The 131481-nt window shown below is 43.0% G+C and overlaps 1 protein-coding gene across 1 annotated transcript; it reads left to right on the forward strand.

Moving 5' to 3' along the window:
- The first annotated feature begins 41366 nt into the window (after positions 1–41366).
- Positions 41367–121552, forward strand: LOC126176532 (aromatic-L-amino-acid decarboxylase-like). Its single transcript, XM_049923688.1, has 5 exons — positions 41367–41402; positions 42562–42843; positions 62206–62802; positions 108197–108386; positions 121266–121552. Exons 1-5 carry the CDS (start codon positions 41367–41369, stop codon positions 121550–121552), a joined length of 1392 nt encoding a protein of 463 aa, XP_049779645.1.
- The last annotated feature ends 9929 nt before the right edge of the window (positions 121553–131481 follow it).

Consider the following 131481-nt stretch of genomic DNA (forward strand, 5'->3'; position numbering starts at 1 on the left):
TAATATCACACGCATCAAAAATTCTCATAAAAGTAATTCTGAAGAGAATTGAAAAGAAGGTGGAGGATGTGCTGAGTGAAGATCAGTTTGGTTTCACAAGGGGATTGGGAACAAGAGAAGCGATTCTGGCACTGAGACTCCTTATCCAAAAACAATTACAGAAAAATAAACCTACTCATGTATGTGGGGTTGCAAAATTTTGACAGTAAGGGAATCCGTAATGCGTCTCCCGTTGCACTTAGTTTAGCACTTTTCTGACACTCTCGAGCTAGCTAAACGATCCCGGGAAAAATTGTGCAGCTTTTCTTTGAATCTCCTCTATCTCCTAAGCTAATAAAACTCGGTAATGGTCCCAGACAGCCTTACAAGGGACCTCTGGTATCGGGCCGAGCGGAAGTTGAATGCCCGACGGAACAAATAGATCTCGATGAAAGGTTGCACTGTCGCCGCAGCACTGCACTCGCCTAATGAGCGCGCCACCGACTCGCCACGTGAATACAACGGCCAACAGCGCCCCTCTCAGCCGGCATAAATATGGACGAGCCTCGTCCGCTCAGTTAGTCGTGTACTTTGTCTCATAGCGTTCGTTACTATGTCCACCGTACTACTAACTATTCGTTCACATTGGTGTTGGTTTTCCTCTTTGGTCTCGCTTTGGACTGCGGCTTGTATTTCACCTGTTGACATCGTTGTGTCGAAGGTTCATTGCACTTCGTTGTTGTACAAGCTGTTATTGACTTGCGATCGTTGTGTCGCGTCCGCTATTCAGTCAGCACGGTTGCTCAGCTCCGACGTGCGTTTGAGTCCCGTTCGCAGCTGGTCTTCCCGCATTGCGTCGTCACTGTTTCTCTCCCGATATACGGCCACTCGCAGATAAAGCAATTATCGACGAGGAAGAAGGAAGTTGTTTCGTGGAATGGCAGCTAAATTGGTCGGCATGTTCGAGCAACAGCAGTAGCTGATGCACCAGCAGCAGATATTGACGTACTTGCAGAAGTCGTTTCAGTCCTTAGCGGACAAACTTCGTGTGTAGGAGGTCGCTGCGCCTCAGGGACCAGCGTCCCCTGCACTCGACACCATATTCTGTCCTCCGTCGTTTCCTCCTTTGAAAGACGCTACGGAAGCAACATTTCACGCGTTTCAAGTGACGGACAATTTGTTGCGGCGATCATTGTTTCTATCTTGGGCGTCGCCGGACACGTTTTGCCTCCACCGAAAATTGGCACCTCTGTCTGACCCTGTCGCCCTCTCCTTTCAGGAGATATGCGCTCTGCCGACTAATTATTATTCCCAGCGGTACCACGTAGTTGCCTCCAGGCTAGAATTTCATCAATAGCATAAACAGCCGGGCCAATCATACCGCTCGGAGGTTACTGACTTACAAGGACTCAGCCAAAAATGTGATTTTACTTGAGCCAGTCTAGGTATAAGACTTCCTATGCCGACCCCTTGATTCGAGATGTGGTGGTTCAACTGGCACCTGACCCGGAGGTTCACATGGTGGCGTTGTAACTGGATAACACATCATTGGACGTCTTCCGCATCGCTCATTTGTTCGAAACTGCACAGGCGGCTAATGAACGACTCGTGGCAAGGCCGCAAGAGGTGGCAGTTCACAGTCCACCACGTGCGCCACCTCAGCGTCGTACACGTAGAACGACCGCCAGGTTGCAGGAATGTCGTGATTCGTCTTTGTCCTATATCTCTGACTTTTGAACCTGAGGTCGCCCTCGACAACAGCTACAGGGGCCGCTGCCCTCCCCCCCCCCCCCACCCTCCTCTTGCTGTCCGCAGTGTTTTTCCTCTCACTCCCCCGAGCAGACAGTCCACATCGGTGGGGGTCCTGTACACACTTTGTCAAGAAGGGGCACATCCGCTCAGTATGTCCCAGTCGAACCAGCTGGCCCCACCCAGCGCCGCGACCACACCAGGACATGGAACACATAATGCAGACACTAACCCCCGAAAGCGATACCTTCAAGAAAATTTTTTCTCAAGCTTCGGATGCTTCACCAGGACATCATTTTTAAGGTGGACACTGGGACAAGCTTCGGATGCTTCACCAGGACATCATTTTTAAGGTGGACACTGGGACAATTTTAATTAACTTTTCTTTGGCTCATTCGTTCCTCGATAGAGACAATACAATGAATTATAGTAATGAATATCAAAAAAATTCATACAAACTCCCGGCGCTTGAGCCTGGCATTTTTTAAATTAAAGGTCCTTTCATGTATTTTTACCCGTGGTTCTTCTCTCAATGGTAAATCGGACTTCGTGAGAAAAACAGCACCCGAAGACGACAGTGGATCGAGCTGGACGACTTTTTGCTTAAAAGTACAGAACCTCTTGCCATGCCAAGTCACCCAATTATCTTACAATGACTAAAGATACAAAATAAAACAGACATAGGTTAGTAATAACAGTATAGCCTGAAAAAGCATACATAGATTAGTAATTACAGTATAGTTTGAAATGAAAACACAATTTAAAGTAGGACACTTACATTATGCAATTACGAGTGCCGTTTGGTTGCAGCTCGTCACTATGTTTATAAAATAATGTAGTATAAATGGCGGTGTGCCACATTTGTCCGATCTGGACAGGACCTAGAAAACAAAGGGTAACTTCTTCTTTCGCCAATAATATGACGATCAAAAATCTTTCCAGCGGCTGCATACAATATTTTTGCAGCCGTGGACTCTATGGCTCAAATTATTTATTTATTTCATTACTTATAATTACGTTTTCTGCTAATAAAAGCTCAGCATGCACATGTGCCTTTAAACAACCGTCTCTCTGATCAGCCAAGCGACTTATGTCTGAATGGATTCACCTGACGTGTCCCCAACCTCGCGCAGTTTAGTGGCTTATGGTTACAGTGCGACTCCTCTTCACAGGCAGTTCTCGACTTCGGCAACTTACAAGTACCTTACCTGGCTTTGGACTTTGACCATCCGTCGGCTACCAACATTTTTGGCCTAGACACATTCACAGCATTTAGATTTTCTCTCTTGGATGAAGTCAGGGTTCTTTCCGCTGCAATCGCTTTCCAGGAACTGGGCAATCTTGCAAGGAGTTTTAGTGTCTTTCAACCGGATTTGGGGGTGCTTCAGACTTTCAGGCGGACGTTACCCTTTAGCTAGATGCTACGCTACGTTTTTACCACGCCAGACTGATTTCGGTGGCCTTGCAGGCTGCCATGAAGCAGGAACTCGATCATCTGCAGGCAACTGGCGTTGTCGAACCTGTCAAATCTGTTGCATGGGTCATGCCCCTAGTTATCAGGAAGCCGAAAGGACCTCTTTGCTTGTGTGGGAATTTCAAGAAAACCATCAATGCTTAGTCACAGGCAAAAACCCTACCTATTATCCAGCAGGAAGATCTCCTCACAAACCTGGCTGGGGGGAGGAGGGCCATATTTTTCTGAGATCGACCTCGCTGATGCATACCTCCAGCTGCCCTTATAAGTCATCTCGCAACATTCGATTCTACACAGAGTACGCGAAAGAACTTGCCCCCCTTCTAACAGCCGTGTACCGCAAGTCTCTAGAGGAACGGAAGGTTCCAAATGATTGGAAAAGAGCACAGGTAGTCCCAGTCTTCAAGAAGGGTCGTCGAGCAGATGCGCAAAACTATAGGCCTATATCTCTGACGTCGATCTGTTGTAGAATTTTAGAACATGTTTTTTGTTCGAGTATCATGTCGTTTTTGGAAACCCAGAATCTACTATGTAGGAATCAACATGGATTCCGGAAACAGCGATCGTGTGAGACCCAACTCGCTTTATTTGTTCATGAGACCCAGAAAATATTATATACAGGCTCCCAGGTAGATGCTATTTTCCTTGACTTCCGGAAGGCGTTCGATACAGTTCCGCACTGTCGCCTGATAAACAAAGTAAGAGCCTACGGAATATCAGACCAGCTGTGTGGCTGGATTGAAGAATTTTTAGCAAACAGAACACAGCATGTTGTTATCAATGGAGAGACGTCTACAGACGTTAAAGTAACTTCTGGCGTGCCACAGGGGAGTGTTATGGGACCATTGCTTTTCACAATATATATAAATGACCTAGTAGATAGTGTCGGAAGTTCCATGCTGCTTTTCGCGGATGATGCTGTAATATACAGAGAAGTTGCAGCATTAGAAAATTGTAGCGAAATGCAGGAAGATCTGCAGCGGATAGGTACTTGGTGCAGGGAGTGGCAACTGACCCTTAACAGAGACAAATGTAATGTATTGCGAATACATAGAAAGAAGGATCCTTTATTGTATGATTATATGATAGCAGAACAAACACTGGTAGCAGTTACTTCTGTAAAATATCTGGGAGCATGCGTGCGGAACGATTTGAAGTGGAATGATCATATAAAATTAATTGTTGGTAAGGCGGGTACCAGGTTGAGATTCATTGGGAGAGTCCTTAGAAAATGTAGTCCATCAACAAAAGAGGTGGGTTACAAAACACTCGTTCGACCTATACTTGAGTATTGCGCATCAGTGTGGGATCCGTACCAGATCGGGTTGACGTAGGAGATAGAGAAGATCCAAAGAAGAGCGGCGCGTTTCGTCACAGGGTTATTTGGTAACCGTGATAGCGTTACGGAGATGTTTAACAAACTCAAGTGGCAGACTCTGCAAGAGAGGCGCTCTGCATCGCGGTGTAGCTTGCTCGCCAGGTTTCGAGAGGGTGCGTTGCTGGATGAGGTATCGAATATATTGCTTCCCCCTACTTATACCTCCCGAGGAGATCACGAATGTAAAATTAGAGAGATTAGAGCGCGCACGAAGGCTTTCAGACAGTCGTTCTTCCCGCGAACCATACGCGACTGGAACAGGAAAGGGAGGTAATGACAATGGCACGTAAAGTGCCCTCCGCCACACACCGTTGGGTGGCTTGCGGAGTATAAATGTAGATGTAGATGTAGATTGTCGTCCTTAACACGCCGTTTCGATTGTATAAGTGTAAGCGACCCTCCTTTGGCATTTCCTCAGTTCCTGCAATATTCCAGCGATTTCTGAAACAGTTAATACATCGTATTCCGGCTTCCATGAATTAGTTGGATGACCTTATTGTCACTGCCGGGATCGTTTGGCAAATCCCCACACCCTGCTCACGACCCTGCGGTACACGGGCCTGCATTGTCGTTTGGAGAAGTGCAGATTTTACAACCAGGAGAGGAGTCCTTGGGGCATTGGCTCTCTAAACAGAGAATGTGGCCTACTAATCGGAACGTTGCTGCCATCGCTTCTTCACCTCGCCCAACGAACTTACCCGAATTAAAAAAAAATATTTGGGCAAGCTCAACTATTATGCTAACTTCGTACCCTAGACTCCTCACACTGCGCAACCTCCCAAGTAGTTGCATAAAAAAAGTGTCCTTGTACCTGGATCCCTGCCTACGAGCAGGGTTTCATCGAGTTGAAAACTTTGCTGACATTCGCACCCTGTCTCACGCTCTTTTCTCCTGACTGCCCATTGGTTATGACAACCAATGCACCCACCTACAGTATCAGAGCATTCTTGGCACACAGTAATAGCGATGGTTCCGAAAGAGCCTACAGAATGTGCATCCAAGATCCTGTGTTGGCAGTCAGTCAATATCATGTCTACCTTTTTGGGACACAGCTCTCTCTAATTACAAAATGGTTCAAATGGCTCTGAGCACTATGGGACTTAACATCTGTGGTCATCAGTCCCCTAGATCTTAGAACTACTTAAACCTAACTAACCTACGGACATCACACACATTGATGCCCGAGGTAGGATTCGAACCTGCGACCATAACGATCACGCGGTTCCAGACTGAAGCCCCTAGAACCGCACGGCCACACCGGCCGGCTCTCTAATTACAGATCGTTAGCCACTCGTGGTGTTATTCAGGTCGCATTCCAATCTCCCACAATGAACAGCGCAACACCTCCAGCGCTGAGTGTGGTTCTTCAATGCCTACAATTATATATCCAGTACAAGACGACAACCCAGCATTCTAATGCTGACCCATTGTCCCATTTACCAGCTGGCGCAAACCCAGATTTCAACCGACAGGAGGTCCTTTGCTTCCACATCGATTCTGAACGCCAACATGGCTTTTGCCTTATGGCCACGTGTGTTGCTACTGCTATGCGCTGGGACCCCACCCTGTGACATGTCCTTATCTATGTAATACATGATTGGTCCGATTATCTCCTCATCAATTGACGACAGAGCTCCTCCTTTTGAAACAGCTTTCTCACCACCTCTTCGTTGTGCATGGTGTCCTCCTTTTAAATACTGAGACAATTGCACAACGAGTTTCTATTCTGCCGGAGTTGAATCGTTGGGTATTGAGTTTGCTCCACCAGAGCCATTGGGGCATGTACTGCATGAAGATGCTGGCACAACACCATATTTACTGGCCTGGGCTCAACGGCGACATCGAAAAGATGGTCTGTAGTTGTGCAGCATGTGCTTGGCACCAGGTGACATCCACTCATCCTTTGACCCCTGTCCTACTCCTCACCTCTGTTGGGACCGCTTCCATCTCGATTTTGCAGGCCTGTCCTTAGGTTCTATTTGGTTTCTCATTTTGGATACTTATTTGAAGTTCCCCTACTTTGTATACATGATATCCACCATGACCTAGGCCAAACTTACTGCCTTAGCCCAAGTTTTGGCCAGTGAAGGGTTGTCTCACACATTGGTCTCTGACAATAGCCTACAATTCACAACCCTGCCTTCGGGGACTTTTGTGCTGCCAGTGGTATCAAACACATCTGTAGGTCTCCATTCTACCCTTCCTCCACTGGTGAAGCTGAATGTATGGTCTGGTCTTTTAAGCAGCAGCTGAAGAAGGATATCAAATGCTATGCCACTATGGTGAGCACTTATCAAACCACATCAATTAACAATCATAGACCTGGGCAGCTCTTCCATGGTCCCCAGCCTCAGTTTGTGCTTCATCTGCTGATACCACCATTGTCAGAGTCTCACTCGCATCCCTTCAGGCACGGCAGAGTGGGCACGCTCTACAGGAGTGCTGAGGCTTGGACGCCAGCAATTGCAGTGTCCACCCATGGGTGATGAGTTACATTGGTCCAAATACACTCCTGGAAATTGAAATAAGAACACCGTGAATTCATTGTCCCAGGAAGGGGAAACTTTATTGACACATTCCTGGAGTCAGATACATCACATGATCACACTGACAGAACCACAGACACATAGTCACAGGCATCAGAGCATGCACAATGTCGGCACTAGTACAGTGTATATCCTCCTTTCGCAGCAATGCAGGCTGCTATTCTCCCATGGAGACGATCGTAGAGATGCTGGATGTAGTCCTGTGGAACGGCTTGCCATGCCATTTCCACCTGGCGCCTCAGTTGGACCAGCGTTCGTGCTGGACGTGCAGACCGCGTGAGACGACGCTTCATCCAGTCCCAAACATGCTCAATGGGGGACAGATCCGGAGATCTTGCTGGCCAGGGTAGTTGACTTACACCTTCTAGAGCACGTTGGGTGGCACGGGATACATGCGGACGTGCATTGTCCTGTTGGAACAGCTAGTTCCCTTGCCGGTCTAGGAATGGTAGAACGATGGGTTCGATGACGGTTTGGATGTACCGTGCACTATTCAGTGTCCCCTCGACGATCACCAGTGGTGTACGGCCAGTGTAGGAGATCGCTCCCCACACCATGATGCCGGGTGTTGGCCCTGTGTGCCTCGGTCGTATGCAGTCCTTATTGTGGCGCTCACCTGCACGGCGCCAAACACGCATACGACCATCATTGGCACCAAGGCAGAAGCGACTCTCATCGCTGAAGACGACACGTATCCATTCGTCCCTCCATTCACGCCTGTCGCGACACCACTGGAGGCGGGCTGCACGATGTTGGGGCGTGAGCGGAAGACGGCCTAACGGTGTGCGGGCCCGTAGCCCAGCTTCATGGAGACGGTTGCGAATGGTCCTCGCCGATACCCCAGGAGCAACAGTGTCCCTAATTTGCTGGGAAGTGGCGGTGCGGTCCCCTACGGCACTGCGTAGGATCCTACGGTCTTGGCGTGCATCCGTGCGTCGCTGCGGTCCGGTCCCAGGTCGACGGGCACGTGCACCTTCCGCCGACCACTGGCGACAACATCGATGTACTGTGGAGACCTCACACCCCACGTGTTGAGCAATTCGGCGGTACGTCCACCCGGCCTCCCGCATGCCCACTATACGCCCTCGCTCAAAGTCCGTCAACTGCACATACGGTTCACGTCCACGCTGTCGCGGCATGCTACCAGTGTTAAAGACTGCGATGGAGCTCCGTATGCCACGGCAAACTGGCTGACACTGACGGTGGCGGTGCACAAATGCTGCGCAGCTAGCGCCATTCGACGGCCAACACCGCGGTTCCTGGTGTGTCCGCTGTGCCGTGCGTGTGATCATTGCTTGTACAGCCCTCTCGCAGTGTCCGGAGCAAGTATGGTGGGTCTGACAAACCGGTGTCAATGTGTTCTTTTTTCCATTTCCAGGAGTGTACATAAGGGCTCAAGCACTGTCATCAAAGCCAGGTTCAGTCTCAGACACTAGTATCTGCTCCACAGTCCTGTCTTCTACCACTTTCTGGTGACAATGAGACACAATGGCCAGAACCCTGGGGAGCTACTGCAGATATCCCAATCCTTTTCTGTGGCCCTCTGTGGATTAGTGCTTTCCAATGGCATGCCAATCTCCAGCGATGATCTGATGACCACTGCCAACTGCACTTCCCCACACAGCCTAAAGTCGACGAGATTGCACCTTCACCTGTACCTTTGTTTCACCTTCCCTGGCACCAACTGTGTCATTTCCGCACATACACACCAGTTTGGGGGGGCGGGGGGGGGGGGGGGGAGGCGAGGAAGGATCTACTATCGGGCCATGCGGAAGTTGAATACTGGTTGGAAGAAATGGATCTCAATGGACGAGAGAGGACAATGTCACTACAGTGCTGCACTCATCCTCAGTCATCATGTACTTCATCTGATAGCGTTTGTTACTATTTCCACTGTACTAATGATTACTAGTCGATGACTTCACTTTGGTGTTGGTTTTCCTCTTTTATCTCCTCTTTCATCTCTCCCCCCCCCCGCCCCCAGGGGGCCCACAGCTCTTTTGTGGGTGCATCTGTGGTGCGCACAGGTCCCCAAGATATTACAGCCTTTATTCTTTTTCAGGCTGCATTACCTCCCCCTGCCTTCTCCTTTCCTGTCCTTGTTCCTATCCCTTTGCCTCTTTTTTTTCCTCTTTTGGTGTTCTTCTTCATGTCAGCCTAGCTATTCTCCTAACTTTGCTTTTAGTTGATTGCTTTTCCTCCTCCTTTTTGTCTTTTCTTTTTGGTCCCCCTCTGGGGTTTGACCTCCATCACTAAATTTGAAATCTGTAGAGTGAGCCAAATGTGGAAGACCTTCCTCACTAGCGTTTTTGGCGTGGGTTCCTCTACCCCTCCTCCTTCTCTCCCTCTCCCTTTTCTCCCCTTCCCATCCCTTCCTGCCATAGCTCTTTTACCTCCTTGCTAGGTGACCACCTTGGTAGCCAGTCCATGTGGTGGGGCTGTTATGTACCCATCTGGCTAAGCCTCCTGATACCACAGGGATCACACTCTAATACCTGCACCGTGAACGCCTAGGAGCTAGGAGTGATTGACCATTTTTTCTGTGTATCGATGCTCCCAGCAATGACTCCCCTGTCAGGCAGTCGTTGCTGTGGCTGCGTGACACCCACGAGGCGAGCCTCTATTCTGAGTGGGTGATACCAGGGCGGACGTTTGGCACATGAAACATGTTAAACTCTCTGGCTGCTCCTCTGCGGCTTCATTTCTTCCTCAACGTAGTTCTGTCTCAGTTTCTGTTCCTGCCTTCCTGGCCTTACCCTCCTTGGCTAGCCACTGGGAGGAGGGCCATGCCCGCTGGCTTGGGACATAACCCTTGACACAGTTCTTTGTCTGCATCAGGGCTGACGGGGAGACTTTTGCCGCCACCAAGCACATTTTCTTTGTGGAACATATTAAGAACAATTTCGATGAAGTTGAGTTGTTAAGTAAGATGAGGGCTGGCTCTCTTCTTATAAAAACAAACTATGACTGTTAGTCGGCCTCCCTCTGTGCCTGCGACTGTTAAGGAGACGTCCTTCAGACTATCGCTCCTCACAAGTTACTCAATATGACACAGGATGTAATTTTCCATAGGAACCTTCTCCTCCAGTCCGACGATCTTAGGGCTAATCTGGAATGACGTGGTGTTAATTTCGTCTGACGTGTCCAGAGAGGCCCTAAGAAGCATCGTGTAGACACTGGCACTTTCATCCTGGCATTTGAGGTGTATGCCCTGCCCGAGAATGTCAAGGTAATGGTGTACAGATGCGACGTGAAACCGTACATGCCACCACCCACATGTTGCTTCCATTGCCCCAAACTTCAGACACATATCCTCATGATGTGATGCGACACCCATCTCTAGTAAATGTGACTGCCCTCTTCATGTGGGAAGCCCCTGCATCCCACCACCTAACAGTGTAAACTGCTATGGTCTCCATTCTCCCTGCTCTCTGGAGTGTCCAGTGTATATGGAGGAAAAAAGAATTCAGGAAATAAAGATCCTTGACTATTTCAGCTACTTCAAGGCCTGGAAGAAGTTTATCAGACTTCACGCTGTAAATCTCTTCTCTACCTCTGCATCAGTTATGCCTTCCCCTGCTCACCCCTTCTCCATACCCCTATCCTCCCCTTGCCCTTTCTTCACCCTTGGTGGCTCCCATCCCTTCTGCTCCAGTCATCTCTCCTCTTCCTCCTCAGCCAGGGAAGGCATACTCTTCCCTGGCTCTTCTTAGGGATGGGGCTCCCTCTAGGAATACTCCTCCTCATTGTTCCCATGGTAGGAAGCTTGCACCCTTGGGTCAGATAAGAGATCCACTCTCCATGGGCCCCAAAGCCGCTTGCTCTCTGTCTGATCCCAACATTGCTGCCACCTATTCTCTTACTGATAACATCTCCTCCCTCTCTCCAAGGGAGAAGAAGAAACAGCAGCACAAGTCATAGGATGGGGCTTCTCTGGCTTCTGGGAGGGTTTCGTTTCTTCCTCCACATTCCCAATCAGACCCAGTTTTTATGGATGTCACCCCATCCTCGGCAGTGACGACTAATGACCAAGTGACATGACCTCCCCTCGGCTTCTTTATGTCTCACCTGGACTCTCACCCCACGATAATCCAATGGAATTGCAATGGACATTATCGTTACCTACCAGAAATACAACGCCTTGTTTCCTCCTGCTCTGCATTGTGTCTTTCTCTTCAAAAAACATACTTCTGTGATGACCACTCTCCAACGTTTCATAGTTATCAGGCATTCTGTCAGAACTGTGCCAGCCCTGGGACAGCATCAGGAAGGGTCTTCATTTTGGTTGATGCCTATGTTGTTAGTAACTGCAATGGTGGTCAGAGTGCAGATGACTCCAGCAATCATTTTTTTGAAATGTCTACCTCCCTCCTGTTAGGCCACTTCCTTATGTTCAACTGTCTAGCTTAGTACAGTAACTCCCTCGTTGACTCCAGTGCACACCACACCCTGTGAGGGAGTGCCAATTTCATGGGTAGGGGTCTTCTGATTACAGACTTTGATTTGTGTCTCCTCAATGATGGTGCCCCTATCCACTTCAGTACTGCTCATGACACCTCTACTTCTATCGATCTCACGATCTCCTCCACTACTCTCTTAGCTTCCGTACATTGGTTACCCCATGATGATCTTTGTGACAGTGAACACTTACATTGGTCACCCCATGATGATCTCTGTGACAGTGAACACTCTCCAGTGATTCTATCATTCTCCTGCTGCTGCCAGGCAGACAGGTCTCCACGTTGGTCATTCTGCAGGGCCAGTTGGCCTTTATATACATCTGCTGTGCGCTTCGACACCTCTCTCTCAAATCGCATTGACACAATCGTGCAGAGTGTCTTTGCCGCTATTCTTCATGCTGCTGGCACTGCTCTACTCCTATCCACAGGTCTCCCTCGTCGTCACCGATACCATGGTGGACCAAGGACGTAGCAATGGCTGTCCAGGACTGTCGATTGGTGCTGCAGCTATTTAAACGACACCCTTCACAGGCCAACCTCCTCACTCTTAAGCACCTCTGTGCTAAGGCTCGTTACCTTATGTATTAAGCAGAGTAAACAGGAATGTTGGGAGTGCTATGTTTCCTCCTTGGGGACGCATAGCTCTTTAGCACAGGTCTGGTCCAAGCTCTGTAGCCTTCTGGGTTGCCAACGATAGTCAGTCGTCCAGGGCCTTATCCTCCCAGGTTCTCTGTGCACTGATCCATTGGTCTTTGCAAAACACATCGCACCATACTTTGTGGCAGCATAGGCGTCGTCATCTTCCTGTCGTGCTACCTTTCTCTGGCAGAAATGCCGAGTTGAACAGACCCCCCACCCCCTCTGTTTCAGCCCTCACCAAGTTGAACCCAGTAATGAACCCTTCACTGAATGAGAATTCTTGAATGCTCTTATCTCTTACCTCTTCACCTGACATGGCCCCATGCCCAGATTCCATCCACAACCAGATGATCCAACACCTGGGTGTTACGTAGGGACAACATGTACTCAGGGTGTTCAGCTGGATTTGGCTCATGGATTCCTTCCCCCACAATGGCAAGACAGTATAGTTATCTCCATCCATAAGCCTTGAAAGAACCAGTCTCTCGACAGCTACCACCCAGTTAGCCTGACTACTTTGTAAGCTACTTGAAAGGGTGGTTAGTTTCAGATTATGTTTGGTACTCGAATCTCGGGATATTTTGTTCCCGTATCAGTGTGGCTTCTGAGAAGAATGATCTCCAACTGACCATTTACTCAGATTGGAAACTGCAATCCGATATGCTTTTACTAACCGCCAGCACCTTTTCGCGGTCTTCTTTCATCTACATAAGGCATGCAACACGACTTGGCGCCATGAGATCTTAGTTACTGTCCATGATTGGGACTTTAACGGCCCCCTTCCGATTTTTATTCGCGAGTTTGTATCTCACCAGCTGTTCCGGGTTCGAGTTGGCACTGCACTCAGCATTCCTTACAGTCAGGAGAACGGTATCCCACTGGAATCTGTTTTAAGTGTCACGCTCTTCCTCACAGCCATCAATGAGCTTGTAACCTCTCTAGGGTCTCTAGTTACCCTGGTGTTGTATGCCGCCGTTTTTTTTTGCATCTGATGGAGCTTGCACTTGAAAGCATCTTCTGAAAACCGGGTCCAAGGCGCCGTCAGGTGGGCCTATGCATGGGCTGTTTCCTAGGGCTTCCAGTTTTCTCCCTCCAAAGCGCGGGTTAAGCATTTTTGTCGTCGACCCACAGCACAGAATGTGCCCCATATATTTCCTCTCACCCCCCCCCCCTCCACCCCTACCTGCTTGTTGGTGCCTAGACCACGGATTAGCACCATCCATTTCCAGGGTCCTATGGTATCTGTCACTCCTATGGTCTTTTGGAGTCTTGTACATTCCATCCTTGGTTGCAGAGTTCCAGGCTGCTACCGTCTTCTACACTGATGGTTCTAAGTCGGCAGATAAAATGAGATACACTTTCACGTCTCCTACTGGCTTAGAACACCATGTATTGCTGGGATCATGTAGTGTGTTCACAGTGGAACTGCTAGCTATTAACAGGGCCCTCCATTTTGCTACACAGGCCTGCCTCCACAGTGTTTTAATAGGTACCGATTCAATGAGCATACTGCAGGCAATCGACCAAAGCTACTCTCATCATCCTTTGGTCTCTGCTATCAATGACCTTCTCTCTGCCCTTTGCCACGTCATCTCCTCAGTTGTCTTTCTATGAACTGGCTGACCGTTTGGCTAGAGAAGCCGATACTTACCTCCCCCCTCCCCCTCCCCCATTCACTTTCATGATTCCAGCTGCGAGTATGCGGATCTACGTTAATTCTCTCTTTTCCCAAAAGTGGATTGACATCTGGTGCACTACTGCTCTCAGTAATATACTCCGCACAATCAAGGAGACTATTGCAGTTTGGTGCTCTTCCTTCCTCTCCTCTCGGAAGGAATCCACTGTCTCATGCTGTCTACGCATTGGTCATACCAGATTTACCCACTGTTTTCTCATGCATGACGAACCACGCCCACATTGTGGTTGTGGAGCCAGACTAATCATATCCCACATATTGATGGAATGTCCCCGTCTTTTGGCCCTTCGTACTAAGTATAGTCTTCCAGATTAGTTAATTTTAATGTAAGCAGCTGATTCATAGATGGTTGAACTGGTCCTCAGTTTTCTCTGTGAAAGTTGTTTTTATTAACAGATATAAAGCTTTGCTTTCCTCCTGGAGCAAGGGAAGGGTGGTTGTGGTTGGGGCCTCTCTTCATGTGTTCTCAGTCTGGGACCCCATGATCACTCCCCCGTGGAAAGACAACCCTTTCTTTCCAGTTTTTAGATTTGGTCTACCCTATTATTCTCCCACATGAACCATGGACCTTGCCATTGGTGGGGAGACTTGCATTCCTCAGCGATACAGATGACCGTACCATAGTTGCAACCACAACGGAGGGGTTATCTCTTGAGAGGCCAAAGAAACGTGTGGTTCCTGAAGAGGGGCAGCAGCCTTTTCAGTAGTTGCAGGGGCAACAGTCTGGATGATTGAATGATTCGGCCTCGTAACACTAACCAAAACGGCCTTGCTGTGCCGGTACTGCGAACGTCTGAAAGCAAGGGCAAACAACAGCTGTAATTTTTCCCGAGGGCATGCAGCTTTACTATATGGTTAAATGATGATGGCGTCCTCTTGGACAGAATTTTCCGGAGGTAAAATAGTCCCCCATTCGGATCTCCAGGCGGGGACTACTCAAGAGGACGTCGTTATCAGGAGAAAAAAAACTGACGTTCTACGGATCAGAGCGTGGAATGTCAGATCCCTTAATCGGGCAGGTAGGTTAGAATATTTAAAAAGGGTAATGGATAGGTTAAAGTTAGATATACAGGGTGTTACAAAAAGGTACGGCCAAACTTTCAGGAAACATTCCTCACACACAAATAAAGAAAAGATGTTATGTGGACATGTGTCCGGAAAAGCTTAATTTCCATGTTAGAGCTCATTTTAGTTTCGTCAGTATGTACTGTACTTCCTCGATTCACCGCCAGTTGGCCCAATTGAAGGAAGGTAATGTTGAATTCGGTACTTGTGTTGACATGCGACTCATTGCTCTACAGTACTAGCATCAAGCACATCAGTACGTAGCATCAACAGGTTAGTGTTCATCAGAAACCTGGTTTTGCAGTCAGCGAAATGCTTACAAATGCAGAGTTGGCAGATGCCCATTTGATGTATGGATTAGCACGGGGTAGTAGTCGTGGCGCGGTACGTTTGTATCGAGGCAGATTTCCAGAACGACGGTGTCCCGACAGGAAGACGTTCGAAGCAATTGATCGGCGTCTTAGGGAGCACGGAACATTCCAGCCTATGACTCGCGACTGGGGAAGACCTAGAACGACCAGAATACCTGCACTGGACGAGGCAATTCTTCGCGCAGTTGACGATAACCCTAATGTCAGCGTCAGAGAAGTTGCTGCTGTACAAGGTAACGTTGACTACGTGACTGTATGGAGAGCACTACGGGAGAACCAGTTGTTTCCGTACCATGTACAGCGTGTGCAGGTACTATCAGCAGCTGATTGGCCTCCACGGGTACACTTCTGCGAATGGTTCATCCAACAATGTGTTAATCCTCATATCAGTGCAAATGTTCTCTTTACGGATGAGGCTTCATTCCAACGTGATCAGATTGTAAATTTTGACAATCAACGCGTGTGGGCTGACGAGAATCCGCACGCAATTATGCAATCACGTCATCAATACAGATTTTCTGTGAACGTTTGGGCAGGCATTGTTGGTGATGTCTTGATTGGGCCCAATGTTCTCCCACCTACGCTCAATGGAGCACGTTATCATCATTTCATACGCGATACTCTACTTGTTCTGCTAGAACATGTGCCTTTACAAGTACGACACAACATGTGGTTCATGCACGATGGAGCTCCTGCACATTTCAGTCGAAGTGTTCGTACGCTTCTCAACAACAGATTCGGTGACCGATGGATTGGTAGAGGCGGACCAATTCCATGGTCTCCACGCTCTCCTGACCTCAATGCACTTGACTTTCATTTATGGGGGCATTTGAAAGCTCTTGTCTACGCAACCCCGGTACCAAATGTAGAGACTCTTCATGCTCGTATTGTGAACGGCTGTGATACAATACGCCATTCTCCAGGGCTGCATCAGCGCATCAGGGATTCCATGCGACGGAGGATGGATGCATGTATCCTCGCTAACGGAGGACGTTTTGAACATTTCCTGTAGTAAAGTGTTTGAAGTCACGCTGGTACGTTCTGTTGCTGTGTGTTTCCATTCCATGATTAATGTGATTTGAAGAGAAGTAATGAAATGAGCTCTAACATGGAAAGTAACCGTTTCCGGACACATGTCCACCCAACATATTTCGTTTCTTTGTGTGTGAGGAATGTTTCCTGAAAGTTTGGCCGTACCTTTTTGTAACACCCTGTAGTGAGAATTAGCGAAGTTCGGTGGCAGGAGGAACAAGACTTTTGGTCAGGTGAATACAGGATTATAAATATAAAATCAAATAGGGGTAATGCAGGGGTAGGTTTAATAGTGAATAAAAAAATAGGAGTACGGGTAAGCTACTACAAACAGCATAGTGAACGCATTATTGTGGCCAAGATAGACAAGAAGCCCACGCCTATTACAGTAGTACAAGTTTATATGACAACTATCTCTGCAGATGATGAAGAAATTGATGAAATGTATGATGAGATAAAAGAAATTATTCAGGTAGTGAAGGGAGACGAAAATTTAATAGTCATGGGTGACTGGAATTCGAGAGTAGGTAAATTGAGAGAAGGTAACATAGTAGGTGAATATGGATTGGGGGTAAGAAATGAAAGAGGAAGCTGTCTGGTAGAATTTTGCACAGAGCATAACTTAATAATAGTTAACACTTGGTTCAAGAATCATAAAAGAATGTTGTATAGATGGAAGAATCCGGGAGATACTAGAAGGTGTCAGATAGATTATATAATAGTAAGACAGAGCCAGGAACCAGGTTTTAAATTGTAAGGCATTTCCAAGGGCAGATGTGAACTCTGACCACAATCTATTGGTTATGAACTGTAGATTAACACTGAAGAAACTGCAAAAAGGTGGGAATTTAAGGAGATGGGACCTGGATAAACTGACTAAACCAGAGGTTATACAGAGTTTCAGTGAGAGCATAAGGGAACAATTGACAGGAATGGGGGAAAGAAATACAGTAGAAGAAGAATGGGTAGCTCTGAGAAATGAAGTAGTGAAGGCAGCAGAGGATCAAGTAGGTAAAAAGACGAGGGCTAGTAGAAATCCTTGGGTAACAGAATAAATATTGAATTTAATTGATGAAAGGAAAAAATATAAAACTGCAGTAAATGAAGCAGGCAAAAAGGAATACAAATGTCTCAAACATGAGATCGATAGGAAGTGCAAAATGGCTAAGCAGGGATGGCTAGAGGACAAATGTAAGGATGTAGAGGCTTATTTCACTAGGGGTAAGATAGATACTGCCTACAGGAAAATTAAAGAGACCTTTGGAGAAAAGAGAACCACTTGAATGAATATCAAGAGCTCAGATGGAAACCCAGTTCTAAGCAAAGAAGGGAAAGCAGAAAGGCGGAAGGAGTATATAGAGGGTCTATACAGGGGCGATGTACTTGAGAACAATATTATGGAAATGGAAGAGGATGTAGGTGAAGGTGAAATGGGAGATACGATACTGCATGAAGAGTTTGACAGAGTGATACGTCCCCTTAGAAAAATTATACATGACTGTGCTTAAACTGACTCAATATTTTTAGCGCAACGCAATCTGACTTGCAAAAATCCCTGCAAAAGAATGGCCCTGACTAACATTAACGTATACGTTTCACAAATCACTTACCTCACCAAAAATCTTCCTTACTCGAACTACTGCAATACAGCGAGCGCCACTACTGCCAGCTAAATAAAAGATTCAAACTACGGAAGGCACTAACTACTGATAGGCATAGTTAGCAAATGAAAGACTTTAATAGAGAACAAACAGTGTATTTACCTTAATAATCATAATATATATAGCAGTTCATGACAAATTTCAAAACTCCGCCATCTCTCTCCCCACATCCACCACTGCTGGCGGCTCACCTCCAACTGCGCCACGCTACGCGCTGTTAACATCCAGCTGCCCCCCTACAATGGCAGACAACAATGCAAACTAGCCACAGACTGCACACAGCACAGCCAGTGATTTTCATACAGAGCGCTACGTGGCATTACCAATATAAAAATCTAAACAGCCTACTTACAAGAGCACTGAAAGACCTGAGTCGAAACAAGGCCCCAGGAGTAGACAACATTCCATTAGAACTACTGACGGCCTTGGCAGAGCCAGTGCTGGCAAAACTCTACCATCTGGTGAGCAAGATGTATGAGACAGGCGATATACCCTCAGACTTCAAGAAGAATATAATAATTCCAATCCCAAAGAAAGCAGGTGTTGACAGATGTGAAAATTACGCAACTATCAGTTTAATTAGTCACAGCTGCAAAATACTAACGTGAATTCCTTACAGACGAATGGAAAAACTGATATAAGCCGACCTTGGGGAAGATCAGTTTGGATTCCGTAGAAATACTGGAACGCGTGAGGCAGCACTGACCTTACGACTTATCTTAGAAAATAGATTAAGGAAAGGCAAACCTACGTTTCTAGCATTTGTAGACTTAGAGAAAGCTTTTGACAATGTTGACTGGAATACGCTCTTCCAAATTCTAAAGGTGGTAGGGGTAAAATACAGGGAGCGAAAGGCTATTTACAATTTGTACAGAAACCAGATGGTAGTTATAAGAGTCGAGGGACATGAAAGGGAAGCAGTGGTTGGGAAGGGGGGTGAGACAGGGTTGTAGCCTCTCCCCGAAGTTATTCAATCTGTATATTGAACAAGAAGTAAAGGAAACAAAATAAAAATTTGGAGTAGGACTTAAAATCCATGGAGAAGAAATAAAAACTTTGAGGTTCGCTGATGACATTGTAATTCTGTCAGAGACAGCAAAGGACCTGGAAGACCAGTTGAACGGAATGGACAGTGTCTTGAAAGGAGGATATAAGATGAACATCAACAAAAGCAAAACGAGAATAATGGAATGTAGTCGAATTAAGTCGGGTGATGCTGAGGGAATTAGATTAGGAAATGAGACACTTAAAGTAGTAAAGGAGTTTTGTTATTTGGGGAACAAAATAACTGATGATGGTCGAAGTAGAGAAGATATAAAATGTAGACTGGCAATGGCAAGGAATGCGTTTCTGAAGAAGAGAAATTTGTTAACATCGGGTATAAATTTAAGTGTCAGTACGTCGTTTCTGAAAGTATTTGTATGGAGTGTATCCATGTATGGAAGTGAAACATGGACGATAAATAGTTGCTTTCGATATGTGGCGCTACAGAAGAATGCTGAAGATTTGGTGGGTAGATCATATAACTGATGAGGAGGTATTGAATAGAATTGGGGAGAAGAGGAGTTCGTGGCACAACTTGACAAGAAAAAGGGACCGGTTGGTAGGACATATTCTGAGGAATCAAGGGATCACGAATTAACATTGGAGGGCAGCGTGGAGAGTAAAAATCGTAGAGGGAGACCAAGAGATGAATACACTACACAGATTCAGAAGGATGTAGGTTGCAATAAGTACTGGGGGATGAAGAAGCTTGCACAGGATGGAGTAGCATGGAGAGCTGCATCAAACCAGTCTCAGGACTGAAGACCACAACAACGACAACCCTATTATGCCTTCTACTGTGTGTGTTTTGACTTCCTCGTTTTATAGTTCGACTATCCACTTTAAGCAGACCCTATCTCTTCCATGAGTAACTTTGGAGTTGCGGAACTCATGACCTCACTGTTTAGTCCCATAACCCCTCTCAATTATTCATCAATCAACTCCATTTTGGTCTCAGTTTGGATCGTGGCTCGTATTTGACTTGTTGACAGTGTTGTGTTGCAGTTTTGTTGCACTTCGTTATAGCATAGGCTGCTATTGACTTGCGCTTGTTGTGTGAGGTCTGTCTTTTGGTCAGCCCGGTTGATCGACTCTGCCATGGGTTTGAGTCCCGTCACAGGCGGTCTTCCCTCCTTGCGTCGTCACCTTTTCTCTCAAGTTTTCAGACATGTGCACCGGTATCCGGCCACGCGCGGGTATAGCACAACCCATTGAGTGCGAGGTCGCAAAAGGCCAATGATATTTGCAGCGTTGGACACCGCACGTATTGTCTGCCATACAACCGCAGTATTGGCAGCTCATGGAGACAAGGAGCGGGACTAGAGGTATCTAAAGGTGAGCATTCCATGAGGCTATGGAGCGTAGTTGAACTTATTAGATTTGAAGAGGCAATTAATATGAAAGGAACGCTGGAAATCAGAGATACAAAGAGAGTTGTATCAATATCAAGTAACATCAATGCCTTGACACATTCGTATACAATTATGCCAGGTTTTAATCTGGATGATGAAATGGCTGAAAATTATTTATTATGCTGCGAATAGTTGTAGGTGCTTTCTCCTACGATTCTTTCTCGTGTTTGTGTGATCTTGCAAGGGAGGTAGGGAATATTTACGCCACAGCAAGCAAGAGTGGGAAAATGGGCGTAAGAGAACCAAAACTATGGTATGAGCCCTGCTTTTGGCCAATAGCTTGTCAAAATAATTTGCTTTTGCTTCATTCCTAGTCTGTGTATAAAAACTGTACTCCTTTATATCACATTATCCCTCCTAAAAAGTGTGTGACATTGCAATTCATACTCTCTGGAACCACTGGACAAATTCAACCTCTGGATTTTTTTTTCATGTCTATGAAACACATTATCGCACTATCTGCCGCTGCGCCTTGAAGGATAAACCGATACGGTCCAGTGCACACTGTTTCACATTCGGTTGCATGCCATCATTCTCCATCAATTTGCATAATGAAGTGGCTACCGAACTGAACATTCTGCACGGTTTGTAACTCCCAAAAAGTTCGCCTTTGATCTTGATGGTGCAAACCTTTGTCATTACTGTGGCACTCCGTTTTTCATTCGGTGTTTATTGTACCAGACCATTTTGTGAAGTATAATACATGCACCCCATAGAAGGCTGACCTCTACACTTCCTTGACATTCATTTTCTGTCGCCCTCCTGGTGCACATGGTAACTCATTAGCAGCTAATATTTTCCCTGTCATAAGTGTTCACACGACACTTTCAAATGAGACTTATTTAAGACTGAACTTGCGACCTCTCAGTTAAACGGTTCCGTGTTAGTACACTCGAGATTTGGTCAAGAGAGGGTCCTGTAAGTGACCTTTTTCGAACTTAAGATTCTTCCTTTAAATCTGTGTCTGTCATCTGCGTACCCCGCATATATATTTGTGCTCTTACCACCTCAAAGCGCTCTGCAGAGACACTCCTAAATATCTGTAGGAGGTGATTAACCCCTGTGGCTGATCGTCGATGATGTAGTCACATGTTAACAGACGTTTCCTCCTATTTATGGTCATTACATGCATTGTACAATGGAGGCTTTCACGACAGTATGTCATAATTGCTGATCAATCTTCAAGGTTATACGGCCGTGGTCGGAAGGTCTACATTGGAACTACCAAGAGAAGCGTTAGTATAAGACCGAAATAACATAAAAGTCTTTGCCGACTAGGGAAAGAAGAAAAATCGGTTGTAACAAAGCATGGCCTTCAATCAGGAAATCATGAAGTGAAGTTTTCCGAAACCAAAATTTTAGCTGATATGACTGTTATCCACGACTAGATAGATAAGCCATCGAAATATACAAGCATAGTTAAAATTTTATCACAAAGGAAGTCATGAAACTCAATGATATATGGACAGTGGCTCTGCACAATCGATACATAAATTTTTATTCTTGACAGGCGGCAGTCGATAAGTTTTATCTCTGCTGAAGGCTGTCTCTGCAGATCACTGGGTAAATTGGACGACGCCCGCTTTACTCAGTGTTAAGTCGTTCTCCATCGTCTGACTCGTCGGCCGCCAAGATTCAGCGTAGCCAAGAACACCTCTGAAGATATCCGCCGCAGCACTGGACAAAACGTCAGGATACAAAAAGTTCGACCACGGCCAAACAGCCTAGAAGATTCACCAGCAACCATTACATTCATGTTGAAGTTCAGCAGTGAATCTTTGCGCTAAGTGCTTCGTTTATCTGCACTTCTATGTATTTTGGTAACAATTTTTTTAAAGACTTCCGCTGGGACTGGTGCCAGGCATGACCACACTCAGCGCTGAACTCCCCATTAACTCTTCAGGATACTTGAAAGCATTCCGTTGACTCACCGGCAATAACCCCAAAAAAATGGTTCAAATGGCTCTGAGTACTATGGGACTTAACGTCTGAGGTCATCAGTCCCCTAGAACTTAGAACTACTTAAACCTAACTAACCTAAGGAAACACAAAAATCCATGCCCGAGGCAGGTTTCGAACCTGCGACCGTAGCCGTCGCCCGGCTCCAGACTGTAGCTCCTAGAACCACTCGGCCACTGCGGCCAGCGACCAATAACCCCATACCTCACTACTTGCTTCTCTGTGATAACCATCCCTTACCTGACAACTTGAGCAAAGCTAACCATTTGGCATCCTATTTGTCTGACCTCATCTCCATCCCTGATGACTACAACGTGATTACTCACTTTTCCCTACCATCCACAATCGTACAGATACATCTGTCACACCTCTGGCTCCTAGCTTTCAGTACTTGGGACAACATAACACAAACAGAATTAAATACAACAATTACAGCAACTGACATAAAAGAAGTACACCACAAAAAACGCAACATTTCCCCTGATCATTACTGCATTACTTACTGACACCTCTTGGAACACCTCCTCTCCTTTCTCATCACCCTTGCAACCCTTTACACCACTATTACCTTCACAGGTTACTATCGTCAACAACTTTTCTTCAAACCCCATTAACCTCCTACTGATACCATCTCTAACTGCCCTGTATGTCACATCTAAATGTTTAGCAAAGTCTTCAAATCCATCTTCTCTGATATGGATGCATCAACACTTCAGCCAACACCATCTTCTTCTTGTTAACAAGTGTGGCTTCCATCCCAGTTTCTTCTCTGATGACCAACTCTTGCGCCTCACCCATCTCCTGTTCCATCAACTCAACTCCAATAAATCCGCCGTCTTTGTCTCCCACGATCTAGAAAAAGCCTGCAGCCATGCATGGCATTTCGGACTGCTTGTCATATTCCAGACATATGCACTTCCAATTAATTCAGTTAACTTATTACATCCTTTCTATCCAATTGCCCATCCTTTGACACTATTATCAATACCAACTCCTGTACCTTCGAGGAGTGCCCCAAGGCTCTGATGCCTCTGTCCTCTTTCCTCTCATTTATTTGCTCTACACTGCTTATAAGTGCAAACCACCCCCACCCAGCCACCTTCTTTGGTATGCTGATGACACCTCTTTCCTCATCCTCTTCCCTATACTTCAGAAATCCAAACGATCCTTCCAAATCCATCTCAGTGAGCTTACCTCTTGGTGTAACCAGTGACTCTTCAAGATCAAAGCCTCCAAAACCCAGGCAATAATTATAGGACAAACCACCCGCAGCTTCCGCCTCCACGACTTCTGCCTTCCGATTAACAACCGTCCTGTCCAGTTAACTAATACAGTAAAATATCTTGGAACCCTCAAATGGCAACTAACGTGAGAACCTCAGTTACTAATCATCCAACAGAAAGCTCACAACAGATTAAAACTACTAACACGCCGAACTTGGGCATTACACTTCTCTACTATTCTTCATATTTACAAAACCCCGATCCAACCCATCCTCTGCTATGCAAATGTTGCATGGCTCTCCGTCCCACCAAAGCTCTAGAAGTCTATCAAAATCCTTGAACGCCAATCACTCTGTCTCCTTTTAAATCCATTTATCTTCAACCACGTGGATCCTCTACTATCTCATCAAATTCCCACCTTTCCTCACCCATATCCAAAACCTACATTTGAAACGCACGTTCAGAATATCTGACATGCTAGATATTGCTCTGCACGTTCGGAAAGACTCGCCGACGTGCTTTTTCTGTATTATGACGTCATAAACTCGGCAAGGTCAATGTTAACGTTTGAATGCGTGGTCCGAGTGCCGACGGCCTTAGTCTGTTCGGTGGCAATCAGCGAGTGCTCACCTGCGCGAAGGAGACTGAGGCCAAACCGCAAGGGAAACGAGTGATTGACTGAGGAGAAACCGCGTAGAAAGCGGGTGATGAGGCTCGACTGCCGTTCACTCAGCTTCGCTACGCAGATGCAGTGCTCTTAGGTCTCTCTTATGCCTACTGTTCTGACAAAGGAAACTCCCCATCACACACCGCTCAGATTTAGTGGTAAGAGAACCCAGTGATCAGCCCGTCAAAAACTGAACACAAATCATGCATGAAAACAGGAAGAAGGTGTACTGGACTAAGAAAAAAAAAAGGGAACAGTGAACGGTCCAAGAGAAAAAGTGCAATACAGCGCACCATACTATGCATTGGTTACAGAATATGAGTCATGTGGTAAGAATACGTTAACGTCGCAAGTAAATGTGATGAATAGTGGGAGCAGACGAGGTACTACGAGACGCCTCACGGAAATGAAAACAACAAATAACGTGTGTGAACTATGTTGTAACAAAGGAATTCAGTAGTCAAGACTTCCAAACGGATCGCAGCTTCAAAACGTTAATAATATGTGTTTTGACAGAGCGCAGAGAAACTGTGTGATTGTAAAACTGTTGCGTTCATTTGTTGCAGCTTAAGGGATGAAATGAAATGTGATGCGGCGAGGGTCTGCCGGCGGGTAGACGCGATCGCCTGGTGCAAATCTTTTGAGGTGACGCCACTTCGGCGACTTGCGTGTCGATAAGGATGAAATGATGATGAAGACCGACACAGACACCCAGTCCCTGAGCGGAGAAAATTTCCAACCAGCCGAGAATCGAACCTGGGTCCCCCGGCATGACAAGCCAGTGCGCTGTCCACTCAGCTACGGTGGCGGACTAGCTTAAGGGATAAACCGATATGTTTTCATCATTTCCTTGGGAGTGATCACATTCACATTCATACGAACACCTAATCGAGCAAAGAGGCATATCTCACTCACTCACCAATCGAAGAAAATAGGTGCGTCGATAAGAGATTCCTATCATATGACACACGCACTGTCACCAATGCCGTGTATGACACACCAGATGTGTTTTCCGATGGAGGATTCGGTTGACTTGTCGCCTTGTCATCAAACGTTTGCGGTTCCCATATGAAGGCCACTTCATTTCGGCTGCTAATAGTGTAGTTGTGCAGAACCAACTGACATTATCGGTCCCTACCTTACACCTCGCTGTTGCTAACGGACGTTACACCACGACAGAGCACAGATTTGAATAAATAAAACAGCGGAAAAAAGGCATGACGGAGGTCTGAATACGGCTCGCCAGCTTCGGAGTCCAACACCTGAACCACTTGACCACGACATCACTGGTCTACCCAGCTTCATGCACTTCTTGTTTTTGGACCGTTCACTGTTCCTATTTTGCTTTTTTCCACAGTCCACTACACTTTCTTCCTGTTTTGATGCTTGATATGTGTTCGGATTTTGACGGGCTGTCCACTTAGCCTTCTTACCACTAAACCTGAAGGGGGATGCGATGGAAAGTTTCCCTTGTAAGTGTAGCTCGTTGTTGCCCTATGTGTGTGCATCGTGAGTCTTTCATGTCGAATGCTGTAATTAACAAAACTACAGCTTAATATATGTTTATACCTTAGAAACTGTTAAGCACTGAGGATAACGGATATCTAATAGTTACAGATTCCGTTTTCGTTTCTTTCAGCTAAGGCTTTAGGACTACCAAACGAGTTTCTTCACTCAACCAAGAAGAAGATGGGTGGGGGCTGTTTCCAGGTAAGTCCTTCAAGTTTGATTTCACAAGTAGTAACTGAAAACACATTGAATGAATAACACCATCGGCATAATCACTTTTTTAATTCTTTCTTATTAATGGCAATCAGTTTTGAACTGACTAGCTGATCATCTTCAGGTATAAGTTGGAGAAAGGAAAAGTGGCGTGCAATAATATAAAAACTACTTAAATGTAATACAATAAATAATACCAACAATGGTACAATAAATAACATTAAAAATCATGAACTTATTGATACCTAGGGCTGCAAGGAGCAACAGCGTTAAGACTGTAACGTAAAACTACGTAAAAATTACAGGGAATGTTGTGAGAATGGTTGCATAGTCAGTTACTAAACATGCACACTACAGTCGCCAGATCAATGATAATGTGCAAAGAAAATGTAGAAAAACAATGACACAGTAAATTTTGTAAGACAGAAATTTCGAAATTAACAAAATGCTGAACTCAAACGTTGCTTTGTAAAACTCAGGAGAATTACCCCAATTACATCCTTGTACCACTGAAAAGATAAATTAAATTAGTATTAGTGTCAGTGATGTTGAAAATCAATTGAAATCATTAAAAATGAACAATGCTCGAGGGCTCAGTGGTATTTCTATCAGTCTGTATACTGACTTTTACTCTTTTAACTATAATATATCGTATATCCTTCACACAATATAGACCGTACCCGTAAGTTGAAAGGAAGCACAGGTCACACCCAGCTACAAGAATGGTAGCAGAAGTGATCCACATAACTATCGCCCAATAGCTTTGAAATCAATTTCTTGTAGAATCTTACAACATATTCTCAGCTCAAACGTAATGAGGTCTCATCCACGCCAACCAGTATGTGAAACCCAACGCGCGTGTTTCTCACATGACATACTGAAAGCTTTGGATCAAGCCTGTCAGACAGAGGCGGTATTTCTCGATATCCGAAAATCATTTGACTCTGTACCACATCCACGCTTATTATCAAAAGTGCGATCATACGGGATATCAAGTGAAATTTGTGACTGGATTGAGGACCTTTTGGGTGTGGAGGACGCAGTATGATATCTCGGATGGAGAGCCGTCGACAGATGTAGAAGTAACTTCGGCTGTGCTCCATGGAGGTGTTTTGGGACCCTTGATGTTCATGTTGTATATTAATGACCTTGAAAACAGTACTAATAGTAACCTCAAACGTTTCGCAGATGATGCAGTTATCTGCTATCAAGTAATGTCTGAAAGACGCTGCACAAATATTCAGCCAAATCAAATACTGCCAACTTGCTTTAAATGTTCAGAAACATAAAAGTGGACCATTCACAAAACGGTAAAACGTGGTATCCTATGACTACAATATCAATGAGTCAATAATGGTATCGCCCGCATCTCGTGGTCGTGCGGTAGCGTTCTCGCTTCCCACGCCCGGGTTCCCGGGTTCGATTCCCGGCGGGGTCAGGAATTTTCTCTGCCTCGTGATGGCTGGGTGTTGTGTGATGTCCTTAGGTTAGTTAGGTTTAAGTAGTTCTAAGTTCTAGGGGACTGATGACCTAAGATGTTAAGTCCCATAGTGCTCAGAGCTATTTTGAGCCAATAATGGTATCGGTTATGTAGTACAAATACCTGGGGGTAACACTTTAAAGGGGTATGAAATGGAATGAGCACATAGGCTCAGTTGTAGGTAAAGCAGGTGGTAAACTTCGGTTTATTGGTAGAATACTGGGGAAATACAATCAGTCTACAGAGAAGATTGCTTACAAATCATTCATGCGATCTGTCAATAGAATATTACTCAAGTTGAAACTGAGTCTTTAACTTTTTTTTAATTTTTACTAAGCCCTAACCAACAGAATTTTCCCTGACAAAGGCAACTCATAATTAACCAATTCGTTTATTACCCACAATATACAAGCCCAATACAATCTGATTGCTATACATTGACAACGTGACTTCCAATAATTAACATAAAAGAATAGCCCTGAATTGCAAGAAATACTAACAGTAACACAAATCCAGAAAATATGAAATTAAAGAAATGTAGAACTACCTCCAGCTCTGTTAATTGCCTAAACTCATTTCAGTCACGAATCCCGATAGTGGAAATCCCATTCTTTTTCACAAGTCACTTACCTCACAGAAAATTTTCGTAACACTAACTACAGCAATTACAGCTGTGATTTTGAACCGGCCGTTGTGGCTGAGCGGTTCTAGGCGCTTCAGTCGTGAACCGCGCTGCTGCTGCGGTCGCGGGTTCGAATCCTGCCTCGGGCATGGATGTGTGTGTTAGGTTAGTCAGGTTTAAGTAGTTCTAAGTTCTAGGGGACTGATGACCTCAGATGTTAAGTCCCATAGCGCTCAGAGCCATTTGAACCATTTTTTGAATTACAGCAAGTAGCAACAACAGCCAACTAAATAAAAGGATTCTAACTACTATAGACTGTAACTACTAGGAGGCCTACGGTTAGCAAAAAAAAAAAAACTTTTGTTGAAGAGCAAACAATGTATTTAGAAAATTTTACCTTATTCATGCGACATCCAGTTCCACCTTTCCTTGCATCTTTCCTTATAAGAAATTTCATCTCACTTTACATTGCGTGTCCTACCAACACAGAGTTTCCACTAAGAAAAAACATGTCCATACACTTCTCTATCCACTCGCTTACTGCTAGTCCAACCACAGAATCTCTTGCCCAAGGTGCAGAGCGCTGTCAGCGATATTAACACAGTCTATAGCACTGCCAACATACAAACAGTCTACTTACAAAGTGTGTGGCAATTCTACGAAATAGGATTAACGGGGGAAATGATACAAAGCAAGGCAGCACGAATGGTCACAGGTTTGTTCGATCCGTGGGAGACCGTCGCAGAGATGTTGAAGAAACTGAACTGGCACTCTTTAAGAGAGAGACGTAAGCTATACCGAGAAAGCCTACCTACAAAGTTTCAAGTCTCGGCTTTAAATGGTGAGCCTAATAATATACTACAGCCATTATATATCATTGCCGTCGGGATCATGAGGACAAGATTAGTTTAATTTCAACATTCTTAAAGTAATTTAAACAGCATTCTTCCCAAGCTCTCTCCATAAAAGAATGGAACAGGAAAAAAAACTGTAATAATTTGGTACGATGGTAAGTAGTCCCTGCCATGCACTTGAAAATGATTAGAGAGTATGGATGTAAAACACAGGGCCATTTTTCCAAGAATAAATTCTTAACAGGAGTTGAGTTTGGATTTCGTAAATGCCTCTCTGCTGGGAAGGCAATGTAAGATCTGATTAACTCAGTTCTACGAGGGCGTGCTACTATCGAATTTTTTATGTGAAACCTCTCAGGCTTTTTAAATAAAATACTTGCTATTAACATTCCACGTCTTCATTCTTCATGTCTACATATTAGCACCCCTCTGCCGGTAGAGGGCTCCGAAGTGTATCGAGTAACATGGCTGTGTGTAACGTAACTATGTCGGTGTGAGAGAAATGCGCGCTATAATCGAGTATCAAATTCCAAGAGTTCGTCCCCACATCGAGCACCCTCCCCTTCAGCATAACAATGCGAGACCACACACATCAGCTGCGTTATCTGCAACATCGTGCATCCTCAATACAACACCGACTTGGCTCCATCTGATTTTGATCTGTTTCCAAATCGTAAAGAACACGTTCGAGCACTAACTTTGACAGGGATGAAGCGCTGAAGGAGACGTTGTCGCTCCGTGAACAAAGTCTAACTTTCTGCAGTGATAGTGTCAACAAACTGATCTCTTGTTTGGTATCAACGGTGGTTATGTTGAGAAATATGCAGACATTAAGAATAAAGATGTGGAATCTTGATAAGGTTGGTTTTATTTAAAAATCATTAAGAGTTTTTATATTAAAAAACTTGGGAACCAATAAGTTCCAGTACGTCCTCCTAGTGGAATGAAACAACAAAAATTATCCTGTTGCCTTTTTGTGTCATCTTGCCAAGGTCTTACGCTTTATATATCATAACGTACTGCTTGGGAAACTGAAATGGTATATCTTTAAAAGTCTTCCTCTGGCATGTCTGGAACCATATCTAAACAACAGAAAATTGAGTAACATTAACAAATGATACAACAACAAAGAAATTAAATTCAGAGTGAGAAACCTTAGAAATGATGTGTCACAAGGTTTAGTATTGTTGATGGTCTACATAAATGATTAACTTGGGACATTCGAGGACGCCTGTCAAACTACGAGTATAATGTATGATGATGACACGAGTGTATCGATAAAGGATCGATGGTGAGTGTTCATCGGAACTGAGGGTATCATCTGGAATGCTCCAGGAAATTGTGGTAGGTCCGCTGTTGTTTTCTATCTACATAAATAATCTTTTGGGTAGGGTGGATAGCAATGTGCGGCTGTTTGCTGATGATGCAGTGGTGTACGGGAAGGTGTCGTCGTTGAGTGACTGTAGGAGGATACAAGATGCCTTGGACAGGATTTGTGATTAGTGTAAAGAATGGCAGCTAACTCTAAATATAGATAAATGTAAATTAATGCAGATGAATAGGAAAAAGAATCCCGTAATGTTTGAATACTCCATTAGTAGTGTAGCGCTTGACACAGTCATGTCGATTAAATATTTGTGTGTAACATTGCAGGGCGATATGAAGTGGGACAAGCATGGAATGGCAGTTGTGGGGAAGGCGGATAGTCGTCTTCGGTTCATTGGTAGAATTTTGGGAAGATGTGGTTCATCTGTAAAGGAGAGCGCTTATAAAACACTAATACGACCTATTCTTGAGTACTGCTCGAGCTTTTGGGATCCCTATCAGGTCGGACTGAGGGAGGACATAGAAGCAATTCAGAGGCGGGCTGCTAGATTTGTTACTGGTAGGTTTGATCATCACGCGAGTGTTACGGAAATGTTTCAGGAACTCGGGTGGGAGTCTGTAGAGGAAAGGAGGCATTCTTTTCGTGAATCGCTACTGAGGAAATTTAGAGAACCAGCATTTGCGATTGACTGTAGTACAATTTTACTGACGCCAACTTACATTTCGCGGAAAGACCACAAAGATAAGATAAGAGAGATTAGGGCTCGTACAGAGGCATATACGCAGTTATTTTTCCCTCGTTCTGTTTGGGAGTGGAACAGGGAGAGAAGATGCTAGTTGTGGTACGAGGTACCCTCCGCCACGTACAGTATGGTGGATTGCGGAGTATGTATGTAGATGTAGAGGTGAAACACATCAATTCCAGAAACAACCAGGAGAACGATGGAAGAGGCTTATAACAGATTCCTAGCTAACACCTTAATCTTAATCTTGTAGAGCCTCATATTAAGAAATTCTACAGAAATAAAATTGACTTATTGGCACCAAAAATATAGATTACTTGGCACCTAAAATATAGATTACTGGGCATACAACGGATGAAGCACCATGTGTGAAGTTTCTGTGCATACAAGTGGATAGTACACTGAAGTGGCGCCAGCATGTGGATAAATTAACCGAGTAGCTCAGTGTCAACCGATTTGTACTCAGAATCTCTCTCACTGTGTTCACCTTCAGTTCTGTCCTATGAGCCGCGCGGGATTAGCCGAGCGGTCTGGAGCGCTGCAGTCATGGACTGTGCGGCTGGTCCCGGCGGAGGTTCGAGTCCTCCGTCGGGCATGGGTGTGTGTGTTTGTGCTGAGGATAATTTAGGTTAAGTAGTGTGTAAGCTTAGGGACTGATAACCTTAGCAATTAAGTCCCATAAGATTTCACACACATTTGAACAACATCTGTTCTATGGCACTGTCTTCTGGGCATTGTAGCTAGGGCGAAAAAGTATTTATTTTACAAAAGTGTACAAATGTGAGTATTGTGTACCGTATAAGTGATAAACAAAATCTTGCAGATGCCGTTTCAGACACCTATCGATTCTTACACTTAGGGGCATTACTTGTGCTCCCTAATGATGACCACAAGATTGATTTAGGATGAATTCAGCATTCACAGCCACAATACTAGATGTAGAAATAATTTCCATATAGATTCCAGAGTGGAGTTTTGCATTCTGCTACAAAAATCTGTAACAGGTTGCCAGTGAACATCTAAATCCCAAAATATTTTTTAAAAAAGTAAAAGAATACCTAGTTAGCCATTCCTTCCATAGTTTACCAGAATGCCTGGACTTGAGAATGTAAATTCCAAATAACTCCAATATTTTTGCATTGGATAGATTCTGACTTCGCCAGTATGTAGACAGCTAACGCTAGTCTGTGTAAAGTTAAATAAATGTTTTGATAGAAGTATCAAATGGAGACACCAGCTGGGTAGTGTAGGAAATTTGTGGTAAGGTCTTATGGGACCAAACTGCTGAGGTCATCGGTCCTTAGGCTTACACACTATTTAATATAACTTAAACTAACTTACGCTAAGGACGACACACACACCCATGCCCGAGGGAGGACTCGAACCTCCGACGGGGGTAGCCGCACGGACCGTGACAAGACGTCTTAGACCGCGCGGCTACCCCGTACGGCTAGTAGTATAGCAGGAGGAGCAGTAGATACAGTATTTTCCAAGTAAATTGATGTATACGTACATATACACTGTCCAGTTACTCCAGTGTGACAACCTATCAGAAGGCTGAATAGTCACCCTTTGCAGTACGGGCCTCTGTGAGACGCGCAGGAAGAGAGATAATGACAACCTGGAAAGTACCGTCAGGGCTGTGGACCCATGCCGACTCCAATGCCGTGGCCAACTGCGCTAGATTTCTCGGTTGAGGATCCATGGTGCGAACAGCCCGATCTACATAGTCCCACATATTCTCTGTTGGGTTTCATTGCATTGTCCTGCTGATACATACCATATTAACCAGGAGAAAACAAGCTGCATGTAGGGTCCCACAGATTCTCTGTTGGGTTTCATTGCATTGTCCTGCTGATACATACCATAGTAACCAGGAGAAAACAAGCTGCATGTTGGGTCCCACAGATTCTCTGTTGGGTTTCATTGCATTGTCCTGCTGATACATACCATAGTAACCAGGAGAAAACAAGCTGCATGTTGGGTCCCACAGATTCTTGTGAATTGGCAGGAGCCAATTCACGGGGTTTGGAGGAAGCCGAAAGGCACGCGTTTAAGCTCACGCAAACTGGCGTGAGGTCTGGAACAGTTAAAGGAGTTGAGTCTAGTAAATAAAGTACGTAGTTGCTTGAATATTTAACTTTAATCCATAATTGGTGTACATCGCTCTTGACGGTACATGATTTATAATCTCAATATAAACTGGTAATGGCGCCTTGCTAGGTCGTAGCAAATGACGTAGCTGAAGGCTATGCTAACTATCGTCGCGGCAAATGAGAGCGTATTTGTCAGTGTAGCATCGCTAGCAAAGTCGGCTGTACAACTGGGGCGAGTGCTAGGACGTCTCTCTAGACCTGCCGTGTGGCGGCGCTCGGTCTGCAATCACTGACAGTGGTGACACGCGGGTGCGTCGTATACTAGCGGACCGCGGCCGATTTAAAAACTACCACCTAGCAAGTGTGGTGTCTGGCGGTGACACCACAATTCTCTGTTGGGTTTCATTGCATTGCCCTGCTGATACATGCCATAGTGCCCAGGAGAAAACAAACTGCATGTAGGGGTCGACGTGTCTCCAAGGATAGATGTATACTTATCTTGATCCTTGTGCTGCCATATTAACGAGATCACCGAGGGAATGCCATGAAAACATCTTAATGCCATAACGTTGCCTCCTCCAAGCAAGACAGGTGCAGGATGCTTGCTTTAAGACGTTTCACGCTGTACATGCCAGTGACCATCTGGCCGATGGAGCATGAAACGTGATTCGTCTGAGAAGACCACCTGTCGCCACTCAGTGCAAATTCCAGCTTTCATCGCTGATGGTGAGAAGCCACCAGCATGAATGCATGAACCGGGCTCCTGCTGTGGAAGCAGATACACAGGAACATTCGCTTGACGGTCGTTAAGGAAGCGCTATTGGTAGACCGATGGTTCATCTAGATGGTCAGTTGCTCAACAGTTACACGTCTATTCGCCTGTGCACATCCCCGCAGGCTTTGTTCACGCCTGTATTCTACACCCTATGGGACACAACAGTTGCCTCGGCGCCAGTTTCAGATAGCATCATTTTTCCATGCATGGTATACGAGGGTCACTCCAAAAGAAATGCACACTATTTTTGTAAAAATACAGTTTTCATTCTGCATGTGTGAAAGCTTTACAGTGTGTAGATACATCCTTCCCGCTTGTTTTCAAAATTAGTTCCCGTGAGTGGCGCCGTCACAGCATGTGTTCAAGATGGCTGCTACACTTGACGTTCGTCAGAAGCAAAGTGCTGTCATAGAATTCCTGTGCTGTGAAAACGAGATAGTGGGAAACATCCACAAGAGGCTGTAAAAGGTATATGGAGATGCTGCTGTCGATCGCAGTACTGATAGTCGGTGGGCAAGAAGGTTACGTAATGAAAGCGGGCATGGCAGTATTGAGGATTGTCCTCGCAGTGGCAGGCCTCGTACTGCACACACTCCAGACAATGTGCAGAGAGTTAACGAATTGGTGGCTGCTGACAGAAGCATCACAGTGAACGAATTGTCACGCTACATAGGGATAGGGGAGGGAAGTGTTTGCAGAATACTGAAAGTGTTGGCGTTAAGAAAGGTTCGTGCAAGGTGGGTTCCTAGGATGTTGACAGTGTCTCACAAAGAAACAAGAAAAACGGTATGCAGCGAACTTTTGGAACAATACTAGAATGGTGGAGATGAATTTCTTGGAAGAATTGTGGCAGGTGATGAAACATGGCTCCATCATTTTTCACCAGAGACGAAGAGGCAATCAATGGAGTGGCATCATGCAAATTCACCCAAGAAAAGGAAATTCTAAACCACATCTTATGATGGAAAAGTTATGGCTACGATTTTTTTCGATTCCGAAGGACGCTTGCTTGTGGACATCGTGCCAAGTGGAACTACCATAAATTCTGATGCATAAGTGACGACACTGAAGAAACTTCAAGTTCGACTGAGTCGTGTTCTACCACATCGGCAAAAGCAGGATGTTTTGCTGTTGCACGACAATGCACGGCCACATGTCAGTCAAAAAACCACGGAAGTGATCACAAAACTCTGATGGACAACACTGAAACACCCACCATACAGTCCTGACCTGGCTCCAAGTGACTATCATCTCTTTGGGAAACTGAAAGACTCTCTTCGTGGAAAAAGGTCTGAAGATGATGACTCCCTTGTGCACGCTGCTAAACAGTGGTTCCAACAGGTTGGTCCAGAATTTTACCTTGCGGGTATACAGGCGCTGGTTCCAAAATGGCGTAAGGCAGTTGAGAGGGATGGAAATTATGTGGAGAAATGAAAATGTTGTTCCTAAAGGATGTATCTAAAGACTGCAAAACTTTCAAACATGTAGAATAAAAGAAGGATATTTTTAAAAAAAATAGTGTGCATTTCTTTTGGAGTGACCCTCGTAATGTAACCACAGTGACATGCAAACAGTTTACAAACTTAGCCGTTTGGGAAATGCTTCCACCTCTGGTCTGAAAGGTATGATCATGCCCTTTTGGGAATCAGATAAATAGCTCAATTTCCACAACACAACGACGTCTGGACCGTTTTCTGCGTTCCCCAGACACTCTTTATTCTCCACTGTTAGTGCTGCCACATGCCGTCTGTGAGTACTTATTGCACGTAAACGTTGAACCTGAGCGATATCACATTATGTGACTGGATCGTGTATAAACTAGTCTAGAAGTAATTAGCAGAATTATCAGTTCGTTGTAGATTAGCGCTAGTCATAATTTGTTTTAATATACTTTGCAGATGTAACCAGCTCTGGTTACTTCTGCTTATTAATGACTAACCTTATTCGTTCCTCATTCCTCAAGGCTCTCCTTCATGATGAGATTAATGCAACACGATGTATGAAAAAATTCTTGCCATATTATCCAGAATTTTTTGAGGAATGTCGTGATAAAGGCAACGCTTTAACTGCCACAAAATAATACGGAAAGCGGCTATCATCCCAGTCGTACGTTAATAGAGCTGGGGATGGAATATAACAGCCTGTATGTGTTGTCCAGTACTTGACTGCTTACGCTTGAAATATGAGGGCAAATTATCTCGCTCTGTCTGTCTGTCTGTGTGTGTGTGTGTGTGTGTGTGAGAGAGAGAGAGAGAGAGAGAGAGAGAGAGGCGTAGTGTTTAACGTCGCTGGCTGGCGTACTGCGGGAGCCGGTTCAGACCGGACCACTAGCATTTATTTGTTTCTTGGTGTTTATCGTTTGTGCAAGATTGTCGAAGTGTATTGCGTTTGTAATGTTAGTATATTCTGGTATATTCAGTTTTGTAGAAATCGCTGTACTCTTCGTCCGGGAGGACAGTTTCGTTCTGGCTGTAGGTTGATGCCAACAATAAACGTGCTTTTGGGAGCAACAAGGAGACCACACTGCAGTCGGATATTTGTTAGGTATGTGAAGTTCAGAACTCAAATAGAATCCAAAACAGTTGAATGTAACTTTCAAAAATCTCAAGAAAATCAACCTTGAAGCTTTCCGAGCAACTTTAATTTATCAGCATTAAGGCGATTTTTTCTTTCAGTACGCACTCCATGAGTTACTCGGTAGCACCCAGGGAATGGTTATCAGGTAATCAATGGGTCACTGGTTCGAATCTGGCTATGGCTTTCTTTGTTTCATTTTTTTCGTTCAGCTCGAATAACTACAAATTTAAATATAAAATGCATTAAATATATGTTGATGAACACATAGATAATCATCATTCTTTTAGAAAATTGAGCGTCTTGTTTCGAATTACATATCACACAGAAAATTCCAATTATTGTTGTAAATGTAAAAACCCAATTATCGATGTTTCACAAAAGATTGTTAATAAGTTTCTATTTTTTTATTTAAACAATATTTTATAAAATCTCGATAATTGACAATACATATTTAATTGGAAACAAAGAAATGTGTATTTCTCATGAAAGATGACGATTGGATACGTATTTGACGAATTTTACACCTTTCCTCTCTTTTTATACTATTCCTCCCAGAAGAGCAGATATCGACCACATTAAATAATCTAACGCGATACTAACACAACAAATGTCATCATACGTAACTTTTGTATGTTTTACCATTGTTCCTCGATTTTTCGATTCTAGCACGCTTGTTATCCAGTAAATCATTACAGTTCGGACGATTCCGTAACAGAGCAAAACGTCTGGCAATCATTCCCCAGTCCACTCCTTTTGTAACGGACATACACATTTCGTTTAGCACATTCCAAAATATTTTTCCGTCTTCTTGACGATGCATCCCGTGGTGACTTTCCTCGTGGAAAGTAGGATCAAAGTGTAAGCAGTGCACAGCCCGAAACCAAACACCTGTAAATGAAAAACTTTACATAATCTTATACCATTCGTTTGTATCCTAATTCTCAATTCTCTTTCTTTTCTTCCATAGTTGAACAGTCAGTGGGTCTGACTGCTAGGCGGTGGTCCCAGGGTCAGTTCTGTGTTATGACAGGGACGCTCCCTCGCCGAGAGGACTGGAAGAGAATATGTTCAGAGTCGTTAAGCTAGTTTAAAAGCCACTTAAAAGAGAAATACTTGCTCCAAAGTCCTGAAAAGCTGACAAAGGCTGACAAAGCGGTGTGTTGACCCAATACCCCTCTGCACTGTGTCCAAATGACGCCATCCACAGATGATGATACAGTGGCCGATCCTATGATTCAAATCGGGAATTACTTTTATTCCTCTTGGGTCATAGATGTGAGTTCATATTTTTGTCTGAATGTGAAAAATGGATGCAATTACGAATCAACACTTCCTTACTTCAGTGAACTTCTATTCCTTTGCAGTAAGACAGTCTCTCATACTCGTGTTTCTCTACGTTATGGTGCGATGAATCTGTTGTCTTAAAGCGCTATTAAACTCTTTAGTCATTCTATAAAATGCTGTGAATTCCAATTAAGTCTGTTGCAGCCCCATCACTACTAAAAATAGTCTGCAGTTTTCGTTTTTCTCCTTGTATAGAGTCTCCTTCACTTTTGTATTCGTCTGTAAAATAATAGCCGGCCGAAGTGGCCGTGCGGTTAAAGGCGCTGCAGTCTGGAACCGCAAGACCGCTACGGTCGCAGGTTCGAATCCTGCCTCGGGCATGGATGTTTGTGATGTCCTTAGGTTAGTTAGGTTTAACTAGTTCTACGTTCTAGGGGACTAATGACCTCAGCAGTTGAGTCCCATAGTGCTCAGAGCCATTTGAACCATTTTTTTGGAAAATAATACTGCCGTATCCACCACAAAACTTGAATCCGTACTTGAAATCCCGAGTGTAACAAGCAGTACTCCCCATTCTCCAAGCCCACATTCATGAAATGCTGCTTTCGCCTTTTCAGAACAATATCGTGTGCGGAACTGCTTTTCCATCCATCCGGTATACAATCCGCCACCTACCAATATCCGTCTCCACAGCGTAGCATCGAGTTCCGAACTGCGTTGCCATCCAGTCAACGAGTCAGATCACCTGCCAGTTTCCGTCTCTACAGAGTACTTTCATGTGGAGAACGACGTTGACATCCTATTGGCAATCAGACAGCGATTCATATCACCATCAGTTTCCGTCTGTATAGAGAGGCGCCGTGTGCGGAATTGCGATGAATCCAGTCGGTAACTAGTCAGCGGTTTAGACCAACTACCAGTTCAAGTTCGTTTTTAGTACCCCCGTGTGTGAATGGTCTACGGTTAGCAACTTTCTGAGTCGTAAAGCATACTACGTTTCGTCTTTCGCCTGCTAGCCAAAGCCGCATGTCATCAATCTTGAGGCAGATACTGTGATAATCTCAACCCACAGGAAAAATAATTATCAAAATCTGAACTGTGAAGTCATCCAAAATTCTAGTTGGAAAACCATACTCTTTGTTATACTTCTCAATTGGTCACGTTCCCACTTTGTTTATGAACTGAAAACTCTAATATTCACGAGAAAATGGTCTGAAATTAACCTGAACCGACAAAATTGTATATACAGGGTGTTACAAAAAGGTACGGCCAAACTTTCAGGAAACATTCCTCACACACAAAGAAAGAAAATATGTTATGCGGTCATGTGTCCGGAAACGCTTACTTTCCGTGTTAGAGCTCATTTTATTACTTCTCTTCAAATCACATTAATCATGGAATGGAAACACACAGAAACAGATCGTACCAGCGTGACTTAAAACACTTTGTTGCAGGAAATGTTCAAAATGTCCTCCGTTAGCGAGGATACATGCATCCACCCTCCGTCGCATGGAATCCCTGATGCGCTGATGCAGCCCTGGAGAATGGCGTATTGTATCACAGCCGTCCACAATACGAGCACGAAGAGTCTCTACATTTGGTACCTGGGTTGCGTAGACAAGAGCTTTCAAATGCCCCCATAAATAAAGTCAAGAGGGTTGAGGCCAGGAGAGCGTGGAGGCCATGCAATTGGTCCGCCTCTACCGATCCATCGGTCACCGAATCTGTTGTTGAGAAGCGTACGAACACTTCGACTGAAATGTGCAGGAGCTCCATCGTGCATGAACCACATGTTGTGTCGTACTTGTAAAGGCACATGTTCTAGCAGAACAGGTAGAGTATCCCGTATGAAATCATGATAACGCGCTCCATTGAGCGTAGGTGGAAGAACATGGGGTCCAATCAAGACATCACCAACAATGCCTGCCCAAACGTTCACAGAAAATCTGTGGTGATGACGTGATTGCACAATTGCGTGCGGATTCTCGTCAGCCCACACGTGTTGATTGTGAAAATTTACAATCTGATCACGTTGCAATGAAGCCTCATCCGTAAAGAGAACATTTGCACTGATATGAGGATTGACACATTGTTGGATGAACCATTCGCAGAAGTGTACCCGTGGAGGCCAGTCAGCTGCTGATAGTACCTGCACACGCTGTACATGGTGCGGAAACAACTGGTTCTCCTGTAGTACTCTCCATACAGTGACGTAGTCAACGTTACCTTGTACAGCAGCAACTTCTCTGACGCTGACATTAGGGTTATCGTCAACTGCACGAAGAATTGCCTCGTCCATTGCAGGTGTCCTGGTCGTTCTAGGTCTTCCCCAGTCGCGAGTCATAGGCTGGAATGTTCCGTGCTCCCTAAGACGCCGATCAATTGCTTCGAACGTCTTCCTGTCGGGAAACCTTCGTTCTGGAAATCTGTCTCGATACAAACGTACCGCGCCACGGCTATTGCTCCGTGCTAATCCATGCATCAAACGGGCATCTGCCAACTCCGCATCTGTAAACATTGCAATAACTGCAAAACCACGTTCGTGATGAACACTAACCTGTTGATGCTACGTACTGATGTGCATGATGCTAGTACTGTAGAGCAATGAGTCGCATGTCAACATTACCTTCCTTCAATTGGGCCAACTGGCGGTGAATCGAGGAAGTACAGTACATACTGACAAAACTAAAATGAGCTCTAACATGGAAATTAAGCGTTTCCGGACACATGTCCACATAACATCTTTTCTTTATTTGCGTGTGAGGAATGTTTCCTGAAAGTTTGGCCGTACCTTTTTGTAACACCCTATATATTCTCTGAAACTTCAAACACTTCTAAGACAATATCTGAAAGGAATTAGAAAAAGTGACAAAATTTCGTGAATCACACACAATACTGTTAATAATTGCATGAATAGTGGTGGGGGGAGGGGGGGTTCACCATACATCTACCCACTTTTGAGTATAACCAGTGTCTCTTAATACTACGACTCGTAGCAATACAATATCGAAAACTTTTATTACTGGATAAACAGTCCCTACGTTATTTGACAGCTGACATTTATAATTCACGCTCACGTCAGAAAATGCACCAATACGGGAATAGCAGCTTTTACGTTATTGGTCAGAACGCGAGCAATTATGGCGGTTGCCATAATTTTCGCGCGACGCCATATTTCACGACAAAATACTCTTATTAGTCACTGTCATATATCTAGTCTCATAACAATACATAAAACTACATAAAATAACTACAATAACTTTGACATGCAAGGAGAATTAGTTCTAATGAGAGGAAGAAGTTTATATTTACTGGTGTTTCAACAATGACTACCAGGCAACTTTTAATTCACTGATCGTAATTTTATTTTCGTTAGCAGAAAGCAAACATAAACTAAACAAAGAATTTATTTGAATAGAGTCTGTAATTCTTATACTTTTAATAGAGAAAGAAAGTTTCTAGGTCAGGGGATAGCGTTCGGCGAAATCTCTTAACTTTTTGTTGCATACGAAGCGTTGCGTTGGACAGCACGATGTCGGCGGGTTACGATGATGAGAGCAGGATACAGGTAGTTCTGCTGGTTAATCTTCTCCGGCGAAACGCAAATAAAGTTCCGGCACAGCTGTATCATTAACCCAGTGGTGATTAACAAATCACACAACGCCAGTATACGACCGTTGTTGACATGTCCTCTCTTTCAAAGTACATTACGTAGACATCGCTCGTTTTTACACTTTATGCACTGTCCGTATAATTACACAGTTCGTCACACTCATATAGTCTTAGCCACAAATATACAGTTCATAGAATTGTTCTTGTGTGTGAAGCACACCGTAAACAGTGTCCACTCTGTTCTCGCATTTCAAACTTCGACAACGTCACTGAAAGTCATTTATATTGCACAGTTAATTAAAGTCTTCACTTTCACGGCTTGATAGAATGTAATAGACAACAGTTCCACCACCCAAAACCAATGCCAGCAAAGTTCATTCGCATAAAAGCACTGTTCGTGTCGGCCACAACAAAGTATTGTTAGCGACACTTTCACACTCCGGTTTATTTGCTCTTAAAGTTCGCTGGCGATGGCAATACATACTGCAGTGGTAAAGAGAATTAACAATCTGATAGTTCGGTATCACTGTCCACAGAACTGCGTATGCTTTTCATAAAAAACAGTACTATTTTTCCGCGCAGACACACCATCCACCATCCCCTCTACTACACAACAACCTTTCGACTATCGATAACACTACCGCTGTCCCATGTCTATAGATGTTATATCGTTATCGTAAATTACATAAATCTTTATAAATGTTATTGACTGCATTTTTCATGATTAATAATATTCCAAAAGAGAACTTTACAAATTTTACCACAGGTACAAGGCAAGAAACATATTTATCCATTGGCAAATGAAATAATCACAATTACATCTTTACATTTAAAAACCACAGTAGAATGTTGCATAATCACAATTAGAAATGCCCATATGAACAAAAGAAAAAGAATAGAAATCTAAAGAAAATCACGAAAAGAAATGCTATATGTGTAATTAGCAATGCCTTCACAATTTCAAGGGTAAACATAACACCCAGTTTTCAGCCTATTTAGGAACGTTTCAGAAGTGTATTATGATTTGAAGATTATTTTGAAGACGAATGGCAGTTTATTATTGTTATTTCAGCAGCGTCCGACCCCTGATAGGATGACGGTTTTTGTTGCTGCAGCCGTCCGAGAGCGACGCCATCCTTGTTGCAATGATGGCGGCGAGGCACGCTGCCACGCAGTTCTTGCGTGAGGACAGACTGGATCGTAGCCTAAGCAGCGTCAGGAAGAACCGGCACGGCGACGACCTGGACGTCGACTGCGCTGCACTACAGAAGATTATCGCCTATACCTCTCGAGAGGCACACACCTGCGTCGAGAAGGCCGCCAAGATCTGCCTCATCCAACTGCGCGTGCTACCGACCGACAGTGAACACCGTCTGCGGGGGGACGCTCTCCGCAAGGTGAGTGGGTTGACAATTCTAGTTTCTGAGACTTACACTAATGGCAAATTTTAAAAGAAATACGTTGCGAGGCAGCTCTTGTATTCATGTAAGCACAGCGCACAAAAAAAAGTCACCAGGAAGAAATGTCACGCTATTACTGCCTCTAGTCTTGATAATGGCTATCGTATGACAGCGAAACTTGGTAGACGTTCTAATGTGCTAATGCAGACCGGTTCGCACTGGAAAAAAAATTAGTTCCAATTATGGCAGGAATTGAGACACTTAAAGTAGTAAAGGAGTTTTGCTATTTGGGGAGCAAAATAACTGATGATGGTCGAAGTAAAGAGGATATAAAATGTAGACTGGCAATGGCAAGGAAAGCGTATCTGAAGAAGAGAAATTTGTTAACATCGAGTATAGATTTAAGTGTCAGAAAGTCGTTTCTGAAAGTATTTGTATGGAGTGTAGCCATGTATGGAAGTGAAACATGGACGATAAATAGTCTGGACAAGAAGAGAATAGAAGCTTTCGAAATGTGGTGCTACAGAAGAATGCTGAAGATTAGATGGGTAGATCACGTAACTAATGAGGATGTATTGAATAGAATTGGGGAGAAGAGGAATTTGTGGCACAACTTGACAAGAAGAAGGGACCGGTTGGTAGGAGATGTTCTGAGGCATCAAGGGATCACAAATTTAGCATTAGAGGGCAGCGTGGAGGGTAAAAATCGTAGAGGGAGACCAAGAGATGAATACACTAAGCAGATTCAGAAGGATGTAGGTTGCAGTAAGTACTGGGAGATGAAGAAGCTTGCACAGGATAGAGTTGCATGGAGAGCTGCATCTAACCAGTCTCAGGACTGAAGACAACAACAACAACATGGCAGTCAGGTGCAAATCTGGCTCCGTACAGCATCTCACCGACGTCTCTGGTGCTAACATTGAACAAACTGTGTAAGCGTCGATTAATAACAAAATCAACATTTTGCCTTTCTCGCTTGTTTGACCCTTTCTGCTCATGTCCCGTTTCTAATCCATTATATATGTAAAAATTTCTATGCTTCTCTCTTCCATTCATATCGTCAGATTTGCTCTTGGTGCCGAAAATTTGAACTAATTTTTTTCAGAGTACATAGGTTCCGCACTGACGCAGTAGCATATCTTCCAGTTTCGCTGCCATACAATAATTATAGTCCACGCTAGACCTCTGTGAGTATTTCCACTTAAATTAAAGCCTCCCGGTAACTTTTCTGGGATTTAAATCGAATAATTTACTGGGCCAGGCGAGGTGTGATATTATGCCTCAGCGTTCCTCAAACAAGAAAGTGTGCGTGCAACCCTGCAGCCGTGCGTACATGGTTGTTGCCATCTTGGAAGACAGGAGTGTCCACATCACACTCACTATGAAGATGTAGATGATTGGGCAACATTTGGTAACCGAGAATGTAAGAATAAACATCGTAGTTCATGCTCACGATAACCTGAATGAGGGACCCTAAGACGTCATATGAAAAACACCTGCAAGACATTACACAACCACACAAACAATACACTACAGGTTAAACGTCTCATTCGGCCGTCAGTGTTTTCCATGCTTAGCATCATTTGTAAAAAGTCAAAATCGTAATTCGCTACATACCTCCAGCCAGCCATAGTCCAGTTCCTGAATTGTTTGGCCCGCTGAGGAAGTGCATTCATACACACATCAAAAAAAGTTTTGCATCACCCCGGTTCCCAGAACTTCTGAAGATAGACGTTGACTGTGGACATTCTATCACAGACACTGTCCCTTTGACTGTTCAGAGATGTCACTAAGCCCGCCCAAAGATTTAAACAACCATGCCTAGGGTCCGACAACCGATCAGTTCCAGTCATTCCACCAGGAAGGAGGTATACGGCTCGTGTTGTCTGTAGTTCAACCATGCCTAGACTGTCAATACCGCGGTTCGATTGCGTCTGCATTCTTACTTTGTGCGTGGAAGGGCTCTCAACAAGGAAGGTCCAGGCGTCTCGGAGTGTACATATGGACCCAACAACACACCGAATTGACCGCTCAGGATTTGTATCAAGTTCTCTTCACCGACGAGTGTCGCATATACCTTCAACCAGACAATCGTCGGGTACGTTTTTGGAGGCAACCCGGTCCGGCTGAACATCTTAGACACACTGTCCAGCGAGTTCAGCAAGGTGAAAGTTCCCTGCTACTTTCGGGAGGCATAATGTAGGACCGACGTACGCCGCTGTAGGTCATGGAAGGCGCCGTAACGGCTGTAGAATACGTGAATGCCATCATCCGATAATGCGACCATATCGGCAGCATATTGGCGAGGCATTCGTCTTCATGAATGACAATTCGCACCCCCATCGTGCACATATTGTGAATGACTTCCTTCAGGATAACGACATAGCTCGACCAGAGTGGCCAGCATGTTCTCCAGACATGAAACCATTAGAACATGCCTGGGATGGACTGAAAAATTCTGTTTATGGACGACGTGATCCACTAACCATTGTGAGGGATCTACGCCGAATTGCCGTTGATGAGTGGGACAATCTGGACCTACAGTGTCTTGATGAACTTGTGGATAGTATGCCAGACATGCATCAATGCAAGAAGACGTGCTACTGGGTATTAGAGGTACCAGTGTGTACAGCAATCTGGACCACCACCTCTTAAGGTCTCGTTTTATGGTGGTACAACATGCAATGGCGGAAATGATGTTTATGTTGATCTCTGTTCCAGTTTTCTGTACAGGTTCCGAAACTCTCGAAACCGAGGTGATGCAAAACTTTTTTTGATGTGTGTATATGCCGCTGTGAGCTATGACCTTTTGCGAAGTATCTGACTTCAAATAGCCATTCCGTTCCCAGTGTTCGTTCAAAAACTGGTTGAGATGGACCAGTATTCACTGACATCAGCAGTTCCTGTTGCGTCAGAAAGCGATTCTCATCTACACAATTTAAAAAAAAAATTAAAAAAATTAACATTGAATCGTCTCCAGTCCCTGTCGGTTAGGTTCTTTTCGCGGCGCTGTGCGTACCCTGAGGTACACGTTTCCGAATGATACATGGTTCCTTGTAGGCAGGTTAAAGGGTCCGTGTTGATACACCAACAAACTGGGAAACTTCATTCACACTGTGGTCATGGGCACGTCCAAACGCTATAGCTTCTTCCTGCTATTTGAGGTAATGCCTCCAGTTTGACCCTTCTTACTGCGTTCACTCAATAGTACCGACTGACACGAACACGCGATTTCACTGCCATGATTTCTGTTAGTGGTAGAGTCTATATCGTCCCTTCCATTACACTGTCGTTGCTTACTGTCTTCTATTTCTGGAAAGCCTGAATTATGGAGCAGTAATATTAACAAAAGATGTGGAGCTATGCAACTGATGATTGGAGTACACTTTTTGAAATTTTGAAGGTAGCATGGAAAAATAGAGACACTGAAAAGTAATTTGCAGTGTGTACAGAAACCAGGTTACAGTTGTAAGGGTGGAAGGACATCGAAGGGAAGCTTTCGTTGAGAAAGGGGTGAGGCAGGTTTGTAGGACATTCCTCATGTATTCAGTGTGTACATTGTGCAAGCAGTAAAGGAAAACAAAGAGAAATTGGGGAAGGTACGAGGACGTGCTGGAAACAAATGGCTCCGATTTTTTTTTAAGGTAAGAACCCTTTAAGCTTTTGAAATAAAACAAACTCTTTTAATATTCTACATCTTTATTCTTCATGCCTACATATTTATTTCTCAGAACAGTGACCATTTCGGGGAAAACATGTCTCCCAACGCCAAACCAGTTTGTTGATACCGTCAGTGTAGAATGTTTGAGTTTGTGGATGGAGTCACAGTCGCACTTCTGCTTCCACCGCTGCATCGCTATCAAAATGAAATCCTCGAAGTTGTATTTTAAGTTTTGGAGACAAATGAAAGTCGGATTGTGCCAACTCGGGACCGTATGGACTGTTTCCTTCATTATGAGAACCAAACAGTCCAACGTCGCATATTACTGAAATCGATACAATCATCACAGTACACAGCTTTTACCGCACCGACATAGTTACGTTACACACCGCCATGCTACACGCAAGAATTCAGAGTCCTCTAGCGGAAGACGGTTACAACTCGCGTCAGCGAAACGGGAAAGTCAACCAAGTAATGTGGATGACTACGTCAGACGATATTGGGAACAGAATAAAAAAATCGGGTGCATTGCTTTTCAGTACGCCCTCGTAATTAAAGTTCAGGGAGAGGATACAAAAGCGTTGAGATTTGATAATGACATTGTAATTTTGTCAGAGTCGCCAAAGGACTAGAAAGAACATTTGAATGAAATTGCTGGTGTCTTGGGAAAAAAAAGATGAACATCAACAAAAGTAAGATTAGCGTAATGGAATTTCTTTCTTTCTTGTCCTGTAGCAGGATACGGCGCAAATCGCGAAATTGTATTTAAGTATCCTACTCGAAGTTTCCGATTGATAATAATCATTTATTGATATTTTTATAGCCCCTTAGTTTCTCCGCTACATTCAAACTAAGGGGCGATAAAAAGTTTCCTTCGAATGCCGTACAGTGCATAATCGGTATGCTAATCGCGCAAAATCGCCGTGAGCGTTGAGACAATCATCCCATCGACGCACCGGGCTGACGATACACGTTTGTAAAACACCGTGTCCTGTTGCTTCAAGAAGTCCCCAAATATCTGTTGCACATCCTCATCCGACAGTAACCGTCGACCCTTCGAGGCCTTTTCTAAGAGACCAAAGTCGTGATCATCGTAAGGCAAGCCATCAGGACTATAGGGCGGATGCTCGAGGGTCTCCCACTAGAGTTGGCATAACTTCTGCGTTACGACATTTGCGATATGGAGACGTACATTATCATTAAGCAGCAACACCCAGCACACAATTTGGCGCACCATTCCACAACAGTGGTTCTCGACAGACATGCTGCCCCGTACACTTGCTTCATTCTCCCATGAATGTCTACCATTGTTTGTCCTTCTGCAGCCCAAAAAAGAGTAACAGGACGTTGGTTCCGTTTTGACGCATTTGGTAATAATGTCGCCATAGTTCTAGTTTCCACATTTGCCTCACGCACGATGGAAAGTTACGAATGCCACACTGATCCCTTACCTACATGTTCGTGCTTATATACTCGCATCGGTATCGCACTACGTTGCAGATACGCTGCAACGACGCCCTCAAAGAGAAACTTTTTGATTTCCCCATATATGTATATGCCGTTGCTTTTAACCTTCCGTCGGTGGCGCATACCTCATAGGTGCATTATTTCTTTCATTGTTTACATTTGGCACCACTGACACGCACACCTCCTAAATTCCATTCCACTAGAGAGCAGCATTCCTGCGGCTGCGGTCTGAATCACTTCAGACGAGTTGTTGTTGTTTGTTGTGGTCTTCAGTCCAGAGACTGGTTTGACGCAGTTCTCCATGCTACTCTATCCTGTGCAAGCTTCTTCATCTCCCAGTACCTACTGCGCCCTACATCCTTCTGAATCTGCTTAGTGTATTCACTCTTGGTCTCCCTCTACGATTTTTACCCTCCACGCTGCCCTCCAATACTAAATTGGTGATCCCTTGATGCCTCAGAACATGTCCTACCAACCAATCCCTTCTTCTGGTCAAGTTGTGCCACAAACTTCACTTCTCCCCAATCCTATTCAGTACTTCCTCATTAATTATGTGATCTACCCATCTAGTCTTCAGCATTCTTCTGTAGCACCACATTTCTAAAGCTTCTATTCTCTTCTTGTCTAATCGATTTATCGTCCACATTTTACTTCCATACATGATTACACTCCATACAAACACTTTCAGAAACGACTTCCTGACACTTAAATCTATACTCGAAGTTATCAAATTTCTCTTCTCCAGAAACGCTTTCCTTGCCATTTGTCAGTCTACATTTTATATCCTCTCTACTTCGACCAACTTCAGTTATTTTGCTCCCAAAATAGCACAACTCATTTACTAATATAAGTGTCTCATTTCCTAATCTAATACCCTCAGCATCACCCGACTTAATTCGACTCCATTCCATTATTCTCGTTTTGCTTTTGTTGATGTTCATCGTATATCCTCCTTTCAAGACACTGTCCATTCCGTTCAACTGGTCTTCCAAGTCCTTTGCTGTCTCTGACAGAATTACAATGTCATCAGCGAACCTCAAAGTTTTTATTTCTTCTCCATGGATTTTAAGTCCTACTCCAAATTTATCTTTTGTTTCCTTTACTTCTTGCTCAATATACAGATTGAATAACTTCGGGGAGAGGCTACAACCCTTTCTCACCCCCCTTCCCAACCACTGCTTCCCTTTCATGTCCCTCGACTCTTATAAATACCATCTGGTTTCTGTACAAATTGTAAATAGTCTTTCGTTCCCTGTATTTTACCCCTACCACCTTTAGAATTTGGAAGAGAGTATTCCAGTCAACATTGTCAAAAGCTTTCTCTAAGTCTACAAATGCTAGAAACGTAGGTTTGCCTTTCCTTAATCTATTTTCTAAGATAAGTCGTAAGGTCAGTACTGCCTCACGTGTTCCAATATTTCTACGGAATCCAAACTGATCTTCCCCAAGGTCGGCTTGTACCAGTTTTTTCCATTCGTCTGTGAAGAATTGGTGTTAGTATTATGTAGCCGTGGCTTATTAAACTGATTGTTCGGTAATTTTCACATATGTCAACACCTGCTTTCTTTGGGATTGGAATTATTATATTCTTCTTGAAGTCAGAGGGTATTTCGCCTGTCTCATACATCTTGCTCACCAGATGGTAGAGTTTTGTCAGGACTGACTCTCCCAAGGCTGTCAGCAGTTCTAATGGAATGTTGTCTACTCCTGGGGCCTTGTTTCGGCTTAGGTCTTTCAGTGCTCTGTCAAACTCTTCACGCAGTATCGTATGTCCCATTTCACCTTCATCTACATCCTCTTCCATTTCCATGATATTCACCCCAAGAACATCGCCCTTGTATAGACCCTCTATATACTCCTTCCACCTTTCTGCTTTCCCTTGTTTGCTTACAGCTGGGTTTCCATCTGAGCTCTTGATATTCATGCAAGTGGTTCTCTTTTCTCCAAAGGTCTCTTTAATTTTCCTGTAGGTAGTATCTATCCTACCCCTAGTGAGATAAGCCTCTACATCGTTACAATTGTCCTCTAGCCATCCCTGCTTAGCCACTTTGCACTTCCTATCGATCTCATGTTTGAGATATTTGTATTCCTTTTTGCCTGCTTCATTTACTGCAGTTTTATATTTTCTCCTCTCATCAATTAAATTCAGTATCTCTTCTGTTGCCCAAGGATTTCTACTAGCCCTCGTCTTTTTACCTACTTGATCCTCTGCTGCTTTCATTATTTCATTCCTCAAAGCTACCCATTCTCATTCTACTCTATTTCTTTCCCCCATTCTTGTCAATCGCCCCCTAATGCTCTCTCTGAGACACTCTACACCCTCTGGTTCTTTCAATTTACCCAGGTCGCATCTCCTTAAATTCCCACCTTTTTGCAGTTTCTTCAGATTTTATCTACAGTTCATAACCAATAGATTGTGGTCAGAGTCCACATCTGCCCCTGGAAATGTCTTACAATTTTAAATCTGGTTACTAAATCTCTGTCTTACCATTATATAATCTATCTGACACCTTCTAGTATCCCCAGGCTTCTTCCATGTACACAAACTTCTTTCATGATTTTTTAACCAAGTGATAGCTATGATTAAGTTATGCTCTGTGCAAAATTCTATCAGGCGGATTCCTCTTTCATTTCTTCCCCCCAATCCATATTCACCTACTACGTTTCCTTCTCTCCCGTTTCCTACAATCAAATTCCAGTCACCCATAACTATTAAATTTTCGTCTCCCTTCACTATCTGAATAATTTCTTTTATTTCATCATACATTTCATCAACCTCTTCGTCATCTGCAGAGCTAGTTGGTATATTACATTGTACTACTACGGTAGGCGTGGGCTTCGTATCTACCTTGGGCACAATAATGCGTTTACTACGCTGTTTGTAGTAGCTTACTCGCATTCCTATGTTCTTATTCATTATTAAACCTACTCCTGCATTACCCCTATTTTATTTTGTATTTATAACCCTGTATTCACCTGACCATAAGTCGTGTTCCTCCTGCCACCGAACTTCACTAATTCCCACTATATCTAACTTTAACCTATCCATTTCCCTTTTTAAATTTTCTAACCTACCTGCCCGATTAAGCGATCTGACATTCCACGCTCCGACACGTAGAACGCCAGTTTTCTTTCTCCTGATAACAACGTCCTCCTGAGTAGTCCCCGCCCGGAGATCCGAATGGGGGACTATTTTACCTCCGAAATATTTTACCCAAGAGGACGCCATCATCATTTAACCATACAGTAAAGCTGCATGCCCTCGGGAAAAATTACGGCTGTAGTTTCCCCTTGCTTTCAGCCGTTCGCAGTACCAACACAGCAAGGCCGTTTTGGTTAATGTTACAAGGCCAGATCAGTCAATCATCTAGACTGTTGCCCCTGCAGCTACTGAAAAGGCTGCTGCCCCTCGTCAGGAACCACACGTTTGTCTGGCCTCTCAACAGATACCCCTCCGTTGTGGTTCCTGTATCGCTGAGTCACGCAAGCCTCCCCACCAACGGCAAGGTCCATGGTTCATGGGGAGGTTCATACGCGTAGCATACCTAATCACTTACTGCGTGACTACGTTTTTCACTTTCAAATGTATTAAAGTTAAGCATTTAATTAAATTTGTCATTTCATACTCTATCCGTGAGTTTACCAAGCGCGCGGTCGCTTGGGAATTATTTTTACTGATAGGACTGATGAAGCGCCTCACAGGTGCAGGGCGACTACAGATAAGAGGGAAATGGGCGCGACTAGCATAATATTAATAGTGCTGCATGATCAGCAATTTGATTAAAACCTTGAACCGTTTCGAGCGAATGATCTCAAAATCAAATGCTTGCAACGACCCGTACAGTCATTCACTGCGCCAGCTCGCCAACGGCTTTGCCATTTGACAGCCACTGCCCGCTGCGCTAAGCACACGGCAAAGCCACTCTTTCTTGTGGCCAGAAATGTAGTTTCTCTTATTCTCACAACGCAATGACGCCATTGCTCGCTAGTATCATGAGCACATATTGATATTCGGACTAGCCGTGAGAACAATAACCTAACAGGGATCACATGACCGCCTGACACAAGTCCTGCATCATCCAAAGCGCCCCATAGCGTACATCTACATCTACGTCATACGTCGCAAGCCACCTAATGATGTGTGGCGGAGAGTACTTCTACTACCACTAACTGTTCCACTCACGAATGGCGCTTGGGGAGACTGTCGGTAACCCTCTGTATTAGCTCTAATTTCTCGAATTTTCTCGTCGCGATCATTTCACGAGATGTATATCGGATGAAATAGTATGTTGTTCGCCTCTTCCCGCAAAGTGGTCTCTCGAAATTTCAATAGTAAACCTGTTCGTTATGCACGACGCCTCTCTTGTAACGTCTGCCACTGGAATTTGTTGAGCATCTCTGTAACGCTCCCGTGCCGACTAATCGATTCAGTGACAAAACGCGCCGCTCTTCGTTGGATCTTCTCTCTCTCTCTCTCTCTTCCTCTCTCTCTCTCTCTCTCTCTCTCTCTCTCTCTCTCTCATCTATCAGTCCTGCTAAGGATCCCAGACAGATGAACAATACTCAACAATCAGTCGAACAAGTGCAATATGCCACTTCGTTCGTGGATGACTTACGTTTCACTAAGATTCTTCCTGTGAATCTCAGTCTGGCCTCTGCTTTTGCCAGATATTTCTTTTCGTGGTCTTTCATTTTAAAGTCGCTCTTTGAACGGGTTGACTAGTACTATGTTCGTTGTTCTCGGGCACCATGGTTAATCCTTGGATGCATGAGTCGCTGGAGTAGCAAAAATGCATAAGAGGGGCTTGCGAGACTCCTAGCTTGCAAGTACTAAATGCTAGTACTAAAGGAAATGTTATAAGATTTTGAATGGTTTAGTGACGCATAATGAATAAGAAAGTATTTATTATCATATAATGACTATTATTTTAGTATAAAGTGAAGTACAATATTATAAACTATGTTACAGTTTTCCAGAACTGAATAACTAACTGTTAATTTTACTGATCCACGCCAGAATACTTGCTCATTAAATGTAATGCTCTTCACAAATAATTTCACTATGTTTTTTGCAATAATTTTCTTGTGCATTTTCAGAATGACTGATCGCTTCTCTGTCTGATAGATGTGGACTCATGAAGCATCTTCCTTTTGAGATCTTCCATTGACGCAATCTTAGCCCGTCGGCTACTAATTCCACAACGTGCCGTGGCTTATACTACTTTGCTTTCGAGGTTTGGATTCTTCATTCTCCACTGCATATGAGAAAAGTTTAGCTTCTATCAGACCTGCCGTCCATGTACACTTGACAGCAAAAAACGTGGGTAACTGCCGAATACAACCAACATAACCTAGCTGTGTTGCAGGTCCTCTAAACACAAAAACCCCGTGGGGTGCAGTCGTTTGACTACACACAATGGGTACCGCAAGAGACTACTAGAGACCAAAGGTCTTTATGGCAGTCAGTCTAAGCGTCAACTAATATCGGCATACAAAACATATTATGAAACACGTTCTTAGCGATGAGACACCCCATAACACTCATAAACTAACCTTAATTACAACAAGTGACATTCCAAAAGTTCTGAGAAAACGGATTATTTTACGTATATCGTACAGTAATCCCTAGTCAAAATTAAATACTTGAGACAACATATGGAGTTACAAAGATGTAGGGCAATTGAAAAAAAAGTTTTTCGCTCTCTAAAAGGTTTTCCATCCACGTGCTGAAGGTCGCTCAACGGCGAGTGGCTCTGGAAACTGAATATTGGACGAACCAGTAGAAAAACGCGCTTAACGGCAACAAGCACTCTTAGGAAATCTCAACATTAACAGCGAATCACCAGTAATATCATTGTTCTCGTAACACATCAACAGCTACACAAATTTGAACTTTAAATGACATGACCAACGTCGTCGTTCTGGACCTGGATTCAAACCCAGCACCTATAGCCATTGCTAACTAAGCTAAGCTTTGTTTGTGCCTTATTGAGACCCGATCACTAGGCATAAAGAGACGTGAAGTATAGACGTTTGCACCAGTATCAGTTATCAATTCAGATCCTGAAAATAAATAACGAAAATGTTTGTACTGAACTGGGAATCCTGTCATAACAGTTACCTTCCTGGGAAGTACCCCCAACGACGTTTAATATGGTGTCATTCACAAGAAACAAGGTGTGCTCATGTTTAAAATTGAAATGCCATCATATAAAGTTTGTGACAGGGATGCGAACCCAGCACCTAATCGGATTGTTAACGCAGTACAGTCATGCTCAAAAGTATCCGAACGACCTGAATTGCATTTCGCCTTATTCCCATGCAACCCACATCACGCAACTCGTTTGACTATTGAAAATGGTTCCAACAAGTCACCACTAGAAAAAAACTGCTCTGTATCGCAATAACTCAAGATATAAAGTAATACCATGATACTACAAATATCAGGGAACATCTCATCACAGATAAGACTGTCCTTAAGGCTTGTAAGCTCACATTTATTGCAATAAATGACATACCTGAAATGTTAGCACTCTCATTATTACGTCAGATGGGTAATGCACGTAGTAAGTTCGTCGTATTCATGATTTCCTCTTCAAAGTAACATACCATACTTGTTATTTAACACAAAATGTCATTAAAAATTTACGTTATTCACGAGCAGCTAGTTGAGAATATGTATGAACTTCAAATGACACGACAAACCGCCTCGTTCTGCATGTGGATTCAAACCCAGGTCATGCAAACTAAGATTTCGTGACTGACGGAAATTAACAGTCATTCCTGACTAGGCATAAAGAGATTGATATACCTCGATTTTAGACAGTATCAGTTAACAAATACCAACTTTAAATTACATAACGTAAACATTTTTAACGGACGCGAATTCCTACCCAGCATCTATTTTCCCTGTTAATGTACTACGAGAGATGTTAAATACTGCTTCTTCACAAGTAACTTACTTGAAATGCAGTGAGGTAAAGCTTTGTGTTGGACAGGGATTCGAACCCAGAACCTAATCGGATTGCTATCGAAGCACAATCAACTTTGACATATCGGATTTTCTCGGCAGTAGCTAGATGTATTAACTGAAATGACGAGACGAAACATTAATTTTTTTCTTCCCAGGACTCCAACCCGGCACATATCGCTGTTATATTCTAGAGAAAAGGAACGTTAAGTATGGGTTTGTTACACCAGCAGCGACATGTGAGCATGTTTGAAATAGAAATAATATGACGAAGAGTTCAGTGCTGACTGAGAATCGAACCCCAAACATATCGTTGTTGACTACACACAAAGAGATGACAGTTACCGAATTTTTCTCCACCAGCAGCTCGGAATAACATCCTTCAACTTACAGTGATCTCGCAAATAGTTCTGTGTCTCACTGAGAGTCAAAAACGTCAGATATCGTTAGTGTTGACAACGAATGAAAATGCATTAAAAATAAAAATTATTATCCACCAGCAGATAGGTGTTCTCATGCTAGAGCTTGATAAAACATAGTGAAAACTTTAGTGCTGGGCCAGGATTCCAACCCATTCATGCGCAATATGTGGAGATGTTGAGGAATCTGCAGTTTTGAACAAACAACGAGTTGTAGTCGAGCTGTATTGTCACGAAGGGATCAAATTCCGCGTTAAGGGCGGCCTGAGTTGCATTCCCAGTTTATAACCAATTTTATCGACATACAGAAACTCAAATAAAAGATGGAATAAGTGTCCTGTGACCATACACAGGGTTTGTTTCGTCACTAGAAATAAATAACTAGCATAAGAAAGGTTACTGGTGATATTTCTACATGTCGCCACTCCTTACTTTATTGTGGTTCCACCTAACGTCTACTTGGTAGAGAAGGAATATCATGTTTAATGTGATTTTCAGACCACAATGCCATTATACCTTCTTCACAAGAGAATAGAATCTGCCTCTCCCTATCAAAAAACATCGGCAGAAGTTGGAATCGAACCCAGACCATCATCATAGGAAACTATCATCAGTCCAACAAACCCTCTTCTCTACGACTCATTTCTCTATCATAACACCGATGCGGCACACAAGATGAGAATTCTGACACACAGGCTCCCTGTAGTGGTTTGCAGGACGTTCAGTACATTCATTTACTTGGTTGACCGAATCGCCATGAACTAGCTGCCTTGGCTACCCAGTGCATACATTCGACTCTATTTTGTAATCACCAAAATAAAATAATGTAACTGCCACCTACATAGAACTACCAACAGTGTAAGGTGCAGAAATTTAAATAGGAAGTGTTCCTTTCTATTTGAGCTACTCTATTGCCGTATCTGTTTGTTGAAACCGTCGTACAGTGCAAAAGAAATGCTGTAACTGTCTGTCTCTCAGAAGTCTAGATCCGGCCATATGCATTATCTCACAGCACTGTGGAGTGCGGAAGTTCTGGAGGAACTGTTGTTCAATTCCAGAGCTGCTGTAGCAACGTCACAGCTAGTAGCGTAAGGGTAAGCGTCACGCACTGTTGATAAGACGTCGCGTGTTCTATTACATTCGCTGCTACATTTTTTTAAAACGCAATTTTGCTGTCTGCTGAAGTTATCAATTTAATGGAACTTTGAACATAATTCTCTGCACTTCTCAACCCAAAATAGTCGCATGTGGAAAAAAGGCTAACTTCTGCGTCTATTTGTTCTTTTCAGGTTTAATAGACAGCCAGGCAGCAGATACACCTCGAAGCTTTTGTATTATGTATGGGGAGAGCGCATCGTGCCAAAATAGTCATAAAAGTATTCTCTACATTAGCTGTCGTCTGGTAGTGGCATTTTATTCTTCTTCAAACCTTGTTTGACAGCTTTAACTCAGAACAAGTTTTCTACATGCACGTAATCAATAAACTGCATGTGCATTGTCAGACTGTTATAGATAACATCACAGAATTCGCTATCCATCGTCGATGATTAATTTCTCTCTCATGTTTAGTATTGTTTTAACACACTAAAAGATACCTTATGACAACTGTGCACTGTATTATAAGAAACGAAATAAAATTACCCTCGATAACCTTACGACGAAAGTCTGTTTTAATGAAACTGAGTATCTGTACACAAGCGTGCCTCTATCTACACGAATTAGTAAAATACTACTCACTTAGTTTCGATTGGGTCTGTGTTTAAATGGTATGCTGTGTCATACTCAACAGGTATGCAAATGTGGCATTTCATAAATGAAGTTACGTATTCCTAGAAACCCAAAATTTGCTAGTCAGCAGCGGAAAGAGGCGTTACCTGTAGTGCAGCATTGTAAGTTTTTCACCATTTCACTATGAGCTGAAAGTATTTTCTTACGATTTGCTTATCGATGTTTGATCTGACTGCTACCAGCTCTTACACAGAAGGGATAAAAACGTTACATTTAGCGAGTCTGGAACCGCGAACCATAATACTCGCTTTTCCACAGGTCAGCACGTCAACACAGAGCTAGGGGATAAATATGATTTGCGCTTTCCTCTTACGAGGCCAATAGTGGCTAGAACTCGTAAACCGCTATTTACAGGACGAGATTACTTGCGATTGCCACGTTCAATGACTTTGCTGGACCGAAAACCGTAAATATACAATCTTCTGTTACACCTCAAGCGATAACAACTCAGACTATTCAATGGAAATGACAGGAGAAATCAAGTGAACTTTGAGGCTTAATTCCGTGCACACCAGGAAGTAACTCGTCAATCACAGAGTTGCCAAACATACCTTGCGTTGTTGCCAAATCTCAGTTACATTCCCAGCAGGAAGAAGACGAACCGATGTGATCCTACAGTGCGCTGGGAAGTGACCATAGCCGGCACCTCAAAGAGGCGGCTGCTATGGCCTGGAATAAAATGGTTCAAATGGCTCTGAGCACTATGGGACTTAACTGCTACGGTCATCAGTCCCCTAGAACTTAGAACTACTTAACCTAACTAACCTAAGGACAGCACACAACACCCAGCCATCACGAGGCAGAGAAAATCCCTGACCCCGCCGGGAATCGAACCCGGGAACCCGGGCGTGGGAAGCAAGAACGCTACCGCACGACCACGAGATGCGGGCAACCTGAAATACGTAATGCGTCTGATTCGCATTTCTGTAACTAGGTTTAGGGACGGAGCTTAGTTACTAATAATACTCAAAACTGACTGCTACTAAGCATCATAAAGCAGTAACTCTCAGCCGGCCGGATTGGCCGAGTGGTTCTAGGCGCTACAGTCTGGAACTGCGCGACCACTACCGACTCAGGTTCGAATCCTGCCTCAGGCATGGATGTGTGTGGTGTCCTTAGGTTAGTTACGTTTAAGTAGTTCTGAGTTCTAGGGGACTGATAACCTCAGAAGTTAAGCCCCATAGTGCTCAGAGCCATTTGAAATATTTTTTGACTCTACCTCGAATAGCCCTCTCCCAGCGAGCCATTATGGCAGACAGCCTGATGTGTATTTCTGCTTGCCGCTCTTATACTGATTCCAGGAGAGGAGGTAAACATATTTACGTCAAACGGGGCGGCAGAGGTAGGGGCATGCGGCGCAGCCGTGCTGGCTCGTCCCGGGCTGTTGGCCCACCAACGCCACCGCCAGCTCGCTCACTTCGGTCTCGCCTTGGCCAGCCTGGCTGGCCCGTAGCTCGTGAGCCACGGCTAGTACAGACCCGGGCCACGATCACCCTTTGAAGGATCAAAAGTTACACCTAACCTAACCAAGTCTGTAGTATAAAGTAACGCAGCTAAGCTATTATGCTATAACATGTGCAGGCGCACCTACAGTTGACGATTCATTCAAATATTTGACGAACAATACTTTCAAAAATACATTCATCTTAAACATAGCTACCAAAAAATATTTCACCTAGCTAGCAATAGCATGACGCAGGAAATTATACTTTCTTGTAAGCGCTGTGCATTAGATGTAGCCTTAAGAAAACCTGTATTCAACCACGACAACTAAGCGGAATGTAAAAGTAAACAGGGTTGGCGGCAGCTTCTCCAAATAATAGTATATACTTAGTATATAATACACGTTTTGTGCACTTATAACATGTACTCAGTGTCTCTGAAACAATACGTACTGCACGACGGAAATTACTTTCAGCTGAGGCACTTCATTTACATCTCAATGATACACGACTACTAGAGAACATTGCTCTTTACGGCAGTCAATCCACTTGTAAATTAACATCATGATATCGCAGATATTAGGCAACACGTTACTAGGGATGAGGAAGGCCTTAACGTTTGCAACTAAACATGCTACTCCTAGCTACTATTGAATATGAAGTTGATTATTAACGTGTGTGCGGCGTTCGACTCTCAGTCAGCACAGACGTTTTCGTCACCTTATTTCTAGTTAAACGTGTGCACATCTCACTGATGGTGGACCAACATTTCTCGTCTGTTCCTGGTTAGACAACGACGGTGGTAGGCGCCGGGTTCGAATGCTGGTCAGGCAATACAACTTCAGTCGTCATTTAAGGTTCCAACCCCACTACTGGTGACAAACTGTGATATCTACATTCTGATTTTACGTACTTATTCAACAATCCGATTAGGTGCTGGGTTCGCATCCTTGTCCCCAGCATTACATGATGGCATTTCAATTTTAAACATGTGCATCCTTGTTCCTTAACAATGCAACACTATACAATGTCTTTCGAGGTTAATTAGCAAGAAGGTAATTGTCATGTTAGGATTCCTGCTTTCGTACAAACATTATCGTCATATACGTTCAAGTTGAGAATTGATAACTGATACTGGTACAAACGTCAATATTTGACGTGTCTTTCTGGCTAGTGATCGAGTCTCGATAAGGCACAAAGCTTTGCTTGGTTAACAATGGCTTTATGTTCTGGGTTTGCATCCGGATCATGAACGAAGACATTGGTCATGTCATTTAAAGTACAACTTTGTGTACAAGTAACTGTTGATGAGTAATGTGAACAATGATATTACTTGTGATTCGCCGTTAATGCTGGGATTTTCGTAGACTACTTGTCGCCATTAATCACGTTTTCTTTTAACTGCTTAGTATTACATAAAGTTGATGCGAAACCACTCCCCGTTGAACGTTGAACGACGTTCAGCATGTGTTGGGTAAACCTTTTAGACAACAAAGAACTTGTTTCCAATTGCCATACAACTTTATTGTAATTACGTTTAGTTTACAAACGTTAAGGACTGTCTGATCTCTTCTGTACTATCGTGGTGTTACTTTACATCTGGACGGACTGTCATGAAGACCAGTGTTCTTTAGTAGTCTCTAGCGGTACCCATTGTGTATCTTACGACGACTGTACTGTGGAGGGTTGCGACGATGTGCAACACAGATATGCTATGTTGGTTGCATACATTCAGGTGCAGCCTACACATTGGAACTCAGTCGTGACCCACTTTTTTTGCTGTCGAATTTACATGGGGTATTACAGTGAAAATAAGCACAAGACATACATTGCTATTGCATCCAATACGTTTGTCCTCAAGAAAAAATACCATCTTCTTGAGACTCTCTTCCAAGTAAATGTACTTGCCTTCTGGTGAAGAGAATCAACACCTGATGTACGTTCATTTGACAATAATGTTGTTTTTATATTTTTCATCTACATTGGTGCTGTTTTGCAGAGGCTTAGCAATATCACACGTTTATTCTTTTTGCCCACACAAAGTACAACTGTAATATTGTCTTTCAGCTGAAAATGATGATTATAAAATTGCTCAGGTCTTTACAGCCTTCATACCGAGTGTATTTTCCTGTTTCTTTTTTTTTTAAGTTGCACTACCTCTAATTGTGTTCTCGTATTCCGCTCATTGGCGCCAGTGATTTACTGTATTGAGTTCCATACTGAGCGGTAAGAAAATCAGCAATTTTGTAGTTTGTATCATCTAATTCTTTACTACTTGTTTCACCTGGGACGCTATAAGATTTTGGTTCATCATCTTGATGACCATCAGTATCTGAATCTCTGCTGTCCTCTTGATCAAAGAGAGCTCCATCTTCAAGCCATCCAGTAATAATGCATTTAAAGTTTAGATCAGATGTGCTGACTTCAGATGTTCTTCCGTCTTTACAGGCAGTAGGGTACATAATTATGTCCTAAGTAAGGAATAGTAGTTTCTTAAATAGTTATTATGTTTATGATACGAAATTTACGAGGGTGGAACTTAAATAGTGGCAACTATTTATTCAGAACCGATACAAAAGAGTTACGTGTTTGCACCTGTTACCTGTCCTTCAGAGTAGTCACCAGCGTTGTATAGAAGCCGTTGCCAGCAATGTTGAAGGTGTAGTATACCGTTAGCAGAGCCTGTTCTGTTGATGATGCGAATGGAGCGGTGTAAAGTTATGGTGATTCTCGTGTACGACTGTGATGGTGTTATCCTAACGCATTACGTTCCTCCACGGCAGACCGTCAATGCCCAGTATTCCTGTTTGTTTTGGAGCATATCCTTCGACCAGCTTTGAGAAAGAAGAGGCGACACTTTCTGCTCAACCCACCCATCATTTTGCACGACAGTGTACGGACGCATACAGAGCAAGCTGTGTCTGCTCTGTTCGGTCAGTGGGACTGGGAAGTACTGTACCATCCACCATACTCCCCGGACTTAAGTCCTTGTGACTTTGATTTGATTCCGAAGATGCATTCGCTTCAGAACTGTTCCAGGGATTCGACAGGCAGTAAACCACTCCATTTGCACCATCAACAGAACAGGCTCTGCTAACCGTATACTACTCCTTCCACATGGCTGACAACGGGTTCGACACTACGCTGGTGATTACTTTGAAGGACAGTAACAGGTGCAAACATGCAACTCTTTTGTATCTGTTGTGAATAAATAGTTGCCACTATTTAAGTTCCAACCCTCGTATGTTCGTCTGAATGTGTTTTTGCACTTAGAAATACTCTTATTTCCAGTTGACTACTGGTATGTTACTTTGTGTTTCTGACCTCTTAATAAAGAGTATAACTGCGCCAAACAGATAAATGTTATCTGTAATCTAGCTATTAATCGGAAAGGCAGCTGGTTTGCTACGGAGTCTAAAAGACTCCTGTCGTGCATTATACGAGTAGGACTACAACATACATAAAATAACAAATTGCATTGTAACAAACAAGTAAGTCAGTTGTATTCCCAAGGATTACACAGGACATCAATTAAAATAAATTAATTTTAAAACAATTTCTTGAGAGAATCAATGGTTGTCAGGTCTAAAAGACCGCTGTTATGCATCCAAGGGTAAAGCGAAAAAGGGCTGCGTGACGCACGATTTGTTGAGGGACGGGTTTCGACAGGCGATGGAACAAGACGAGCACAACGGGCTGATGCCGTGTTTCGTGTGCGCGACGCTGGGCACGCAGACCACGTGCGCATTCGACAACCTGCACGAGATCGCGATGGAGTGCCGGCGCAAGACCGCCGTCTGGCTGCACGTGGACGCCACGTACGCGGGCAACGCGCTCATCTGCCCCGAGATGCGCCACTTGGCCGACGGCCTGGACCGCGCCAACTCGATCAACGTGAGCGCGGACAAGTGGCTGCCGGTCAACTTCGACTGCGCGTGCCTGTGGGTGCGCGACTACTTCCAGCTGGTCGAGGCGTTCTCGACGCACCCGCTGCAGACGCAGCAGGAGCGCGACAACCCGGTCCTCGACTTCCGCCACTGGGGGCTGCCCCGCGAGCGCCGCTTCCGCGCCCTCAAGCTCTGGTTCACCTTCCGCACGTTCGGCATAGCCGCCCTCCAGGACCGCATACGCAACCACTGCTCACTCGCCAAACTGTTCGAGAACTTGCTGCGTGGGGACGGGCGCTTCAGAGTCATGGACAGTGCCAAGGTGAGCAGCGAGCACTTGTCTAACCTAACCCATGGCAGATTTGTACGCGGTCCATCACGTGTTCTACTAAAATCATGATTTATTTCAGTGTTTCGTTTTATAATGAATTATTCCAGGCAAGCTACAAATAGATTAATTAGTAGCGCTTCTTCCTTATTACGAGCTTGTTTTGACTATAGCGCCAGCTCACGTAAACCTGTAACTTTGGTGAATATACTTACGTTTATAAAAGTAGTACAGAAAGATCACTTTACATATAAACTGACGTCTAGTGGAAAAAGCCGTCCATATTGCTTCAGTGAGTAAACTGTAACCTGCCTGTTTATTGCTGGACTGTAATAAGTCACGTATTTTCTATTTGTGTAGAATTTTTCCGTGAAATAACTTTTGACAGCTATCTTGACAATTTACCCTCGTTGATGCTTTATGTTTACAGTGCAATCTTTCCTAGTCAGTGATGTTATTTGTGTTTCATATGCAATCTTTGCTAGTCAGTGATGGTATTTGTGTTTCATAGATATCGTAATTTTGTTATGATTTGTACCTACAGTTATTTATTGCTTCGATCTTTTCTCCTAAATGTCAGTAAAATATTCTAGATTATTTTTATGTTTAAGATCGATTTCTTCATTGAGAATATTGCTTCGATAATTTTTCGTGTGTGTATATACTTCTAATACTTCAAGAATGTTTACAGCGCACCATTTTGATATTTTGTGTAGAACTTGTAATCAATTTTCGATGTGCTCTGATTTGTGATTTTGATTTTTTTTTATATGTGGATGAAGGCTTGATAGATTTCTGTCGCAATTTATGTGTTCTTTAAATCTAATGGTGAAGTTTCGTCCCGTTTGATCGATATAGAATTAAGCCCGGTCATTACATGATCTTAAACATAGAAATTATCTATAACATTTTTAAGTAGGCTGTTTAGGTTTATATGTTGGTAACGCCACGGAGCGCTCTGTATGAAAATCACTGACTGTGCTGTGTGCAGTCTGTGGCTTGTTGGCATTGTTGGAATACACGCTATTTTAGTGTTGGGCAGTTGGATTCGAACAGAGCAGAACGCCAATATAGTAGAAGTGCAAATACCACATTATTATACGGAACCACAGAACGACACCAGCGCTACTTGTGGCCTGGCTGTGAACTTCAATACGAAAAAAATATGGCGCGAAAATCTCTTATGTTTATTTCTGAATACGCAAATTAGATGATAATATTTTTCATTTAATCTTTGAATGTGGGCCGCATAGTGCAGTAATAAAGGTTTTTGAGACCTTGAAAAGCAATATATAAAAGAAATCTCAATCAAAAACAAACATTAACTACTCGTAGCTGCAGTTTACATTGTGAAAATTTTCGTTAATTACGACGTTACCTTTTGACTGTGAAATGTTTTTGTAAAACTCAATATTGCGATTTTGGCTGTGTGGCCATTATCATGTGGAAATAAATGAGCTTTATCACATGTCAGACTAAAAAAAGTCATCTGACATTGCATGCATATATAAATGATTTTTAGGTTTCCACGTATCCTAAAGCACATTATGTCCACTCGCATGACCGAAAGTGGAAGGTTACACAAATAAATAACTGCACAGCTAAAGGATAACCAAGAGGTCATTTACAAAAAAAAAAAAAAAAACTGTGCTACAAACCAAGGATGTAAAGTCTACAAAATCCGATTTATTATTTTTTCTGTGGATTGTTATTTATGGATATTCAGTCACCTGAAATTGAACTTCAGCACAGTAAAAATAAATTTATGAAACACTCAAAATACTACTTTACATCAACTGAAAAACAAATTGGGAGCAGAGCAGGTAGACACTCCATGAATGTAGCCAAAATGTATTTGCCAATGAGACATACAAAGAAAATGAACTGCACTACATAACATTTTTTTTCTTTTTCCCCAACTTGACTGTTATTTTGGCAACACCCATCATGTTTAAATAATGAAAGAAGATGCTGGTACAACATTTATTTTTAACGTTTTTATGTTTGTCTGGTACACTACTGAAAATTAACACGAACTCCCCTTGACAGCACTTTATTCATTATACTTTTAGAGTCCCATCATCACATCTAGAAAGTGTTAAGTTATGTTCCTGCTGAATTACCAGATTTTGTCATAACAAATCAAAGGCATGATTTTGATACAGGAACATGTAATTCTCTGCTTTTAACACAACAATTGTGTATGTATAGGGAGCTTACTCTAATTGTACACATAGTAAACACTGAAATACAAAGTCTTTTAACATGATTTGAACTTATTTTTAAGTTGTTGCATACACAATTTCCTCTTGTTTGTAAATTTCTTTGCTTTCACATAGTTCTATATTATAAATGGAATACTTGTCTTCAGAAGTATCTCTTCAATCTCATGTTTATTACAAATTGTTGTATGAGACAGATCAAATGTTTTTTTTTTTTAAATTATCATGTAGTCTTGTTGTGTGACCGTGTCTATTTAGATACTCATACAGCTGATCATTGAGTGCCCTTAGGAAAATCATGATTCTTTCACTTGCATGTTTCAAATGAGAATGCTTGTCACTATTCTCCTTAAATGAGGTAAACAAATGATTTTCAGTCATAACAGAGGAGTAGAGACTGGTATTACATGTTTCACAATCATCTGGTACATCTATGGCTTTCAGTACACAGCCTGCTACATAGGCTAAGGCTTGTTGATCTTCTACAGACTCGATGATACCATCTGAGTAACAATAAATTTGCTCAGGTGTATCAGTGTCATTCATCTCACATTCACTTAAGTGTTCACTCCTACCACTTGCTGCCAAAAAGTGACACAAACTGCTCAAGGGAGTGTAATCATCTTTTTCACAGTTACTTACACGCATGGCTTTGAAAGGCAAAGTCATATGATTGACAACAAGTCTTCAGAGCTTGTACAAACTGAAAACAAGTTGGGTTTGTATTAGCAATACCATGTTGTCTTATACAACAAAAGAAATTTTCTAAAGCATCTTGATTGAACGCCTTTAAATTTAAGTACTTAAAGCCAACCACTTTCAAGGCTTCCACAAGAAAATAATAGACTATAATGTAATCTGCCAACCTTTTATGAAGCTAAACATATTAGTCTTGTTTTTTCCTGTTTTTAAATCTATGATTTGCCAACTGCCTATTTCCCTCAATATGCTATACCACATTTCTAAATGTGGCGTATTTTCTGATAAAGCCCACCTAAATTGTTTTCCATCTCTGGAATATTGCTCATTACTGTTGTGTGAATCAAAGAGATTATCTACCTTTACCACAAACTCAGCTGTGTGTATAACTTCAGATGGTAATGTGTGAGTAGAAACATATGTTTCAATTGCAGCTGCAACAGTGGCTCATTTGTGCAGCAGCAACTTTTACCTTCATTTTGACATGGAAATCAGAAAAGTTAAAGTGTTGTGCTTTTAATTTGGGAAGAGTTTTGAACCGTTTTTTTAATCCAAAAGAACAATGTACTGATTTACTCAAACTTTGCTGCTTTGCAAGGTTCATCATACAACTCTTTTAGAATTTTCAATTTATTCCTCTCATTCTGTAGCTGTTTTTTCAATTTACACACTCTGGAAACTGTAATTCTATGCAGTTTATACATTTTGTGTTTTCTTGGAGTTAAATCACATTTAGAAAAGCCAGATCCCATTATACCTGGACTACTTTCAACATCATAAACTGGTGAGGATAAAAAGCTGTACTCACCATCATCTGTGATCTGTAAAGGGGGACTGCTTGGTTGTATTACTGTAGATTTTGCATTGTGACCTGTCTCATGCACACTTATATTTGTTCCCGATGTGGTGAAACCGCCACCACCACCACTACCACCACCACCAGTGTAACACAGATGGGTGGGGGGAGGGTGATACAACACCAATTCCATGTGCTTTGGAATAACACTAGGATTTAGCCTGTGTCTAGTAAAGTTCACAAAATCTGCTTCATAAAAATGATCCTCACACACATAATAATAACTACAGTTGACACCTTCATCTATATTACAGATCAATTTCCACTTCTTTAAAGTCTCACTTTTTGATGCAGCTGGAAATTTATAGAAATGTTTATTCTTGTGTTTGGAATTTGTTTTTACATAATTACTACTCCTGCATCTGGGACACTTGCACGAGTATTTAAACCTCAAACTGGATTCTTCTCTTCCTGTATGATCCATCCTCATGTGTCTGAAATGTTATTCAAACCAAAAATTAGGAACGAGAAAAAAGATCAGGTACTGTTTACATTAATTAATGTTAAAGAAAACTCAATGTGAAATTAATTTCACTATCAAAAATCATATTAGCTTATGTCTAAATGCTGCTATCCTGTACTGAAGTATTGATAACTGTTATCATGGCTCGTAATCTGATGTGGTATTGCTACAAAATAGTGAAAAAACAAAACAAAATAAATTCTCATTTCTACTACGGATATGCACATCACTCTGTTTATAACTGTTCAACACTACTTGGTTAAACAGTGCTATCAGACAGTAGAAACACTGCTTATTGTACCATTTCAGTATATTTCAGCATCTAGATACCATGATAGATACCAAATTCAACTGTACATTATCAGTAACAGTTACAGCTGTAAATCTGTATTACATTGTGTTGAGCATTAAAGTGCGAGAAGATTTCTACTGCATTGGATATTGCCACAATAATATGTGTAAATGTCCAACTGCTTGAAGGACCTGCTTTGTGTGACTTGCAAACAAATGTCTTATTATGTGAGAACACAACCTTTGTCTATACAACAGCAACAAACACTTTTTACCTGGATATGTTATGTACCGTACAGAATATTTACTGTCGAAAACGGGAAATAGAACACACTCGAGGCATTACAAATCAATTGTAACACGTCCAATATTTGGTATGTATTAAGTGACACAATAAATGGTACTTATTCTGTCACTAAGATTACTTCGTGGCAAAAAGGAAGATGAATCAAAGCCAGAATTATATTCCATTACAGGATTCGGAAAGTTGAATACCAACTATGTCAAAAGCTGCTAGCATGGGATTCTCCATGAAATACAAGGAAATATGAACAGAAATAAGAAATATACCTACCATTTAAGTAAACTGAGCAACGGAAATTGTATTTCTTTGCGGGAACAAATATGCAAGAGTCCACAGAACGTAATGTGATGATACAACCTCGTGTTCTATATGAAACAAAAGTAAAAAAGTAAATACTGAATCATCACAGCATCAAATATTACGAATGCATCCAAAAATTAAGCAGAATGATAGCAACATACTTACGCTGCAATTTAAACGAAAAATCACGATCACGTTGCTACGATACCAAAACAATTATGGAAGACTAAGTCATCCAATAGGAACACGAGACTATAGATTGCTAAACTTGCAGCGCTCCAAGTGGCCTGGGACCAAATCAACGTCGTGTTACCGGAAATCCCTATGTGAGTTTCACCCTCCTGGTGAACAGCGCGTAGCGTTGGACTGTTGGAGGTGAGCCGCCAGCAGTGGTGGATGTGGAGAGAGAGATGCCAGAGTTTTGATACTATAAGCGGACGATCTGGACGTGTGCCCGCCAGAAAAAGGAAATTTGTAAAGATGGATGTCATGAATTAATATATATATATATATATATATATATATATATATATATATATATATATATATATATATATATGATAACTTTTTAACATTATTAATCTGTTCTCTATCGAAATTTTTCGTTTTGCTAACTATGCCTATCAGTAGTTAGTGCTTTCAGTAGTTAGAATTTCTTATTTAGCTAGCAGTGTTGGCACTCGCTGTGTTGCAGTAGTTCGAGTAACGAAGATTATTGTGAGGTAAGGGATTCATGAAAGGTATAGGCACGGCCGCCTGTATTAGAGGCCGGAGTCGTCAAGCTGACAACGTCGTAGCCTGTGACGTCAGTAGGCCGGCTAGCGTGACCAGCTAGTCCGAGACTGAAGTTTAGATTTCGTCAAATGCAGGCAACGTGTCAGACATAAATACGCAATGACGTATTACGCCGACTTTATGTCAGAATTACGCATTTTATTCTCGTTTCCTTGCAACGATGAACTTTTCAATAACTCACATGTGCTTCATAGCAATATATTATGACGTTTCTTACCCGAGATTTGGAGATACAAGTTCAGCAAACAATTTTGTGAGGTGCCTACTGACATTATTTGCAGACTTGCAATTATTTCAGTCTGTTATTTGAAATGTATTATCATGTTCCTTCCTATATAATTGACAAACTAATATAAAAGTTTCTGACAGCTGCAACATATCTTTCACACCTTTGTATATGATGGTGGCATAATAATAATAATTTTTAACGAACGTTTTTTGTGTATTGTTCATTAGTATGTTAGATTTTTTTTTAAATCACAGGTCATACACAGTCTATTTAAATACTTTCACACATCTTTCTGAGTCAGAATGAACTGGTGACCTTGCTGTAGGATTTGCATAAGAAGCATGAGTGAAATTTATCAGTGCATTAAAGTTGATTTCATAGTGGCCACCTCCTCCTTGCCAGTACTAATCAGAGCATTTAAGAACTGAGGTTTTGGGTAAGAAAGAAGTTTCATAATTTTGTGTCAAAAGTTATGTAATGTTTTTAATTTTCTATTAACTCCCTCCTTCTTGGAACATATTAAATGATCATTTTGGAGTTTGGTAATTTTTTTTTCTACCTGTGCCTCTGAAAAGACACACGCTAATGGCTTTTTCTCCAGCCGTCTGACACAGCTTGGTGCCCACGACGCATTACATGCAGGTGGTCACTTAACTTTCTTACGGAAATATTTACGACAGCAGTTTCTGCTACAGTGACAGTCTCATATAAAAATATTTCACAGGTCAAGAATTTGCGTTACAAAGCTGTAGAAACAAAATCCTATTGATATAACAGTGTCCAAAAATTTTCGTCGCCATTGTAATACATTCACGCATTTACATACATTCATAACTCTTAAAGTACGATTCTTGGTTTCCAACAACCTTTTTCACAAACCAGAGTCCCTAACCACTACTCATTATTCCTTACCTTATTTGTCGACACTTCTTCAATATTTCATCTTAATAAATATGTAGCATAATCAAATTCCTCCTATAACATCGGCTTATTGATCATAAACATACCTCAACAGCATAATACACATCGTCATCGTAAAAATAACATCATAACACCTCAGTCAAATCTCAAAAAAGTCGTAGCTTTCTGCAATAATTTCAAACCATAAAAAAATTCTCTGCTTATTTCAATAATGTCATCTACCTCAAACGTACTTTAAAATCATGCTCCCTTACCAAATACATCATTCAAAGCTCTCATAGTATCACAATGGTTCCAAAAAAACATGAACAGTTCACAAAGTACAGACAAAATACAATTTCATAAGTGTGAAGTTACCCAACTGTTTAATTGCGTAAACATGTGTCACTGATGTAAAAAAAAGTTTATCCCTCAGTTAAATGATCAGATAGCTGTGTAATTTATGTGTTAGAGGAATATGGTACCGATGTGTAAAGTTGTATAAGCAAATACCATATTAGCTAGGGCTCCTTGTGCTTGCCAAACACATGGTACACAAAGTAGGCGTGTACCCCCCTGAGGATTAATGTAATTATACCCTCAGGTGTTACAGATTACAAAAATGGAATGAAATGTATCACGGAAAATCTTTGTATCATTGTACTTCAAATATCTTTAAAAATAAATGATTTAAGTACAAAATTAATCACTCAAATACGTGTCCTGTAGCGCTAAATGGGCGTCTTGTGGTAAGATAATCTCTGTGGAAGTGTCGTAGTTATCGTCCTCCGAAAGCTAAGTTCTGCAGAAGCCAATGTACTTACCTCATGATACACAAAAGTGAAATGCTTTGCGTATAGATATCTTAGTTATTACGCTTAATGCCATGATGAGGAAATTACTGTGCTGTAGTGTATTGTTGTCCTACGGAAAAGGCTGTCTCCTTGTAGCCATAGCACAAAAGTCACTACTAAAACATGTCTCACTTTACAGAAGAATTCAGAAAAAACTGTGCAGATATAAAACAGATACACCACAAAAGCATTGTAAATTGTCACTCATTAGCAGCGTCGTGATAAAATCGTGTAGCTGTCACACAAACCAACCACTGTGTCATCTAGTATCTCACAGAAAGTACTTTAAATCCAGAATATATTTTCAAGTAAACCAAAATGTTGCATTAAAATCTCATTAGCAGTACCTGTATATGTTCTAAGTATGTAAGCCTTACAGTCGTTACGTAATCGTGCAACTAACTAGCAAGAATGTACACACACAATAACACTGTGACGTCTGTTCACTATCACAATGCAGTGGTAATTTCTGTTTAAATAAGTTCTCTTGGTTCTTGACTGGATATTTAACTTCAACATTGTTGCATGTTAACAATTTCTCAGTGTGACAAATTGTACTAGTAGTGTGAAGTGAAAAATTTTATAGCAAAGACTAAATTAAAAAGCAGATTATCTCCCAATAAATGGTTTTACATGTGAAATGTGGTGTAACCCTTTGCTCTTCCTAGTATGCAGAGTTTCAACTTTAACGCAATTATCATGTGGTATACGTCGGTAAAGAATACTGGAATTTTTCTCAAGGTTAGCGTCTATGTTATTTTTCCCTGAGCCAGCGGGCACACGTGGCTGCCTGCAGTGCGAGTCATTGTCTGTTTCTTTGTTGGCGCGCATCGTTACTGGGATTAGGAGACCTAACTTCTACAAATTCACCTTGCCGAGAGGGCCCTGCCCTGTTTAAATCCTGCCAGTTCTGATGCAATTCAGGTCTGTCGTTATGACCACATCGTCTGTCGTCATGTCGGTAGTTCCTGTAGTTTCTTTCTTGTCGGTTAAGTGCTGGAGAATTTCTCCCTGAATCGTAACTGCACGCTGGATCGTTGCGTCTAAAGTTATTCTGTCTCCCGTAATAATAATTGTTTTGGTTCCCATATTGTCTGTTTCTCTGATTGTTTCTGTGATAGTCATTACTGCGGAGAGGTGATCTTTCCCTGAAATTATTATTACTCTGCCAACGGTTGTCATACGGGTGGTGTCTGTTTTGGTCACAATTTGTGTTGTGAGAATAGCCTTGTCGCGTCCAGTTATTATTTCTGTCTTCACGGAATTGTGACCTGTAATTGTTGTGCTCCTGTTTTCGCATTCCGCGATTGTCAGTGTCAATTTCTAGTTCTTGTAAGAGCCCCTGAAAAGCTTCAATGTCGTCTTTGCAACGTCCTGCCAAAATAATATGTCGTAAATGTTCAGGTTATTTGATTAAGCAAATGCGAATGAGTTCTGAGGGGCTGTATAGGTTTGACAGGTACTGATTCTTGAGCAACATGTCTTCAAAATATTTGACAAGACTGGAAAATTCAGATTGTTCAAAGTGTTTCATCATCATGATGCCTTGTTTTACTCGGTCTTGTGTAGCTTGAGACCAATATGCTGAGAGGAACGCATGGTAAAATTCTCCTTCACTGTGGCAATCGTGAATGACCGATCACATTCTTACAGCTGGTTCATTCTCTAAGTAGCCACACATAAATTCTAACCTGTGCTCCAATGACCAGTTGGGAGGAAAACAATGAGGGAATTGATGGAGCCACGTTTGTGGATGAATGTCATTGGCAGAATTCTTAAACGTTTTGAATTTACGTGTAGTAATGAACAGCTTATAGTCAAAATCATCATGTCGGCGAGTCGCATGTCGGTCATTGTTACGTCATTTCGGCGGTTCCATCTCAAAATTCGGTGCGCCTTGCCAATTTCTTTCATAATTTCCGAAGTGTCCTGTGTTATTATTTTGTAGCTTTTCCATATTTCTAAGTTCCTCTTCCCATGTTGGAGCGCGAGTGTCCTCTGAAATACGAAATTTTTGTATTACTTGTGACAACTGATCTTGTACTTCCCGGATTTCTCTTTTGTATTGCGTATTAATTTGATTCTGATTTTGTTTGAATTTCCTAATTTGTTCGCACTCTTCAGTGTCATTAAAGACTACTGGTTTTGTGTCATTCAGATTATCATCTACCTTCGTAGATAAATTATTTAGCTGATCCGAAAGTTCAACTACTTTCTCTGATAATGAACTAATTTCCTCAACGTGTCTTTCTACTGTGTCCTTTAAGTTTTCCTGAGTTTTTGCAAGTTGCGTAACCGAATCGGTAGATGCAACTGAGTCCATTTTAGCTTGCAAGGTCTCATGATTTTCATGAACAATAGTTTGCAGTTCTTTTATGGCTGCTTCATGATTCTGTAATTCATTTTCATGACGCGAAAAAATAGGTTGGAAATGCTCACAAATTTGTGTTTTTACGTCATTACAGACTTTTTGACATTTCGATTCGATTTTATGTAACTCAGTAGTTAAATCTTCACGTGTTTGTTCAAGCATGGTGTGAAGATTTTGTTCCATTGCGTCTAACTTTTGAAGATTTTGTTCCACTGTGTCTAACTGTTGCTGTGTTTGTTTCTGGTGTTGTTCCATTGTGTCTAACTTTTGAAGCCTTTGTCCCATTTGTCTCTGATTTTGTTCCATTGTGTCTAACTTTTGAAGCTTTTGCTGTGTTTGTCTCTGATTTTGTTCCATTTGTTGCATTAATTGCAATAATAATGTATTAGTGTCTGGAATCTGTTTCTCTATACTTTTTGGCAGTGCGTTTTCACCGGCAGCATTCACATTTTGACAAGCAGAAAATGTGTCTTGAGTTACTTGAGAAAACGGTGAGGACCCAAAACCTAAGTCTGCAGTATTTGCAATATTGTGTTCTGTCATTTCTGATTCCTGAGGCGAGCTGTTGCCGACCGATCGATCGATAATGCTTCCCTGTTCACTACCTGTTTGACTGTCTACACCATTATTTGCCACCCGCTCCATTTCCCTATGCACAATTACCAAATTACTACTTCGAATGTCTGTTAATTCACTACACAGTGGTGCTGATAAGCTACGCTTGTCGTCACTATTATTTCTCAGTTTACTTTGGAGCCTGGTGTTACGTTTTTCACACACCATTATTGTTACAATATTTCACACGATAGCCAGCCGCAGTGGTCTAGCGGTTCTAGGCGCTCAGTCCGGAACCGCGCGACTGCTGCGGTCGCAGGTTCGAATCCTGCCTCGAGCATGGCTGTGTGTGATGTCCTTAGGTTAGTTAGGTTTAAGTAGTTCTAAGTTCTAGGGGACTTATGACCACAGATGTTGAGTCCCATAGTGCTCAGAGCCATTTGAACCATTTGAACCATTTCACACGATAACACAGAAAAGCACAATTTGAAGAGCAAAAATAAGAGAACACATTAACATAGCACTGAAAATAATATCTAGTTAATTGCAAGCGCAGCTGCGAAATACTTGGTGCAAATTTACATGCATGCCACAACTGTTTTACTGTACAAGAATGAAAGACTGCAACTACAATGGAAATTCTCTCTATAATTACGCGCTAGCAATAAACAATAGCTACACTAATTACACAGACTACAAGAAAAAAATCAGAAGATTCCAGGTTCGTATCCTGGCAGGGTCGCCATATGAAATGTCCCCTTAGAACAATTATACAAGACTGTGCTTAAACTGACACACAATATTTTTAGCGCAACGCAATCTGACTTTCAAAAATCCCTACAAAAGAATGGCCCTGACTAACATTAACCTATACGTTTCACAAATCACTTACCTCACCAAAAATCTTCGTTACTCGAACTACTGCAATACAGCAAGCGCCACTACTGCCAGCTAAATAAAAGATTCAAACTACTGAAGGCACTAACTACTAGTAGGCATAGTTAGCAAATCAAAGATTTTAATAGAGAACAGACAATGTATTTACCTTAATAATCATAATATATATATATAGCAGTTCATGCCAACCAGTATTACAAATTTCAAAACTCCGCCGTCTCTCTCCCCACATCCACCACTGCTGGCGGCTCATCTCCAACTGCGCAACGCTACATGCTGTTCACATCCAGCTGCCGCTGCCCAACACTACAATGGCAGACAACAATGCAAACTACTCGTAGCCACTGACTGCACACAGCACAGTCAGTGATTTTCATACAGAGAGCACTACGTGGCGGCGGCGTTACCAATATAAGAACCTAAACAGCCTACTTACATAGCCTACTTACAGTTTGGTATAATTATTTAACAAAATGTTACACATAATGGAAACCAGCTTTTTGTAGATATCAGTAAGTGGCCTGCCACAGAGACATGAATCTGTTACAAATATTTGCAGAGAAACATGTGATTCAACTCCTTGGCCAACCAGATTGAGTAGTAACTGCTTTTAATTTTGACAAGTGAGGAATTTTGTTTCATACTCTTCAGATATTAAAAGCTGCATCATTGTATATACAAAAGTGCCAATTTCTACAACAATATCTGATGGCCCAGTCAATCCACTTTGGATATTTATCTATGGTGTGTGTGCCTAAAACAAAATCAGTGCATGTTGTACAACTGAGCAATTGTGTTGTTTTGTGTGCTGCATAACCACAAACATACAGAAGTACAGATTGGTGTACATCAACATTTTCATTACCTATGTTGTTCAAAACACTTACAAACGGATTCACGTCAACATCCGTAGACATTATATCTGAGGTGCTTACGTCGTTCATTATTTCTGGAGAAAATTTTACTGGGCCATATTTTGCAGACTTTATTCCGAAAACACTCATTATACGCAACTTATTTTCAGATTCAAATACCTGGGTTACAGAAACATTGTAGTTTCCACCCGATAATTGACGATACCTACTAAACCATGATTCCAAATTATCAATTTGTAGTTTTCCCGTCAGAAGATACTGCACCCCTACACCACTGAAAGAATATTCACCAACTTCTGAAATAACAGAAGTCCAGTATAGCATAATTACACTGAAATGTCAGATAAAACAGACACTGCGAAAGTACGTAAACAACTGCTTCTGTTCGCTACCTTATAGCCACAGCCATGCGGTAGGCCTTAACGTAACGTTGCCACATTTCAGTCCTCCGGCCTCTAATACAGGCGGCCGTGGTAGAGGTTATTGTCAGTCAGGGCCATTCTTTTGTAGGGATTATTGAAAGTTAGATTTCTTTGCGCTAAAAAAATATTGTGTGTCAGTTTAGTGATGATCAGAATAAGTAAAGAGAGAACTGTCTGAGTACGTTCAGTTTTACTCAGCTGTCTTTGTATCAGCATAGAAGTTTACCAGCACAATAATTCATAATTTTTCTAAGGGGACGTTACAAATTTTATGGCCATTTGGAAACGAGAACAGATAAAAGCACACTGTAAACGAAAACAGAAAGATAACCATTCATATCAAATCGTAACAAAATTATAATATCACTGAAACACCATTAGCATCACTGAATCTCAAAGATAACACTGTAAACATAAAGCACTAACGAGAATATAGCTGCCAAAAGCATTTCAAGAAAAAGAAAGGTCTACACAAATAGAAATGCAATATTGTCGTCTATTCCAACTTGACGTAAGTACAGGGTTATTACGAATGATTGAAGCGATTTCACAGCTCTACAATAACTTTATTATTTGAGATATTTTCACAATGCTTTGCACACACATACAAAAACTCAAAAAGTTTTTTTTTTAGCCATTCACAAATGTTCGGTATGTGCCCCTTTAGTGATTCGGCAGACATCAAGCCGATAATCAAGTTCCTCCCACACTCGGCGCAATATGTCCCCATCAATGAGTTCGAAAGCATCGTTGATGCGAGCTCGCAGTTCTGGCACGTTTCTTGGTAGAGGAGGTTTAAACACTGCATCTTTCACATACCCCCACAGAAAGAAATCGCATGGGGTTAAGTCGGGAGAGCGTGGAGGCCATGACATGGGCAAATGCCAAATGCCGGGATGGTTCCTCTGAAAGGGCACGGCCGACTTCCTTCCCAATCCGTCCCTAATCCGATGAGACCGATGACCACGCTGTCTGGTCTCCTTCCCCAAACCGACCAACCAACCATGACATGAATTGCTAATCATGATCTCCACCACGACCGATCCATCGGTTTTCCAATCTCCTGTTTAAGAAATGCCGAACATCATGATGGAAGTGCGGTGGAGCACCTTCCTGTTGAAAGATCAAGTTGGCGCTGTCGATCTCCAGTTGTGGCATGAGCCAATTTTCCAGCATGTCCAGATACACGTGTCCTGTAACGTTTTTTTCGCAGAAGAAAAAGGGGTCGTAAACTTTAAACCGTGAGATTGCACAAAACACGTTAACTTTTGGTGAATTGCGAATTTGCTGCACGAATGCGTGAGGATTCTCTACCGCCCAGATTCGCACATTGTGTCTGTTCACTTCACCATTAAGAAAAAATGTTGCTTCATCACTGAAAACAAGTTTCGCACTGAACGTATCCTCTTCCATGAGCTGTTACAACCGCGCCGAAAATTCAAAGCGTTTGACTTTGTCATCGGGTGTCAGGGCTTGTAGCAATTGTACACGGTAAGGCTTCTGCTTTAGCCTTTTCCGTAAGATTTTCCAAACCGTCGGCTGTGGTACGTTTAGCTCCCTGCTTGCTTTATTCGTCGACTTCCGCGGGCTACGGGTCAAACTTGCCCGCACGCGTTCAACCGTTTCTTCGCTCACTGCAGGCCGACCCGCTGATTTCCCCTTACAGAGGCATCCAGAAGCTTTAAACTGCGCATGCCATCGCCGAATGGAGTTAGCAGTTGGTGGATCTTTGTTGAACTTCGTCCTGAAGTGTCGTTGCACTGTTATGACTGACTGATGTGAGTGCATTTCAAGCACGACATACGCTTTCTCGGCTCCTGTCGCCATTTTGTCTCACTGCGCTCTCGAGCGCTCTGCTGGCAGAAACCTGAAGTGCGGCTTCAGCCGAATAAAACTTTATGAGTTTTTCTACGTATCTGTAGTGTGTCGTGACCATATGTCAATGAATGGAGCTACAGTGAATTTATGAAATCGCTTCAATCATTTGTAATAGCCCTGTACATATGTAAACTGACCTTTATGTACAACTTTTATAAACGTGAGTAAACTCAGCAGATTTAACATCTACAGTTTTATTTAAAAATGGCGCTATAGCCGAAACAAGATTATAGTAAGGAAGGAGCACTGTTAATTATACTATTTGCAGCTCGGCTGGACTAATTCATTATAAAATGTCATATTATGACGTATTCTATGCTGCGGGTCCGTCTGAAAAGAAAATGTTTCTTTTTTTATTTTATGACATAATCAACATTATGTTTACGGATGACGGGGTTAGACCGCCTCAAACGACCATCTTCAGATCAAAAAATAACAATTAAAGCCCCTTTATCATTTGAGGTGTCTCATGTAAAATGTTCCCCATATTCGACCTTTTTTAGTCTTTGTTGACAGGGCTATTATGCCACCAGCATAATAGACTATTTCGTTAACATTATTAATTTAAACTTACAGTGAGGGCAATGGAAGAAAAATTACTTTTGTAAATGTTACCGTATAACCAATTATGTTGACAGTTCGAGCCAAGCACAGTAGTTTCGTACTCGGAAGAGCTGGCTAATACAGCGATGTAACTTTATTTTGTGATGTTGAAATTCACAAAATTGTTAGGTAAAATTTACACAAACGTCAATTATAGAATTCGTAATTGCTCGACTAAACCAATTGCGTAATAAGGCAAACCAACGAAGACCAAAAAGGTCTCATACAGGAAATAATTTTTTGTGTTAGCAGAAGAGCCAACACCGTGTTACGAGTGGAGGCCGAAATGCACGCGTTTTAGCTCAAGCAGGCTAGGGTGAGGAGGGAAGAACTATACTGACGTGAGGTCTGGAACATGACAAGGAATGAGAATTCAGAAAGTGGACGTAATTAGTTTGATACTTAACTTTAATCCATTAATGATGAACGTCGCTCTTGACGGTACATGATTCACAATATTATCTGTTCAGAATACATTCTTCAAGATACTAAGTATAGTAACTGAATATGGCGCCTTGCTAGGTCGTAGCAAATGACGTAGCTGAAGGCTATGCTAAACTGTCGTCTCTGCAAATGAGAGCGTATGTAGACAGTGAACCATCGCTAGCAAAGTCGGCTGTACAGCTGGGGCGAGTGCTAGGGAGTCTCTCTAGACTAGACCTGCCGTGTGGCGGCGCTCGGTCTGCAATCACTGATAGTGGCGTCACGCGGGTCCGACGTATAGTAACGGACCGCGGCCGATTTAAAGGCTACCATCTAACAAGTGTGGTGTCTGGCGGTAACACCACGTAATTTGTGTAGTCGCGAATTGTTGTACAGTGGTAGGAGGGAGTGCCATGAATAACATACTAGAATTCCTGGCTAGTGGGGGGTGAGTGTAGGAGTAGAGGTATCTTTGAAGGTAGGTCACTTTCCTACGTTTTTCTTGAATGGCTTTAAAACTATGACCTCTAGAAAAAACGTATCCCAGCACAGCATTTAATTACATTAAATTTCCTACAAGAAGGTCCTGTCCACTTTCTCTCTAGGACTGATAAATTGCACATAGCGAACGAGAGAATATGAAAATCTCGTGCGTTGTTTCTGAAGGCCAGATATAACATTGCGGCTTTCACTTAATCACATCCGTAGGGGCAGCTGAATCACCCTGTGTACGCCACGCATCATTTGATTCTGTGATATAACAGATACATCATATTGATAAACGCCATATCTGTTATACCACTCAATGAAATGGTGCATAGCATATATACAGGGAAGAGCCAAAGTAACTAGTACACCTTCCTAATATCGTGTAGGACCCCCCTAAGTCTGAAGCAGTGCTGGAGGGAATGGGCACCATGAATCCTGCAGGAATGTCCATAAATCCGTAAGAGTACGAGGGGATGGAGATCTCTTCTGAGCAGCATGTTGCAAGGCATTCCAGATATGTTCGATAATGTTCATGTCTGTGGAGTTTGGTGGCCATCGGAAGTGTTTAAACTCAGACGAGTGTTCCTGGAGCCACTCTGTAACAATTTTGGACGTGTGCGTTTTCGCATTCTCCTGCTGGAATTGCCCGAGTCCGTCAGAATGCACATTGGTCGTGAATGGATCTAAGTGAACAGACAGGACTCTGACGTTTCAACAGTCAGAGTCTTATCTAGACGTATCAGGTGTCACATATCACTCCAACTGAACACGCCCCACACCATTACAGAACCTCCACCAGCTTTAACAGTCCACTGCTGACATGCAGGGTCCGTGGATTCACGAGCTTGTTTCCATACCCGTACACGTCCATCCGCTCGGTACAATTTGAAACGAGATTCGTATGACCAGGCAACATGTTTCCAGTCATCAACTATCCAGTGTCGCTGTTGACGGATCCAGGCGAGGCGTAAAGCTTTGAGTCGTGCAGTCGACAGGGTACACGAGTGGATCTTCGGCTTCGAAATCCCATATTGATGATGTTTCGTTGAATGGCTCGCTCACTGACACTTGTTGATGGCCCAGCATTGAAATCTGCAGCTATTTGCGGAAGGTTTGCCCTTCTGTAACGTTGAACGATTCTCTTCAGTTGCTGTTGGTCCCGTTCTTGCATGATCTTTTTCCGGCCGCAATGATGTCGGAGATTTAATGTCTTACCAGATTCCTGACACACACGGTACGTTCGTGTAATGGCCGTATGGGAAAACCCTACTTCATCCGTACCTCGGAGATACTGTGTCCCTTCGCTCGTGCGCCGACTATAACACCACGTTCAAACTCACATAAATCTTGATAACGTGCCATTGTAGCAGCAGTAACCGAACTAACAACTGCGCCAGACACTTGTTGTTTCTTGCCGACCGCAGCGCCTTATTTTGCCTGTTGACATATCTGTGTATTTGAATACACATGCCTGTACCAGTTTCTTTGGCGCACATTTTTTGAGTTTGGAATTGTAAATATAATTGTGACAAAACGTCTCGCTTTAATATCTGACGTAGGCACTGCTTTCTATTCTGTTATCTAAAGATGGCCATTTAACTGGTGGAAACTAGTAATCGTTGTATCCTTCCTTGCGATCTTGGCAATTGAAAAGTTTTCAACATGAAGACTAGAACACTATATTTAAAGCTCGCCTCCTACATCTACCTAGCACTAAATTTTAAACTACGGTAAAAAATTTTATTTGCGAGTTGATTTGGTTGGTAAGACCTCCTAAAACACATTATCAAATGCTAGCAATGAAACGGAAATCCTTACAACAGTAGACCGAGCGAGGTGGCGCAGTGGTTAGCACACTGGACTCGCATTCGGGAGGACGACGGTTCAATCCCGTCTCCGGCCATCCTGATTTAGGTTTTCCGTGATTTCCCTAAATCGCTACAGGCAAATGCCGGGATGGTTCCTTTGAAAGGGCACGGCCGATTTCCTTCCCCATCCTTCCCTACCCCGAGCTTGCGCTCCGTCTCTAATGACTTCGTTGTCGACGGGACGTTAAACACTAATCTCCTCCTCCTCCTCCTTACAACAGTAATAATGTGCGTTCTGAACTTCCGTACTCAATAAACCGGTCGAAGGTCCTTAGCTGAAACAAAAGACCTGACTTAGAATTTGTAAATTCCTCAGTTCATTCGTTCCAAGAATGACAAACAAAGTTCCGAATTTTTTCTAATGATCAGTTCCAGTTTGCTGACAAATCCGCTTTCTGTCATCAACAAAAATCTGAACTGACATGAGCCATCCCAAAATAATACTGAGCCATGCTGTCACAGCAGCTTTAACGTTTATAAATTTCTGTGAATAGATTTACACTCGTCTTCTTTGCAGTTTACAATATAATTGAGTTCTCATAATCCAAGTACTTGCACAACAGGTTTGTTATTACGATAAGCATTACTTGGCACTTTTTGCCAACATAATAAGAACATAATTTTTATTAATATTATCTTTTCTGACCATTCCCAATTTAACATGTTTCTTAATTACGAAGGGCAATAACATTTGCACATAAGAATCCGAATATTAATAAGTTTGTTTATCTTTTCAGTAAATACGACTTTTACAAAAGTGATGTCTTTTTAAGAAAATTATATTAAGTGACATTAACAATACAGTACTGTAGTATGCTCATTATTGATTGACGTTACAAATTTCTCAGTTTACGGAATTATAAGTTAAGTGAAAGAAGAATTACAGAAAAGTACTCAAAATTAAGGAACAAAAATGCAAAATTAAAAGGTGATATAGGGATAAAAGAGAAATTACGATTATGAAACATGCATACATATCATGGTAAATATTAGTTTGTGTATCGTATTCTCCAATACTAAATGACATAATCTGTTACTTTACACTGATGACCCTCATTAAGAATATTTTGTATGTGTAGCAATGCAGAAAATTTATCATTGTCTAACAAAAATCTTTTCTTAGAAAATCTTCGGAGCAATAAGTCGTGTAATTTTTCTCGCGTCTAGAGTCTGGATTCCCGTCACGACCGCAAGTGAGACTTCGCTCACCACAACGCTATCTCCAAGTGCGAAACGAAGCGACGTTACGTATTGTTGCATGTTACACAGTTCACACTTAAAACCTTGAAATTATACATTGTCAGAAAACGATTAGGGGCAGGTGTACTACCCTGGTGATTTTTTTTCGACGTCTAGATGTTTTCTAATGTATTTTTCATCCTTCTGGAGATGTCTATTGTTTGTAACTGTAGATCGGTAAGTACTTACGCCCTCACAAATGAAGAAGTTAAACTTAACATGTAAAGCACTGCTAAGAACTCTTTTAAATACAGTCACTGAAATGAGCAGTATCGACAGACAATCCGGATATTTCATACATGAAGATAGGAAGAAATGTTTGGTATGCGGCACAATGTTCACACACACCTAAAGATTTTTTTGTTTTTGTAGGTTAGTTACTGACGAAAATGGCCATCCCCAGCAGATGGCACAGTGAGTGGTAAGCTTGATAGTGGAATGTTACCGCTGATGTTCGCTGCTGTGGAGTATTTAACCAGGGTACCAATTACGTGAATGTGATCCGTCAGTCGTATGTTGGTAATTCCTTTGCCTCTAAATCTTCTCTTTCTACACTCGTGTCGCTCCTTTCAACATATCAGTTAAACATTCACATTTAAGCTCTAAATAACCAAACTCGTCTTAACCTTGTGATCAGAGTTGTAAAGATTATTTTGGAACACCCAATATTTCACACATCTTTTGAAATAGAGTTAATTTCACTTATTACTATTTCAGATAAAAGATAATTTCATCATGAAATCAATCTTTTGCCTACAATCTTTCTACACAGGAAGATAGGTAATGTTTGTGCTTACATTGTGCTCACGACGTATTGCACGTATAACGGAGACAGAATTCGCGGGCCCTCTCACCTTTTCGCTGTGCTCTGCAGCAAAGCTTTACGGTATGTTACACAGAGTAAAAGGCAAGGGGACACAGTTCTGCCCGCATAGTCCGAACTTAAATGCATCCCAAGTTAACGTTACAGAAGGAACATAATATGCCAAGTGAACTATCGTAGGGGGGTTGATAAAAATTGAATTTTAAGCGAATATAGTTAAATAAATCTCAGTTTTCTTCTATCGCAGCACGTGGACGGGTAATGATGATCTGTAAGTTTCACAGTCAATAATAACTTAATTCACGATGGTTGCTTATTGGAATAACACGATGAACTTGTACACAGAGTTTCAATTGCTTTGCAGTTTTATTTTTCCCACAGCGGTCTATGCTCTTCACTGGCAGACGCGTCCTTTTCCATATACCTGTCATTGTAGATTCAGTAAACGAAGATAGCAATAGTACAGACACATTAGGCAGCAGATATTCGTGGCACATTGGAATGAAACAGAGCTTACATTACACGGAATTCCGTGAACTAGGTGCTGGAAAGCTATCTATCGACAGTAGCTAAGGCTACAAGTTTCCCTCTCCTCGACCACACCAGACAGAGCATAAAGACTGTAAACTGGTGATAACGATATCTTCAGAGAAGGATGAGATGAAACCTGTTAGCATATTTATTTGTCGATTTTGACATGATCATATGTGTGTATGCGAATCAAGTTGTGTCCAGTAGTTGTTATGATGGTGTTACTAAGATCCAGACAAAGTTTTCTTAAAACAAAAGCCGCTAACCAGCCCGAAGTTCACCTGAAATGAAGATACACGTGCAAAAACCACACTGTGTCTGGCTGACATAATCGTATCGAAGGAGCTGGATTCTGTCCAAGACGGCTTTCATATATTGAGTCAGGAACTTTAAACCATGCGGCCACTCCAGCGTAGTTCTGTGGTCGCAGTTCTTGTTCTAGGACTATCGCAACGGCTGCCATCTCCAGGACAAAATTCTTAGTTGGAGCAAGAGAGCCATTTAACTAAGGCGTGCTTCACCAGCACGGTTGCTGCGTCCATACTAGCAGCACATTTCGTTAGCGGAACTGACAAGATGGTACAGCTTTACACCGTCTGTTACGAATTGCTGAAGGCCATAAAGCCCCACAGTTTCCGAATTGGTCACGTTCCAGGTTCCGTCCACCGACTCTTTCAGATGAGAGGACAACGACAGGTCGCAAGTGATTTTCTCTAATGTGAAGTATTCATTTATAATTGTTGCCTCCACTAATTCTAACACTTGCGATTGTAAAACATTAATTTAAATGTAATATAGCCTATCTCTGTCGCTCTTCTTTTTTTATTTTATTTTATTTATTTTTTATTGCTTCCCACGCCCGGGTTCCCGGGTTCGATTCCCGGCGGGGTCAGGGATTTTCTCTGCCTCGTGATGACTGGGTGTTGTGTGCTGTCCTTAGGTTAGTTAGGTTTAAGTAGTTCTAAGTTCTAGGGGACTGATGACCATAGATGTTAAGTCCCGTAGTGCCCAGAGCCATTTGAACCATTTTTTTTTATTTTTTACTGCGAATAGGCCATTTGAGAACGACGTTCCAATTTAAATTCTTCGTTCTTAGTTCTTTTCTTTTCTTCCAGTACGCTTTCATTTGTTCATTATGTTTCTCCTTTCTGTCTTCAGACCATTGTGAACCAGTCTGTTTAGCTCCATGCCTTCAGATCTTTCCATTTTCCAATACTTTTTCCCGAAAGGCTTCTCTGTTATTTATATCTTTGGTTTTTATATTGTTTCCTTCTAAATCCTTTTTTACTTCGATGACCGGGCTTGTTGTGGACTTCTTACCCCACCAATATTTGAAGTTACTGGTCAGTCTATTGTCTTGCATTCGAAATAAATCTCCAAAAAACACCAGTCTTCTTCTTGTCATTACGCTTGAAATATTTTCTATATTTTAGTATATTTCAGCATTACTTCATGATTTCCAACCTTCTGCTGTGTTTTTTGGTCCTAATATTTTCTTTACAATTCGCCTTTCTAGTACTTCTAATTTATTTAAATTATAGTTTAACGACAGCCATTCGCTTGCATATAGGCATTCTGGCTTCACTACTGCGTTGTAATGCCTTATTTTTGCATTTTTGGATAGGCACTATTTTATTTTCGAGTTCTTTGGTGATATCATACGCTCTCCCCATTTTATGCCTATCCTCTGTCTCCTTTATTAATATAAGAACCTACTGAGCGCCATAAATCAATGTCACAACAGTAGTTGAAGCTGTACCGGAACTTAAACTTTTAAGTTATATGTCTGCATGTTCGTTGCCCAACTCACCTTCCGCGCACGCGTCTTTTCGGCCATCTCTGATAGACGTCTGATGCTGCAGTCATGCCTTTATAAGCGGAAAACCGTGTCAGCAGCGGACTTCACTGGCTTTTACATCTGTCGACGATGGCGGAGATAGACACCGAAAGCTCGAGAATTTTATTCGAACTGACGCGGCTTGAAAACCAGGAAGATTCTATTCATTTTATTTAAATTTGAAAGTTGTATAGTCCAATGGTTATTAGTTTTATTAATAGCGCGTCTAGAATGCATACGTAATAGGGAGACGAATTTCGAATCGTAAACAAAAGTGACAAATCTGAACTAGCTTTTTGATATAATTTCCGCACATCAATACTAACAACTATAAATGGTGAAACACGATTGCAAACATTTACGTCTGCATCTAATTGACAAAAATTGAATTCGAACCCAGATCTCCTGCTTACTAGGCAGATGTGCTGATCACTTCACCATCCAGACGCGTGGTCATCACAACAGCATGGTCCATCTTAGCAGCCTCCCATCAGAACCAAATTCCCAACTTATGCACACAGTCCTGGCGTATTGCTCCTAGCCCAAGCCTATTATCCTCAGTACGTGCGGCATTTCACTGATTCCCGTAAGAGTTGGAATGTGGTGTGCATCTGCACTGAAGTGATCAACGACCGTCGTCGCCTTAAGTATATACACTCCTGGAAATTGAAATAAGAACACCGTGAATTCATTGTCCCAGGAAGGGGAAACTTTATTGACACATTCCTGGGGTCAGATACATCACATGATCACACTGACAGAACCACAGGCACATAGACACAGGCAACAGAGCATGCACAATGTCGGCACTAGTACAGTGTATATCCACCTTTCGCAGCAATGCAGGCTGCTATTCTCCCATGGAGACGATCGTAGAGATGCTGGATGTAGTCCTGTGGAACGGCTTGCCATGCCATTTCCACCTGGCGCCTCAGTTGGACCAGCGTTCGTGCTGGACGTGCAGACCGCGTGAGACGACGCTTCATCCAGTCCCAAACATGCTCAATGGGGGACAGATCCGGAGATCTTGCTGGCCAGGGTAGTTGACTTACACCTTCTAGAGCACGTTGGGTGGCACGGGATACATGCGGACGTGCATTGTCCTGTTGGAACAGCAAGTTCCCTTGCCGGTCTAGGAATGGTAGAACGATGGGTTCGATGACGGTTTGGATGTACCGTGCACTATTCAGTGTCCCCTCGACGATCACCAGTGGTGTACGGCCAGTGTAAGAGATCGCTCCCCACACCATGATGCCGGGTGTTGGCCCTGTGTGCCTCGGTCGTATGCAGTCCTGATTGTGGCGCTCACCTGCACGGCGCCAAACACGCATACGACCATCATTGGCACCAAGGCAGAAGCGACTCTCATCGCTGAAGACGACACGTCTCCATTCGTCCCTCCATTCACGTCTGTAGCGACACCACTGGAGGCGGGCTGCACGATGTTGGGGCGTGAGCGGAAGACGGCCTAGCGGTGTGCGGGACCGTAGCCCAGCTTCATGGAGACGGTTGCGAATGGTCCTCGCCGATACCCCAGGAGCAACAGTGTCCCTAATTTGCTGGGAAGTGGCGGTGCGGTCCCCTATGGCACTGCGTAGGATCCTACGGTCTTGGCGTGCATCCGTGCGTCGCTGCGGTCCGGTCCCAGGTCGACGGGCACGTGCACCTTCCGCCGACCACTGGCGACAACATCGATGTACTGTGGAGACCTCACGCCCCACGTGTTTTGCAATTCGGCGGTACGTCCACCCGGCCTCCCGCATGCCCACTATACGCCCTCGCTCAAAGTCCGTCAACTGCACATACGGTTCACGTCCACGCTGTCGCGGCATGCTACCAGTGTTAAAGACTACGATGGAGCTCCGTATGCCACGGCAAACTGGCTGACACTGACGGCGGCGGTGCACAAATGCTGCGCAGCTAGCGCCATTCGACGGCCAACACCGCGGTTCCTGGTGTGTGCTGTGCCGTGCGTGTAATCATTGCTTGTACAGCCCTCTCGCAGTGTCCGGAGCAAGTATGGTGGGTCTGACACACCGGTGTCAATGTGTTCTTTTTTCCATTTCCAGGAGTGTATGTCGTGTCTGTTCTTTTGGACATGTACAAACAGGCACCATTTCGGTGGTGCAGCCACTATGAACCAAGACAAGGGTAAAATAGCATAGTCCGTGCAGTTGCGATTGCTGCTGTGTCCGGATGATGCATTGGTCAGTGCATTTGCCTAGTAAGTAGGACACCTGGGTTCTAATCGCACTGCGGCACAAATTTTCAGCTTCTCTCATTGAGTTAAATCAATGGCACTGGCAGCTAATGTCAAATTCCTTTGTGTCTTGAGATTACATATTAATTGAACCATTTTTGTCAGTCATACACTGGTCATCATCTCTGACAACGGCATGTTTCGTTCCTTCAAAATTGCTCTATACCTTGTGCCGAGTGGTCATGTTCTCCAGCAACTTTGAAATCCTGCCACGTGCCGTGAACGGCGCTGCTGTCGAAGTGACACCAATGGCGGCTGATTTCGCGACCTAGATGTGCAGCATCTAGAAACGAGCATCTGTCTCGCGACAGCGACCTGTACGGAACTAGCGAACAGTCTGGGCCACCTGTTGTGTCAAAGGTTTTTCTTTTTGTATCACTCAGGTGTGCAGTAACGTATGTAGAGGTTGTTTTGACAGCTTCAGTCGTACTGCCATAGGCAGCTGAGTGCAGTTGCTTTCTGTTTAGTATTCTCATACGTAACGGAGGTTCTTGGATAATTTTCCTCAGTCGTTCGATCGTTTGTTTAGACCCTTCAGTGTCTCTGCATTCCCTCCTGCCTTGTCTTCCCTCTTCATCTCCCACCCCACCTGTCTCCTGCCTCTTGGTGCACCCACTGACGCCCCTACTCTTTTCATCCCGCCCCCTGCCCTGCTGTACCTTGCTCTCCCGTCCTTTTCCATCCTCTCAGGCCTCTCCCTCGGCAGGTCCCTCCTGGCAGTACTGTGTCCAACTTGTATGTAACATGTGTGTTTGACTTCAGTGCCTTTTTTGTGCTCTACGAATCGCCAAGTGTGTTTTTTCACTTTATGTCGACTTTTTTTTAATTGTCCCCTATGAACGTCTCCACGTCAGTGTATGTTTACGTCCATTATCTCTTTACTGTGTTTTTATGTCCCCCATTTTTATCGCCTTTTTATATATCATTTTCTTCTAGTATTAGCTGTCATGTCACTCAGCTGAAGAGCGGCGGATTGTGCCACTGACAGCCTTCCTCTGCCCATGTGGTGCAGGGGAATGAAATCACAATAAAGAAAAAAAGTCGTTTGTTCAGTAACTGGGGAAATGATTGAGCATCGATTACAGCTTTACATTCAACTACCAGCTGTAAGTTGTTTCTTGCTGTTAGTATTGGTATGCCGACGCATATATGGTTCACAGTGAGTTGTGTGTATGGTGTGTTCCTAGTCAGTCATGCATCACGAATACGGAAATTTGTTTTGGCTCCTTACTGAGTGTTTCCACAGTGTTGCATAGCTGTTGATTAGGGGCATCTGCATCATTTAGTATGCAAATCACGTGCAAGGTCTTTTGTTAATATTCCTCAATTTGGTGTCGTGTACCAGTGAGCATATGTGTTTCTGTTGGGTTTAGACACCGTGTCTTGGAAATTTGTTTGCCTCACTTTTCGAGGTTTCTACAAAGGTTTGCAGTTGCTCACAGGACAGTGACGTTCGCTGAGCGTGTGAAATGTCTAAGGGTTTGCGCCTCAACATCATTTATTTGCTGACATTTTGTACTATCAGCTAAACATAGAGCTTTTAGTTTTGGCCAGCCGGAGTGGCCTAGCGGTTCTAGGCGCTACAGTCTGGAACCGCGCGACCGCTACGGTCGCACGTTCGAATCCTGCCTCGAGCATGGATGTGTGTGATGTCCTTAGGTTAGTTAGGTTTAAGTAGTTCTAAGTTCTAGGGGACTGATGACCTTAGAAGTTAAGTCCCATAGTGCTCAGAGCCATTTGAACCTTTTTTTTTTTTTTTTTTTGGACAGTTTGTATTTTGCTCTATTTGTAGAAGTTATTGCACCATTCGTGTAGTCAGTTGAATAAAATCTGCCTGGGCTTAGATATTATGCACTATGCTTCTGGAAGGGGAACTATTGATGAGTTGTTCCCTCAGCTGTCACATGTCACACGGTTCGGTAACTCACATACAGGTAGATGGCGACAGCAGTGTCAGAGAGAGAATATAATCTAGCTGGTTGTGTTATATCAAACTAATTTTATCCTATTGATGGTCTTTTTGGCGAATGTGCGTGCATTTAGTTACGTTCTTTCTTGTGCTGGTCTATATGTGCTTTCAGAATTTTCGACATGTTTCGTGTTTATTGGGCATGGAACACATGGCTGCATATTAATTTAGATCGTCGAAGTGCGCCGATCTGTTTGATTTGAGTTGCCACTGTGTTGCTTGGTTCAAAGTAACGACGTCCATGATGCTTCGGTTAGGTGAATGTTTTGTACTCTGCTTCGTTCTGTTTTTTGTAAGCAAAGGCGCATATTTTATTGAGTTGTTTTCTCGCATTGCGGCTGAGGGACAAAGAACGTATGTTCATTGTCGAGCTGCCTTCAGTGGCTATCCTGACCGCTCATAGGATACTGTCCACTAACGTGTCGTAAATTTTAGTATTAACTGGGTACGTGGAACAGTATTACATATGTAGTATTCGTTCCAGTCCATCGTTGGCTGATTGAGACAGCAACCAGTTCTCGTGGTTATATTAAAAATAAAACAGTCACCGTTGCACAGTATATTTACGTAAAAATACCGCATTTCGCCGTGGTTAGGCATCATCAGATTATGCAATTTACTACCTATCCTATAAACGTAAGGCATGGTTCTAAGCTGCGCAAAAAATTTAAAACCGCAAACAACAGCCACTAAAACCGTCGAATAAAATTCATTGTACCGGCAGCCAAAGCTATACCCCAGCCACAACACACACACACACACACACACACACACACACACACACTCACACAATCACACACATAAAACCGTGTGGATGAAAATCCAGTCGTCACAAGTATTACAAGGGACTTTGGGAACCTAGACAGAAATTTTCGCTAATCAACCCACAGTCACAACAGAAACGAGGTCTGACAAATTAATTAATGAAACCAACGAAGAATTACAAATATATTTGAACTGTTAAAGCAGCAAGTAGCGCACAGCGAAGAACCAAGCGTACATGTTGGCCTGGATGCCAAACAGCTGAACGGTCTAATCGCGGATGGCAGCATATAGGTGCTCTAATACAACGAAAGCACAATAGATGGCGCAAGTTAATTAAATTATGGTGAAGGCTAGTATGGGACTGATTAATCTACACTTGATAAGAACGAATAAATTAGATTAAAGTTAAAATGTAATAAAAATTAACTTATTGAACGAGTAATACGGAACACCCAAGTTACGTTCAGTACAGTGATACTTAGTGTACATACTAGGTAAACAGTATTGCGGTAAATGACAGTAATATACAGGGTGTTACAAAAAGGTACGGCCAAACTTTCAGGAAACATTCCTCACACACAAATAAAGAAAAGATGTTATGTAGACATGTGTCCGGAAACGCTTAATTTCCATGTTAGAGCTCATTTTAGTTTCGTCCACCTACGCTCAATGGAGCACGTTATCATGATTTCATACGGGATACTCTACCTGTGCTGCAAGAACATCTGCCTTCACAAGTGCGACAAAACATGTGGTTCATGCACGATGGAGCTCCTCCACATTTCAGTCGAAGTGTTCGTACGCTTCTCAACAATAGATTCGGTGACCGATGGATTGGTAGGGCGGACCAATTCCATGGCCTCCACGCTCTCCTGACCTCAACCCTCTTGACTTTCATTTATGGGGGCATTTGAAAGCTCTTGTCTACGCAACCCCGGTACCAAATGTAGAGACTCTTCGTGCTCGTATTGTGGACGGCTGTGATACAATACGCCATTCTCCAGGGCTGCATCAGCGCATCAGGTATTCCATGCGACGGAGGGTGGATGCATGTATCCTCGATAACGGAGGACATTTTGAACATTTCCTGTAACAAAGGGTTTGAAGTCACGCTGGTACGTTCTGTTGCTGTGTTTTTCCATTCCATGATTAATGTGATTTGAAGAGAAGTAATAAAATGAGCTCTAACATGGAAAATAAGCGTTTCCGGACACATGTCCACATAACATATTTTCTTTCTTTGTGTGTGAGGAATGTTTCTTGAAAGTTTGGCCGTACCTATTTGTAACACCCTGTATAAAGTTAGCTATGACGTATGCCACTCGTAAAGCATACAAAAGCAGCGTCTATGAACAAAAAATTAACGAACTGTAAAATACCCATAAAACTTCTACAAATCTAAAAACTTTAATAAATTTCATGTCTGTATGGGGGGCGGGGGCAGAATTCTGTGACACTGTTCTATTAAATGCACGTTCAGGTAACACACAATTATTTCAGGTAACACACAATTATAGTGAATGTTCATACAGGGCAATAAAAACCTAAACCTCTAAGTGCCTACAATATGGTCGTGGGATTAAAACGCATTATACACCGTAAAAAGACGAAAAATTGGTCCATAACCAATGGTATAAACTGGATAGGTCTTAGGTCAGCAAAAAGACTTCAACGATAAAACAAATCATTGGAATAATAGCTTCGGTATGACAGGTATCATTAAATCATAAAATGTCTGATTCTTGCTAACCAGCCAATCATTCACATGGGTGTACAGCAATTTCGATCTCTTCTAGTCAGTTTAGTTATTTCCATTTTTGGCCGAATAGACTAGTTTTAAATTCTTACCGTCGGCGACTGATGGCCACTAGCTGTTGGGTGCTTCGCAATCGCTTAACGGTGTTTAAACTGTCCTTCTTTATTCAGTAAATTCTAGCGAAACACAGGCTTAAACATCCTACGCGTTTGTCCTATATATACAGCATCACATTCACTACAATTTATATGACGGCCGGATTTTCATACAGACAGTTTTATGTCTGTGCGGCTGGCATAGAGCTTTGGTAGCCGGCGCAATGAACTTCGTTTGACAGTTTTACTCAAATGATTTTTGCGGTTTTCATTAAATTTCTGCCACAGCCTAGAACCGTGCTTTATGTCTATAGGGTACTTCTTTAATTAGCCTCTTTTTCCATTTTAGATAATCGGATGATTCCTAACCACGACGAAACGCGTCATTTTCGCATAAAATGACTTTTCATTGGCGACTTTTATATTTTTCATATAATGTTCATATACTTTTGCTGTCAACGTTGTTTCTTAATCGTAGCTCACTATGCATTCCCACTTCAAAATTTCTGGCTTTTTAACTATATAACTCAACAGGAACTAGCCTCATCAAAACCAACATTAGAACACTAGCATATTGCGCTACCATTTGCAATAAGTAACACTCTAGGCTAATTTGCCACTAAAAGAGTTAGAACTATTCTCGCTGTATGGCAATGCTGTTAGAGCTCAGGACAGCCAGTGAAGACAGCGGACAACCTCGACAACGAACATAAGTCAATTATCCCATAGACAAAATGCAAGGGTACAATTCAATAAAAAGAACCAACCAGAGTACGAAAGATTCACCTAACCCAAGCAGCGTGGACGTCGTTCCTTTGAACCAACCAACACACAATAACAAAACGCAAGTCAGACTGATAAACACACTGCGATGATTTAAGTAAATACGCAGCCGTGTGTCCCATGTATAATAAATACCAAACATGGCGAAAATGCTGAAAGAAAGTATAGGTCAGTACAAGGGACAACGTAACTGAATGCACGCACGTTCTTCGGCAAGACCTTCAACAAGATTAAAATAATTTTATACAACACAGCCAGCCAAATTGTATTCTCTTTGGGAGACTGCTGTCGCCAACCACTTGTACGTGAGCTACCAAACTGTGTGACATGTGACAGCGAAGGGAACAATTCAACAATAGTTCCACTTCCAGAAGCATACTGCATAGTATCTAACCCCAGGCAGATTTCATTGCAGGACAGTCAACTGACTACACGAATGGTGCAGTAACAATACAAAATTACAATCAGATTGCCCAAATCGAAAAGCTTTCTATGTACAGCTGAGAGTACAAAATGTCGGAAAATAACTGTAGAGGCCCAAACATCCAGACACTTCGCACGCCCAGGGAACGTCACTGTCCCCTAAGCAGCCGACAGTCCCTGAGGGAACCTCGCAAAGCGAGCCAAACATATTTCCCTAGACGTCGTGCCTAAATCTACCTGAAACACACACGCTCACTTGTGGACAACATAAAACCAACAAATACTGTATTAACTAACCCTGCAGTCGTTTCGCATACTAAACAACACACATGTCCGTAATAACCAAGAGCTTGCTGGCTAGCTCCGTACTGACCGCTGTTACGAAACAGAACTTCTCCTTTCTGCTCACTGGAAGCCTCAGATCGCGAAAAACCGTCAGAGAGGGTCACTTTAACAGCAGCTCTGTACACGACAGGTGGTGAGTTTTCCAAATCTTCGGATAGCAGTACCAATCGCCACAAGATACTGGGCAGTTCCGAAGGAATGAAACATGCTCTTGTCAATGAAGACGACGCGCAAAGAATTGACTATAGTGGTCCAATGAGGCCACGAAAGTATGTACATGGTGAGGCAGCTAAGGCAGACCACCCCAAATACACCCAGAATGAATAAGTATATCGAGGTGTGGTTTTTGCCAAGTTATAGCGGACAACGTTACGAATTTCCTGACATTCGAACGTCTTTTTCATCGTTCATAATCGCGGAATTACGACACTGACTTTTTTCTTGGAACTATATACTTTCTTCCGTGCCACTTGAAAGAAAAAGAGAACTTCAACGACATAACATATAGGTGGCTTGTTCAAATAGTATCAAGATTACAGTGCTGCAGATCACTGTCCCACCATCAAGAGAAAAGGCTCCACAGATTTTTGCCCTATTTTTCAAAATGTAAGCAAATCCGTAGATCAGCTATGGTTCTTGTGTTTACCTGTGCGCTTGATGCCTATCAGTCTGTGTTGCGCTTTTGTAGTAATCGGATAACTTGTTCGTTGGGCTGTTGAGACATTCACAATGCCTACGACAGTCGAAAAAGTGAATAGCGTTTACGACGAATATCGCCAAACGACAAACACTGTAAAAGAAATGTTCTGGAAACCAGAAGTGTGGAGAATAAAACACATCAAGGAAAAAGAATGGTAACTGATGAAAGAAATTAAACTAACTGACATTTTATTACAACACATAATCCAAATGTCACTAAGAGACATCTTACAAGAAGTAGTAACCAAACAAGTGTTTTTCAAACATTACATTCCATGGCATTTCATCCTCTTCACATTTTGCAGCATCATGACAATGACTTCCAAAACTGCTTACAGTTCTCTGAATGCTATCTACAAATAGTGCAAAGTGGTACAGCATGCATACTAGTGACAAAACTGTAAAATCGTCGTGTCTGTCTGTTTGAACACGCTAACCTCCAAAACTACTAGGCGAATTTTCATGGAATTTTCACAGGTAACTTGAGCGTAGCTTGGGGAAACATGTCGGCTTTATTTCGTCCAACTCAGATCACAAAAAAGATATTGTAATATAATCCGCCGAAGGGAATACATTTACTCTCTGCAAAACGTATAACTGGGTAGGCATCCAAGACCAGAATCATTTGACACAAGTTTTCTGAGTATCATATCCCGTCGAAACAAAAATCTATACTGGAGAAATTGTTTTCCCCACCGTTTTAAGTGGTCTCCTTCTGGGTCTGTTGATGTGCTTTAGCCTCGTGGAGTGGTTACAGTGGCTTTCTGCTGGGTCCACTATACACAGAAATAGACCCAGAGGGAGGCAACTGTAACCGATACCGAAAGGTGGTTTTTCCAGTGTAGTGTTTTATATCATGATGCGCCACTCAGAAGTCATTTGGCGTTTACTCTACGACATTTGAACTCTACCATACCTGTGAAAATGCTTTTATGGATTGATATGTTCTATGTAATGAATATAATGCTTATACAATCCTGAACAAGTTTAATCTATGCTTCCACACTATTGTTATTAAATGCGAAAGTAACTCTGTTACATTTTCACGACTAAACTATTTAATCGATCTCGTTCGAATGGAGACAATTTAAACCCTGATGGAGAACATAGATTACTTTAAAAAAGACCGGTAAGAGTGTGAAGTAGAGGATGGAATATCTTTTTTTATATCAGTGAACATAAATTATCTAAAAAATATTAAATTTGTTACATAATGTCCACATTGAACGATGCATAGTTACTTAAGTAGTATTTGCTTAGATGTTCATGTCCGAAAGAACAGACACCATATCTATATAAGTATATAGTTCTGGCAATACCGGAAATGACCTCCTTCTTCTGTGCAGATGCACACATATTCCGCGAACTCTTACGGTACTTGGTAAGAATGTCTTCCATGAGTAATGAGTGTGTTGGGGTGGTACACTACGAGTGTAGTGTGTGAACATACAAGGTGAGAATGTGGGTCTCGCGGGAGTGCGCGAGATAGTCGCTGCAGTCGCACTATCCTCCGTGCCCTCGGTGGTTCAGATGGATAGAGTGTCTGCCATGTAAGCAGGAGATTCCGGGTTCGAGTCCCGCTCGGTGCACACATTTTCACCTGTCCACGTTGATATGTATCAAAGCCCGTCAGCAGCTGAAGATATTAATATAATTCTAATTTCGTTCTAGACTGCTGCAGGTCATCAATGGTGTCCGTTCTATCGGACATGTCCGAAAGAATAGGCACCATATCCATATAATTATATAACTCTACTGTAGCCGTGTGCACCACCGCGGCAACTACCTAAGGTGGAGCTTCCGCCCTTGTTCCTAACTCACCCAAACGTTACCCACGCCGTGTCTCTAATAGCAACACCTCCCGTGCCCTCTCCCCCACCCCAACCCCCCCCCCCACCCCCCAACAACTGCGCCATCAAGTAAGCCATTCTCCGCCCACTTCATTCGGAAAGTGAAACACGGAAAAAATCTTCAAAGTGTAATTTTTTTAATATATTGGCGTATAATATAATCTTAACGATGTTTTCTCTAATACACACATCAAAACAAGTTTTGCATCACCCGATTCCCAGAACTCTTGAAAATAGACGGTGACTGTGGGTATCGTATCACAGACTCAGTCCCTTTGACTGTTCAGAGATGTCACTAAACCCGCCCAAAGATGTAAACAACCATGCATGAACAGCGCCTATTAGACGGACAGGGACCAACAGCCGAAGAGTTCCAGTCATTCCACCAGAAGGAGGTACACGGCTCGTGTTGTCTGTAGTTCAACTATGCCTAGACTGTCAATACCGCGGTTCGGTCGCGTCTGCATTGTTACTCTGTGCCAAGAAGGGCTCTCAACAAAGGACGTGCCCAGGCGTGTCGGAGTGAACCAAAGCGATGTTGTTCTGACATTGAGGAGATACAGAGAGACAGGAACTGTCGATGACGTGCCTCTCTCAGGCCACCCAAGGACTACTACTGCAGTGGATGACCGCTACCTATGGATTATGGCTCGGAGGAATCCTGACAGCAACGCCACCATGTTGAATAATGCTTTTCGTGCAGCCACAGGACGTCGTGTTACGACTCAAAATGTGCGCAATAGGCTGCATGATCCGCAATTTCACTCCCGACGTACATGGCGAGGTCCATCTTTGCAACCACGATACCACGCGGCGCGGTACATATAGGCCCAACAACATGCCGAATGGACCGCTCAGGATTGGCATCAAGTTCTCTTCACCGATGAGTGTCGCAAATGCATTAAACCCGACAGTCGTCGGAGACGTGTTTGGAGGCAACCCGGTCAGGCTGAACGCCTTAGACACACTGTCCAAAGAGTGCAGCAAGGTTGAGGTTCTCTGCTGTTTTGCGGTGTCATTATCTGGGCCGACGTACGCCGCTAATGGTCATGGAAGGCGCCGTAACGGCTGTACAATACGTGAATGCCATCCTCCAACCGATAGTGCAACCATATCGGCAGCATATTGGCGAGGCATTCGTCTTCATGGACGACAATTCGCGCCCACATCGTACACTTCTTGTGAATGACTTCCTTCAGGATAACGACATGGCTCGACTACAGTGGCCAGCATATTCTCCAGACATGAACCCTATCGAACATGCCTGGGATAGACTGAAAAGGGTGTTTATGGACAACGTGACCCACGAACCACTGTGAGGGATCTACGCCGAATCGCCGTTGATGAGCTGACAATCTTGACCAACACTGCCTTGATGAACTTGTGGATAGTATGCCAGACATGCATCAATGCAAGAGGACGTGCTACTGGGTATTAGAGGTACCGGTGTGTACAGCAATCTGAACCACTACCTCTGAAGGTCTCACTGTATGGTGGTACAGCATGCATTGTGTGGTTTTCATGAGCAATAAAAATGGCGGAAATGATGTTTATGTTGATCTCTATTCCAATTTTCTGTAGAGGTTCCGGAACTATCGGAAGCGAAGTGATGCAAAACTTCTTTTTGGTGTGTGTACATAGCAATACCTGTAACTTTTACTCATCTCCACGTCATTCCACATAACAAATACTGGTATTCTCTTAAAGAAAAATCTTAATGAACTGCAAGAGAAACATTTCTTTAGGAAAAACTATATTTACCCAGTTAAACAACCATTGTATTCTGAGAACAGAAAAAATAAAAAATAATTAAAGCAAAGAATATCACGAAATATGGAATAATATCTAATACAATGTTGTAGTGTGTCTTGGTGGTTCAGACAGACTACGAATCATAAAGTCTTAGGTACGATCCCCAGTCTCTCACAGAATTGTTTACGGTCACTTATCGCTTCTTTCACCTCCGACAATGGTTTATTAATGTGGAAATCGACAAATACACATTACAAAGTAAGTCTCGCTAAAACTGAGTGTGGAAGTGAAGCACATTCCGGCTCCAATAAGTCTATACCTAGAAAAGCACTGCGCTGTCTAAACCAAACTCCAGGTTGAGGACAGATTTACTTGGAGTATTGGAAAACAAAAGAAAAACGGGAATTTATTTCGAAATAAGTGTACATAATATACTTTTAAAACATTAACCGCCAATCTATTGAATGTGTATACTGACGAACAACTTTATCTTACTTAAATGGTTTTTACAATGTTCTAGTATCGACAAAATGGTATTTTTGTTTTGAAACATCAATATTTCATGATCTTAGATTCTCTATTGCTTGCACTTCTAAACCAGATAATCGTTGTCAACTCATTGTAAGACATGAGTAGTTTTTGCTTGTTTTGGTGTGGAAAAAGAACGCTCAGCTTTTGCAACTGTAACACGTGCTGTAAGATACACCAGGACAGCTGTGACTTCGTCTGGCAAAATTCTATATCAGTGAGATATAATAGTTCTATTAAGTTTTGTATGTTCGATAGTTTCGGTATCTATTACTGGTTAAGAGCTATATGATGTGAAAAACGCCTATATTTTCAAGTGAATGTCAGCATTCTCATAGTAACTTTCGTCCATGAACGAAATGTTTGACAATTACTGTTTCTCACATACATCGTTGATCAACGGTGAATAAAAATGTTTTAATTATGTTAAATCAGAAAAGGCATTTCTAATGTATATCATAATTATGTCAAAGTACGTGAGATTATGTTATGGTGTACGATAAAGTAGAAGGAAGCTTAAGTAACAGCAAACAAACTGTTGAACCTAAAGCGAACAGTAGACTCTAAATCAGAAAATAAAGCAAAATCAATATGAAAAACACATATAAACTATGTGATTAACGTTATACATTTATTGCAACAATACGAGATAGGTTGCACCTAGTCTACAATATTTTCCTTTGGAATATTGTTAAAGTATGGTCATTGCTCACATGTTCTTAAAAGTAGCAACAATTTTTTCGAGCTGTTCTTTGCGGTTTCCTTGCCAGGCAAAGATGACGACGCTATGCCTCTTTTTGCTTTGATGCCAAACAGGGATTCATTAGGCCCTCAGGTGTTTTGTCATGGTGTATTTTGTTCTTGGGAAATCCAGAAAACGGCAAACCAACCTATGATATGTGACGGTGTCAGTCGTCTATGCAGTTACCATATTTTGTACAGCCTCATTAGTCCCTTTAATTTTATCTTAATGGTATTTACGCGAAATGTACGTTGGCGGCAGTAGAATCTCTCTTCAGTCAGCTTCAGATACCGGTTCTCCAAAATTTCTCAGTAGTGCTCCTCGAACTTCGTCTTTCCTCGAGTAATTCTCATTTGAGTTCCACGTAGCATCTCCGTAACACTTGCGTGTTTTTCGAATCTACTGGTAACATATCCAGCAGCCCGCCTCTGAGTTCGTTCCACGTCTGCCTTTAATACGATCTGGTGCGGATCCCAAACATTCGAACAATACTCAACAGTGGGTCGCACTGACCTCTTACATACGGCCACCTTTACAGGTGAATCACGCGTCCTATAATTCTCCCAATAAACTGACGTCGACCATTCGCCTTCTCTGCTACAGTCTTTCATGCATTTCACATTGGTTTGGAACGTTACGCCTAGATATTTAATTGACATGCCTGTGTCAAGCAGCGCACTATTAATACTGTATCTGAACATTATGGGTTTGTTTTTTCCTACTCATCTGCATTAACTTACATTTTTTCTACATTTAGAGCCAGCTGCCATTCACCACACTAACTAGAAATTTTGTCTAAGTCAACTTGTATCCTGCTACAGGCACTCGAAGGCGACGCCTCCCCATGCACCACAGCATCATTAGCAAACAGCCGCTGATTGCTGCCCACCCTGTTCGCTAAATCATTTATGTATATAGAAAATAATAGCGGTCCTATCACACTTCCCTGGGGCACTCGTGACGGTACTCTTGTCTCTGACGAACACTCTCTGTCGAGAACAACATAGCCTGCTGGATTCTGTTACTTAAGAAGTCTTCGAGCCACTCACTTACCTGAGAATCTATTCCGCATGCTAGTACCTTCGTTAACAGTTTGCAAAGGGGCATTGCGTCATATGTTCTTCGGAAGCCTAGGAAAGTGGAATCCTCCTGTTTCCTTTCATCCATGGTTCGCAGCTGAGTTTGGCACGAGCGATGCGTTCTAAAACCGCGCTGATTTTTTGACAGAAGCTTTTCCTCCTCAAGGAAATTTGTTATATTCGACCTGAGATTATGTTCAAGGATTCTGTATCAGACGAAACTTAAAGATATTTGTCTGTAATTTTGCGGGTCCGTGCTTTACTCTTCTTATATACAAGAGTCACATGCGCTTTTTTCCAGTCGCTTGGGTCTTTGCGCTGGGCAAGAGATTCGAGATAAACGCAGTTCCCGTGGTACTATAGCTTTGAAGTTCGACATGGCCTCGAAGGTCGACTTGATATGTTGAGATTAAATTCAAACTGACCATTGGTTTCACAACAAGTTATCTTAGCAACAGTACGTTTCGTTTAACATTATTTACATAAATTAAAAAACGACATTAAGATTTCATACGTAAAATTTCTGTATTCAGCCTGCAATTCTTCCAGCCTTTCATGTTATACATGAGTGGACAATTAAGTTTTCATAACGTAATATTCATTTTCCCTTGTGTTCTTCGTCGGCCACTGTGTTGACCGTGGTGGTGCGTAATACATGAAATTTGGTATTCTCGTCACAGTCTTGACACTGTGGTTCTCAGAATATTGAATTTCCTAACGATTTCCGAAATGAAATATCCCTTGCGTCAAACTGCCATTCAGCGTTCAAAGTCTATTAATTCCCTTTCGTGCGGTCACAATTAGTCGGAAACCTTTTCCCATAAAGTCACTGAGTACAAATGACAGCTCCGCCAACGAGCTGCATTTCCGACCTTGTGTACTACCCGCATCTGTATATGTGCACATCGCCATCCCATGAGTTTTGTCTCCCCAGTACATCTCACTCTTCTCCTGCTAAACTACTGTAACAATTTTCACCACATCCCTTGCTGTCAGGCAACAATCACTGTGGGGGTAAGAACCAGGTACTTGTCACAGTTTAGGAGATATGACGTCATAAACAATGAGATTCTCGATAAACTGCCGCATCATACATGACGTTCAAATTTATTACTTCTTTCGTATTATCTCTGTTAGTAACATATGTCGCTGACAGTATCCACATAAGCCGCTGAAGGTACCTACACAAATATATCAGTGAGCCGCACATAGTTCAAGAGATATGACGTCATATTTTAGAAGCTTTCAACTGCGAAGCTCAAACGGCTGTAGGCGAAAACAATAGCCATTTATAGACGGCGTTGCTATAGTGACGTTTACAAAGTCACGTTGTAGACAAGCGAACAGTAAAAGTCTGGGATCAAGTTTCTTAATTTGGATACTGTGTTGATACATTTGTACATTATGCATATTTCTCTGTACGACTGTTTCATAATATCAAAGGCGTGCTCTCAAATACATGGAAATGAGTCTTTTTCTCTGCTTCACTAGAAACACAACACATTTTTGTTTTCGTTTCCGATAGAAAACTGGCAAAATTAATACCCAGGCAGTGCCGGGTTTGTCAGCTAGTATTATAATAATAATTTATTTACTTGAATACGTAGTACATGGTGTAGAATTTTAAGTCACTTGAAAATTATTATTCCGAAATTTTAAAAATACATATGACTTGAAAGTAATTTAAACGTCCATAAAATAATAATAAATATTTAGAAAACGTCGTAATTTACGCTACATAAGAAAGAAGTGAACACTTAGCATTATTAGTGTTTTACTAAGCACTACCGTTCTGTGTGTGACTATGGCTTGCTTGTCTGTATCTGTCTTTTTAAGCTACTTCCGTCAGCGTTCGGTTAAGTTTCTGATTCTTTTCTCAGCGGAGAGCCTTTTTGTTTCTGTCTTGCCTGATTCAAATTCATGTACTTCTGCAGTTCTGCCTGTGGACTCATGAAATACTACATATTTGTTTACATGCGAGCAGCATACACGGTCAGCCACCCTTACCAGGTTGGAATGTTTTCTGCTGTCCCATCAGTCTCCAAACTCATACACGTACACTAGCACTCACGCAAAGAGTGAAATGTGTTCCGTGTTAAACATAACTTGTAATTTTATAGAACTGTTGGCCATTTTCGAGATCCTTCGCTGTTCGTGCTACTTTATTCACCGAAAGTTAGCTGAGAAATTTCGATATTAATGTCCGCTGCCTAATAATAAAAGTGAAGCACGCGGAAGTCGTACACACTATCGGCTGGTACGTATGTAATTGTTGTTGTTGTTGTTGTGGTCTTCAGTCCTGAGACTGGTTTGATGCAGCTCTCCATGAAACTCTATCCTGTGCAAGCTTCTTCATCTCCCAGCCGGCCGGAGTGGCCGTGCGGTTCTAGGCGCTGCAGTCTGCAACCGAGCGACCACTACGATCGCAGGTTCGAATACTGCCTCGGGTATGGATGTGTGTAATGTCCTTAGGTTAATTAGGTTTAATTAGTTCTAACGTCTAGGCGACTGCTGACCTCAGAAGTTAAGTCGCATAGTGTTCAGAGCCATTTCAACCATTTCATTTCATCTCCCGGTACCTACTGCAACCTACATCCTTCTGAATCCGTTTAGTGTATTCATCTCTTGGTCTCCCTCTACGATTTTTACCCTCCACGCTGCCCTCCAATACTACATTTGGTGATCCCTTGATGCCTCAGAACATGTCCTACCAACCGATCCCTTCTTCTAGTCAAGATGTACCACAAATTCCTTTTCTCCCCAATCCTATTCAATACCTCCTCATTAGTTATATGATCCACCCATCTAATCTTCAGCATTCTTCTGTAGCACCACATTTCGAAAGCTTCTATTCTCTTATTGTCCAAACTATTTATCGTCCATGTTCCACTTCCATACATGGCTACGCTCCGTACAAATACTTTCAGAAACGACTTCCTGACACTTAAATCTATACCCGATGTTAACAAATTTCTCTTCTTCAGAAATGCTGTCCTTGCCATTGCCAGTCTACATTTGATATCCTCTCTACTTCGACCATCATCAGTTATTTTGCTCCCCAAATAGCAAAACTCCTTTACTACTTTAAGTGTTTCATTTCCTAATCTAATTCCCTCAGCATCACCCGACTTAATTCGGCTACATTCCATTATCCTCGTTTTCCTTTTGTTGATATTCATCTTATACCCTCCTTTCATGACACTGTCCATTCCTTTCAACTGCTCTTCCAAGTCCTTTGCTGTCTCTGACAGAATTACAGTGTCATCGGCGAACCTCAAAGTTTTTATTTCTTCTCCATGGATTTTAATACCTATTCCGAATTTTTCTTTTGTTTCCTTCACTGGTTGCTCAATATACAGATTGAATAACATCGGGGATAGGCTACAACCCTGTCTCACTCCCTTCCCAACCACTGCTTCCCTTTCATGCCCCGCGACTCTTATAACTGCCATCTGGTTTCTGTACAAAATTGTAAATAGCCTTTCGCTCCCTGTATTTTACCCCTGCCACCTTCAGAATTTGAAAGAGAGTATTCCAGTCAACATTGTCAAAAGCGTTCTCTAAGTTTAGAAATGCTAGAAACGTAGGTTTGCCTATCCTTAACCTAGCTTCCATTACTTCTACGGAATCCAAACTGATCTTCGCTAGGTCGGCTTCTACCAGTTTTTACATTCGTCTGTAAAGAATTCGCGTTAGTATTTTGCATTCGTGACTTATTAAACTGATTGTTCGGTAATTTTCACATCCGTCATCACCGGCTTTTTGGGATTGGAATCATTATATTCTTCTTGAAGTCTGAGGGTATTTCGCCTGTCTCATACATGCTGCTCACCAGATGGTAGAGTTTTGTCATGACTGGCTCTCCCAAGGCCGTCAGTAGTTCTAATGGAATGTTGTCTACTCCCGGGGCCTTGTTTCGACTCAGGTCTTTCAGTGCTCTGTCAAACTCTTCACGCAGTATAGTATCTCCCATTTCATCTTCTTCTACATCCTGTTCCATTTCCATAATATTGTCCTCAAGTACATTGCCCTTGTATATACCCTCTATATACTCCTTCCACCTTTCTGCTTTTCCTTCTTTGCTTAGAATTGCGTTTCCATCTGAGCTCTTAATATTCATACAAGTGGTTCTCTTTTCTCCAAAGGTTTCTTTAATTTTCCTGTAGGAAGTATCTATCTTACCCCTCATGAGATAAGCCTCTACATCGTTACATTTGTCCTCTAGCCATCCCTGCTTATCCATTTTGCACTTCCTGTCGATCTCATTTTTGAGACGTTTGTATTGCTTTTTGCCTGCTTCATTTACTGCATTTTTATATTTTCTCCTTTCATCAATTAAATTCAATATTTCTTCTGTTACCCAAGGGTTTCTACTAGCCCTCGTGTTTTTACCTACTAGATCCTCTGCTGCCTTTACTAGTTTATTTCTCAAAACTACCCATTCTTCTTCTACTGTATTTCTTTTCCCCATTCCTGTCAAATGGTTCAAATGGCTCTGAGCACTATGGGACTTAACAGCTGTGGTCATCAGTCCCCTAGAACTTAGAACTACTTAAACCCAACTAACCTAAGGACATCACACACATCCATGCCCGAGGCAGGATTCGAACCTGCGACCGTATCAGTCGCACGGTTCCGGACTGTGCGCCTAGAACCGCGAGACCACCGCGGCCGGCCCCATTCCTGTCAATTGTTTCTTGTTCCCTTATGTTCTCCCTGAAACTCTGTACAACCTCGGGTTTAGTCAGTTTATCAAGGTCCCATCTCCTTAAATTACCACCTTTTTGCAGTTTCGTCAGTTTTAATCTACAGTTCATAACCAATAGATTGTGGTCAGAGTCCACATCTGCCCCTGGAAATGTCTTACAATTTAAAATCTGGTTCCTAAATCTCTGTCTTACCATTATATAATCTATCTGAAACCTTTAGTATCTCCAGGGTTCTTCCATGTATACAACCTTCTTTTATGATTCTTGAACCAAGTGTTAGATATGATTAAGTTGTGGTCTGTGCAAAATTCTACCAGACAGCTTCCTCTTTCATTTCTTACCCCCAATCCATATTCACCTACTATGTTTCCTTTTCTCCCTTTTCCTACTACCGAATTCCAGTCACCCATGAGTATTAAATTTTCGTCTCCCTTCACTATCTGAATAATTTCTTTTATTGCATCATATATTTCTTCAATTTCTTCGTCATCTGCAGAGCTAGTTGGCATATAAACTTGTACTACTGTAGTAGGCGTGGGCTTCGTGTCTATCTTGGCCACAATAATGCGTTCACTATGCTGTTTGTACTAGCTTACCCGCACTCCTATTTTTTTTATTCATTATTAAACCGACTCCTGCATTACCCTTATTTGATTTTGTTTTTATAACCCTGTATTCGCCTGACCAAAAGTCTTGTTCCTCCTGCCAGCGAACTTCACTAATTCCTACTACATCTAACTTTAACTTATCCATTTCCCTTTTTAAATTTTCTAACCTACCTGTTCGAAGGGATCTGACATTCCACGCTCCGATCCATAGAACGCCACTTTTCTTTCTCCTGATAACGACGTCCTCCTGAGTAGTCCCCGCTCGGAGTTTCGAATGGGGACTATTTTAGCTCCGGAATATTTTACCCAAGAGGGCGCCATCATCATTTAACCATACAGTAAAGCTGCATGCCCTCGGGAAAAATTACGGCTGTAGTTTCCCCTTGCTTTCAGCCGTTCGCAGTACTAGCATAGCAAGGCCGTTTTGGTTAGTGTTACAAGGCCAGATCAGTCAATCATCCAAACTGTTGCCCCTGCAACTACTGTAAAGGCTGCTGCCCCTCTTCAGGAACCACACGTTTGTCTGGCCTCTCAACAGATACCCCTCCGTTGTGGTTGCACCTACGTACCGTAGGTGCAACCACAACGGAGGGCTATCTGTATCGTTGAGGCACGCAAGCCTCCCCACCAACGGCAAGGTCCATGATTCTTTGGGGGGGGGGGGGGACGTCTGTAATTAGGGTTGTAATTCTCTGAGACAAGTAGAATAGTCACCAGCATGCATTAGCGTTGTTCATGTTTAGTCTTTTACCGCTACTGGTGGGATACATAAGGGACGTGAACAGCTTCATATGTCGATTGATCACTGTAAAGGACATAGAAATGCTCGTGTTAGACAGCGTTATCAGCAACTAATAGAGTTTGGTCGAATCATACAAAATCCACTTTTGCAAGCATTCGGATGTGACAACGGCCGATTTTGGACCGCGTGGTAACGTGGGGACAGGCTGACATACTCGTCATCATAATTCTAGTCGACCACACCTAACAGCCTCAGGGAAGACCGCAGTATTATTGCACACCAAGCACATCCGAGTCCCTTCACATCTACGTCAGCCATCCTAGAACGAGGACTGGGCTGCTGCAATAAACTTTTATCATCCCGCACCTTTAGTCCGAGACTAGCAGCGGACAGACTATGGAATTACGTCCCTCGCGTGAGCTATCGGAACACTACAACACAGATGGCTGTGTTCGAAGGGTGGAGTGGTCGTGAAGCATGGACTGCTGATTTTTTATGTCAGATTGTGTTCAGCGACGAACCGCGGTCTGACACTAGCCCAGATGACCATCGTTGGCGAATAATATGGCGGCAACCTGTGTAGAGGTCCCATTCTTTCAATGTTTTGGAGAGGCACAACACAGTGTTATTCGTGGCGTTACGATTTGGTGGACCATTTGTCTCTCTCTCTCTCTCTCTCTCTCTCTCTCTCTCACTCTGTGTGTGTGTGTGTGTGTATGATTGTGTGTGTGTGTGTGTGTGTGTGTGTGTGTGTGTGTGTGTGTGTGTTTGTGGATTCATGTCATGGATGGTAATGATTGAAGAAACTCCGATACCACGACAGTATGTCACGATAATCCTGCATCATCAGTATTAACACTCATGCAAGTATATTTTGGTGCCATTTTTCAACAGGACAACGTTCACCCAAACAGCATGTGTGACTACGAACTGACTGCATGATATTGGTGTATTCCCATGGTTAGCATGATGAACGGATCTGTCTCCGACAGAACATCTGTTGCACAAGTTCACTTGTGAGCGTCATCCCAGTGTTAGTATACAGAATATCAAGGTTGAGTTACAACAGCTGTGAGCCAGCTTCCCCCAAAAGAGGCTAATACAACTTTGTCAGCCCTCCAAAACGAATCAGTACATGCATCCAGACCACAGCTGTTGATAAGTTCCTTGTAAATTCGACTCGATTTCGTAATCACTGAAATAACATTACATACCCTCCCAAACCGTGAAGTTTAATTTCGTTTCCCCGTCCCCTTGTGAGTGCTTCACTTTTGTCGTCAGGCAGTGTAAGTAAAAATAGAAACGCTTAATGTAAAGTGATCTTTGGGTGAGAGATGATAGGGAGGTGGGATGGGGGGTTTAAGATACCATTATCCTGCTCTTCGATCTATCCCTTCTTTCAGACAACCATAATTGAATTTATTGGAACGCATTTCATCCCTCCATCCATCCATATCTCCACGTTCTTCGCGTGAACTATGGTGCACATTTGTAAACTGACTTCCAGATATGAAGCAGTATGCCACAAGGACAAGTAGTGATGGTGGCTGGTGCTCTAGATGGGTGTGGTGTGCTTCCGCCTGGAGTCGCTGAGCTTCCCTACTGAGTGCCACCAAAACCACCTCACGGAGCTGCTGCTCGCCTACCTCAACGCCTCTGGCCGGATGTGGGTGACGCCTGTAGAGGTCGATGATCTCCTCGCCATCCGCCTGTGTGTTGGATCGTCTCTCACCAAGGAGGAGGACATAGGTAAGAGGCACCCCAACTTGTTAGAAGGCCCTGCAGCCTACTTCAGGCCCTGCAGCCTACTTCATTACATGGTGGGATCTAGAAACATTGAGATGTTTAGCTTACAAAAAGCTTACAGCACCAGCAGATTCTCAAATCCACAACTACAATGGATTTTCTTTTCGTTTTGTTTGCAGTTCCTTAGGCCGCCTCTCGTATTCTCACGTCCGAGCCTGTCGATCCTTGTATAAATCTTCTTTCAGATTTATTCGTTGCGTATCCTCCTCCCTTTTTGCACAGGATCTTCGGCTTTTTCTCTTGTACGAAGGCTGTTATAACAGTAGGGGCGACTGGGGCAATGTGGTCACCTTAAGGAATAAACCACTACAATCGAGCGCGGGATTAACCGAGCGGTCTAAAGGCGCTGCAGTCGTGGAGTGTGCGGCTGGTCCCGGCGGAGGTTCGAGTCCTCCCTCGGGCATGGGTGTGTGTGTTCGTCCTTAGGATAATTTAGGTTAAGTAGTGTGTAAGCTTAGGGACTGATGACCTTAGCAGTTAAGTCCAATAAGATTTCACACACACACTATAATAGACACATTTTTCAGACTTATTGTCTCTAACTACACCCTTGGAACTATTTTTGTATGTATGTTCAAATAATTGTTTACCAGTTTTATAAACTTTAACACATTTATGTTAATAACAATACATGGCAAAACACAATTTTGTTTTTTAACCCAAATATGTTTCACTGCAGTTGCAGCATCTTCAGTGGGCTTTTCTTTCTCATCTGTTAAAGATAAAGAATGTTCTTTACTGTTTGTATACATGTAACTCTTACTTTTTAAATCGTAATTACAGATATTTGAAAAAACATATAAATTATGAATTCCTACCTTTTTACCACATGGTGTGGTTTTCCTGGTGTGTTGTGTTTCTACAGTGACTGTTTTGTTCCACAGTTTGTCATCTGCAACCACTTACACATTAAAGTAGATAAATAAGCCAAAATTACGATTTGAAATTGTTGTTTCTATGCCTGAAATTATATATATATATATATATATATATATATATATATATATATATATATATATATGTGTGTGTGTGTGTGTGTGTGTGTGTGTCTGTTTCCCTTACGTTTTCTTTTTCCTCATCGTCATCACTGTCATTATATATTGAGTGGCCACTGTCACTGTCGCTGTTTCACTGTTTACCAGCTGTAAAAACAAGTTTGAATGTCAGCACAGTGACCACTTTGCCCCAGGACCATGGGCAGTGAGATCCCTTGGTGAATAAATGCAAATAATATCAAATAAATGCTTCTGCACCTAAAGGAAACCACAGTCCAGTGTAGAAATTAATTTTAATTTGAATAGAGACTATATATACCTATAAAAATTTACTGAATGAAATGTAAACGTAATCACAAACAAATCTGAAAATAACTTTCTGATATTAAATTTAACACTTTCAAACTTCAGTGTCTTAGAGAAATGCACTAATCGTTGCATGAGTTGACTTCCTGCATTTGTTTACACAAAAATCACAAGTGAAATCGTCACAGTCATCAACTCCAGCACACTCTTCATGAGACCATTGACGACAAGATGAACAATACATCCATCCTCCAGCAGTTGTCGACCATTTATCCTCACAGAACATGCATCCGGCGTCATCTCCTTCGTTTTCATCCTCGCTGCATGTATCCTCCCGAAGAGAAGCTTTCCTCCTCTTAGTGTTGGTCTCCCTTTGCTTATCTGAGGCAGCAAGTTTCCTCCACATTCTATTTGTCGTGCTCTGCACATTCTTCTTCCTTCAGTTTTCCTTTCGTTTTGTTGCTTTAAAATTCTTCTCTTCAGTCGGTTGTTGCTTATATGGACTGCTATTTAAGATGGTAGTTGAGCTACTCTTCCTCTTCGGCAAACGATCTTGAACGTATTTGGATGGCTGGCTACTATCTTCAGGAGTAACCACAAAAAAAGGACTAGGTTGCGGTGACATTAGAGCTGGAATAGTTGGTGCAGTATTAGAGAACGTAGATTGAACTGGTACAGTTTTCAGTCTTTCTGAACTGGAAGACATAGGCCTCTCTTCAGTAATAAGAGGTCTGCCAATAGACAAAGAGGCAGCAAAATCTGCTTCTTCAAAAACATCAGGGTTGAAAGGACAAATGCCACATGTTTAAAACGCATTGTGGGCTGTCATAGACGTTGCCACCGTCAGATATGCTTCTCCAAAGAGTCTGCTCATGGTATTGGATCACTGCTCATCCAGGATTGTTGCAGACGAACTTCTCTATAGCAGACACATAAAACGTGTTAAGCCGGAACATGAATGACACATCCAATGGCTACAATTTATGGGTGCAATGAGGCGGAGTTGTAACTATTGACACTCTGATTTCGCTTGCACGCATAATGACGTCCAGATTCTTGGTATGTGTAACAGTCCAGTACGAGAGGAGCAGAGTACTTGTCTGATGGCTTAGTGTGGCTCAGGAAATGGTCAAACCGTGAAGAAAAACTTTCCAGTTACATGCAACCTAAATTCTTCTAAGAAAAGGAGCACCCTTAGGTAACACAGCTTTCACTGGATGCGAGGGAAAATAATTATTGGGGCATGAAATGTCCCTCTGTGGACATACAAATGACTGCTTTCGACAGAACTCCACGTTCCGCCAATGTAACTGTCTTTCCTCGACAGGCGTGGATTATTTTTTTTTTTTTGACAGTAATTACACCAGTCTCATTGACGTTGAAGACACGATGGGGCGGAATTCTGTTTTTCATCGAAGGCAGTTTTTAATATTGAGAAAAATTTATCTACATTAGACTTGTGCAAGGCCTGAACTCCAGCGATGGATTTCGCTTTAGGCCATCGCAGTGTCAGTTCTGGGTGACAATTCTTGAATCCGTAGAAACAATCTTCTCCAACAAAACCAGATTCTATGTTGGAAAGGTGTTTAATATTGTTTTATCAATTAGTTGAAAAGCAAGACTTCCGACATCTTTAACTGTAAAGCCAAAGAACATTGTTTACATTTTCCAAATATAGTCTTTCAGTTCCTTCCCCTGTTCAGAGGTGAAAGCAGGTCGTTTTGAACCAAGGATTTTTTTCCTCGGTTTCCATGATTTAAATTGGTAACTCGTCTCTTCAGTGTCATTCTGGAGATACTAAATATTATATTTGCTTTCGTGCAAGCCATTTCGCCGGTTCTCACTCCCTTAATAGCCTACCGCATTTTAGTTGGACTGCGTCATTGTTGTGAAGTCTTGTTAGGTCGATTTCTAATCATTTAAGAGTTATGTGTAAGAGAAAACTCGAGTTATACGTTTGAATATGTTTCAGAGAGACAAACGTCGCGGGAGGCAGCGGACTATGCGTACGCTAGATTTGGAAGACCACGTTCTACAGAATATTGAGAGGAACATTCCTACAAGCTCCAGGCAAGTGGCCTGCCAACGGGGTGTAAGCGAAATACGATTAGGTGTATCCTGCATGGCAACCGCTGCTATTTCTATCACCTGCAACCAGTGCAAGGATTATCGACAGAGGATTTCCCTCTATTTGAAGGATTTTGTCGATAGTTTTCGCACTAGATAATCAAAATTATGGGATTTCTGTCTTCAGTCCTCTTTACCAAAGAAACAACTTTAAACCAGAACTGGCATTATCAATCTTCATAATCGTCATCTGTGGGCTACAGACAATCCTCGTGGAATGATTGAGGCGTGGGCAGAAATTCTTACTGACCACATACTTGGACTATTATTATTCCACAACGCCTCGATGCAGGAACGTACCTGCACTTTCTGCAGAATATTCTGCCTGGGCTGCTTGAGAATGTGGCTTTGGCAATACGATAGGTTATGTGGTTTCTCCATGATGGATGACCACCCTACTTCCGCATTACTGTTATCCGACACCTCAACAACATTGTCCTCAGTCGTTGGCTAGAAAATGGAGGCCCTGTACCATGGCCTGCTAGATCATTGGTCTTAAACCCTCTGGATTTTTACATCTGGGGGCATCTGAAAAGCGTTTTGTATGCTGAACCAGTTCCTGATGTGCAGACGCTTCAAAAGGGTGTTTACAACGCCTGTGACGCTATTTGCAGAGAGGCCGGAACTTGAGAAAGAGTGTGGAAATCCATTAATCCACTTTGAATCCATGCCAGAATTCATTAATCCTAGTGGGTCACAAGAATGGCATGTCAGTCGCTCGGTAACCTATTACCAGATGTTTTCCACTGGAGAGAGATCTGGACAAAATGCTCGCCAAGTCAACAGTCGAACACCCTCTGTGTGGATGTACATCATGGAAGCATGGGCAGTATACTGCCATTAGTTATCTTCTTGAAAGACGAAGTCATGACGACATCGAAAATAGGGGATAGCTATTGCCCTTAATAATGCAGAAATGTAACGTCTGTTGTCAAAATTACGGGCTACGTTCACGAGAGGTGAACATATTGTATATTCAATGACAACAAAAAAAAAATAACGCCTGGTAGAAGGCCCGTATGCTGATGAAAAATGCAGTGTGTCAACGTTATTGTTGTCGGAGCCTTCACAGATTGATACGTGAGTTGTGGTGCTGTATATAGAACCGGAACTCGTCTGAAAAGACGACGTGGAGACACTCTTGCGTCCAGTGTTGTCACTGGACGAACCAATGTCGCCAAGCTTCTCCCTGCTGCCACGTCAAGAGAACGTGCAACAATGGTAGCTGTGTTGACAGTCTGTGAAGCTCAACACGTATTGTGTAAAATTTCCTTATGTGGGTAATGTAGTTAGTCTTACTACTATCTGCTTTGACAATAGCGCTGTAGTGCTAATCATTGGGATATCCAAGCATTTAGTGCACTTCATGCCATGTTTACGTATTTTGTATGCCACTCTCATGCAGTCTTAATGGTAAGCAGCGCAGGAATATATTGCAGCCCAGTACGTATCACTCCTCTAGAAACATTGAACACAAAAACTAACTAATTACAGCATGCATAATTTAATAACTCATGTTTCCCACACTCCATTCCAAAATGGAATGCGGAGGAATTCAAATATGTCTTACATTTCCAAGTACACTTTATCATGCTCTTCAAAATGGTCTTCAAAGCGTGGATGTAGATATAGCTCATGATTACCACATAATCTCCATAATTCGCCGCAGGATTTAGACCAAGACACATGAGTGACCAGTCCAAACATGGACTGCTTCACCTGCAAGAAATTTGTCCACTGGTGCAATTCAATGTAGATTAACGTTATCATTAATCAAGAGTAAACCTAGAGCAACAGCATCTCTGGATAGTCGCTTATGTTACTAAGTACCTCATCCCAGTACCTCTAGACATCTGCAGAAGGAGTTCGATATCAATCCATACAAATCTTTGACCATTTTGCGGAGTGATGTGAGGGTGGGACCCTATGTTGCGAGGGTCGTTTCAACGACGCTGCCGAAGTTTCACTGGGAAGCCCTTTCACATCCTCTATATACACTCCTGGAAATTGAAATAAGAACACCGTGAATTCATTGTCCCAGCAAGGGGAAACTTTATTGACACATTCCTGGGGTCAGATACATCACATGATCACACTGACAGAACCACAGGCACATAGACACAGGCAACAGAGCATGCACAATGTCGGCACTAGTACAGTGTATATCCACCTTTCGCAGCAATGCAGGCTGCTATTCTCCCATGGAGACGATCGTAGAGATGCTGGATGTAGTCCTGTGGAACGGCTTGCCATGCCATTTCCACCTGGCGCCTCAGTTGGACCAGCGTTCGTGCTGGACGTGCAGACCGCGTGAGACGACGCTTCATCCAGTCCCAAACATGCTCAATGGGGGACAGATCCGGAGATCTTGCTGGCCAGGGTAGTTGACTTACACCTTCTAGAGCACGTTGGGTGGCACGGGATACATGCGGACGTGCATTGTCCTGTTGGAACAGCAAGTTCCCTTGCCGGTCTAGGAATGGTAGAACGATGGGTTCGATGACGGTTTGGATGTACCGTGCACAATTCAGTGTCCCCTCGACGATCACCAGTGGTGTACGGCCAGTGTAGGAGATCGCTCCCCACACCATGATGCCGGGTGTTGGCCCTGTGTGCCTCGGTCGTATGCAGTCCTGATTGTGGCGCTCACCTGCACGGCGCCAAACACGCATACGACCATCATTGGCACCAAGGCAGAAGCGACTCTCATTCGTCCCTCCATTCACGCCTGTCGCGACACCACTGGAGGCGGGCTGCACGATGTTGGGGCGTGAGCGGAAGACGGCCTAACGGTGTGCGGGACCGTAGCCTAGCTTCATGGAGACGGTTGCGAATGGTCCTCGCCGATACCCCAGGAGCAACAGTGTCCCTAATTTGCTGGGAAGTGGCGGTGCGGTCCCCTACGGCACTGCGTAGGATCCTACGGTCTTGGCGTGCATCCGTGCGTCGCTGCGGTCCGGTCCCAGGTCGACGGGCACGTGCACCTTCCGCCAACCACTGGCGACAACATCGATGTACTGTGGAGACCTCACGCCCCACGTGTTGAGCAATTCTGCGGTACGTCCACCCGGCCTCCCGCATGCCCACTATATGCTCTCGCTCAAAGTCCGTCAACTGCACATACGGTTCACGTCCACGCTGTCGCGGCATGCTACCAGTGTTAAAGACTGCGATGGAGCTCCGTATGCCACGGCAAACTGGCTGACACTGACGGCGGCGATGCACAAATGCTGCGCAGCTAGCGCCATTCGACGGCCAACACTGCGGTTCCTGGTGTGTCCGCTGTGCCGTGCGTGTGATCATTGCTTGTACAGCCCTCTCGCAGTGTCCGGAGCAAGTATGGTGGGTCTGACACACCGGTGTCAATGTGTTCTTTTTTCCATTTCCAGGAGTGTACATTCCCCATCCCTCCCACTGCGATAGTTTTTGAGCACTGAAGAAATATTCATGGCTTCGATTTGTTTCGAAAAATAATCACGATTCAGTATGCGACCACAATCATTAAGGCACTGACTGTCTTGCTTCGCAGTCTGATGAACCTACTAGCAGTTATGGTGATTACGTTATCATTTGACTGCCCCTTATACTCTATAGAATAATTTCTGAATGTGCACTGGTCCAGTGTGTGTGTGTGTGTGTGTGTGTGTGTGTGTAAAAGAGAGTGAGACTGCTTGTGCAGTTAAGTGTAAATCACCGTATTAAAATAAAATTTTATAAGATTAATGTAAAGGACATCCATGTCAGGATGCATTATGAATGGAACTTACTCGGTGATAAAAACGGTTTACTAGAGTTTGATCCTTTCTAGCTGTGATAACACAGGAATGACTCACGGATCAGACATCAGAGCTTCACTTCTGCCAGCACCTGCCGCCTACCTTCCAAACTTCATACGAGTTCTCCTGTAACTTTTTCAAATGTTCAAATGTGTGTGAATTTCTATGGGACCAAACTGCTGAGGTCATCGGTCCCTAGACTTACACACTACTTAAACTAACTTACGCTAAAGACAACACACACACCCATGCCAAAGGGAGGACTCGAATCCCGACGGGAGTGGCCGCCCGATTCGTGACATGTCGCCTCTAACCGTGTGGCCACTCCCCGAGGTCGTAACTCTTTCACTTTGCAGCAGAGTGTGCCTTGTTCTGAAACTTCTTGGAAGAAATCCACAATATCCCTCATTCTGAGAGTGCTCATCTCGCATTGTATGCTGAAGAGATGCTGCGAAGTTTGGAGAGTTGGAGAGTGTTACTGGCGGAACTGAAACTGTGAGGACGGGGCTTGAATCTTCCTTGGGTAGCACATTCGATAAGGACGTTGCTTGCGAAAGAGACAGCCCTGAGCTCGAATACCGGGTTGAGACAAAGTTTTAATCTGCCAAGAAGTTCCAAAAACTGATTCATACTACCTCATAGTGAGAAATCGTCGTTATTATCCACGGAACATGCATAACTGACTGATGAAAATGGAAAGTGCTACATCATGAAACAACGGTTTAGTGTTTATCAAACTTTGTGCATATATTCATCACTTAACTGGTCTTAAATGGGTAAAAAAATGGAAATGAGCGTATGGCGATGGTTGGCCGGGCGGCCCCGTTCGGGGAAGTGCGGCCGCCAAGTTCAAGTCTCATTTCATTCGACGCCACATTGGGCGACTTGCGCGCCGGTGATCAGGATGAAATGATGATGACGACAACACAATACCCAGTCCACGAGACGAGAAAATCTCCAACCTGGCCGGGTATCGAACCCGGGCCGGCTTGCATGGGAGGCAAGCACATTACCACCCAGCTAAGCAGGCGGACTGAAATGGGTAAATTTTCATACCACTCGAAACTCATATCCATCATCAACCTCAGTATAGATGTCTCCCTTCCTCCACCATCTGCGTAAATATATTCTCGTATTCGTTGTGGCATGTGGAACGGAAGTCAACAGTCTCCGAATGTTATCTTGAGGAATTTGTTGTTATGCCTGAAACACACGTAGAAGAAGATTGCTGGCTGGATGCTGGTACGAAAATATATGTCTTCCCGTCGTATCTCAAAGACTCTCTACGGGTGGGTTATATACCTCAAGGTATTTTCAGTGCGATCTGCGGTGTTGAGCCTCGCATTATTCTGCTGGAATGAACTTTACCATTTTTGCCAGATACTGTCGAACACTAGGTCTCCCTTCAACGACGGCGTCGATCTGACAATTATGAACATTAGGTCTCAGTTGATTCTAGCTCTACACCGTGAAAAGTCTGTTCTCTATGTTATTATGTCAGTGATAATCGATACATGCCAACTTGAGATGGTAACCTTTCTGCCAGTACCTCTAACCAACAGTGAAAATGTAACTTGGTTTTTTGTTAACTACAATGACGGAAAAAAAGTCGCAACGCCAAAAAATAATTAATGTAAGTAATGAATTTTCGAGAATACATTCGTCTGAATAACATATTTAAGCGATTAACATTGCAAGGTCACAGGTTAATGTAAGCGCGAGATAAACCATAGCAAATGTGAAATGCTGGTACATTATTAATTGGATTAATAACTGGTGTAACCACCAGAATGATGAATGCAAACATGCAAATGTACACTAATTGTGTTGTACGGGTAGTGGATGTCAGTTTGTGGGATTGAGTTCCATGCCTGTTGCACTTGGTCAGTCAATACATGGACCGTTAATCTTGGTTGTGGATGACTCCGGAGTATTCATCTAGTGATGTCGCTTATGTGCTCGATTGGAGACATATCTGGTGACGAGCTGGCCTAGGCAGTATGTTGACACGCTGTGGAGAATGCTGGGCTACAACAACGGTATGTGGACGAGCGTTATCCTGTTGGACAACACCCCTTGGAATGACGTTCATGAATGGCAGCACAGCAGGTCGAATCACCAGAGTGACATCAAAATTTGTGGTCAGGGTGCATGGGATAACCACGAGAGTGCTCCTGCTGTCATAAAAAATCTCACCTGATGGCATAACCCTAGGTGTAGGTCCAGTGTTTTTAGCTCGCAGACAGGTTGGTTGTGGGGCCTGGTTGGTTCTGGGGCCTCAAATGGCCTCCTTGTAAACTGCACATAGCCATCACTGGTACCGAGGCAGAACCAACTTTCAGCAGAGAACACAAGAGGTGATCAACGGGCCCTCCAGTGAGCTATCGCTTGACACCACTGAAGTCGCAGATGGCGGTGGTTTGGGGTCAATGGAATGCACAGGGCGTCTGGCTCGGAGTTATCCTTGATGTAACCGACTTGTAACAGTCCGTTGTGTCACTATGGTGCCAACTGCCGCTCAAATTGCTGCTGCAGATGCAGTGCGATGCGCCGGAGTCATACGACGAACACGATGGTCTTCCCTCTCGGTAGTGTCACGTGGCCTTACGGAGCAAGGTCATGTTGTAATCGTACATTCTCGTGACCACCGCTGCCACCAATCATCTACAGTACTACATTCCAGGCAAGTATTTCTGCAGTATCGCAAAAGGGACACGCGGCTTCTCGTAGCCCTATTACACGTTCTTGTTCAAACTCAGAGAGGTGTTGATAATAGTGTCTTTATCGCTTAAAGGCATTCTTGACTAACATCAACTAGCCACGTCCAATTTCAAAGGTAACTAACGCTCATTACAGCGTGTATTTGAAGCAAACCTGATTTGTGTCCTCATATCGACGCTACTAGCGCCATGTTATGCAACTGGCGCGAAACGTGAATAGACATAAGTTTTCGGGTGCAGAAACACGCCTACCAACTTCTGTTTACATCCCACAACTTATTCTTGGTGCTGCAACTTTTTCTTCCGTCTGTGTAAAAAAAAAAAAAAAATTAAAAAAAAATAAAGAAATAAAATAAAAAAAACGATTAATTTAGGTTGATAAAAGTCACAGGCAGAAATGCCTGCTGGTACAAACAGTCCTCATCTCCTAGCTGGTCAGCGTATTTTGTGCAATACACAATGTTGTACTTCTTCATATCCTTCCACTTTTAGAGTTTTCTTATGAGAAATAAGTACACCACATCCGACCTCAAAAAACAGCCCCATATGGTAACAGCAACTTCTCCACACTTCACTGTTCAAACTACAGTCTGGAGCCGAGCGACCGCTACGGTCGCAGGTTCGAATCTTGCCTCGGGCATGGATGTGTGTGATGTCCTTAGGTTAGTTAGGTTTAAGTAGTTCTAAGTTCTAGGGGACTGATGACCTCAGAAGTTAAGTCGCATAGTGCTCAGAGCCATTTGAACCATTTTTCTACTGACGATACAATAGTTCCCGCCTCCTTTTATACTGGCAAGTTCACCCCTCGTAACAGCTAGCGGTCAATTCCGCATTATGTAGGGGTGTCTGAAGACTTTCGATCAGTCAGTGTACGTATGACGACGCAATGTATAAAGACTCCTATTATTACTAGGCTAATTACTATTTAGCTCTACAGGGCCTTTATACTGAAATGGTTCTCCACACCACCTAGTATTGACTTCTATGTGTGTGAGTAACTGTTTGTTCACTGTTGTGGGTAAATACATACAGCGTACACAGGGCGGTGTGTGAAACTGATTGCGATTACACTCTTCCGCTGTTGTAGAAATCTGCTCCAGATGCTGCAGATACCGTGTTGAGCTGAAAGTGGTAACCAAAGTACGGAGAAATATTCTTCGGGGCTCTGTTGCATAGCAATCAGATTGCTTTCAGTTCTGAGAAATGTCCAGTTACTATTGTGGATTTGAATGATCCATGAAGTGACTTCTTTTCCGAAGAAAACATCGAACTATTTCACTAGAACTGAACGCTCCCGTCGGAACTGTTCTCAGCTGTGGGATATTAGTAGATCACAATAGCAGTATATCGCTGGGTGTATAATAAGACGTACCTTCTTGAAATGAACAATATTTTTATTGTTCTATTAACTGATTTCCTTCCATATGCACTTATATTTTACAATATGAATCACAAACTCGCAATGGCGTAGATTTTTACATCACAAGAATGGCTCTCCTCTCCTCAAATTATTCTTAACAAGAACAAAACAAAAAAACTATATCCTAAGAATAATTATGTGAGCGCTGACCGCCACAGAGTAATAAACAATATCTTTGTCTCTCTCTCGCACTGTCACAGCAAGTTACGCTGCATGATACATCATAAATGGTACTAAAACATGGTTGAGTAATCAAATGAATTTGTAGTATCTGTGTCGCCAATGCAGAGTCTTGTACCGTAAGCAAGCAAGGGAGAGACGTTATTATGGGTGGCTGGTATCCTCTTTCTACAACACCAGTGCACACGTGAGTTAATTGCATTCTTTATTTACATGAAGTGGATACTTAACTTCAATAGAGTCCATGTTCGTGGTACAAGCTCATCAGTAATAGGCCTCTTGCAGGCAATACCGGTAATCTTGCTGTAGTTACAATTCTGGTCGCTATGTACTATCGTAACCTGTGACCCCCTCTGCAAGTAGACTGATAGACACCAAACAGGAGTGTGAGTTAGTCAGTGAGGCCCTTTGGTCAGCGGCGGCGGCCTAAATTCATGCTGTCAAGAGGGCGTTGGTGGCGTGTTGCTAGTCGGTGTGTCTATGGCCTCTCTCGTGATAGGCACTCTTGATCCAGCACCTGTTATGGATCATCGCACTACGTGTTTTCCGACTATTGTGCTGGCGACGGCTTACGCCAGCACAGACTTGTTGTTGCATTAATAAGCGGATCTGAATCCCACAAACATGGAAAAACTGAAGTGTCAGTTTGGCAGTGTTCGTTCGTGGTGTACCACTCTACATGTTACAGGGTATTTCTATATACATACCTAGGTCTAGATTGAGACTTAGCACCTATTCCACAATGACATGTCTTGTAAGCAATAACATCTCGGTCGGCGAATAATTCCAATCCGGGTAGAGAGGCATTCTCACATCGGACGATAGCGAAAGTAAATCATCCATTCCAGTACTGCCTGTAGCAACGTCAAGACTAAAATTAACTCGACGTCCACGGAAAAAAATCGGTCCATTCAATATGACACTTTGTGCAGTTCCATTTGTGCCAAGTTTATTCTCCAGACTTATTATGTGTTTGTAGACTGGCATGCGCTGGCGACGTTGACGATACACACGTCGACGAGGCATAGTGCTTCAGTGCTGTTGCAGATATAGTTCAGAGCGGAATGATTCCGCTGGTCTGCGTTGGGCGCTTTTATACTGAGCGCACGCTTGATTACATAAGAGCGCTGATAACAGACTTAGCCGCTGAGAGGGCTGGCGCGGGAGCGTTATCCCGCAGGTGTGCTCTAGTCTCACTAGGAGCACGGGTACACGCTGGCGAGCGGGGGGAGGGGGGGGGGGCTAGCCGTACAATTAAATAAATAAGTTTGACACGAGCTCGGTGTGTGGCCCGGCAGAGCACACGTGGCACCGCGTGGTGGACAGCGTGTTCCGCATCGAGGCGAGCATGTGGACGGAGAAGGTGCCGGAGCTTCACGTGAGCAGGGCGGACCGCGAGCAGCAGCTGAGCCTGCTGCGCTACCTCAACGGCACGGTGACGGCGCCGCCCATGCGCTACCGACGCCTGCAGGCCGCGCAGCTGCTGCGCGACCCCTACGGGCCCTTCCTCGTGCCCGACTCCGACGACCGCATCGCCGACATCTTCGACCTCTCGGACCTCGCCAGGGCCTACTCGCGCGTCTGAGTCTCGCGCTCCTGCTTCTCCTCGTATAAAAGAAATAAACACCGTTCACACGTGTTTCTCATTTTATTTATCTTCTTTATTGGTTACTAACTTAAGACTAATAAGGGTATCGTGCCTACCCGTCATCACCAATTTGGCCACGAATGAAAGTGACAGAACTGAGAGCTTCAGAAAAAATATTTTTGTAGTGGATCGGGTAAAGAATGAGCCTTTTGTGTAGTCGTAGTTTGCAAGCAGCAGTCGGCACAGTGTAAAGACTACAGAATGGCCATCTGAGGGGCGTGCGGTCTAGTGCCTATGAGGAAATTTTTTTATTTTCAATTTTTACGTTACATACAGTACATATAAACCGAAATAATGCCCAACATATTATAGTTATTAATATTTTCATAAAAATGCGTGAAAAGGAAAGGCGAAGAAAAATCTGGTGGATGACTATGTGACAAAAATTACTTCATCAACATCTCGGAAACTTACAGCGACCTTACATAAAAAAAATTTTGACTGGTGTGATGAAGTCATAAGTGCAGGACAAATTTCTTCTCTTTATTGAGCCGCGCGGGATGAGCCGAGCGGTCTAGGGCGCTGCAGTCAAGGTCTGTGCAGCTGGTCCCGGCGGAGGTTCGAGTCCTCCCTCGGGCATGGGTGTGTGTGTTTGTCCTTAGGATAATTTAAGTTAAGTAGTGCGTAAGCTTAGGGGCTGATGACCTTAGCAGTTAAGTCCCATAAGATTTCACACACATTTGAACATTTCTCTTTATTGATTCATGTGGACGACAAAGAAAACCAAAATTATTTCACGACGAGATTTTTCGAGATGAATGATTACCATCATGCACCATTAAAGTTAATGCCTCTCGCACCCCCCCCCCCCCCCCCCCGAAAAATAGGGCCATTCGTTAGCGCAACACTACTATGTCTGTATTTATCGTCCGGGAAAAGAATTTGCTCAAGAACCTTCAAACCAGTTCCTATCTCATCGAGAAGACTGCATCAAAATACATTGTATTGCTAATATGAGTATTTGCTGAAATGACACATTAGGCCTTGTTTGCAGCCATACTGTGACATGAGTGAAAAACTTTTGTGAATGTAAACCAAGTTGGTTTTTCTCTAGAAGCTTTAAAAGTACCACGTAAGTATGAAAATGTGACTTTTATAACGTATGCAAGATTGCCAAGTAAATTACTGTTTTCCTTGTTTTTACAATGAATATCACCCTAGCACGTGTAAATCATGTAGTGAAAAATAGTAAACGTGTCTAATTTTGTATACGAAGTTCTCGTGTACGTCCTACAATTCCATCCTGGAAATTTAGTTGCGATCCCAAATTTTCGCTGGCCTTTCCTCTTCACGCCTATTACGAAAATATTAATAAACACAATGTACTGAGCATTATTTCGGTTTATTCGCAGTGTAGGCAAAGCAAAAGCTGAAAATAAGGAAATAACAACAATATCCGGCTATCGATTCTATCCCACTAACAGCGGGTTAGCCATTTGTTCTCTTCCGCTGCGCCAGTCGCTGTCTGCAAACAACGCTGACATAAATGCCTTATGCCTCGCTCGACCCGCGCCAAAAATGATGTTTTTTTTCTAAACTTTTGGTCATATGGAGCTCTTACTTTTGACATTTTCATTTATGGCCATCCCTTTCACGTACCATAAATCTGAAAGAGATCGTTGACGAGTAGTCGTCGTCCTCTTGTCAGACGATACAGACCGCATGTGATGTCATTATCTTGGCACCAAAATCTCTGTCAACTGAGAGGTGGCTGCAGTCATCTGCCAGTGATTTCTGGAGTAATGTTCAATTTATTGTAGTATTGTAGTATTTTCAGTAAATGTGCCTTTGTCACAATGGTGAAATCTTCGTCAGAATTTTGTTGCGCCAAAGGATGTGTGCAACGAAGAGACGTTTCGTTCCCAGTTATATTTCTTTTAAAAGCACAAAAAATTGCAAACACATTTATCGAGATCAGGTTAGTGAATTTACAGGCTGCAGCAGCAACTTTTCGAAAGAAATAATCCGATCTGGCTGTAGAATACTTTTTATTAAAAGTCAGGACCGCGTCACTAAAAGACGCATCCTCATGTGATTAAGATTCTTTTTAACAGGTCATCACCGAAAGGTAACTGACTTAGAGCCACTCCCCATCATTCACGTCATGTTGCAAACAAATAGCGCGCTAAAAGTGGTAGTCTTGATTTAAAACGAAGAGGACAGAAGAACAGGGCCACGAGCAGAAAGGTGGTTGAGTGGCATCAGGAAAGGCAGTACTGTGTTTCCAAAATAACATGCAGAAGTAGCATCGTTTATAAGCAAATGCGAATGATCTTCCGTTTTAGAGTATTTATTTGTCCAGAATGAGATTTTCACTCTGCAGCGGAGTGTGCGCTGATATTAAACTTCCTGTGCCTGTGCCTGTCTCATACATCTTGCTCACCAGATGGTAGAGTTTTGTCAGGACTGGCTCTCCCAAGATCGTAAGTAGTTCTAATGGAATGTTGTCTAATACCGGGGCCTTGTTTCGACTCAGGTCTTTCAGTGCTCTGTCAAACTCTTCACGCAGTATCGTATCTCCCATTTCATCTTCATCTGCATCCTCTTCCATTTCCATAATATGTCCTCAAGTACATCGCCCTTGTATAGACCCTCTATATACTCCTTCCACCTTTCTGCTTTCCCTTCTTTGCTTAGAACTGGGTTTCCATCTGAGCTCTTGATATTCATACAAGTGGTTCTCTTTTCTCCAAAGGTCTCTTTAATTTTCCTGTAGGCAGTATCTATCTTACCCCTAATGAGATAAGCCTCTACATCCTTACATTTGTCCTCTAGCCATCCCTGCTTAGCCATTTTGCACTTCTTGTCGATATCATTTTTGAGACGTTTGTATTCCTTTTTGCCTGCTTTATTTACTGCATTTTTATATTTTCTCCTTTCATCAATTAAATTCAGTATTTCTTCTGTTACTCAAGGGTTTCTACTAGCCCTCCTCTTTTTACCTACTTGATCCTCTGCTGCCTTCACTACTTCATCCCTCAGAGATATCCATTCTTCTTGTGCTTCATGTACTAGCAAATCAGTAGTAACAATGATCAGAACTTTAACTTAACCACACCATAACACAGAAAAAGAGCGCACTCTTTTCCATATATGTGTGCTTCAAAAATAAAACACACCATAAAATGTCTCTATTCAACCCAATCCTGAGTGACAAGAAATAAAATTTTAAAACTTGCATTCCAGTGTGTCTGTTTTTTATTTTATATGTCTAAATGTAATAATCCATTTTTTTCACAAGAAGACACAGTAAAACGCGTAACTTCATAAACTAGTGCTGAAAAACTTCATGACAGATTAAAACTGTTTCATATCAGCGCGCACTCCGCTGCAAGTGAAAATCTCCTTCTGAGTACTAAAAACTCAGCTCGAGAGACAGTAACCAAAAAAAAAAAAAAAAGTAAAATAAGGAGAGTCTGAAATAACACAACTGGATAATGGTTAAAGCGTTAAATTCATTTTGTGAAATGTTTCGTATGCAAAGTGTTTGTCGCATTGTAATTGTTAATTTTTTAATAAAAATTGTCGCCTAGCAGTTCATCAGCTTGGATTCGATTCCTGCTGGTAGCATCTTTTTTATATTTTCTTTCATTTCTTGCAGTCTTAAACGTTTATTTGCGCGATTTAAATATCTTTCAGCAGTTCACTTTATGAAAATTGAATATATTCAATTTAGTAACGATTACTATCATTGTAAGTCAAAAAGCTATGGGACACCAAATTATAGCACGTTGGTAAAAGTTTCACAAGTCGTCACTCTTTGTTTCGTAAAAAAACCTGGTGTTATGGACAGACACGAACATCATTTCTTATAAAAGCATAACAAAACATCGTACACGTATTGCTGAGGAATCGTCAGAAAGCTAAATTCATCCTGCCTCACAGATATTTTGCCCCCTACTCTTCTAAAAGCAGTGAACTGAATCACTCCCATTGCAACAAATACAGGAATTCACTGAAGACTGTAATTCTGCCGCTTGTAAAAAGAAAGAGCTAACAATACAGAGTTTCAAACTGTTTAATACGGGCTCACCAGGCCAGATGTGAAAACTATAGCCGTTACATTAGTACTGTAAATTTCTGAGAAATTATATTAACTGTACTACTATAGGCGCATGTGTAATATTAACACGACAAGTCATTCAATTGCTAATATAAATGCTTGATTTCGCCTATAAATAAGGAAAACTACATCTTAAAGCTTAACTTCACATACTACATAATGACAAGAACGCGGCTTGTTGCACTCTGTGAAATGACTTAGATGTTTGTTTGAAACTTTAACACGATAGAGATAGAAGCGTGCGTTGTCTATATGTATCAATGGTCTAAGGTTGCTAGATAAGTGCTACAAGCGAAGACGGAATTCGCACGGGGGAGCAAGAGCAGTGATGTCTAATCGACACTGGTTTCGACTTCCTCATCGACTACCAATAAAAATCGACCCCAAGAAATAAAAGCTGTCAATGTCGATATTAAATGATGAATTTGTAAGAACGGCGTAAGAAGTAACATACAAATAATGTGGCGTAATATTTATTAATCAACTACTGCAATAATTAACACTACATGTCCCACAATGTTTTCTATACGTACTTTAAAAATAACATAGAAATTTCTCCTTCAGTCTGTTGCATTGTTATCACAGAGCAGATCCTACTTTTGCCAAAAGTCTTTCAGAAGCAGACGATGTGGTTATACAGCTCATCCACAACAGTTCTTTGTCTTTGGACAGGTACCGATGCCGCAGTCATCCATTTCGCAGTGTAGGTGGACGAAAAAGAAAAAATCCGATTGTCAGACTTATTAGGGCAACAGTGCGACACCTTATAGTTTTGCCGTGAGCGGAGTGAGACCTCTGACGACCGTTGATTACATGCCACCTTAGTGTCTATGACACATGATGAACCGTTACCCTAAATCTACACTACGATTTACTTTCTGCAACGACTAAGGGTGATCCAAGGTACTCAAGGTGGGGCGTTTCCTGATGAGAGATGACCTCAAAATTCCGGTGTCGGACACGATAAGAGTACACTTGTCGCTCGCGAACATAGGCCGTGCGGTCTACGTTCTAATCGTTAACGACAAGGCGCGCGAACGCATTCTACGCGAGAGCAAGCAGGGGCTCCGCTTCTGTCATGCCAGCGATAATGTTGGGGAGATTACCATCGACCACGCCGACTCAGTCATGCGTACCATACGATTTTTCGATTTGCCATTCGAAGTTCCAGTAGAGGACGTCGTCGAGGCTCTCCGACCCTACGGCACAGTCCACGGCCATACTGTGGAGATACGGACGCAGTTTCAGATATATCCTGTGTTAAACGGCGTCCTACATGTCACCATTGATATCCTTCCTAAAGGCCAGTGGATGCCGTGCAACAATCATGTAGTACGGCCAGCCTCAGACCTGTTCCGCTTGTGGCTAAAACGGCCACCTTAGGTCCGAACGCCAACAACGGCGCGTTACGCAACCTGCAGCCGCCGACGAACCACCAGCGTCGCAAACAACGGTGCTACCGGCGACCAACGCCGATGCTCTGGCTTCTCCTGCCGCCTCGCAACGACTGCCAGACGCCATTACTGAGCCAGATCACATCCCGACGGAAAGTTTCTCGCACGGTCCACCACCTCAGCCGGTCGTCGACCCCGATCTGATGGTACCAACGTTGCCGTCAGCTGACCCGACCCTGAGCCACAAGATGGAGATTGACTCTCTTATCGCCTCTACGGCGGCCTTCTTGGCAGAGCTACGCGACTCCCTCCCGTCGTCGGACAAAGAAGGTCGTGTGAGGAAACAACGTTCACTGAACGCAGAGAGAGAAGGCGCTGAACCGCCTCCGGCCAAGAGAAGATGTTACAAGCCTAAGACAAGGCAGCCCTAGAACCCAAGAACACCCATGAAACCGCCACCGCCGAAGGAGACGATGTGAGTGTGGCCATATCCACCAGTGTGTCTGCGGCCATCCGAACACAGCACAGTGAGAACGCTGAACTATTTAATGGATTCAGCACTGTCGAAACTACATCACGAACCACTACTCCATATTTTCAGGACGAAATGAACGATAAACGTGTGTCTGATTCCGTGGAGTGGCATGAGGAGGACATCGAGAAACAAGACCCATTATAGGATGCTGCGTTGTCGCCGCAGATCCACTGATCATACTCACCACTGAACCCCCTGGGTGCAACTGGCATTTTGTTCCACCGCCACGCCCATATACTTCCGCTGAAGCCACGTTGGATCAGTATTCAGCAGTCCACCATCAGGCCTATCAGATAGCAACAATCAATGCCAACAACATCCTTTCACAGGTGAAAAATTGATCTTATGCAGGAGATGTTCTGGGCTTCTCATCTTGATTTCACCTCCTGTAGGATTTCACATGGCCAATCTCCTGGATATCAGGAGATGATCTCATGGGCCACGCAGTGGCCAACTACATCGTGAAGGGATTCCTGTCAATGATGTCACCTTCATCCATCACCTTGGGTATGACACTCACTGCCATCAGGACATGCTTCATAAATATCTACACTCCACTGGGCACTGACCAGTGGCATGAATGGGCCTGATTTTACTCTCAAGACATCACCTGCCTGTTTTAAGGGTGATACAAACACTGACTGCTATGAGGTGATTTTAACTGCATTGTGCAACCAAAATATCAGGCTCCCCACTATACTACATACCAGAAACTACATGTAGTGGTTCAGGACCACCAGCACCATGATACATGGGAAGTCCAACATGGCGACTGTTCTGGCCGTACCTATCTTAAAGTAATTCTGCAGACCATCTTTGCAGGATATATGCCTCACAAAATCTTATGTGTGCGGTACAGGGTGCCAAACGTAGGTCACTGGCCTTTTCCAACCATTGTGCTTACATGTACTTAATCCTCCTTCTCCTCCTTCTGTATAGTGCAGCCATGCACCTTGAAAACTGAATACTTATCACCTGCACGACCCAACTTGTCACCAGCGAATCACTGGTATATGGGCAGCCTACAAGTGACCCATTCCCATCTGTCACTCGACATTGATGTGGTCGATGATGTCCAGAGGACAGTGATGAGATAAGGGAAGGATATGGCCAAATAACAACACAACATCGTCAAATCGTACTGTGCAATCCTCTGAGATCTGGACGCCCAGCTGCCAACTCCAGACAAACAGATGTAAAACCACAGAACTAACGCTCGGATAATTGCACTGGCATGCTGCAAATTCCAGAGGGCTGGTGATACATGCACAAGGTCATGACCAGGTGGGGGTGGAAATTCCATCCATGCATCATATAGGGTTCAATAAGTGACGGTGTAGTCGACAGCTCATGCACACTCTCATCATGCTTCATTACCCACAGGTGCCCAATCCGAACAACATCGTTAATGCTTTCATCAGACATTACAGACTTGCCTACAGGGAAGAGGATGTCGATACCAGTTATGATGACTCCATCTAGCGTTATATCATGTGTACCTTCACCTATGTGGAGGCAGATGCTTTAACAGTGGTGGTCACGCTAGACGAAGTCGATGAAGCAGTCGATAAGTGTTAAGTCAAAAGATTGCCCAGCATTGACGGCTTACCATCTGAATTTTCCGAAATTTCCAGAGGTTCATGGCAAAGCAGTGAACAGCTATGTTCCAGGAACTGATGACATCTTACCAAGTAGGCCCACCTGCCTTTGTTGATGTCACCATCATTCCAGTCTACAAAGCAGCCCATAGTTTGACAGTCACTAACTACTGACCACTCACTGTGCACAATGCAGATTACAGGATCTTTGCCTGCATACTGCCAATGTGTCTCACATTCTTTCCTTGGAGCTAACAACACCTGGGGGACATGTTAACATAAAGACTGTCAAAGGCTTATGCTGCGACTTAGGTGGGATGCTGACGACCTGCAGACTCTGTGCAGCAGTTGTCACAATGGAGTTTGATAGAACCTTCTATAAAATGCGCCACCATTTCCTGTTTTTGGTGGTAACCTGCATGGACATCTCACCTCCCTTCATCGAAGTTCTCTGGCGCCCTTACAGTAGTGCCAGTTCACCAGTCCAAGTATTGGACATTTGGTAGGGCTGGGCTGGTACGCAACTGCCACCCAATTTAGCAAGAGTGCTCCCTCTTTCCTGTACATTTTCCCCCTAAAACCCCTCAAAAAATGGTTCAAATGGCTCTGAGCACTATGGGACTTAGCTATGGTCATCAGTCCCCTAGAACTTAGAACTACTTAAACCTAACTAAACTAAGGACATCACACAACACCCAGTCATCACGAGGCAGAGAAAATCCCTGACCCCGCCGGAAATCGAACCCCGGAGCGAGAACGCTACCGCACGACCACGAGCTGCGGACTAAAGTCCCTCACTGGGGGCCTGTTGAACGAGGTCTATGGATTCTTCCATCGCCATCACACCTTTCATTGGCAGGTTTACACTGACAACCTCCTCTCCCTCATCCCTCATCCATTCCAGCTCCGAGATTCGAGCAGTCCTCAAATTGATTGGATGTTAAGGGGGTGCCACAGGCAGTGCTATGAACGTGACCAAATCTGTGATGTACACCAGAAGAGGCCTCTAGTAAGGTGAAATGGTAGGCCTGCCAGTATTGTGGTCATTCTGGTATGTGGATATTACCTTTACTCCAACCATCGCACCCATAACAGTGACGAATTTCCGTCGCCTGTTATACATCATCCGCAACGACATCTGCCAGAACCTCCTGCACCACCAGGACAGTCTTCAATGCACTGAGCTCCAAAATCGTTATGTGGCATCAAAACTGGTCAACGTCAGGCAAGTGTTCCCTCTGCCAATGACGATTGGTCTCATCCTTCAGCTCCATGCCCAGGCTAATGGATGAAGGTGACATCATTGACAGTAACACCTTCACGGCATAGATGACCACTGTATGGCCTATGGGATCATTTGCGGAGGCGTAGGTGGTGTAGCAGTTGATATCCAGGAGGCTGGCCATGTGAAATTTCTGCAGGAGGCTGAAATCAATATCAGAAGCCCAGAACATCTTCCCCCTAAAGTCAATTTTTCAACTGCGAACAGATGCTGTTGCCATTGATTGTTGCTATCCGATAGGCCTGGTGCCAGACTGCTGAATATTGATTCAACGACGTGTCAGAGGAATTACATAGGCGTGGCAGTGGAACAACATCCTGCTCGCACTCAGGGGTTTCAGGGGTGAGTATGATCAGTGCAGTGGCGCCGACGACGCAGCGTCCTGTAATAGGTCTCGTTCCTCGATGTCCTTTTCGTGTCATTCCGTGGAATCACTCACAGGTTTATCGTTCAGTTGGTCCTGCAAAGATGGAGTAGTGGTTCGCGACGTAGTTTCGACAATGCTGAATCCATTAAGCAGTTCAGCGTCCTCACTGTGCTGTGGAGGGACGTCCGCAGGGAGACTGGTGGACGTGGCCACGCTCACACCGTTTCCTTCGGCGGTGGCGGTTTCATGGGCGTCGTTGGGGTCGAGGGCGGCCTCGTCTTCGGCTTGTAACATCTTCTCTTGGCCGAAGACGGTTCAGCGCCTTCTCTTGCGATGTTTCAGTGAACGTTGTTTTCTCACACGAACGGGAGGGAGTCACGTCACTCTGCCAAGAAGGCCGCCGTAGAGGCGATAGGAGAGTCGATCTTCATCTTGTGGCTGAGAGTTGGCATCATCAGATCGGGGTCGACGGCTAGCCGAGGGAGTGGGCTGTGTGAGACAGCCCTCGTTGGAATATGATCTGGCTCAGTTGTGGCGCCTGGGAGTCGTTGCGCGGCAGCAGGTGAAGCCAGAGGAGTGGCAATGGTCGCCTGTGACACCGTTTTTTGCGACACGGTTGGTTCGTCG

Source organism: Schistocerca cancellata, chromosome 3, assembly GCF_023864275.1.
Source record: "Schistocerca cancellata isolate TAMUIC-IGC-003103 chromosome 3, iqSchCanc2.1, whole genome shotgun sequence".
Classification (NCBI taxonomy): domain Eukaryota; kingdom Metazoa; phylum Arthropoda; class Insecta; order Orthoptera; family Acrididae; genus Schistocerca; species Schistocerca cancellata.

Bases quoted from the DNA above. Each gene is read 5' to 3' on its own strand.
- LOC126176532 (XM_049923688.1), top strand. From the start codon at position 41,367: ATGTCGGCGGGTTACGATGATGAGAGCAGGATACAG. The intron at 41,403-42,561 runs GTAGTTCTGCTG...TTGTTGCTGCAG, and splicing joins ATGATGAGAGCAGGATACAG to CCGTCCGAGAGCGACGCCAT. The intron at 42,844-62,205 runs GTGAGTGGGTTG...TATGCATCCAAG, and splicing joins GGGGGGACGCTCTCCGCAAG to GGTAAAGCGAAAAAGGGCTG.